Source organism: Nymphaea colorata, chromosome 3, assembly GCF_008831285.2.
Source record: "Nymphaea colorata isolate Beijing-Zhang1983 chromosome 3, ASM883128v2, whole genome shotgun sequence".
NCBI lineage: Eukaryota > Viridiplantae > Streptophyta > Magnoliopsida > Nymphaeales > Nymphaeaceae > Nymphaea > Nymphaea colorata.
The window spans coordinates 3,169,449-3,305,692 of NC_045140.1; the positions used below are offsets into that span (position 1 = coordinate 3,169,449).

The 136,244-nt window shown below is 37.9% G+C and overlaps 11 protein-coding genes across 18 annotated transcripts; 4 read left to right on the forward strand and 7 right to left on the reverse strand.

The window, feature by feature from the left end:
- Window positions 1-7,209: 7,209 nt before the first annotated feature.
- LOC116251557 (DNA-(apurinic or apyrimidinic site) endonuclease) lies at window positions 7,210-10,941 on the forward strand. Its single transcript, XM_031625898.2, has 2 exons — window positions 7,210-7,414; window positions 9,520-10,941. The coding sequence occupies exon 2, from the start codon at window positions 9,551-9,553 to the stop codon at window positions 10,643-10,645; it is 1,095 nt and encodes a 364-aa protein (XP_031481758.1). The 5' UTR covers window positions 7,210-7,414; window positions 9,520-9,550; the 3' UTR covers window positions 10,646-10,941.
- A 3,646-nt stretch (window positions 10,942-14,587) lies between these two features.
- LOC116249883 (uncharacterized) lies at window positions 14,588-26,661 on the reverse strand. 7 transcript variants are annotated; one of them, XM_050076552.1, is made up of 9 exons: window positions 26,382-26,505; window positions 26,134-26,237; window positions 25,276-25,383; window positions 24,504-24,552; window positions 24,159-24,405; window positions 23,599-23,751; window positions 23,385-23,490; window positions 23,182-23,296; window positions 14,588-15,235 (listed from the first exon to the last, which is right to left on the reverse strand). In XM_050076552.1, the coding sequence occupies exons 3-9, from the start codon at window positions 25,320-25,322 to the stop codon at window positions 15,206-15,208; spliced, it is 747 nt and encodes a 248-aa protein (XP_049932509.1). In that variant the 5' UTR covers window positions 25,323-25,383; window positions 26,134-26,237; window positions 26,382-26,505; the 3' UTR covers window positions 14,588-15,205. The 7 variants fall into 7 exon arrangements, with proteins under 7 accessions (XP_049932509.1, XP_031479049.1, XP_049932510.1 ...); XM_031623189.2 differs by lacking the exons at window positions 26,134-26,237; window positions 26,382-26,505 and adding an exon at window positions 26,509-26,661; XM_050076553.1 differs by lacking the exon at window positions 26,134-26,237 and having other exon boundaries at window positions 26,382-26,502.
- A 9,486-nt stretch (window positions 26,662-36,147) lies between these two features.
- LOC116251236 (cytochrome b5-like) lies at window positions 36,148-46,764 on the reverse strand. Of its 2 annotated transcripts, none has more exons than XM_050077112.1 (4): window positions 46,422-46,764; window positions 37,935-38,001; window positions 37,594-37,860; window positions 36,148-36,370 (listed from the first exon to the last, which is right to left on the reverse strand). In XM_050077112.1, exons 1-3 carry the CDS (start codon window positions 46,512-46,514, stop codon window positions 37,607-37,609), a joined length of 414 nt encoding a protein of 137 aa, XP_049933069.1. In that variant the 5' UTR covers window positions 46,515-46,764; the 3' UTR covers window positions 36,148-36,370; window positions 37,594-37,606. The 2 variants fall into 2 exon arrangements, with proteins under 2 accessions (XP_049933069.1, XP_031481244.1); XM_031625384.2 differs by lacking the exon at window positions 46,422-46,764 and adding an exon at window positions 39,827-40,164.
- A 5,609-nt stretch (window positions 46,765-52,373) lies between these two features.
- LOC116249678 (probable pectate lyase 18) lies at window positions 52,374-54,782 on the reverse strand. The gene is made up of 4 exons (XM_031622872.2): window positions 54,618-54,782; window positions 53,455-54,192; window positions 53,238-53,376; window positions 52,374-53,045 (listed from the first exon to the last, which is right to left on the reverse strand). The coding sequence occupies exons 1-4, from the start codon at window positions 54,728-54,730 to the stop codon at window positions 52,824-52,826; spliced, it is 1,212 nt and encodes a 403-aa protein (XP_031478732.1). The 5' UTR covers window positions 54,731-54,782; the 3' UTR covers window positions 52,374-52,823.
- A 12,575-nt stretch (window positions 54,783-67,357) lies between these two features.
- On the forward strand, window positions 67,358-72,613 carry LOC116250504 (probable serine/threonine-protein kinase At1g01540). The gene is made up of 7 exons (XM_031624155.2): window positions 67,358-68,357; window positions 68,923-69,027; window positions 69,156-69,278; window positions 69,377-69,547; window positions 69,647-69,776; window positions 69,872-70,081; window positions 70,684-72,613. The coding sequence occupies exons 1-7, from the start codon at window positions 67,618-67,620 to the stop codon at window positions 70,858-70,860; spliced, it is 1,656 nt and encodes a 551-aa protein (XP_031480015.1). The 5' UTR covers window positions 67,358-67,617; the 3' UTR covers window positions 70,861-72,613.
- Window positions 72,614-82,419: 9,806 nt separating this feature from the next.
- LOC116250835 (chalcone isomerase-like protein 1) lies at window positions 82,420-86,751 on the forward strand. Its single transcript, XM_031624785.2, has 4 exons — window positions 82,420-82,929; window positions 85,188-85,428; window positions 85,533-85,624; window positions 86,428-86,751. The coding sequence occupies exons 1-4, from the start codon at window positions 82,536-82,538 to the stop codon at window positions 86,574-86,576; spliced, it is 876 nt and encodes a 291-aa protein (XP_031480645.1). The 5' UTR covers window positions 82,420-82,535; the 3' UTR covers window positions 86,577-86,751.
- A 4,161-nt stretch (window positions 86,752-90,912) lies between these two features.
- Window positions 90,913-92,168, reverse strand: LOC116250836 (uncharacterized). The gene has a single exon (XM_031624786.2). The coding sequence runs from the start codon at window positions 91,699-91,701 to the stop codon at window positions 91,231-91,233; it is 471 nt and encodes a 156-aa protein (XP_031480646.1). The 5' UTR covers window positions 91,702-92,168; the 3' UTR covers window positions 90,913-91,230.
- Window positions 92,169-95,930: 3,762 nt separating this feature from the next.
- LOC116251334 (plant intracellular Ras-group-related LRR protein 3-like) lies at window positions 95,931-98,713 on the reverse strand. Its single transcript, XM_031625535.1, has 4 exons — window positions 98,179-98,713; window positions 97,722-98,057; window positions 96,909-97,075; window positions 95,931-96,828 (listed from the first exon to the last, which is right to left on the reverse strand). Exons 1-4 carry the CDS (start codon window positions 98,566-98,568, stop codon window positions 96,186-96,188), a joined length of 1,536 nt encoding a protein of 511 aa, XP_031481395.1. The 5' UTR covers window positions 98,569-98,713; the 3' UTR covers window positions 95,931-96,185.
- A 9,131-nt stretch (window positions 98,714-107,844) lies between these two features.
- LOC116251199 (uncharacterized) lies at window positions 107,845-112,483 on the reverse strand. The gene is made up of 2 exons (XM_031625317.2): window positions 111,279-112,483; window positions 107,845-108,015 (listed from the first exon to the last, which is right to left on the reverse strand). Exon 1 carries the CDS (start codon window positions 111,724-111,726, stop codon window positions 111,292-111,294), a length of 435 nt encoding a protein of 144 aa, XP_031481177.1. The 5' UTR covers window positions 111,727-112,483; the 3' UTR covers window positions 107,845-108,015; window positions 111,279-111,291.
- Window positions 112,484-121,498: 9,015 nt separating this feature from the next.
- Window positions 121,499-124,911, reverse strand: LOC116249896 (C2 and GRAM domain-containing protein At1g03370-like). The gene is made up of 7 exons (XM_050076585.1): window positions 124,542-124,911; window positions 122,958-124,181; window positions 122,658-122,840; window positions 122,265-122,548; window positions 122,071-122,187; window positions 121,731-121,993; window positions 121,499-121,556 (listed from the first exon to the last, which is right to left on the reverse strand). The coding sequence occupies exons 1-7, from the start codon at window positions 124,909-124,911 to the stop codon at window positions 121,499-121,501; spliced, it is 2,499 nt and encodes an 832-aa protein (XP_049932542.1).
- Window positions 124,912-126,534: 1,623 nt separating this feature from the next.
- Window positions 126,535-130,697, forward strand: LOC116249905 (uncharacterized). Its single transcript, XM_031623216.2, has 3 exons — window positions 126,535-126,783; window positions 128,069-128,308; window positions 130,345-130,697. The coding sequence occupies exons 2-3, from the start codon at window positions 128,168-128,170 to the stop codon at window positions 130,498-130,500; spliced, it is 297 nt and encodes a 98-aa protein (XP_031479076.1). The 5' UTR covers window positions 126,535-126,783; window positions 128,069-128,167; the 3' UTR covers window positions 130,501-130,697.
- The last annotated feature ends 5,547 nt before the right edge of the window (window positions 130,698-136,244 follow it).

Below are 136,244 nucleotides of genomic sequence, written 5' to 3' on the forward strand. Positions count from 1 at the left end.
CACGCCTAGTGAGGTGAAGAGACAGTAAACAGCATGTGCTTTGGCCTTGGAAGCCACGTTACAGTCACATGCAGGCCCCGTAATTGCTGTAAGAGAGAGAGAGAGAGAGAGTTCAGTAGTTCACATGAAGGCAAAGAAGGAGATATTTCTTCTAAAATGTGGTGGGAGGAAATTTTGAGAGGAATCGGCGGATCTAAAACAGATTAAGAACAAGTAATGAAAAGATAAAATAACGTGAGCTCAAGATCGTCTTGAAGTCGTGACGCAGAAGTTGTGCATTAGAATAACGTGATTTGAGAAACTACCACGCTATTTCCTTGTTGAGTGATGTAAAATTATCGGTTTTCTGGAGTCCGGTGCTGAGATACATTATAATGCAGCTGGAAGAGTAACTTGGAAGAGTCATGGCTCCTTTTCTACAAGAAAAGACATACTGTCTGAATTGAGTTTCGTCTTCTTCGCTCAAGGAATGCTCATAAGAGAAAGTTTGAATGGTACACCGCCTTTTATGGAACATGGCGTGACAAGAATTAACATGCTGCATGCATCAAACAAAAAACATTTTACTAAAAAAAAACTATGCTCTTGGACTACATCTTCCTATTCTTATATGTTTTAGTTAGAATCCTGTATATATGCAGTTATCTAACTATACATGATATGATCATGTTTAGGTACTTATGTTAGATTTGGCGATTCTATGGAAGGTTGAATCCACCCCTCCATTCTTCCGAGGTCCTTTCAAAACTTGGCTGAGAAGTGGAAGACCCTTTAACTGGAGTGTGGCACATCAATCATTTGCAGTCTATAAGATTAATGTTCATGGGAATCAAACTGAAGACCAAACTTTCACGAGTTCGCCCAGCCTCATCAGCTACGCCTATCACTCGAAGCATAACTTATTATTAGATTTAAAAACAATATCAACAACCACATACTTTTCATATACAAAAGTAGTCTTTTTACATTATGTATTCTGATAGTGTATAGAAACACCAAAATAGTTGTTTGATCTTGTGAAACGTCTTCTTAGTGAAGCACCATCTGCTTATTCCAACCTAATTAACAGACCGGAAAATTCTTAGCCGGAAGGAAAGTTTTAAAGTTTTTGCTAAATGTAGGGCTCAAGTTAAAAGAGCAGTAGCTACTTTAAAACTCCTATAAGCTAGGGCTTAAGTCTGCAAGATGCCAAAGGAGTGGAATTTTTGAGATGGGTTGAAGATCAGTTAGAGTAGTGCGGTCAAAGCTGGTGGAAAGTCAGTTGGGATCACAAGTTGAGTAGAAAATGTCACAAACACATCTCTGTGGAATCTGAATCTCCTGACTTCCATGGCTGGTGCAGTGGTAGTGGTGGCAGGTCCTGTCCTCATCGTCCTTTGAGTTCTGGTGTTGGGAAGTGGGAACCTTTTTTGCTGCATGTTCCCTAGTGGGGTTAGGAGATACGGTGGCTATTTCAGTTTGGATATTGGATTGATTGCATTTGCATATTCAGTTGATTGCATTTCAAAATGAGATTGATCGTTTGTGTTTTGGACACTAGATTGGATTTGGAATGTGGTTTAATTGAATGGATTTGTTGAAAATTGATTTGGTTGGACATGGATTTAAGGATTGGATTGGTTTTGATTTGGTTCTAAAAATTGGTTTACTTGGATCTAGAAAATTGAGGATATTGGATTTGAAAATGGTACGTTGGACCTCGATATTAGCAAACCGGGCATGTTTGGTTTTGAATAAATTGGATTTGAAGTTCAATATTGATTCAAATTTTGGTTGGAAATTGTGCTGAATGGATTTGAAAACTTCATCGATTTGTTTTAAAAATGGCACTTGATTGAATTCGAAAACTATTTGATAGGTTTTGAAAGGCTCAAGCTCATCTCAAGTATCAAAACCGACAGCTCAAGTTTGGCTCGAGCTCGGCTTGAGCTTATGAAGCTCAAACTCAGCTTTTGTCTTGAGCTGGGCCAAGCCATTGATTAAAAAGTAATTACTTTTGTTAAAAGCAAACAAGGGGATTTGATCACTGAACCTACCTTTTCCTAGCCACAAGAAAGGCCATTGACACGATAATGTGTAACACCTTTTATATATTTTATTCATGAACATAAACAAGTTGGAAAGAGCCAACCCTGCATGCATAGCTTGAGCTCAACTCATTTATTTAAAAGAGTTCATGCCTTAACTTTAGCTCGAGCTCGACTCATAACAAACTGAAAGGGGCTCATACAAAAGTTGGGACTCGAAATCAAAATGATATTCAGATTATCAAAATCAGTATACATAGTGACAGTGGGTTCGTGAAGAACACACCTAGAAACAGTTCAACAAGTCTTACTTAATCTAAGGAACACGAAGTCCACAATCAAACACAACCCATTAGAGAGAGTGGAGAGATGCATGTTTCTTATTCTTCTTTTTTTAGTATGGTATCAGAGAATTGAAGACACTTTATTCTGCCTTGCTGGTTGGCTCAGTCATAACCAAGTCATTGGCCTTAGAACTAGGGCCGGAGGCAGAGCCATTTCTCCCCTCAAACTTTTAGAAAATCAAAATTTATGTGCAAAGTTTAAATGTTTTAGTTTAACTTATATAAAAAAATTTAAAAATTATATTTCGGCTCATGTTAAGATTTTGAAACCATAGTTTATCAAAAAATTCCAAGCTCCGGCTTCGCACAGAATCTCTCGTGACGTCCGAAATGTCTTAAAAGAGGCGTATATTCCGCAATCAAGAGCAAAAACATTACACCTGAAAACTCAAATTCAAGAACTCAAAAAGGGAGAGGAGACTGTAGGTGAACATTTTAAATTCGTTAAACTTCGTGCACATCAGCTTGCTATTGTGTCAAAGCTGGTAGAAGAAGAGGATATTGTTCTTCATATCTCCTGCATGGGCTACCAAATGAGCTTTATATGAATTTACTTTTAATTCCCCTTTGCCATTAGCCAAAGCAACAGAATAATTATAAAGGCAGAAACAATAAAGGAAACACTGGTGCAAAGAAACAGCAATGGTGGCAAAATAACAAAGAAAAGAGAGACAATCAAGAGGGCAGCAAGGTCTTGTGTCAGATTTGCGACAAACCAGGCACACTGCCAAGCAATGTCGCAAGATCTCTCACCTCCTCAATTCAGACGGGTCGGTCCAAGCTTTCTCTGTGTCTACCACTAATTCAATTGATGAAAACTGGCATTCTGACTCGGTGCGTCCCATCACATCACAAATAGTCGTAGCAACTTGATGCTTCAGTCTACGTAGAAAGATGAGGATGATGCACGCATTGGTAATGGATCCACTGTGTCTATATCTCATATTGGTTCCGCTGTTCTTAGTCATGCAAATAAGAAGTTTAAGTTGAATCAGGTTCTTTACGTTGCCCAAATAAACAGGAATTTACTTTTAGTTCAGAGATTTGTGAGAGATAACAATGTTGCCTTTGAGTTCTTAGTCTTAGCAACTTGATGCTTCAGTCTTCGTATGAAGATAAGGATGAGGCACGCATTGGTAATGGATCCACTGTGTCTCTATCTCATGTTGGTTCTGCTGTTCTTAGTCATGCAAATAAGAAGTTCAAGTTGAATCAGATTCTCCACGTTGCCCAATTAAACAGGAATTTACTTTTAGTTCAGAGATTTGTGAAAGATAAGAATGTTGCCTTCAGTTCTTACTATCTTCTTGTCAAAGTAAGGATCAACAACTGAGGGAGCTCTCCACCAGTTGCCTGTTCTGCAGGTTGATCAAAACAAGAGGATAACGTTGGAGAAAAGGCATCGATCTTTGTGTGGCGTCAAAGATTTGGTCACCTAGCTTTTGAAGTCATCCATTATGTTTTAAGTAAGTTTAAACTTCCTTTTGTTTCCGACGCTTTATTTTTTGTGATGCGTGTAAGAAAGGGAAGATCATGAATCTCCTCTTGTGAGGTAATCCAGTTACGTGGGTGCACAAGGGTGTGGAGTTCATGCAACAACACGAGAAAAAGAGGAGCCTTGAAGTATTTTAGAATTTTTTTTATACAGAAATGTATATTTAAAACTTTTTAACTTTTTCATAACCATTTTTTAATTTTTAAACATTTTATGTTTATTTTGTGTTCTTTATTGATGCCTCTACTCGATTTTCTTGGAGAAACCCTTGGCTCCAATGCTCGACTCAAGTAGGTCAAGTTAATCTGAGCCTACCCCTCCTTCCCTCTTCTACCCTATTACTATCTCTCAGTCACTTCCTTCCTTACCACCTTCTTCTTCTCCCTTACTATCCTTACATAGAACTACAGTGCTCCCGTTCTTAAGGGGTCGTTTGGTAAATAGAACATTTTATGAATGTTTTATAAATCTGCCTTTGAGCATATTTATTGACACTTAGTTTTAGTGTTCCATGAATTTGTTCTAAACTTTACGTTAGATTCCTGAAATAGCTACAACTAAAGTATTCCAACTGCCAAACAACACTAACTCGTCTAAGAAACCATTGGCTCCAATGCTCGACTCAAGTAGGTCAAGTTCATTTGAGAGATTGAGCCTACCCGTCCTTCCGTCTTCTACCCTATTACTATTTCTCAATCACCTCCCCCCCTTACCACATTCTTTTTCTCCCTTAGTATCCTCACATAGAACTACAGTTGCCCCCGTTCTTAAGGGGCTGTTTGGTAAATAAAACCTTTTACGAATGTTTTATAAATCTGTCTTAAAAATTTGAACATATTTATTGACACTTAGTTTTAGTATTTCATGAATTTGTCCTAAACTTTAGATTAGATTCATGAAATAGCCACAGCTAAAGTATTCCAACTGCCCAACAATATTAACTTGTCTAAGACGTCCTTGTCATTCTCATAGTCTCCTTCAAGAATTGACCTAGTCGTTGGCCTTAATAGCTCCGTATCACACACCATCCACTCCACACCCTCTCCAGATAAGATACACTATATGGTCAATTGGGCATAGGATGACATCCTTCGACCTAAGTTTTTCACTGCTAGACACTGATAAAAAATTTAAACCCAATAGCAAAAGAAAAGTTTAACGTGGTTTGGATCAGGAGCGGAGTCAAGGTGGGGCCGGCAGAGCCTTTGGGCCCACTCTTTTTTTTTTTTGAAAAATTGCATGTAAAGTTAAAAAATTTTATTTTTATTTTAAAAATTATATTTCGACCCTGTCAAAATTTTGAAACTATAATTCAGTCCTCATGAAAAATTCCTAACTCCGTCCCTAGTTCAGAAACATCTTCTACATGTACAGTCCCTCCAACATTGCAATCACATGGAGGTTTCTCACCATCTTAAAAAGAGTATTTTGCTTCTTTGAAGGAGACACATTCATCTCCTTGATTCTAGTGGACCTGTTACAACAATAGTTTTGATTATTACGCCATATCTTGTGCTCTTGACTTGTCTATCTTGGCATGTGACCAGCTGCTGCATGATCACAAGATTTTCGCTTTCTTTCATTATTGTGTGTAGCTGTTTCTGATATGGTCGATGCATTCTCTTTAGATATGGATCTGTAGTCTTCTTGGATTCCATATTCTTTACACCCCCAAGCAAACCCATAGTAGTTGTCTTTGTGGAACTCCAAGACAGTAAATTTGGGTCTAAAAAAGATGGCATCAGCTCTACTAGATCGTCGGTCATGGCCCAATCTATATTCGAACAAGTATTGAGGGTTCAATTTGAACTAGATCTGAGAAGAAGTTCATAAAAAAGAGTATTTTGATATACCAGAGGACACTCTTAACGTTGCCCAGTGATCTACAGTGAACTTGACATACTTTGTTCACAAAAAACGTAATATCCGGATACTTCAGAGAGATATACGGAAGAGCGCCCACTGTTGGTCAATAAATGTCAATATAAAGCAGCATTTTGAAATGGAACACTTGCTTTAATGCAGTGACAGACCCAGAAAAATTGGTTGGAAGGACACTTGTTTAAACAAACTCGAATTTGATGAGACACTTATATATATATATATATATATATATATATATATATATATAAGGTTAAATATTTAAGATTTCTATTTAAAAATAAAAAACTTTTAAGTGGCTAGTATGGGCAACTGCCCGCACCAGCCATAGTTGTCCACACTAGCCACATGTGGCTATGCCACTGCTTCAATGAGAGCTTTGGTGGAGGACATACGTAGGGGTCACAACATACTTAGCTTCAATCTTGTTGACCCGTTGTAAAAGATAGGGAACATATTTTTGTAGAGACAAAAAATATTCCAATCTTCTTAACCTGGTTTGAAAAGAACTGCATCCATGGTGAACTCTGAGATAATTAGTTTCTAATGCAGTTCCAACTCGGCCTGTTGTCTGTAATGTATTAATTCGAAAACACTCGCCACCAACATGAAGGGTCTATGATAGACAAACCCTACCACATCGAACAGGGACTCAACAAATGTTTTCCAAGTCGGTTCTAAGAAATCAAGGGAAAAACAATGAGTTGGGAGAGAGAAAAGATTTTGTAAAGTTAATGAACAAGTAAGCATGCAAGAAACACAGTCCAAGTATTTAAATGTCATGTTTAACATATAACTTTTAAATGACAAATTACATGCTCCAAAGGGCTTAATGTAGTTGGTTGGCCTATCAGGTGGGTAAAAGCCTGTTTGCTAATTCAATTCCTAACATAATTGATTGGGCTAGCGGGTCGGTAAGAACTCGATTTTTATGGACATTATACTTCTGAACCATAATGGCAGAAACTATTTGACATGAGAATCATAAGATTTTTAAGTCTAGAAGCAGGACTGTACCTTGAAGGCAGGGAAACATATGATTAATTTTTTTTTTTATTTTGGGATTTAGTGTTGCTTTAGAACCTAAATGCTTTTATAATTACTTCCTCAACTTATTGTACCTTGTGTCATTGTTTATAGTTAGATGAGTTGTATTTGGAGAAATAAAAACTGATGACCATATTTTAACCGACCTACGCGACTAACTATGCTAGCGTTGTAAAGACTTGTTTAAAAGCTACACGGTTAAACAAAATATTTAAATACTTGAACCGAATTTTCTTACATGCTTATTTGTTTATTTTGCTTTATGATTGATTTTCTAAACATCTTTTCTCTCTTCCAACTTATTGTTTTTTCCTTGATTTCTAATGCAGACTTGAAAAATATTTCCATTAAATCCCGATTGGATGTGATGGGGTTTGTCTCTCATGGACCCTTTGATGGCCAGTGTTGTCCAATTAGTACACTACCGAGGCGAGTGGGCATCGGCTTCAATACAGAGTCCTGTCATGTTTTATTTTATACAATCAGTCATATACTGAAAACCCTCCTCTCTCCCTCCCTCTTTCCCCTGATCTTGGTGGTGGACGTGAAGGATTTCGTTGCTCACGGGAAGTAAAGTACAACGTCAATGTTCCTAACCTCTCATCCAATACTGTGAAAATGTAAGTGAACACATCTCTCTCTCCCTCTCCGTCTCCCTCTCTCTTTCTCCACTTTCCCCCCTTTAGCCTTTGACAGCAAAAGTTCGTTCGTTCCCTTCCCTTTTGTTGGTTGTTTTAAGGACTGATTAAGTGGTAGAAGAAGGCAGAAAATGGGATAATCCATCCAGCTGTCGTGACTCATCCGGATGTTCCTATTTTTTCTTTTTCATTCTTATTTACCTTTATCTATAATGAGCGATCAAAATGGTTGTTCTTTTCTCCTCTTCCTTTTGCTTGTTCTTTATGTTGGACACTTATGTGGGTAGCGCGGTTTCATTGTCCGAAATCGTCGTAGCTTGTTCTGGACCCTTTTTTTTTTTTTTACGAGTAATTTTTTCTTAATAATTAAGTTATTACGGTTTTGTTATGTTGCCAAGATGCACTTGGTCATCTGGTGTTTCCCCAAAAAACAGAGAGGGAAGGTTTTACCGTTCACTTGCTCAAGTTGGTACATGTAGCAACCAGGCAAGCTTTCTTCTTTTTACGTACTAAACATCTTGAGGTTCCGCATTCCCATAGTTGTAGAACAGACTAAGAACAATGCCAAGGTCATCAATGATATGCAGCTCGGTGACGCTTTATATGTTTTTCCTTTCCTGCTTTTCCTTACAAGTAATGGTAACTCTTGTTCGTGCTGGCCTTCTTTTTGGAATGCATATGCCCTTTGAGCGGCAGCCCTTTTTAATGGTAGGCTCTAGTTTAGCTGTGTAGTGAGAGCTACTTGTGGTGGTTATTTGCACTTAAATGGGACCAGCGCTGTAACCATTACTAAAAGTTCTGTACGCTATGAATCAGGATAGCAAAACAAATTTGTATTGCGTAAAGAATCTTTACTAAAGATGAAACTGAAAATGTACTTCAGTAAAATCAATCTTCTGACATGCAAATAAGCACGTTTCTACTTGGTGCATATTTGATCTCACATCACGCCAAAAGGTGATATAAAGGGGAGCATTGTTCATTGTATTGCACGTGTGGGAGCGAATGGGATGATATTCGTGTTTGGTGCGTCATAAGGATTCGTGCTGGTCCTTGGCCTAATTTTGCCAACTCTCACATCCAGTGTCAAGTGATTCACGGCCAACTTGCAATGGAGGTGTGATTAGCCTTTTTAATAAGTCAGGGAATTGGAAGATTCTTGAGGACGGGGTGCATTAATATATGGAGGTTTGGCTTTTCCCTGAAAACCGAAAACCTGTCAGTTCAAATCATTCTGGCATTTCTGAATCTATAGTTTTCCTTGTTTACAAAGAGGAAATCATGGCTGAACAATATTATAAGAGGCACTATATCCTATGAAATTAGAGACCAGGATGAACAAGGGAGGTTCGAGTCTTCTCTCTGCTTTTGCAGGTACTAAAACCCAACAGACCAATATACATGCCCTCTGCTTATCTATCTTTTGGAAGACTGACAGCATAGTCTTGGAATGATGCCTCGCTGAGTCTGCAGGTTTCCTAAGGTTTAGTTATCTATAGGTTTGTTCTTCAGGGATGACCTTTTGGATTACTGTTGAGGCTGATGTGGACTTCCTGTTCTTTAGTTTTCTTTTCCCTTGAGCCTGATTTGTCGTTTGGCTTCAGGGTTTTGTCATTTTTCCTGTACATCTGATTGATAGAATTTGCACATTCCTCAATAAACACATTTTGATTGATATATTGAATATGTGGGCAGAAACAAAGTGCAGTTGGGATTTTGTAGACATCGTCTGCCAGTTCATTCCTTTACTTTTTAATATTCTGAGCTCTCAACTGCTATTCTTGTTCTCTGGTACTTTTTAGCTGAAAACCATGTCCTATTATTTATTTCCTTCTGTTTCCTTCAAGTATTTGCTAACTGAAGTTTGTTGGTTTTAGCCTGCGTTATATTTGCAACTGTAACTTATGTTGTGCAAACTGCAATTCTTAAATTTATATCGATTTTAAGTACTTCCAAGTTCCAATTGCATACCTTTGAAACAATTAGACCATGTAATTTTGTTGTCAATCTTAGCAAACAATTGGACTATAAACTTCTTTGTTAGTTCATAGCATTTTGGTGTGATCACAAATTCGAACACGGCGCAGGGTCAATAGCTTCTCACACTAAAACAACAGAATGAAGCGCTTCTTCAAGCCAATAGTAAAAGGTGAAGATAAAGATGGAAATGGAGTGGATGGAGATGTAAACTGTGATGGGCCTTTGAAGAAGAAGTTGAACCAATCTGGAGAAGCAAATAATGACAATGAAAAGGAGCCAGCAAAGCTGGAACCTTGCAAGTTTATGACATGGAACTCCAACAGCCTGCTTCTTAGGGTTAAGAACAATTGGGCTGAATTCACCAGCTTAGTCCAACGTGTTGACCCAGATGTTATTGCAATCCAGGAAGTGAGGATGCCTGCAGCAGGGTCTAAAGGAGCTCCCAAAAATCCTGGGGAGTTAAAGGATGACACAAATTCAGCACGGGAGGAAAAACGGATATTACTGCGAGCTTTGTCAAGCCCTCCGATGGGGAATTATCGTGTTTGGTGGTCCCTTGCAGATTCAAAGTATGGAGGAACTGCTTTATTTATAAAAAGGCGGTTTCAGCCACAAAAAGTCTCTTTCTCTCTTGATAAATCATCTTCAAGGCATGAACCTGATGGGCGAGTCATTTTGGCTGAATTTGAGTCATTTTACATACTAAATACATATGTTCCTAACAATGGTTGGAAGGATGAAGAGAACTCTTTCCAGCGGAGACGGAAATGGGATAAGCGGATGCTGGAGTTTGTGATTCGATTGGGTAAACCTTTGGTTTGGTGTGGTGACCTGAATGTGAGTCATGAAGACATTGACGTGAGCCACAAAGAGTTTTTCAGCAATGCTAGGCTTAACGGCTATATACCTCCAAATAAGGAGGATTGTGGGCAGCCTGGGTTCACAATAGCTGAAAGACAGAGATTCTCAAAGATACTAAGGGAGGGGAGGCTCTTGGATGCCTACAGATTCCTCCACAAAGAGCAGGACGTTAATTGTGGATTCACATGGTCTGGAAATCCAGTTGGGAAGTACAGAGGCAAGCGAATGAGGATAGATTACTTCATAGTGTCGGAGGTGCTTAAGGACAGAATAATCTCCTGCAAAATTCATGGCCAAGGAATTGAGCTGGAAGGATTTTGTGGGAGTGACCACTGCCCAGTTTCTCTTGAGCTGTCACCCGTTTTGGTATGAATTAGAAGCTTTTTAGTAAAGAATGGACAGTAGTATAAATTCATTCTGTTCCATAGCCTCTGGATCTTTTGCACCAACACTAAATCCTTCATTCGTAGGTATTACCATTTGTGCTCCGATATATGGAAGCTTCTCTTTATAGTGGTGATTCTTACTGATAGATCCATCTCGGGGAAGGACCCCCATTTTGAAGAAGGGAGCCTGTCTGCCTGTTCAACGCTTTTAAACTTAATTGTACCTTCTTTTGGGGAAGGAAGAAAAATGAAAAAGAAAAAGATTTGGTCTCTCATGTTAAATCTGCTGATGAGAATTTTTGTGAAGATAGAAATCTCTTGCTTTTGGTAGGAAGATGTAAATGTCCCATGTGCTTTCTATTCTGGAAGTCATCCATACGGTTAAACGAATTTATATAGTTCGCTTACCAGGTTCATTTGTTTAAAATTTTCTACGAGTGTGCAGTTTCTGTTTATTTAACTGAACAAACAGCGATAAAAATATTATCCTTTGGAAATTAGACCGGTTTTGCATCTGAAATACATGTGGTTTTAAGTTCTCTCTATGCATCATCAATGGCGGGCTTTGCTGTAGTAGCTTCAGTCATAGGATGGGTGGACATGCCAAAACTGTCCTTAGTAGGCTGGATTATTCAATACAGCAGCATTTTCTTAGTTATCTGCATCTCTGTTCTTGATTACAAAATTGAATTCCCTATGTTTTTTCATATCTTCACCAACTCAGGCTAGGATGGTTGGACATGCCAGTCTATTGATGCCAATCTGTTCACAATAAAGATTTTATTTACTTGGGTCCAGAGCGTTGTTGCATTCTGTTGATGGTAACAATACCATCTTGTCTGAAACAGATATGATTGCTAAAATCCAACTTATTTGCAACATTTACACTAGCAACCTAGAAGTCAGGTGTCATGTTGATTCATGACAAGGTTCGAAAGTCGCATAAAGAGGCTACGGGCTTGGACCAGGACACACGAATCCTTTGTGACCAATATGATTAAGCCTCCATTTCCTACATCCAGAGATGTTATTCTTCTCTTCAAAAGCATGGGAATCAGGTCTCAACTTCTTGAATCCAGTCAATCTTAGATGCTATATAGTGTAACAAAGAACGGAAAGTTCAAATCAAGGCTATCCGGTCATCATAAAATTTTATGAAATTGCAGGAGGAGTGAATTTATAAACAAAAAGAAAAAGATGAGGGGCTCATTTGTCAAATTTGTGGAAAGAAATGCACTCTGCCTTTGACTGTTGCATGAGGTTAATCACTCCTATCAATCTGAGGTCCTGAACACACCACCGGCCTTGGCAACAGTCTGCGAACACTCAAGATGGGGAATGGTTTTCGGATGTTAGAGCCACTGCTTACATGACAAGGGAAAAGCTAAATTGAGCTTACATGACAAGGGAAAAGCTAAATTGATGAAAATAAAACAGTAAATGGAAATGATGCTACCATGGTTGGCAATGAAACTAAAGTACCAAGATTCGAGCCTACTTAAAATCTCAAACTCATCCTGTTCTTCTGTCAGATGATATTTTATGTTCCTAACTGGAAGGATGATAACCTAGAAGGTAGGATGTTCATCTAGAAGGTATGAAGTTCCTTCAAAGGGTATCTGTTAGGGTACTCCATTAACGGAGTGTGCAACTACTTCATTGATGAAGTTATGGGTGGATCAAGTGTCTACAGGCACACTCATTTATTGGTCTCCTATCCTACCCATAACTGTCATGCAATTAAGGATGGTAGCCCTTGCAAAGGTGTGGTATGACAGTGCAAGAGTTTTGAGTATTGCCGACGGCTTAACCGTGGGCAAAGACTGCAAAGAGCTGTTGGCAATTCATTTGTCACCGGCTTTTGAGCGGTCGGCAAAAGAATTGGACAGTCAATGACCTATAGGGGCGAACTTTGATCTCTGGCAAAGTTCTTAACGTCAATGGGCTTCAAGGAGAATTTACCAGTGGAGTGGCTTATTGGTTGCCTATAGCGGTGATTAGTTTCGCTGTTATAGATATCTTCCATTTAATGACAAACGAAGATGGTTTCACCCATGAATTAAACAGCGTTGGAGCATACCGCAGCAGAAAGTATATGCCACTTCATTTTATATTTATAATACTGAGCAAAAAAAAATTAAACTTGTCAAAGTTGTGTTAGCATCAGAAACAAAACAAAAACAAATACCATCAAGTCTATTAAAACAGATACCAAGTCATGCAGTTCTTCACACAAGCATCTTTATCGGCCTTGTAGTACTTCTGCTTTATCTGTAGATCCTGCGCAAGTAAAGTAAAATAAGTGTAGTCTTTAAGCTCTATGGATTCGGGGGTTTCGGACTTCCTCTAGCTGCAGTTCCCCCAGAGACCCGAGATCTAAACCCAGTTTGATGGGAAGGGCGGGTTCTAGGGTATTGTGGGTTCTGGATCTAAATGCGGCCCTGCTATTTGGGCAGATGTGGATCCAAATCTTGTGGGTCTAGCTAAGATGTGCCCAAAAATGTTGTCTTTGTATTGTCTTGGTTTAGATACATATAGATATATGAGTCCCTTCGCATTAAATTGCATGTCATTAAACATATTTTCTAAAAATCTAAAGAAATGGATAATACAACTGGTACTGAGCACCTATCTCAATGAATTTAGGATAATTGGATCCGATTTGCGGTGTTGACCATGGCTAATATGTGAATGAGATTTTTTTCTTAATCTTTGCTGGAAAAAATTCAGTTTCGACTATAGCCTTCCAAACAATTCATTTCAGATTTAAAATAAATTTCAAAATAAATTTCTTGCACAATACTAAAAAGCAATGTCAAAACAAAAGCTACTTCAAAATGATATTTTCAAGCATTTACTTCAAAATACTTTATTTTTACGACTAATGATGAAGGCCCAAACTTGAAGGCCTCAACCAATCCTCATCCTCATTTTTTCAAATCTCTTCAAGTTATTTGCTTTCAAGAATGATGATGAGGATCTTATTTCAGGATCCAGAACTGAAGGGCTACACCTTCCTTCAAATTCTCAACTCTCAAGTCGCCATTCAAAATTCTTCACCAAATTAGTCGGGCCTTTGCTCACATTCAAGCATCAGTTGGATCTTCTTTTTTCTTCTCAACTAATTGATCCATTTCAGGTTACCTTCAAATAACAATTTTTAAATCAATTATTATCTATTTAAATTAACCTTTTTTTTTGTAAATAATCTCTCCATCTATATCTTTCGTGACTTTATTTTCAAATTAAATGCTAAACGACGCGCCAATTCGAATTAGTCCTCTTTTAAATATTCTCCGAAGTCATGACCCATCCATTTCTTCAGAAGAGCCTCTTTGTTCGAATTTCTCTCTCAATTTAGTTAGGAATTAATTTGTAAACATGCTATTAGAGTCTCTTCTAACTTCAAGATAAATTTCCAAAGGCATCTTTCTTAATTTAAATTCGTCAAGTATTCTTTGATTTTCTGAAATTTGCGCCCATTCATTCAAACCAAAATTGTTTGCAAATTCACCATGTCAAAGGATCTTTCTTCTTATTATTTCAAATCAAAATCAAGATTTTCTTATCTTTCATTCGCTTGCATTATTTTCAAAAAGTCTAAATCTTTCAAATAACCATTCTATGCCATTCCACTATGACGTTCAGATTTCAGAACATTTGCAAATTAAAATATAGAAGCAAAAAATCAATATTTGGTTCGGTTACTCCTAATAAATGCATCGCTGTGTTGGCAGGGGGCCCTATCTCCAGAGTTTTTCCACAGATTTTAAAAACATTTATTTTCCAAAAGATGGGTAATTGCCAAAAGATGATACTAAAATTTGTTAACAATATTTAACCTAAAATAGTGATGTGACCTTGCATTTTTCCATGAGCATCACAAATTGATAAAACATGTGAATACTGAGCACGCCAATGATGCATGGAAAACATTTTGCTACAAATAACAAGCCTGTTCATATTCAGCATTGGTCACAGGTAAGTGTCTTCTTGTTGTAGTAGGTGAAGTCATATAAATATACAATGGGGGAGCCTTTTTTTTTCTAATAGGGTTTTCTGCAAGTAAACATCATTTGTTCGTTTCTTTGCTTCCCAAGTTACTTTTACCAGGGTAGTTGATCTAAGGGGAACATGGGCTGAGTAAAGGCAACCCTAGAAATATTTAAAAGTACAACCATATACTATGGACCTGAAACATTGATATTTTTATGCTAATGTAGGAGACTGCTTCAGCAACATGAATCTCCAGCTTTTCCCAATGCTGACTGCCAACGGTCCCAAAAGATGAGATCAGAAGGTGAACAAACCAAGGAAAAAAGGCTAAGCATCAGGGCAGCTGATAAAAGAATCGGTCGATTAGTCTCGTGTAAATAACACCTTTCACGGAAAGACCTTATAGCCCTTGTTCCATCACCTCTAATCAGAAAATTCTGTCTTCTTTTCTTTTTTTGTTTCTTCAAAGAAGCATTTAGCGCGCATGCTAATCATAAGAGTTGTCAATCATTTTACTGCCCCCAAGACCTTTAAACAAACATGAGATGCATTAGGTTGCATTTGAATCCTTCTTCACAATCTGATGACAAGAAAAAAACATCAGAAGGCTGTCAGTATAAGAAAACAAATATCCCGGGTCATCCGACTGAAATAAATGTAGCTCAGATACTGCGTTAACGTTATTAGTCAGAAAATTATCCACAATTTAAACAGACAAAATCGACCATATTTACATTCTGAAAAAAGGGTCTAGCAGATCAAGTTCATCCACCACCTTTTATTTTCCATAAATTCATGAATTATCCAGCTTAGATGAATTCACAAACCTATGCTCTCACCAGAACTTCAAATATGTAAAGTTCATAAGATAAATAATATCACTAAACAGCAAGAATGCAGCACCTCCGTATAATTATACTTGGAAACACCACTTTATTATTAGTAAATGATGCAAGGAAGACAACGGTGTAGTGATAAAAAAGTAAGCAGTAAAGCTTTAAATGGCAAAGCTCAAGTAGATATTACAAAGTGCAAACAGATTTTTTTTTTTTGTTTTTTCTTGCATCATCTTTCTTATTTAAGCACACCAAAAAAAGGACTTAATGGATATTTTCAAATCTCATCTCCAAAGAATGAGACACATTTTTCTTTGCTGTGAGGGTTTTGGATTCCTATTTTCACTTTCAACATGAGAGATTGCAATGGAATAATGGGTATATAATATATTGATTATTGATAATCGTGTAACCTTCCCCAAGTGAATAAGCCATGTCGAGATGGTGAACCAATTTGTGAGTGGAAGCCCACAACTAGCACCAACACCAATATCTGTAACTAGAAAACAGTACTCACGCAGGAAGATAGATAGAGAGAGAGAGAGAGAAAGAGAGAGAGAAAGAAAACAAGAAGAAGCTGAGGAGAAGAAGCCGTAGCCAAAATGGTTTGCACGGCCTCTATTTATAATCCCATTTCCAGAATTCTAAGAGTCCCCAATCTTAGAACCCTAGGAGATTTCACAAGCTCCAAAGACATTAATTACATCATAGAAACCTAAGAGACTTCACATATTACAAAGATATTAACTACAACATAGAATCCTAGGAGACTTCACATATTACAAGGATATTAACTTCAACATAGAATCCTAGGTGACTCTTCACATGTTACAAGGACATTAAATATCTTAACACATTCTACAAGGAGGTGAAATCCTAAGAGACTCCTCTTCAACGTGCTGGTGAAGGATTTATATTTTAACAGCTTCAACTTAAAAAGTGTCAGAATTAACTAGACAAGTGGCCTGGGAACAATGATACATTTGAGTTCGAAAAATTAGGATGATCATATGTCTTGCTCTCATACTATCTAATGTTCTGGCTTCTGGCTTGGAGTCCTTTTCAAGTGTGAAACACAGCTGACTACAGGATGGACAAGATTTGCAGAACCTAGCACTTACGTTAGTTTTAGGTGAGAGGCCATTACAGTTAATGCCCAAATCATGTCCAATACTCAGGGCCCGTTTGATTGCCCAGAAAAAATTGGTGGAGCGGTTGAAATACGTATGGGCGGGTGAAATTTCACCCGCCCGACACAAAAACCATCAAACATGGTGAAATTTCACCCCGTTTTCGATAAAGTGAGCGGGTGAAATTTCACCCGCTCAAAAGTCCGAGCTCGCAGCTCAGACTTTTGATCGCGTGAAATTTCACCTGATCGACCGCTTTCAATTTTTCGCTCTCACGCCACGAGCATGTGGCCGAGACCGCGGAGGGGTTTCGCCCCGAGCATGTGGCCGAGACTGTAGAGGGGTTTTACAGCAGGAGCACGAAGGAATGGAGGGTGAAGCAGGTAGTGTGGTCGAACTTCGATTCCCTCCTGGGGGAGGTGAATGAGCGCATTCGCGATGCCGATTTCATATCCATCTCAGAAATTGGGGCTTTACTCTTCTCCGTGGCACCCGATTCTTCCCATTGACACTGACGAGATGGCCTATAGCAAAGCGAAGGACGCGCGGAGAGATTCGAGCTCAAATTGCAAAGAAAAGTTAGAGCTCGAACATAATCTCTACTGCAGGATGCTCAAAGATACATCAAAATGGGTTCTATGGGGAGACTTTGAATCTCTATGCACGATGCCCAAAAGCGGTCGCCCTCCTGATAATTTCACCTTCCCTCTTGTCTCTTCCTCCTCCCTCCCCACAGTCGACATCATCGGTAGAACCAGCACACTCTGAGAACAAGCTTTTGATGAGATTGGGGGATGAGGCAGTTCAATATTCCTAGGGGCACTAGCGAGAGGATTGCCTCCAGATGTTTGGGTGCTCAGGAGCACCATAAGCCTGGCACCCGGATTCGGAGCAGGTGAGGCAGAGGACGGGATGTGGGGAGCAGTTGGTTGGGGAAGTTGTGGAGAGAAAACATGATCAGGAGGGAGCGGGAATTTGCTGAACGGTGGCCTCAATGGCGGGTGGGAGCTCTGAAGCGAAAACTCGCGTTTGAGGATGAAGTTGGTCAGGTTTTATGCCACTTGTGACGAAGTCCGAAGTGCAGAACACTTGTTTGACGAAATGCCTGAAAAGGACACTTTTGCTTGGACTTAAGCCGAATCAATTTACAATTTACAATTACTGCTGCATTTGTTTCATTTACGTCTCGATGGGGCGCAGCAGTTTGTGCACAAACTCAGCAATCAAGCAATCCAACTATTTGGCTAACGGAGTGGGCTCCAGAGCCCCGTGATGTTTACTGGAATAATCTTGCAATACCATTTGTTGAACTAGCAGTTCGCCGGTTAATCATCTCTGTTGCAGTCTTCTTTCTTACATTTTTTTTTATGATCCCAATTGCTTTTGTGCAATCACTTGCCAACATCGAGGGGATTGAAAAGGTTTTTCCTTTTCTAAAGCCAATAATAAAACAGTGAGTATTTTTATGGATGATGTATGCGACTGTTGAATTATTCTTTTCTGTAGCTTCTTGTTTTTTTCACTTGTGCAATGTTTTCAGTGTTATTATGAGTTTGCAAGTTGTAACCAAGATAGTACAATAGTAGCAGTAGCAGTAATAGAAGAGGTTGTACAAGGATGGATATTATGGATTTGTTTTTGATGCTTTATCATCGCTGTCAGTAGCATAATTTCATGATATAGCAGAATCAACTGCAAATTAAAGTTGGTTTATGTTTCCACAGATGCTGTAGACAAGGGTACCAAAGGGTCAGTTTCAGCATGCACAGGAAGCATGTAAATTTCTGGCGACTACAAGACATTCTCATGCACAGGAAGCACGTAAATTTCTGGCGACTACAAGACATTTTCATGCACAGGAAGCACGTAAATTTCTTTCTGTGCATCAAACAGGGTTAAATTTACCACGTTAAATTCTTCATGTGCAAACAGTATTAAATTTACCACGTCAAATTCTTCTTGTGCATCAAACATGGCCTCAGATTGAAAGAGGGAGAAATTTCATCCCGTAAATTTTTCCAGAAAAATTTACCATGGTAAATTTACCACGTTAAATTCTTCATGCGCATCAAACGGGCCCTCAATGACATGTTCCTTAAAGAGGCTAGAATGTACCACGTTCCTTAAATGTGGAGAAAACTTGGAGATAGGCCCATGCCTAAGAGTCTAAAATATTTTGATGACCATTTATGCCTTAGTCTTATTTTACTAGCATCCCGGGTTTGTAGTCCTTCCGAGGAGCTAAAAGATGCTGCCCACTGGATAGAGGGGGATCCAGCGATCGAAGCACTGTGGTTAGTTTTCGGGTTGGATCACACAAAGTCTAGGTTGAACCTTTCCACTTCTCCGTTAGGAAAGAAACATCACAGCTTACACCAAAGTTAGAAGAACATTAGCAGTTGAGCTATCTTTGGGAACTTTGCACTAGGACAGTGTGGCACGCATACCATGAACATCCATGAGGCCAACCAATAAGGGTTCCATCAAAACCAAATTTTTTGGCAGATGCTGAAAGCACTACACTAAGGGATTCACATCTTCCTTAATGCAGTGTTATATGAACTCTAAGTAGCATTAGAGCTGTATTTTTCATAATGATGTCGATATAGCTTATGCTTCAAATCATAGACTTGGTAATAAATGATCAAAATTTGCTCAATCATTTGAAGAATGGAAATATCACTTTATGAAAGATAAAACCATGCATTCTGTAGGTATGTATCAAATGCTGAATTACTACAGAAGCAAGAGTATTGCTACATCAATATATTGAAATCAGTCAATATGTGTATGAGGAAGTTGTGTGCTTACAAGGATTATGTAACAATGAAATGATTATGTTTCCAGCTATGTCACATAGGTACGGGGTATGGGTGCCGGTGCGGGTACTGACCATTTTCAAAAATATTGAGTGTATGGGTGCCGGTGCGGGTACTGACCATTTTCAAAAATATTGGGTGCGGGGGTATGGCCGTGTATATATATATATATATATATATATATATATATATATATAAACAAGAAGAAATACTTATAAAATATGTATCAAAATAAAAAATATACATCAACATAAACAAATAAACAACATAGAAAATATATATCAATGGCTCTTGCAGCAGTGTGTTTAAGAAACCTATGAAAAACTGTGAACATATGGACAATTGAGCGACCCCCTAGACAGTCAAATGTGAACATCAATCCAATTTTCACATCCAAAACACGGTTCAACATTATGGAACTAGAATCTAAGCGCTAAATGCTGAACTGGAATGGCTCAGTTACAAAAAATGCAGGATTTAGGCACCAAATATAGAAATATTGAACGGCTCAGTATTGTGGAGCATAGTTGCATATAAATGTAAAAGAAAAAGGGAAGACAATATGATTTTCAAAGAAGAAAAAGATTAAAAATGACAAACCAATAAAAGAAGAAAAACAAAAATACTACTAAGAACAACAATAAAAATAAAATAGTTGATGCAGGAAGGTCGCTGGAGGTTGCCGGAAGTCGTTGGACGTCACCGGAGGTTGCTGGAGGTCATTCTTCCTCAACAAACAGCAGTGGAGAAGAGCAAAACAGAGCCAATTCTGTCCAGGCTCTGTGCTTTTGAAAGGAAATAAGAAAACAAAAAAAAACCCTAACTTTTGGACGAAAATGAACTCAGTCAACATTGACCGAGTCTCTTTTTGGACAGACATGGACCTGGGTACGTTGACCGTACCCGATACCTGTTGACTCGTACCTAAGCCGCACCCGACACCGTACCCGTACCCATACCCATGTCACACCCGACTGGTACAGGTACTCCACCAAAATTAAGGTGCCCATGTTACATAGGCTTCCAAATGAAGTTATGGTACACAAAGAATTACCTTCAAAAGCTTAGCTATTACGAGTAAGTTACACGAAACATTCCTTCAAGTGCATAACCATTTGAATTCTTTACAGACAAGCATGATCTTAAGTACAAGAGAAAAAGGTATATTGGTGTATGCTTTTTATGTAAACATGGGATGAAACTGGAAGTTCTGACGCAATACAAAAACCTACAAGAGGAAGCTAGAACTTTGGAGCTATATAATAGAAAAAAATGATTGAAACAGTTCATGAAACAAAAGTAAAATGTGCATGTGCAATTTAGTGGCCCAGCTAGTGGGTATCATGCCTTAACAAGGCAGGAGTTCAAACCACATATCCAACAATATGAAAACTGTCACATCGACACTCCACAAAGGGCACCATACCCATGTCAACATGGCTGAACATGGGTGGAGGTACATAACATGGCTTGGACATGGCTCACTCATTTTTTGTTTTTTTGATATGGTATCTTTTTTATATAGTAATCGATATTCTATGAATATAAACAATGAATATGAGGAGTCATTTTCTTTAATCTTATATATATATATATATATATATACCATGTTCACACTTGCACCCACACCCACACCCATACCCATGTGATCGATCCATTGTCAAAAGTAAAAAAAGGGTGGATTTTTGGAAAGTGTTGACGGGTTTTGTTGTCCGGGTCCGGATCCTTACCCGATCCGGTTTGTCCTAATTAGGACTACTTATATCTCTGTAAACCCTAATCTTAGAGTTAATGAAGTTTTGAAGAGAGAGAGTGTCTGGAGGCTAGTGGGCACCAGACCTCCTCACCCGTGGTTTTTCTTCCCTCGTGTTGAGAGTTTTCCACTTTACATCTGTGTGCTTTCTTCTACTCTCGTGCATATTTTGTTTCTACATGGTATCAGAGCCGTCGGACTTGGAGAAAACGAAATCTGTTTTTCTAGGGTTGTGAAGTTCCAACCCTGACTGCCGCCGCTACCACCGTCGCCGTCGCTACCCCCACCGCCGCCGCTGTCGTTGCTGCGCCGCCGCTGTCGCCGCGCCGTGACATTGTCTCCGTCGTTGCCCCACCGTGGCCGTGACCGCCGCTGCTGCGGCGCTGGTGTCGTGACTGCCGACGTCCAATGCCGACGTCTGTCGCCGACGCCTCTGCCGACGCCGACTCTGTCGCCGACGCCTACACCGACACCGTCGTCTGTTCTCGGCGTGCGCGGCCAAGCGCCGCCCTCTGCTTCCGCCGAGCACTGCTTCCTCTTCTCTAGGTTACTGTTGTTGTGTGTGTTCTTTGGCAGCCACTTCTAACTGGTGATCATGGCTGACTCGTCTTTTTCTTCCGTCAATACTAATCTACCTGATGTTGTGTCTGCGCGGTACCACCATTCAACTTACCAAGGAGAACTATTCACGATGGTCTGCTGCGATTACTATGGGGATTGCTGGGCGAGGACGCATTACCTATGTGAATGGGAGAAAGGTTGAACCTGCTGCAGATAGTCTGGCTTGGGATACATGGTTTCTTGAAGACAACCAGGTAAAAACCTGGATTGTTAATTCGGCGTCCCCAGATATCCAACCCCTCATTCTTCGTAAGAAGACTGCAAGGGATATGTGGGTTATTTTGGAGCAGATGTATGGTCAGAAGAAAAGGAAAGTTCGCGTGTATCAACTTCTGAAGGATGTGTATTCCCTGCGCCAAGGTGCTCTCTCGGTTGCAGACTTTTATGCAGCATTAAAATCTAAGTGGGAGGACCTTGACTATCATTCTGATATTACATGGAGGTGTCCTCACGACCAGATGCAGTATATGACTGATAAATGGGAGAACAGGGTATTCCTTTTCTTATCCGGACTGAATGATGACTTTGAAAATACCAGGAGTCAGATTCTTAAATCTGACGAATCATTTAGTATTGAAGATGTCTAGATTTGTCCAGTCTGAATAAAGTGGACAAGGCTATTAAGTTCCATTACAATTTAAAGAATATTTCTGCAAGTTTGGTACTGCACTGTGTCCACATCCATACACACACCCATCTAAGATAGCATCAAAAGTTTTGATAAAATCATAAAAAAGGTGGATTGGCTTGCAAGCTTTGTCCAATCTGAATAAAATGGAAACAGACCATCAAGTTCCATTACAATCAAAATAACTTTTCTGCAAGTTTGGTACTCTTACATGGTGCAGACTCAGACTAAGGGGGAAAAACAGCAAGAAAAGAGGGAAACTTGTGGAAATGTTTAGTTAGGATGTGCAATGCATCACAGGTGTATGAAGCTCTGGAAAAGGATAATACCTGAATCGATATACTAAAAAACATTGAAATTGGGGAGTACAGTCAAATAAGAACAAAGATAAAAAAAAGTGCCAAATAGTGTGGAGATATTATATGCCAATTTATCATGCCAATGATTTCATTATTTTTCTTCCCTTTCCTTTCCTAGTCACACAAAGGCCAAATTGTTCCTAGAACTAATTCTGGCTGATTTCTAAAGCATGCTTCTCATATGCATCATTTACATAACAATAGAATCCATCTAAATAAGAGTAGCACAAGATTTATAATAGCTAATATCTGCAGTACAAGGATTAAAAATGAGCTAAATCACATATACAGTCATGAAAAAACTCTATTCAAGCAAAACTTCATTGTGTAATGTATGACTATTAATAAAAGTACAACTTTCATGTTGAAAAATGAAGGACCTGTGAAATGCAGTCTTTAACCCCTTGCATGATGGATTCATCCAAGGCTCTTTCTGCAAGTTCATACATGAGGATATGACCTTCTGGACCACTGCTCTTTGTTTTCTGCAAATATCTGTTCGGCACCAAAAAGCATGGATAATGAGAAAGAACTTCACTGGATACCTTGGAAGAAAATTCAAATGAAAACAATCCACTTTGACCTTTGCTGTAAAAGCATTTCCAAGGTTTCTTTAACATTTCCAAAGGGCAGAATGTTTTGAGCATTTTCACTGAGGCCCAACCTCCTCAAGTGATGCCACAGGTTGTCTGCAATGCTTTCCACAACATGTTAGTTATTAAGTTAGAAACTAAATTTTTTCTCCAAGAGAAGAAAGCAAACCAAAGAAAAGAATAGAGGAAAAGAAAAAAACTCACCTTCTGAGATTTTACCTCCAGCGAGATGGACAATGCTGATGACAGCAAAAAGAAAGCCAGTTACATGGGAAGTTTCCTTGTTCTCAACATATTTGCTGTAGACATCTGACGGCAACTTACTGCAAATGACATAAGTTTTCCCCTCTGCTGTGTCTGCACAAGTAATAGATGAACTGTTAAAAGCTACGGTCATATAGCTCAGTGCCTCAGTCAACAAAGTAGATTATTGACTTTGCAATTAGGCTCCAATATGGACCTAAAAGGGAGAAACTTTAGCACAGGGGTGTGGATATCAGAGATAATTTTTTGTCCACTTCTAGTCTCAAATAACTTTGGCCAGCTGGAGGAGTCCAGCCTCTCACACATGCGCATGCATGTGCCTGATGAATGCATCAGGGCACACGCATGAGAGGCATCTGCCCAATGGATGTCATTGGCAGCTATTAGTTGACAGAATCCCTATAGTTAGTAGGGATTCTGTCCACACACACCAACGTTTTTAAAGATGGCACTTGAGTCTGCACCCACAACCACACCAATATTAAACAGTTAGAACTCACTTGGTTGAGAAGAATGTTTATTGCTGTTAGAGGAAGGGCGAACACGCTGTATCTCTCTCAGTTCATACCCAAAAATATAAGAAAGTTTCTCCCGAGCCGCATTGATAACAAACGATGGGAGGGAACGCTGATGATAGTTTTTTGTTACCAAGCATGTAAGCTCTTCCCTCTTAATGGGAGCACCAAAGTTCTGCTGATTCTTGAAAAGTATATAACGGATTACTTCTGAGACAAGCTTGTCTTTCTCCTGCACACACAACACATTCATTTACACTCTAGTTGTTGCAAATGCTTAGTTTCATGACACTGCCCAATACTAACTTGATTGAAGGCAGTAAAATTTACCTCAGAAGAGATATTGATTTCTGAATTCTCACAATAAAATTGTGACATCCTACAGAACAACCAACAAATTTGTTTATTTATATTGACAAAGAAAAAAGGCCAGGATGAAATGAATTATCAGAGAAAAACATTCAATGTGAACTTCAATCAGTGAAAAAAAGGACGCCAGTTACTGAAAGCAAAGCAATTATAGGAGAGCAAAATAACACATCATCTCCGGCAGAACCAAGGTTGATGACAAAACCACTGAAAAATAGCAGATTTCATATCAACGTAGGACTTTTTTATATAGGTTTCTTCCATGTAAATATATCTAGACAACTAGGTCCAGTTGAAGCAACTTGGCTTGTGAAATCCAAAGCTGGATTTTATGTACAAAATATTGGAGCATATATGTATACACACACACACACACACGCTTGATGAAACAGTTGTATGCATTGAAATGCACTCATCTTTCGAAATGCTTTCCAAAACAGGCATTGAAATGGTGCTACATGGGCAAATTCCTACAGCAGCATTTGCACCTTCATGATAGGGACTGTTCCTACGTCCACAAGAGATTGGGAACCCAGGTTGTGCTTCCACTAGAGAGTTGGTGTAAACTGAGAAATTGACAAGTAAAGCCTAACACAGGCCAAATCAACCGGACTTGCTAAGAAAAATACTATTTTATACCAACAACTATGGTTAGCGATTGACAATATCTCCCATACTCATCACTGAGCAGCTTGTAGCAATAGATGTATATAATTGGGAACAAAGAACATACATATGGTTAAAAGAGAGATCTTGATTCTGCTCGACCTCAAACTGCATCCATCTGATAAAACAAATAGCAAAGTCCTCGTTCAAAGGATCATTGGGCTCGTGAGCTTGCCTGACAATTGTTCATACTCGAGTTTGAGTGATCGCACCAAGCTATATCTGAACTTGATGTGGCTGGTAAAATAAACCAACTAACCGAGAGCTTAATGTACTTAAACTTGACTCATCTTTACCACTCACAGCAAGTTTGCCCAAGATCAAAATCATAAAGAAAATTGAACTAGACGCTGATCTTGAATTAGCTTGCCGTTACATGAACCACGTTGTTTTAAAGCTAAACATAGTAAAATGTAAAGCCTAAGCCTACTGAGGTCATATTAAACTTAATATGAAAAATAAATATTTCAACAACTTGTTTTACTCAAATCATATAACATAACACATAATTACTAACAAATTTAGTACAATACATACAATCTGAGCAACAGATCGGTCTCGGTCTGGGAAAGCTTTTTCAAAGGAGAGATGAGCTAAATTGGCTTGCTCTTTCAGCCTCGAATGTTTTCTTTACCATAACTGAACGGTGGAAGCAAATTTGAGGCTTATTCAAATTCGTTCAGTCAAGAAACGAATGGGGTTGTCAAATTCGTTCACTCAACGTTTTCACCGTCTGTGAAGAAAAGGGAGAAGACAGGATGAGTCATCTCAAATTCGTTCACTCAACGTTTTCACGGTCTTTCTCACCGTCAATGAAAGTCATCGGAAAGAGAAGCCATTTGCTGAATCCCAGAACGCAGCCCATCATTGTGAACAGGACAAAATTGTAAAAGAGAGAGAGAGAGAAGACAGGGTGAGAACCTACTGTCTGCACAAGCGTGCGCGTGTGCGCACGTGAGAAAGAGGGTTTGGGAGAACCCTGAAGCGATGGCTGAAATCAGGGGAGAATGCGCCTGTGCTGAGGGTAGACTGCGCCGGGGGGAAGGAGATGGCGAGCATATCAAAAAAAAAAAAAACGAAAAAAAGAAAGAAGAAATAAAAATCAATTTGCGGCAAACGGGCGAAACAGACGATAAGCCCGTGCTGCGACTACCAATCTCTGTAGAATGTTACCTTTCTGCAATCAATTTCGTAAACCGACAGAAATCGCGAGAGATAGACCAGCAATGCTTGCTGCCGCTGGGAAGAAGAGATGCAAGCGACGGCAGAGAGAGAGAGAGGAGGGCGAAAGAGTACAAACCTGCGTAATCGCTGTGCCGCGGTGTCGCTGCGGCGCGAGTGAAGGAAGAGTTAGCGGGCGAATGCGACGGCGAACCCCCACCAGTTTTTGGCGGGATTTTGGCACTTGCCTGCCAGTGCCTGAGGGGTACGCTTCGGCACGCCTTCACATTCAACAACAGGTTACCGTCATCAACTTGAAACTGACCGCACATTTCACATTCACTAATTATTATTTTTTCTTTTTTTATTAATTTAATTCATTCAGTTGTTTATCCAAGATAAGCATTCGATATAATCATAATTCATTGTAAGATATAAATTCAACAGTTGAAATACATTTATAAATTCAATACTATTGATTGTTTTGTGAGCTTTAAAAACGCCTTCTTTCTTCCCTTCTTTGTTCTTCAAGTGGGTGCTTCCGAGAGTCCAGATTCAGCGACGGTTGAAAAACGTTGGTAAAATTGGTACAAGTTTTTTACGGATGTCGGTGGTGGATTCGAACATTCACAGTGAGCTAGGGAGCCTAGCACACATGCACATATAAGGATTCGTGTGGGTAATTGCCCGTAAAGACAAAAAAAAAAATGCTTACTTTTGTAATGTTATTGTTGGATAATTTTTCTCTTTCACATATTAGTGCCTCTTAAAAGTTTAAGCTCATTTATAATGACACTCTATATAATGACACTCTTATGTACAAGAATGTGATTACGAGCATTTGATTAAGCTCATTCCTTCATCAGGATAACACCCTTTATATAACATACCACCCAACTCATGTGATCACGCTATCAATCGAGAAAAAGCAGAAACTCAATATATCAACGTTGCACAACTTTCATTAAATTGGAGGGAAACCACGATCCGATTGGAAAATCAGGCGACGCATGGAACACTAGACAAAGAAGTGAAAACATGCAGCCCACAAAACTCTTAGGAGACACGACTCAAACCAGCGAGAGAACCCCGACACCATACACCTAGAAAAAACTGCAACTATAATTTGTTGAACATAGTGACTAAAAACACAAAAGAACAGAAGCACAGAGATCTAGCTTCGATGAAGAGGCAACCACATGCAGTCCGGCAAAACAGAAACCTCCACCCCAATCAAGACTCGCTGATCTGAAACTCCTAAAAGTGGCAGAGAGGCATGAGGTCACTTTGCAACCTGAACCGCTGCAATTTTATTCCTTTTCAAAAGCATGATCATGGCATATTTTCTTTAACAGGAAGGACAATTCAGTGGCGATGGAGCTCGCTGCAGCACACGACGCAGGTTGGTCCACCTCTGAACCGTCCACAGGCACAGCACGGCCCTCCCCCGCACACGTCGTAATGGCCGCACGGTGCATTGTTCACTGCAAGAAGCCACGGACGGATAAAGAATCAGAAGAATTATAGAGCCGCAGAGAAAAAAAGCAGGTCCAAGCATCAGCAAACTCCCTTTGAAATATGAGGTGCAGTTAAGGACTCCAATCTCCAAAATATGCAGAAATGAAGAAGCAGACAGAATATTAAAGTTAGGTACTCACCGGCGTCGCCTTGCTTCTCGATCACATGGTTGGGAGAGGAGGCTGCAGGAAGTCGGGTGCTCGCCGTTGCCGACGAAGGCACAGCCATTGCCAGGACAAGAAGCAAGCACAGGACTCCCAAGAACTTCTTCATGGCAACCTTCTGCTGCTGGTAGATGCGCTCAGGAGAAGAGACGGTAAAATACCTCCCTTGGAATGGCTTCTTATAGTGTGCTTCAGGTGCTCCATACAACGTGTATCATGTTTCCGTGGATATGTATATGGCAACAAATTAATAATATGCAGGGATTTCCCATTTAAATGGGCGCAGCGCCCAAGGTTGTTTTATGTGTGCATGAAACGAAAAGGACTATAATAACCCTAACCAGTGAAAAGGGGAACCTTCTTATAAGGACAAAAAACAGTAAAACAAATTAAAAAGTCCAAAATTTTTTTTTTTAAATCCTCAAAATACCTCAAAACTCCTCTTTTTTTCTTCATATGCATATCTATTGCATAAACAACCCTCATGCAGAAACCAAATTTAATTGGCTGCATACAACAAATATACACTCAAAAGAAACAAGGTTGGGGTATTTTAAATTTTTTCTATAAAGATACGTACATTTAAGATTTTTATATTATCATAAATATTTTGGTCATTACACATCCTATGCACTTAAACAGTTTCTATCCTTCCATAAACAAATACAATTTTTTTCAGCTAAATTTAGCTGGCCAACATGCATTAATGTGGGAAATATCTTGAAAAGAAAAAGAGATTTCACAGTTGCTTCCAATTATAAACCATCCTTATTTTGACGGTAACAGATTTTGCCTCGGTTTTTGCCAATTCTAAAATAGCAGTAAAAAATAAAGTCAGTTTAAAGAATGATTTTTTTCTTTTTCTTTTTGTGAAAGAATACAGTTTTAGTATTAGAATCAAGTGATTGCGGGTCGGTTGACATGGCCTGGCCTGACCATACTTGGTACACATAGCACACCAGTAACTTCATCTATACATATTCAATATTTATTTTTTAAATTTGTTTGAACTTCCTTCAAACGGATGTTAACTTGTTTAAAATTTGTAACTTAAGAAGCTCTTTGATGTATTATTTCGTTTAACTATAAAAAAGTATTATGTTTAACATATATTATATTTGTGATTTTTTTTTTTCATTTTCTGGCCCAATTTAAAGAGCAAAAAACAACTCACACAGACTCTGTTTGCTGCACAATTGATCAGCAGGGGTTCAAGTATTTACCTGTCATCTGCCAATACTTGCTACCAAGGTTTTCAAAAGTTTGGACATGTACATTGAAACTTTTGAAAATGTGAACAAGTAACAAGCTGTGATTGGAACAATGTGGCTCACAACTGCAGTTAGTGTAGCAGATCTCAGCCTGTCAAACATGAGACCAATATATCAGTCTTTTCTCAGATGAGAATTACCTGTTTTTTGTTCATAACAGCAGGAAAATTGCGTAACATTTCGTAGAAGCTATGACGAGATTCCAATTGAGAATCAGCTTACATCCTCTTAATTACAGAGATTCAGATATCAATAATCTGGATCAAAAAAGAGATTAGCACCAATGGCATCTCCATAAAAATGCTTGGACCTTCGGATATTGGTGGGTAACCTTCATAAAGGGCAGTTTGTCGATCTACTTGGCACAGTCAATCGTCTAACTGGTCAGGCAATCTCCTTTGACAAGCACAGAGACTAATCTTAGTCAGACCAGTTCAATTGGCCATTCCAGTATATTGGATGACTAGTTTCATACTGGCTCAATCTTGTGTTATGGCAATAAAGAAGATGGTCAGATCTTTCATTTGCGAAGTTAAATATAGTTGGGTGAGTCACTTTGCTGATTAGAAAGTCCTCGACTCCTAATACAAATGTATATAGGGGAAGGGGAACAGGGTTTCGTGTCAATGGAGAAACTGAGTTGTTCATTTCTTGCACAACAATCTTGGAAAACGAATCATGATCATTCCAACAACTGGGTCCTTCTGATTGAAGCTAAATTCTACCACAAGGACAGATTTAATATAAAGAGCTGCCAAATAATCTCATGTCTGGAACAGTCATAAAATATGGAGGCAAATGTGTTATCAATTAGCATCAATTGCACTAGATGAAACTCTTGCTCACCAGAACTGGATTATAAGAATTCATGAGCAGAGTGTGACAGCTAAGTTGAATGGTATACCATTGCCATCAGTAACACTAATGCAGCTCAATCCCCTAAAGACTGTGGCGAATGAAGGGGCGCTTCGGGCCTTGTTCCGGGTTGTAAGGATGAACCTCTTGATGAACCATAAGTGAAGCGTGACACTTAAGTTGAAAGGTATATTGCTTCCATTCTTATACTTATGCAGAGACCATGTGGTAGGTCTCGTTCCGAGTGGTAAGGATGAACCTCTTGATGAACTATGAGTGAAGCGTGACACCTAAGTTGAAAGATATACTGCTTCCATGCTTATACCTATGCAGAGACCATCAAGTTTCGGGTGGTAGAGATAAACATCTCTCATTCTAAGCTGAACTGTATACAATCATGCAAGGTATCAAAAGCCTGTAAAGAACCATAAAATACTGGAAAGTCTACAGGGTTTTGCTCCAACTTACTTCTGTTAAAGGAAGCCATTGACCGAAGCAATGTCGAGCTCCGTTGGTGGAGTTTTGAGCCTGCAAATCTCGCTGCTTTTGTTGCAGAAGGAATAAACACAACTGTCAGAAATGCACCGCTAGAAGAATCTTGGAAAACACCGGATCAAAGTAGCTGGCATGTTCAACCAGTATTGGAGATATCATCCAACCATCTGTCCACCCACTGCACTGCCGAACAAGTGGCCAATAAGCAAGGATTAATTGGAAAAAGGCACGATTCACCAATAAGCCTCTTTCCAAGAACCGTATATGGTGGCCTTTCAAATAGTAAGCAGGTTAACTTTGGCCGTTAATTTGCATTCTTTTCAAGTGCGAGATAGGATGCTTTTCTTTGTTTATTTTAATCAGCAATTGAGGCACCTCGGTTTTACTCACTAGCTGCGTAATTGCACCAAGATGGAAAATCTTAGTTGCATAAATGGTAAAGCATAATAGAATTGCAATCTATGCACACATTTTGATTGTTTTTTGTTGCAATTGTTGGCCTTCTTGTTGTGATAATTATTATCAACGGCTGGTTCCGACCCATTGTGAACCATGCCTTTGACACCCACTTGGTGAGTGCAGCTTCAATCCTTGTAAGCCTAAAAATGATATTCTTGATATTCTTGGTCTGTCTGGAATGTTATTACACTCAAGTTGTAGCAGAGATGGTATTCTTGATGCTCGAACCTTGTGCTGAACTTTTTCTAGTTCATCAAACACACCTCATCTTAAGATTTTCATCTCTTCCACGCTTTTTTACTACGGGAACTTTCCCTATTGAAATTTCACTTCTCTGGGAAAACTTCTAAATCCCTATAGTATTTACAAGACTTCTAAATAAGATATATCAATCAGTTTTTTCAAAGCCCATTCAAATTCATAAACGCTTAGCTATTAGACGAAAAATATGAGAGAGGAGAGAGAGAGAGAAAAGATGGGGAGGCAAGAATTTATCTACTTAGCCTTCATAATGACACTCTTAATCACAAGCTCAACATTCCTCCATCAAGATAGCTTTATTTAAGATTTGAATTAAGGACGTGATTATAACACACCACCACCCAACTCATCTGATTACGCTATCAATCACTTAGTAGAGAGAAAAAGCAGAAACTCAACATATGAACGTCACACAACTTTCATTAAATTGGAGGGAAACCACGATCCGATTGGAAAATCAGGCGACGCATGGAACACTAGACAAAGAAGTGAAAACATGCAGCCCACAAAACTCTTAGGAGACACGACTCAAACCAGCGAGAGAACCCCGACACCATACACCAAGAAAAAACTGCAACTATAATTTGTAGAACATAGTGACTAGAAACACAAAAGAACAGAAGCACAGAGATCTAGCGTCGAGGAAGAGGCAACCACATGCAGCCCAGCAAAACAGAAACCTCCACCCCAATCAAGACTCGCTGATCTGAAACTCCTAAAAGTGGCAGAGAGGCATGAGGTCACTTTGCAACCTGAACCGCTGCAATTTTATTCCCTTTCAAAAGCATGATCATGGCATGTTTTCTTTAACAGGAAGGACAATTCAGTGGCGATGGAGCTCGCTGCAGCACACGACGCAGGTTGGTCCACCTCTGAACCGTCCACAGGCACAACACGGCCCTCCCCCGCACACGTCGTAATGGCCGCACGGTGCATTGTTCACTGCAAGAAGCCACGGACGGATAAAGAATCAGAAGAAATATAGAGCCGCAGAGAAAAAAAGCAGGTCCAAGCATCAGCAAATTCACTTTGAAATATGAGGTGCAGTTAAGGACTCCAATCTCCAAAATATGCAGAAATGAAGAAGCAGACAGAATATTAAAGTTAGGTACTCACCGGCGTCGCCTTGCTTCTCGATCACATGGTTGGGAGAGGAGACTGCAGGAAGTCGGGTGCTCGCCGTTGCCGACGAAGGCACAGCCATCGCCAGGACAAGAAGCAAGCAAAGGACTCCCAAGAACTTCTTCATGGCAACCTTCTGCTGCTGCTGCTGGTAGATGCGCTCAGGAGAAGAGATGGTAAATTACCTCTCTTGGAATGGCCTCTTATAGTGAGTGTGCTTCAGGTGCTCCATACAAGGCAGCGCGTGTATCATGTTTCCGTGGATATGTATTTGGCAACAAGTTAATAATATGGGGGGATTTCCCATTTAAATGGGCGCAGCGCCCAAGGTGGTTTTATGTGTGCATTAAAATAAAATGACTATAATACCCTTACAAGGACAAAAAAGCAGTAAAAAGTAAAAGTCCAAAATAAATATTTCTTTAAATCTTCAAAATACCACAACACCTTTTTTTTTTCCATATGCAAATCTATTGCATGCATAACACTAATGGATTCTGTAGGATGTGCATTTTGTAAAACCTAATTGTTCCTATCTAAATACAGTTGGGTGCATACAACAAATATACACTCAAAAAGAAAAAAGAAAAAAGAAAAAAGAAAAAAGGGTTTGGGTATTTTTAAAAAAAATTATAAGGAGATATATATATTTTAGACTTTTACTTCATCATAAATATTTTGGTTGCACATACAGTTTCTATCCTTATTCCATAAACAAATACAATTTTTTTGAGCTAAATTTACATGGCCAACATGCATTAATGTGGGAAACATCTTGAAAAGAAAAAGGGATTTCACAGTTGATTCCAATTATAAACCCTCCTTATTTTAACGGTAACAGATTTTGCCTCGGATTTTCCAATTTTAAAATAGCTGTAAAAAAATAAAGTCAAAAAATGATTTTTTCCCTTTTATGAAAGATGACAGTTTTAGTATTAGAATCAAGTGATTGCGGGTCGGTTGACATAACCTGGAGTGACCATACTTGGTTCACATAGCACCCCCGAAACTTCATCTATACATATTCAATATTTATTTTTTAAATTTGTTTGAATTTCCTTCTAATGGATGTTAACTTGTTTAAAATTTGTAACTTAAGAAGCTCTTTGATGTATTATTTCGTTTAATTATAAAAAAATATTATGTTTATCATATATTACATTTTAGAAATTTTTTTGATTTTCTGGCCCAATTTGAAAAGCGAAAAACAACTTACTCAAAATACAAGGTTTAGGAAATTTGTTGGTTTAAATTTCAAAATATCATAATATTTTTTTTTTGTTTAGCAAATGGCCTTTCAAAGGAGATATTGGATCGTCGCCATCTCCTTTCAACCATTGATGGTTATCATTAACTGATGTACTCGTTTTAGATTGGTAGCAGGGAAATGAGCACAAAATTTTGATGAAGAAAGAAAATTGTTAGTTCAGTTCTTTCAGCTTCGATTGGGTTTGACTCATAGTGATCATAGACTAAAGAATGAGATATGGTTATCAAACGATTGAATGAACGAGGAGGATCCATTCACTTGCGATACTTAGTTAACATTCAAAAAAGATATCTAATGAATTATGAGTTCTATAAATCATGTTTAGCAGAAAGACAGATGTTTCTTGCTCATTATCAGACAATTACTTATTCACAAACCCACATGTGGAGGTAATAGTTCTCATTTTCCATCTTATGGAAAACCCTTTTCGCTCTGTGTAGCCCTACCCCCTTCTAGGGGGCACACCAAAAGAGCCCGAACTTATTTTGATTCAAGTGCAGGTTTGCAGATAAGTGGCTGTTTATTAATGTATCAAGTTGATGCACTTCTAATACGTGACATTAGACGGACACCGGGGAGTTAAGATACTTACCTGTCATCTGCCAGTACTTCCTACCAAGGTTTTCAAAAGTTTGGACGTGTGCATGGAAACTTTAGAAAAGAAAATGTGAACAAGTAACAAGCTGCGATTCGAACAACGCGGCTCACAACCAACATAAGCAGTTAGTGTAGCAGATCTCAGCCTGTCAAATATGAGACCAAGATATCAGTCTTTTGTCAAATGAGAATTACTTGTTTTTTGTTCATAACAGCAGGAAATTTGTGCAACTTTTCGTAGAAGCTATGACGAGATTCCAATTGAAAATCAGCTTTCATCCTCTTAACTACAGAGCTTCAGATATCAATAATCTGGATCAAAAAGAGATTGGCACCAATGGCAACTCCACAAAATGCTAGGACCTTCGGATATTGGTCGGTAAACCTTATAAAGGCCCAGTTTGTCGATCTGGCCACATACACAGTCAATCGTCTAACTGGTCAGGCAATCTCCTTTGACAAGCACAGAGACTAATCTTAGTAAGACCAGTTCTTGGCCATTCCAGTTTATTGGATGACTACTTTCATACTGGCTCAATCTTGTGTTTTCGTAATAAAGAAGATGAAGATGGTCCGATCTTTCATTTGCGAAGTTAAAATGGTTGCGAGAGTCACTTTGCTGATTAGAAAGTCCTCGACTCCTAATACAAATTTATATAGGGGAAGGCAGATGGAAGAAGGGGATCTTCAAGTCTCGTTACTGGTGGTAGGGATGAACCTCTTGCTCACCTCTTACTAGACTGTGGGTAATCGTCACTGAAACGTGACACTTAAGTTGAAGAGTGTACTGCTTCCATCAGGTTCAGGTAATAGGGATAAACCTATCGCCCACCCGAAACAGGACCATAGGCAATCACGAAAGGCATCAAAGCCTATACAGAACCATAGAATACCGGCAAGTCTACGGGGTTTTGCTCCAACTTTGGTTAAAGGATGCCATTGACCAAAGCAATAGCGAGGTCTGTTGGTGGAGTTTTGAGCCTGCAAATCTTCCTGATTTTGTTACAGCAGGAATTAACACAACTGTCAGAAATGCACCGCTGGGAGATGCTTGGAAAACACCTGATCAAAGTAGTTGGCATGTTCAACCAGTTGTAGATATCATCCAACCCCATCTGCCCACCGACTGCACCGCCGAACAAGTGGCCAACAATCAAGGATTAATTGGAAAAAGGCACGATTCACCAATAAGTCTCTTTCCAAGAACCGTATGGTGGCCTTTCAAACAGTAATTAGGTCAACTATGGCCGTTCCATGAACCATGCATCTTCAAGAAAAGCTCTCCCTCGCCCAGCCTTTGTATTAAGAGGTCAATCTTCAGACGGGGAATTCGTGAAACCCGTTTTGCAGAGGACAAATTCCCTTGTAGTTGCTAAATAGCATTGTCTAGAGCATTGTGACAAATATTGTTCTAGAAAAAATATCTGCAAAATTTTTTCGAGTATATAGTATTTTTTAGCGAAGTTGTTCTTTAAAAAAAATTTAAAAAAATCTCAACAATTTTTAAAAATTAAAAAAATCATAAGAAACACAAGAAAAACATAAATTTTTTTACAAATTAAAAATTAGTAAAATCTCAGGAAAAATCATGAAAAGTCGCAATAAAATGACGACCTTTTCGTTTTGGCGAGATTTTCAAAATCTTGCGACTTGTTCCTGATTTTTTTGTTTTATTTGATTTTCTCGTAAATATCGCAAGATTTTCGAAAATGTCGCTGTATGTCATACTGGTCTAGAGAATCGGAATCCACCAGGGGATGGATAAGTGAAAGTTAAATGTAGTGAGCAAATACTAAATAGGATTCAGGGAGTCCGTCCAGACATGCGAGATTACACATTCTAAAAGAGCTGGCACCATAAGGAAGGGCAAGGATGGACCAGAATCCTAGAGCAAATCCCACCAACGATCAAGATGCAAATAGCCTCATCCAGGAGTAAGCTAGTCAGTCGTCTATGGTAGTCCCCTTCATGACTCAGCTGTAAATGAGGCTGATAACACAGCCAAAAACAGAAAATATATTAAAGGCACTGAGGCCTGAAAACAAAACACCGTTGAAGAATAAGACAAACTGCATTAAATAACTCGGTAACTGTGCAAAACACGGTTTATTTACATCAGGGAATACAGGTCCTATTTATACAAGAAATTCATATAGACAGGTATGCATATTATGCTTATGCTTATGCGTGTGTGTGTGTGTGTGTGTGTCTTGTGGATCCAGTCATATATGCATTATAAAAAAATGAAATAGGTTTTTGTACAGAATGACTGATGAGCAGAAGACTCATTTGCCTACAGTCTTGAAGAATGGTAATGCAACAAGCCAGAAAAAAGTGTTGCCAATGTGAAAAAGATGATAGAAAAGACATTTAAGAAAGCTATTAAACCATCAAAAGAACAAAGTGCATCCTTGATCAAACTGATAAGTGTATGGGCCATTTGTTACATTCTCTTGTAGACAGGTCAGTGATGGACCAAAAATGTTCAATCAGCCAGGAAAACAGATAGCATTCAGCAAAGTAACGGAAGATGATAATGACATGTAGTGAAGTGGAAAATCCACATAGCTATCATAACATACTTTGAAAAGAAAAAGTGTGGCACTGGCAGCTTGAAGGAAATCTAAACAGAAAAGGATAAAAGATTATTATGTTTAGTAAACAGATTCATGAGCTCTTCCTCGCCAATGTAAGTTGTAGACCTCCTGAGTGAGGAGGGAAGGCATCACATTAGCATATTAAATAATTAAACAGCTTCATTCTTCCACGCATACACTAGGAAGAGTAAGGTAGTCACTCCAAATTATAATGGATGATACCGCAAAGTCAAAATACCCACAATCAAAAGCAAATGCTCAAATATAAGAACGTTGTTGGTTTTCGAAGTCTTGTATAGGAATAATCCTTATCAAATGTTTTCGTATCGTTCTCTCTACAGTAAAGGGTGTTTATTTGGCAATGGAAGTGTCACAAACCCCTCCTCAAAATAGAATTATACAACTTCCAAGTAAACATAATCAATAGATAGATATAAGCTTTTGCACTGTCAACAATTCATAGATTGCTCCACACATGCAGAATGCTTATTGATATCCATTAATGTGAAGTGGGTCCGTTAACATGCAATTCTGTACAGTCACGAAATGGATTTCTGAACACCAAGACAGAAAGTTGGGCAATTCATCCCTTTCAGCCTGATCTACCATAAATACCTGATTTGCATGTTTAGCTTGATTTTGTATAGAAACGTATGGCAACAGCTAGACCCAGAATTGCCAATGGAATAAAGAACTGTAGAAGCTTGATAATGAATTCAGACTTTTTCTCTTGGTTGATAGAAGACTGCATTGGTTGTGGTGTATATATGGGCTTTGCCGGGATCGTTGATGTATCAATCTCACCAATCAAGTATCCATCCATCATTGCCCTTGCAGTACTGCTATGACCAACATCCTCAAAATCATCTGTTGCATCCTTACCTACCAACCAAGAAGGGGATAGTTAATCTCTAGTATCTTCACAATCATGTAGATGCCAGTGTAAAGAAATTTACCTGTGGCAGACAAGAGAACATCGTCTCCACCTGGATGGTCATCTAAGAATTGGGTTACATCATATACCTGCTTTTATCATTTCAAAAAAAACATAAAGAGCAAGCTAAAAGGGCAAACAATTTTTGGCCACTCACACCAGTAGAATACTGACAGAATCATAAAATTTATAGATAGACAAAGCAAAAAGAGAGATTTTTTGCAAGGGCATGGTACTCATGACCATCTGTATGTTGAAAACTTAAAGTACCAACAATACAATTCTCAGAAGCCAGTGCCATATTGATGAGACAAAACTCGAAGAACGTACATATCATGAGAAGTACCAACTCTTCAGGAACTCAAAAGCATAAAAGCAAATTAGCTTTTGATCTCTCATAAACTTCAAGCTTTTAACTGTACAATTTCTAGTAACATTTTTCTCCAACAATAGAAACTACAAAACAAGAACACGTCAATATCAGCTAAAGGTTCTTATAAGACATCCAGAACCGCCATCTAAATATATATCTGTTCTTTATGACCATAATAAATTGACAATACAACACAAGAAACTGAACATATACTCCTATCCTTAGTTATGAGTCTTATGACAGTGTACCAAAATCAACATAGAAATGAAAGCACCTTTAATAGAAACATAACCATATTCTATGTTCTCAGTTAGGAGCTACAATTAAACTCCAACAGTTAGAGAGACAAAATCATGTTAGGTGAGAGAGAGAGAGAGAGAGAGAGAGAGAGAGAGATCCTTCAAAGTTTCTTCCAAACCTATCATGTATTTAAGATAGGAAAAACAAAATCAAGGGCATGGATGGGGATAAAGATCAGGTTAGGGTGTGCATCCACAACCTGTCCCAATGTACTTAAATACAGACTTCTTTTGGGCAGTGTGTGACCACGTAATCGCAACAGGACACTAATGTAGTTCCACCACAGGGCTGCACCATCCCGGAATAAAGCTCTTATAGCAAGAAGTTAAAGATCAAGATAGAACATTTTCACCCTACATTCAGTTCAGAGAGGTTGAGCAAATTGAAAGGCTAAAGGAATTTTTGCTCAATCCCATTATCTGTTCGTTGAAGACCATTGCTTTCAGGTATCACCTTAAGTATGTCCCTTTCATGCGCAACCTACAAAATAATCTTCACTGCTTGATTGCTAAGCTGACGTTGGACAGGCCCCATCCTGACTATGCGAAGAGATGCGCCACCCATGACCTCCATCGTCTTGGAGGTCCCAAGTGGACCCACCAAGCCTGTTGACAGAAGCTTTTATTCGGCCAATAATATACTACGTGCAAGCAGCTAAGCTTCAACCCATCCCGTTGGATGCATGAATAGACAGTGTACTTTAGTTTTTGTATAAAGTTCTTGTTGCTTCATTTTAATAAAGCAGAGCACCAAAAACAGGTGACCTGAAAAGAAAAGAGCTACCAAGTTGAATGTCTGCAGATAAGATTATGACAGACAAAAGGAAAAGGACTTGACCAGCCAAAGCCTTTACAAAAGCCTAATTCCTCGACACAAGTGAAGATTTAGAACGATCTTCCGTCCATTTGCTGAACAGACAAATCATAGTCTGAAGGAATTTATATAACACCATCTGCGTCTTCCTCTAAAATAGCACCATCATGAAGAAACTACAAAAGCGATACCGATCCAAACATCTTAACAGCTTCAGAAAGACAAAGAAGGGGGAACCAATAAATGAATGAGCTCTTTGACACACAAAAAATGATGGCAAAGGAAACGAGACAAGAGCAGCACATATCAACTCGTGATCATCATTTTAACTGGGTCATAAATCAACCGGTTAACAATCAAATAGAGGACAAAGCAGGAAGCATCGAGAGAGAAAGAGAGTTTATTCGTTTATGTGGGTTGGGGGTCACCTTGCCGTTAATTACAAGCCAGCAATCCTTGGAGTTGTTGTGCTTTGAGACCTCTTCCAAAGTGAACACCTTTGCATCAGCAGCATCCCCCATCCGGCTTCTCCTTCTTGCTCCCTCCCCGTTCCTCTGCTTTGTCACGCTTCCAATGGAAAGTTGCTGGGAGATAGGCTCCGACTCTGTCACGCTTCCTCTATGCGGTCCGCTTCTCTTTCCCTTCTACCTTTTTTATGTTTCCGTTTACCTTTTCTTTCACTTGCTCAAGAACCAGAATTTTGGAAACATTGGTGCGTCTGTTCCCCATTATGCAAGTGTCGTTGAATCTCATCCTTTGACGTTCCCTTCACCATATAATATATATATGTATGCTACTGAGTTGACTTCATGTGGATCGCTTCCATGAAAAGGTGAAAATTAGGGAAGAATTAAATGACACTTTCAAAAACTTGGTTTTTCCAAAACCTCCTTTTGTTAAAACTTGTTTTTTTTTTTTTTTTGAGTTTTTGAAACCTGATTTGCCTGTTTGGACGGCAAAGCAACAACGAGGTCTTCATTTTTCAAATATCGGTTTGTGTTTGGATGACAAAACATGAATTTTTAATGGTACTTACCAAAAAATAAAATAAAATAAAAAGAACTTCAGCTGAATGCTGCATACAGCTACAACCATCCTCACAAAAAGTGAGTTTTGGATGAAAAATCTAGAGATCCAACTTTTTCAACACCATATAAATGTGTCTTTTTCACTTCATATTTTTTTACACAGGAGAGCTTCTCATAGTTTTGGATTTTATTTATTGTTCTCTTTTATGGGGATCCAGATCCACTTATATTCTATATAAAGTCAGCTGTAGAGATGTCATCTTGTCGAAGATACTCTTAACTACATTCATTTTTTCAGATATTCACATATTCATATTCAAACACGAATGAGAAAAATTAATATCAATTTGAACCAGAATCTGAAATTCAATTTCACAATCGGAACCTGACTTTTACATTCATATCGAAATTCGAATCCAAATTTTGAACTAAATACATCCGGTTTTTAAACGTAACAGCATTTGGATATATGATATTTAGTTAAAGCTAAATTCGATCTCAATCTGATCCCGATCATATATTTATGTATATTTAAATAGAAATATGATCAGATATCATTGCTTAAATTCAAAGATTTCTTAATCATATACTAAATTCTTTTCCATGTCAAAATTTTTTTTGAAAAGTTGAATTAGATATCTAATCAGAATCAAATAAATTGGCATCCCTGGTTATGAGCCGGCCGCACTAAGGGGACTGGTGTGTGGCCAAGGTTAGACATGATTCCTTGAATAATGGGTGACAATTATTGGCGTCGGTGGGTGATATGAGGTGAAGCACAATCGACAAGTCCATGCCTAACACTGACGTATTTTCTCTTCATGTGGACAGAGTTGTAGTAGCGCGCCACGAAAGAGATCAAAATTAAGAATGAGGAAATATTGTGGTAGAATAATATATGAGGTTTTAGCTAGGGATGTAAAATTAAATTGGCTTCAAACGGATACATATATAACCATATCATGCGAAATCTAAGTTACTTAAACCAATTATAAGCATATATTTTTTTTGGTGTAATTTAGAGGTAAATTCAGGCTCGAACCTTCTTCCTGAGATCTCAGCGGTGAAATCAATGTGGTGCGGACTGCAGCGGGTTCTTCTTCATTCCCATTTGGGAAGGTGACTGTTCATCAGATGGCCAAATTAATCATGCCTCTTTAGTCTTTTGTGTTCATGTTCATCAAAATTTTGGGGTTTTGTCATGTTAGAGAAATTTTGATATCTAAGAAATTTAAAAAGTTGCAGAGTTAGATGCAACAAAAAGTTTGTCTCACACAGAAATGGTACCTACAAAAATTTTTTATTGGGTTATGGCTGGGCATTGGGCTGGACCCGATTCAAAGTCAGGCTCAGGCTGGCCGGAAGCCTATGTCTCAGCATGCGGATCGAGCCCGGGACAGGCCTCAATCATCGATTTTAATGAAAAATAATAAAATTATTCATACTTAATATGTAAATAAGGTATTTATAATGAAAAAATTGCACAAAATTATATTTTAATAATTTTATATTATATATGTTATCGGGCCACACCTTCAATCGGGCTCAAACCAGCCTGAGTCCTTGTTTTACGGTCTTGTCCGATGCTCAGCCCAACACTCATTTCTATATTGGGTTTTCAAGGTATGATAGTATATATCATACCTTAAGATGTTAATAAATAAATTTTTTTTTTGGTTGTTTACATGTGGATATATAGTTAAAGAGTATAATCTGCAAATGCTCTTATTTGAGACAATTTGTCCCTGGCCATAAAGGCAGAGGGGTCAGTAAGGGCCATGGCTACCCTCAAATTTTCAGAAAAAAAAATGTTTATAATTTTGAAAATTTTTAATGTGACCCTGTAAAAATTCTGAAAAATATTATACTGATCACTTAGAATTGATAATGCAGATAACATAAGATTCAGATTCACACTATCTTGTCCTATCGACTAGATGTTATTAAATCCAATAATTCTTTAACATTAACATCCGACCCAGATCTGGAGAAGATTCGTTGGTGTTAGTTGGATTTGGATTCACATATAATAGTACTGAATCCATCAAAAGATGAGCAAAATATTTTCTAATTACAAGCTTTACCCGGTTCAAAATATCTCTGATTTAGACAACACATCCAAAAGAAGAAGAAGAAGAAGAAGAAAAAAAAGAGCCGTTCTTATGTGGCACATCAATTTTTTAATTTGAGGAGAAGGCTTGAACACGGCGCAGTAGCTCCACCACACGTAGGTTGGTGTTGGCGTTTGCAGCCCACAGAATTTCTTGATTTTGTACATTGAAGACTTCGGCTATCTGCCGTTTTATAGAGTGAGATACGGCGGAATTGAAATCAACCGGCTATCTTTCTGGTCGGATGGTTGCTTTGAAGATGATATTTGTAGACATCAAATCAGGGCCATCCATCTTTTTTTATCTGGCTGACCGGATGAGTACGACCGTTGGATGGTAGGGGCCTCCCCCATCCTCCATACAAACTACGGTGTATATATATATATATATATAAAAGAGAATCTCCGCCCCATCGCAACTACCTAATGCAATATACACAATGAACATGATTATATACACGGTTCAATACAGTCCATTGAAAAGTATGTTGTGAGAGTCCGAAGGATTGCTCAATTCAATCCAAACTTGCAGAGAAAAATTCAAAAAAAAAAAAAAAAATCTCATTCATGGGCTTAGTGGGTAATCCCTTGATGTATGTACATATTGATATAAAAGTACCATAAAAATCCAATACACCATAAGTCATACAATATTGTCAAACCTGTACTTACTTGGAGTGTTATATTCAAAATAATATCTTGCATTTAATATTGGACAGAAGCATATGGTTTTTTCGGAAAGGGGATTGGCAGTTGAGAGTAAAGAAGCTCGAAATCCGGTCGCTGGGAACCTTGGAAACCGTCCCGCAGTTGGTAGTTGGCCTGACCGTAGTGTCAGTAGTACCGCATTCAAACGAATTTATTCAATCGCTTTTGCGACGCTCGCACCGGTCATAGATTTTAATATGTATTCATCTCGCAAGAAGGACAGCAGCAAAAAGAAGATGAGAAAGATTGGATTCCGCTCGTATTCCAAAAGTTCGTTGCCACACTTTATGCAGCTAAAGAGGGTTCGAAACCAGAGGCATGTGGGTTGTGTGAGAGAGGAAGAGCACGAATAAATATTGTTGGGTTCTGCAAATTAAAGAGAAGGACGAGCATCCGTTGGTTGGCGGAACGGGGGAACAGGGGCCGTGGCTGCTGTCAGATCCAACCTGTGGCCACAATCCGCAGACGCTTTCTGTACCTTGCTTGGGCTTTATGATTGACAGTGGCCACGGCCAAGAGCGCCTCTCCGCTGCTGTTCTTGTGTGTGAATGCTGCCCCGCCGCACTGCAATCCTTTGGAAAAGGAAAAGCAATAAGTGATCACCACATGGGCAGTGTTTGTGTGTCTGTGTGACCGTCGAATCGGTGCATGAAGCAGCACATTGTATTCTCTTGGTTTCCTAAATGCTTTTACGGTTTGCACATCAAGCTAGTCATTGTTGGCAAACTCATAATTCAAACTCGGATCGATGGATGGATGATTGGGTGAAAGTTGACTGTCGACTCAATCAAGTTTTAAATTGTGCCAGTTAGGATGAGCCAATGTTCAATTATAATAGAGGCTAGCCGAACCAACCTTGACTCATGGCTAGATATCTGAGCTGACTCGGGTGATTCTCGAGCTGACTCGGCGAGTCAGCCAACTATGGCTATAATCAATTCAGGAGAGAATTCGCAAATTTGGTGTGAATGGGTCAGGAACACAATAAAAAATAATAAGAAACCATTTTTAAAAAAAAAAATACAAGTAAAAACGTCAAAGAAATAAAAAGGTTTTCAATATATATATATATATATATATGGAAGAGATAACTAGATAGGATGCTTTATTTGGCACTTGGGTAAACCATCGAGGGGATTATTCTGCCTTACTTGATATGGTTAGCTGATGCATACACAAGATATTTGTCCTTATGTTTAAATGAATGTCTATCCATTGTATTTGGCGGTTATCCAAAATATTGATACTCTTTGGGACATTTTCAAGATATCATTATGTTGTCAGTACTCTCGGGTTGTGCATAATGCTTGTTTGCTCTCATGCATATGGCCCCAAGAGAGCAATTCATGCCTTTGAACTTGCACCTTTTTCGTTTAGAGTCCTGTATATTGCTTTATTCAGATCATGCCAAATGGATGGAAATAGTGTTCTACTAAACTTAATTTAAATCATTTAAATCTGACCTTTACCTATGATTTCCTATAAATACTAAAGATAGAAGGCTGATATGTTTTAAAAAAGAGCAATTTTATCCAAAATTTTGGCTCTGAAGGCTCAAATTTTGGGGAGTAATCACTTGACAAGCACAGAACTTGATCTTGTTCCCAAACAACCTCATCTTATTGCATGAGGTTGCATCAATCTCATTAAACAAACTTTGCAACCTGGACAACAATAAGCAATTTTTTTGCAAAAGTTGAGGCAGAGATATGGATGGTTGGGAGAAGAACATGAAAAAAAGGAAAGTAGAAACTAATACTAAATAACAAAAATACTCGTCACCTTTTTTTCTTTGTTTTTCCTTAATTGTCTATCATAATAGACGATTTATTATTAAATGATAGAATAACTCCTATCCTTAGTTATGAGTCTTATGACAGTGTACCAAAATCAACATAGAAATGAAAGCACCTTTAATAGAAACATAACCATATCTATGTTCTCAGTTAGGAGCTACAATTAAACTCCAACAGTTAGAGAGACAAAATCATGTTAGGTGAGAGAGAGAGAGAGAGAGAGAGAGAGAGAGAGATCCTTCAAAGTTTCTTCCAAACCTATCATGTATTTAAGATAGGAAAAACAAAATCAAGGGCATGGATGGGGATAAAGATCAGGTTAGGGTGTGCATCCACAACCTGTCCCAATGTACTTAAATACAGACTTCTTTTGGGCAGTGTGTGACCACGTAATCGCAACAGGACACTAATGTAGTTCCACCACAGGGCTGCACCATCCCGGAATAAAGCTCTTATAGCAAGAAGTTAAAGATCAAGATAGAACATTTTCACCCTACATTCAGTTCAGAGAGGTTGAGCAAATTGAAAGGCTAAAGGAATTTTTGCTCAATCCCATTATCTGTTCGTTGAAGACCATTGCTTTCAGGTATCACCTTAAGTATGTCCCTTTCATGCGCAACCTACAAAATAATCTTCACTGCTTGATTGCTAAGCTGACGTTGGACAGGCCCCATCCTGACTATGCGAAGAGATGCGCCACCCATGACCTCCATCGTCTTGGAGGTCCCAAGTGGACCCACCAAGCCTGTTGACAGAAGCTTTTATTCGGCCAATAATATACTACGTGCAAGCAGCTAAGCTTCAACCCATCCCGTTGGATGCATGAATAGACAGTGTACTTTAGTTTTTGTATAAAGTTCTTGTTGCTTCATTTTAATAAAGCAGAGCACCAAAAACAGGTGACCTGAAAAGAAAAGAGCTACCAAGTTGAATGTCTGCAGATAAGATTATGACAGACAAAAGGAAAAGGACTTGACCAGCCAAAGCCTTTACAAAAGCCTAATTCCTCGACACAAGTGAAGATTTAGAACGATCTTCCGTCCATTTGCTGAACAGACAAATCATAGTCTGAAGGAATTTATATAACACCATCTGCGTCTTCCTCTAAAATAGCACCATCATGAAGAAACTACAAAAGCGATACCGATCCAAACATCTTAACAGCTTCAGAAAGACAAAGAAGGGGGAACCAATAAATGAATGAGCTCTTTGACACACAAAAAATGATGGCAAAGGAAACGAGACAAGAGCAGCACATATCAACTCGTGATCATCATTTTAACTGGGTCATAAATCAACCGGTTAACAATCAAATAGAGGACAAAGCAGGAAGCATCGAGAGAGAAAGAGAGTTTATTCGTTTATGTGGGTTGGGGGTCACCTTGCCGTTAATTACAAGCCAGCAATCCTTGGAGTTGTTGTGCTTTGAGACCTCTTCCAAAGTGAACACCTTTGCATCAGCAGCATCCCCCATCCGGCTTCTCCTTCTTGCTCCCTCCCCGTTCCTCTGCTTTGTCACGCTTCCAATGGAAAGTTGCTGGGAGATAGGCTCCGACTCTGTCACGCTTCCTCTATGCGGTCCGCTTCTCTTTCCCTTCTACCTTTTTTATGTTTCCGTTTACCTTTTCTTTCACTTGCTCAAGAACCAGAATTTTGGAAACATTGGTGCGTCTGTTCCCCATTATGCAAGTGTCGTTGAATCTCATCCTTTGACGTTCCCTTCACCATATAATATATATATGTATGCTACTGAGTTGACTTCATGTGGATCGCTTCCATGAAAAGGTGAAAATTAGGGAAGAATTAAATGACACTTTCAAAAACTTGGTTTTTCCAAAACCTCCTTTTGTTAAAACTTGTTTTTTTTTTTTTTTTTGAGTTTTTGAAACCTGATTTGCCTGTTTGGACGGCAAAGCAACAACGAGGTCTTCATTTTTCAAATATCGGTTTGTGTTTGGATGACAAAACATGAATTTTTAATGGTACTTACCAAAAAATAAAATAAAATAAAAAGAACTTCAGCTGAATGCTGCATACAGCTACAACCATCCTCACAAAAAGTGAGTTTTGGATGAAAAATCTAGAGATCCAACTTTTTCAACACCATATAAATGTGTCTTTTTCACTTCATATTTTTTTACACAGGAGAGCTTCTCATAGTTTTGGATTTTATTTATTGTTCTCTTTTATGGGGATCCAGATCCACTTATATTCTATATAAAGTCAGCTGTAGAGATGTCATCTTGTCGAAGATACTCTTAACTACATTCATTTTTTCAGATATTCACATATTCATATTCAAACACGAATGAGAAAAATTAATATCAATTTGAACCAGAATCTGAAATTCAATTTCACAATCGGAACCTGACTTTTACATTCATATCGAAATTCGAATCCAAATTTTGAACTAAATACATCCGGTTTTTAAACGTAACAGCATTTGGATATATGATATTTAGTTAAAGCTAAATTCGATCTCAATCTGATCCCGATCATATATTTATGTATATTTAAATAGAAATATGATCAGATATCATTGCTTAAATTCAAAGATTTCTTAATCATATACTAAATTCTTTTCCATGTCAAAATTTTTTTTGAAAAGTTGAATTAGATATCTAATCAGAATCAAATAAATTGGCATCCCTGGTTATGAGCCGGCCGCACTAAGGGGACTGGTGTGTGGCCAAGGTTAGACATGATTCCTTGAATAATGGGTGACAATTATTGGCGTCGGTGGGTGATATGAGGTGAAGCACAATCGACAAGTCCATGCCTAACACTGACGTATTTTCTCTTCATGTGGACAGAGTTGTAGTAGCGCGCCACGAAAGAGATCAAAATTAAGAATGAGGAAATATTGTGGTAGAATAATATATGAGGTTTTAGCTAGGGATGTAAAATTAAATTGGCTTCAAACGGATACATATATAACCATATCATGCGAAATCTAAGTTACTTAAACCAATTATAAGCATATATTTTTTTTTGGTGTAATTTAGAGGTAAATTCAGGCTCGAACCTTCTTCCTGAGATCTCAGCGGTGAAATCAATGTGGTGCGGACTGCAGCGGGTTCTTCTTCATTCCCATTTGGGAAGGTGACTGTTCATCAGATGGCCAAATTAATCATGCCTCTTTAGTCTTTTGTGTTCATGTTCATCAAAATTTTGGGGTTTTGTCATGTTAGAGAAATTTTGATATCTAAGAAATTTAAAAAGTTGCAGAGTTAGATGCAACAAAAAGTTTGTCTCACACAGAAATGGTACCTACAAAAATTTTTTATTGGGTTATGGCTGGGCATTGGGCTGGACCCGATTCAAAGTCAGGCTCAGGCTGGCCGGAAGCCTATGTCTCAGCATGCGGATCGAGCCCGGGACAGGCCTCAATCATCGATTTTAATGAAAAATAATAAAATTATTCATACTTAATATGTAAATAAGGTATTTATAATGAAAAAATTGCACAAAATTATATTTTAATAAATTTTATATTATATATGTTATCGGGCCACACCTTCAATCGGGCTCAAACCAGCCTGAGTCCTTGTTTTACGGTCTTGTCCGATGCTCAGCCCAACACTCATTTCTATATTGGGTTTTCAAGGTATGATAGTATATATCATACCTTAAGATGTTAATAAATAAATTTTTTTTTTGGTTGTTTACATGTGGATATATAGTTAAAGAGTATAATCTGCAAATGCTCTTATTTGAGACAATTTGTCCCTGGCCATAAAGGCAGAGGGGTCAGTAAGGGCCATGGCTACCCTCAAATTTTCAGAAAAAAAAAATGTTTATAATTTTGAAAATTTTTAATGTGACCCTGTAAAAATTCTGAAAAATATTATACTGATCACTTAGAATTGATAATGCAGATAACATAAGATTCAGATTCACACTATCTTGTCCTATCGACTAGATGTTATTAAATCCAATAATTCTTTAACATTAACATCCGACCCAGATCTGGAGAAGATTCGTTGGTGTTAGTTGGATTTGGATTCACATATAATAGTACTGAATCCATCAAAAGATGAGCAAAATATTTTCTAATTACAAGCTTTACCCGGTTCAAAATATCTCTGATTTAGACAACACATCCAAAAGAAGAAGAAGAAGAAGAAGAAAAAAAAGAGCCGTTCTTATGTGGCACATCAATTTTTTAATTTGAGGAGAAGGCTTGAACACGGCGCAGTAGCTCCACCACACGTAGGTTGGTGTTGGCGTTTGCAGCCCACAGAATTTCTTGATTTTGTACATTGAAGACTTCGGCTATCTGCCGTTTTATAGAGTGAGATACGGCGGAATTGAAATCAACCGGCTATCTTTCTGGTCGGATGGTTGCTTTGAAGATGATATTTGTAGACATCAAATCAGGGCCATCCATCTTTTTTTATCTGGCTGACCGGATGAGTACGACCGTTGGATGGTAGGGGCCTCCCCCATCCTCCATACAAACTACGGTGTATATATATATATATATATAAAAGAGAATCTCCGCCCCATCGCAACTACCTAATGCAATATACACAATGAACATGATTATATACACGGTTCAATACAGTCCATTGAAAAGTATGTTGTGAGAGTCCGAAGGATTGCTCAATTCAATCCAAACTTGCAGAGAAAAATTCAAAAAAAAAAAAAAAAATCTCATTCATGGGCTTAGTGGGTAATCCCTTGATGTATGTACATATTGATATAAAAGTACCATAAAAATCCAATACACCATAAGTCATACAATATTGTCAAACCTGTACTTACTTGGAGTGTTATATTCAAAATAATATCTTGCATTTAATATTGGACAGAAGCATATGGTTTTTTCGGAAAGGGGATTGGCAGTTGAGAGTAAAGAAGCTCGAAATCCGGTCGCTGGGAACCTTGGAAACCGTCCCGCAGTTGGTAGTTGGCCTGACCGTAGTGTCAGTAGTACCGCATTCAAACGAATTTATTCAATCGCTTTTGCGACGCTCGCACCGGTCATAGATTTTAATATGTATTCATCTCGCAAGAAGGACAGCAGCAAAAAGAAGATGAGAAAGATTGGATTCCGCTCGTATTCCAAAAGTTCGTTGCCACACTTTATGCAGCTAAAGAGGGTTCGAAACCAGAGGCATGTGGGTTGTGTGAGAGAGGAAGAGCACGAATAAATATTGTTGGGTTCTGCAAATTAAAGAGAAGGACGAGCATCCGTTGGTTGGCGGAACGGGGGAACAGGGGCCGTGGCTGCTGTCAGATCCAACCTGTGGCCACAATCCGCAGACGCTTTCTGTACCTTGCTTGGGCTTTATGATTGACAGTGGCCACGGCCAAGAGCGCCTCTCCGCTGCTGTTCTTGTGTGTGAATGCTGCCCCGCCGCACTGCAATCCTTTGGAAAAGGAAAAGCAATAAGTGATCACCACATGGGCAGTGTTTGTGTGTCTGTGTGACCGTCGAATCGGTGCATGAAGCAGCACATTGTATTCTCTTGGTTTCCTAAATGCTTTTACGGTTTGCACATCAAGCTAGTCATTGTTGGCAAACTCATAATTCAAACTCGGATCGATGGATGATTGGGTGAAAGTTGACTGTCGACTCAATCAAGTTTTAAATTGTGCCACAGTTAGGATGAGCCAATGTTCAATTATAGAGGCTAGCCAAACCAACCTTGACTCATGGCTAGATATCTGAGCTGACTCGGGCGATTCTCGAGCTGACTCGGCGAGTCAGCCAACTATAGGTATAATCAATTCATGGGAGAATTGCACCAAATTTGGTGGAATGGGTCAGGAGCACAATAAAAAAAACAATAAGAAACCATTTTTTAAAACAAAAATACAATAAAAACATCAAGGAGATAAAAAGGTTTTCAAATATATATATATATATATATATATATATATATAGGGGAATCGATAACCTGATAGGATGCTTTGTTTGGCACTTGGTAAGCCAGGGGATGAGTCTGCCTTACTTGATATGGTTAGCTGATGTATACACAAGATATTTGTCCTTATGTTTAAATGAATGTCTATCCATTGTATTTGGCGGTTACCCAAAATATTGGTACTCTTTGAGACATTTTCAAGATATCATTATGTTGTCAGTACTCTCGGGTTGTGCATAATGCTTGTTTGCTAGAGAGCCATTCATGCCTTTTGAACTTGCACCTTTTTCATTTAGAGTTGTGTATATTGCATTATTCAGATCATGCCATATGGATGGAATCGTGTTCTACTTAACTTAATTTAAATCATTAAAATCTAACCTTTACCTATGGTTTCCTATAAATACTAAAGATAGAAGGCTGATATGTTTTAAAAAAGAGCAATTTTTGGAGAGTAATCACTTGACAGGCACAAAACTTGATCATGTTCCCAAGCAACCTCATCTTATTGCATGAGGTTGCATCAATCTCATTAAACAAACTTTGCAACCTGGACAACAATAAGCAATTTTTTTGCAAAAGTTGAGGCAGAGATATGGATGGTTGGGAGAAGAACATGAAAAAAAAAAGTGGAAATTAATACTAAATAACAAAAATACTCATCACGTTTTTCTCTTAATTGTCTATCATAATACATCAGACGAATTATTATTAAATGATAGAATGACTCTTTTATATATATATATATATATATATATATATATATAATCCTTGCATGCATGACCGTTGAGATTATGTCTCTTGTCAACAGCCCAGCCGGTAGCCTGATTTTACGTGCCCCTGGGGGTGCATGCACTAAGGGGCTGTCATATATATATATATATATATATTATAGAGAGAGAGAAATTAGTAAATCAAAAGCCACTGCTCGACAGGTATATCATTTTTTTTATTCAAATAATGTTTCCATAGTAATTAAAAAATCAGCGGTTTTTATAATGTCAAATTTCACTTATAAAAAAGTCTACAATTTTTATATAAACAACTTGAACTCAGAGTCTTTTTATGTTGAATTAATATTTATAAACATTCTAGAGTTGTTCATATTCTGTTTACAATATAGTTCAACAATGATTTAAGTACCTAAAAAGTAGCAGAGCCATTTGCTGGGCGACCCCATGAACACACAGGCACAAACGCGGACAAGCAGGTCTAGAGATTGGCCCTTAGTGATTCTTAGGGAAAACTATTAAGCAGCATCTAATTTTACCATGCACTCTCGATTATTTTGAGACCTTGCCTCCACAAGATTCGATGGCTGCACATTTTCGTAGGATCGCTTTGTGCGGTGGGCATCAGTGTTCTTACTTTCTTGGGCAGTCCATCTTCAGGACGAAGACTGAAGGGTGTCACTTGGATTGTTTCCTTAATAATTCATCGTGAACCTGCTGCTCTCTGCTTTGGAACTATGTGAAAGGAACCTCGAGACATGTTTTTCCATGTAAAACAGTGGGATGGAACATAATCATGATCACGGTAAACTATGAGATAACCATTAAACAATCAGGTTGGCAGAGTGGCCGACATGCCATATGAGAAAGAGAAAGAGAGATAATACAATTTTTTTCCTTCGTTTGCCAGCTTGACCCTGATTTCAAGGTCCCCAAGCTTAAAATCCACAAGGATCTCAATAAAATAACAGTGACAAGCTTGAAGATTGATGCCACCACCAGAACCAGAGATAGAGATATGTAGAGTGAGAGTGGTTCAGTCAGATCAATTTTTCAGCCTTTTGCTGTCTTGTAGAGCTGCCACTCAAGTTCCGAAGCAGGACGTTGAACCACACGGCCCGAAGTTCTGAACCGAAATCGAGGAGAGACTAAAATTGCACTTTTAGCAGGAGGGCGTGATCAGCAGCTCCTTCCCCTCCTGCAACTAAGAGCTCCGGCGGAATAAGTGATGGTGCCCACAATGGACGAAGGTCTGGCGCTCAGGCTATAAGCCTTTGCGTAGCTCGATCCGCTGCCGGCACCGGACGGAGTGAAGAAGGCGCCATTAAGCATCAAGTCCCCCTGAGATCTCCAATTCCAATGGATCCATTTGCTCCGTGATGTATCTTCACGTTTTGTTACCTATTCCATTCCATCCCTCAGATTCAGCACCATATTTTCTCAGATAGACAGAAGCACAGATATTTCAGCGATCAAGAGGTATTTCCGCTTGAGTTTTTTCTTGGAAAGGAGTTGCATTGGGATAAAAGAACAAAGTTAAACAAGAAGAAACCCCATTAAAAAACAGCGGTGCTACCAAAAAGTGAATCTCACCTCTTTGTTATATGCAGTATTAGGGGCGAGAAATCTGTTCCCTTGGCTGTTGATGGTAGGAGCGGCACTCCCACCAATGGCATACATCTCCCAGTGACTGTAGTCATTGTTCACTACATGGAAATACCCATGCCTGCATCTGAAGAGTGAAGTAATTTGGTCATGATATTGCTTCGATAATCCAAACAGGAACGAAGAAATTAAACCAAGAACACACCTTGGCATCCTCTGCACCAGGCCCTCCCCAAAGTGATTGAAGGCAATGGTGACTTGCATGTCCCTGTCCTTGGTATAAGAATCACTGTGGCCCAAGAGCATGACTTTATCATGATGTGTGAAGTAGTTGTTGGAGATGGTAATGGCTGTGGAACCCTGGATGGCATCAACTAGGCCATCGGCGCAATTAGAGAAGGAACAATGGTCCACCCATATGTGGCTGCCCCCAAAGATGGAGACACCATCACCATCAGACCTCGTCCTGTAGCCATAGTGCTGTGGGGAGTCCCTGACATAGGCGTTCCCTGCCGGCTTGCAGTCGTGGATGTGGACTCCATGAATGATGATGTTGGTGACGAACTGGATGGTGATGCAGGGTCCATTGGAGATGTGAACGTTGGCGCCACGGCCATCGATGGTCTTGTAAGAGTTCACCATCAGCTCCTGCTTGAGCCGGATGCCCATGTCGCTGGCAAAGATGATCCACAGAGGCTCGTCTTGGATGACGCCATACCGGAGGGTGCCGGGCTTGGGGTTGACGGCGTCGTCTCCGCCGTCGGTGACGACGTAAATCCGGCCGTTCTTTCCACCGATGGCGTTCTTGCCGAAACCGTAGGCGCAGTCCGCCAGCCGCTGGCGGTTGGACTCCCAGTGGGGGTCGCACCGCCAGCAGTCGTCGATGGGATTGCCGGTTTTGCAGGAAAGGAAGCCCAGCTCCCTCCTCGAAACATTAATGCTCCTGGTGAGAAACATAGAAACCGGCGTCACGATGGGAACAGAAAATGTCTTGACCGTTTTAAGATTTTTCCCTTTCTGGAAATATCCCGAAAAGATAAAAACTGGGATATATTAATGAAAGCGAAAAAAGAAGTCCTTATTAAAGCCTTACTTTATCAAGGACAAGAGATTCTGTGTCTTTGGCGAACAATGATATAAAATTACAGTCAACTTGCGAAAGAAAATACGATCAATGCTACTAATTATGTACCAGTGGAAACAAAGTGAATCCATGTTATCCTCAAGGACTAAGTGAATATTACATGGAAAAAACTCCAAATACAGGATTGGTAGAGGCAAAGATGGCTTGAATCTTGAGTATTATATGTGTGTGTGTGAGAGAGAGAGAGAGAGAGAGAGAGAGAGGAGGAGTTGCAGGAGGATTACCTTTCTAATTCATTGACGATCTGTTCTGCGTCATGCAATGGAGCTGAGGTAGAAAGAGAGGCAATGGAGAAGAGACAGATGACGAGGAAGGGAAAGGACATGCCTTTCCCCATGGAGAGATGAGAGAGAGAGAGGTTCTGTAATGGAGCTGGAAGAGAAAGCGAGGCATTTAAAGAGGAGGAGCAAGGAAGTGTGAGTAAACTAAACGGGGGGAGGGCCCCATGGCTCGTGATTACTGGCCTAGAGAGATGCTCCCCCATGTGCAGGGCCGTTTTTCCTCTTCCTTCTCTGCTGTTGAATGTATGTGACTGCCCAACGTTTTGCCTGTTTATATATTCTTTTCCTTAGCATTTATCATTCATTTACTTATTGAAACCCTACTTCCAACATCAACGAATGGGATCCCTCGATTTTCGAGTTCTTACCTGATGAGCGTATCTTCACTGGTTGATTGGTGGGTTTGCGAATAACTATGATTATTGTGAATGTTATTCTTTTAGAATGTGGATACGTGATACTCTGGTAGTAAATGATGTATTAACTCAGTGAACAAAAATACCTACTATTTTTTTCTACTTATTGATCTTCCTAACCATCCATAATATTAGATCAAAGGATTCTCATTAAATGGCTGGGTGACTCTAAAAAGTTGGGGTCACAATTCAATTTATATTTATTGGATCAAATGGTCTTTACTTATATTTATTGGATCAGATGGTCTTTATTAAATGATTGAGTGACTCTAAAAAATTGAAGTCACCTTTTGAAATATATATATATATATATATATATATATAGCCGGACCAAGTACCCATCAGCAAGCTTATCCTGGTAAATATTCCTAAGCAATGAGTAGTTTAGTCGAGCTCATCTCACTTATGCCCATAGGGATAATGTGCAACCCGAGGTATTGAATTTTAGATGGTCTCAACCATATGTTACAAAAAACTTGTGTTATTAAAAAAAGACGCATATGATACACTAAAACAGTGTCAGCCGTATCAAACGTGAAAAAACACGTTTTTTTTAAATACCAAAAAATAAAAAACGTGAAAAAACACATTTTTTCATATTTGTATAATTTTTTAATTTTTAGGATTTATTAAATGTTTTAAAATTTTAAAAAATTTACCGATATTTTTTCGTTTTATTCTTGAGATATACAACTTTGACATATTATACCCAAAAAATTCCTCGCTGTATAATACCTATACACGTTTTTTTGTAACAATGGTCTCAACCCCGTTCCCATTTCTACAGGTATTGGAGTCTTTAAATAACTATAAAATTTATTGTTGTGTCTACAAAGTTTGGTGGGGATGCTCTAAACGGGAACTTCTTTATCTTGATAATAAAAAAAGAAACAAAAAGAATTAGTTTAAGAAGCGATGAGAAGAATGTGAGAAGAAACATAATTTATTTGAAACAAAAAGTACAAACGCGATTAGTTTTGAAATGGGCAGTTAAAGAATTATTTCAATTTATTGTTGTCAGCGGCAATGAATTCTGTTAGATAAAGCATGTGCATTTCCTGTACATCCTGCTTGAATTTCTCAACAGTTAGCTGCCTGTTCAAATGGGCAAAATATTTTATTAATGACATTAATTTCCAATCATCACCTGCTGTTTGGAGTCAACAATTGCCGAGTCAACCTGCCTATGAACTTGGGCTTTACTGAATTTGGAAGAGATTAAGGCTCCAATCTAAATCAAAGAAAGTTCCTTCTTACTGTATTTGCAAATCACGGTACCATGCACACCGTTGTCACAGAAAACGTGTTTCTTTTAAATCATAAAAAAATAAAAAACATAGAAATATAGGTATTATATTTTTTTTCCTTCTTCTTATTTTTATTAATTTTTATTTATTATATTTTTTATGATTTATTACATGTTTTCAATTTTTTAAAAATTCGTCGAGATTTTTTTGAGACATTCCTGAGATATACAACTTTGCCGTATTGTACTTATTTTTTTTCTCACTGTATAATACTCGTACACCAGGGGCGGGTCAAATGAGAGTTGAGTTTATTGAGTTGGATTTGAGCAGGATCAAACTGAACTTACATTCAAAAAATACATAAAAAGAAAAAAAATCAATTTTTATACTGTATTTTTTTTTTTCATTTGCTTGGGGTGGGGCCATGGCCTAGGCGTGCCCCCTCCCTCCGCCCATGCCGTACATGTTTTTTGTGACAATGATGCACACATATCAACAGGTTGCAAAATGTAGATGCAGCAAAATCGCAAAATCACAAAGAAAAAAAGATCCTGATTAAAACGTTGGGATAATATTATCTAATCAATGTTTAGCAAGATAATCTCTGTTTCATATTTTCCATTTTATCTTGCATTGAATCTAGTAGGCTATGTTTTAAATGAAAATTAAGCACAAAGAGCATAAGAAATGTTTTTGTTGAATCTCGTTCTAGTCTGGAGTAGTCTAATAAAAACGTGTAATCTGCCTGTAGAATTAATTGTGAGAAAAAACACTGGTTTTCCTCATTATACTTTCATAAAGTCATGATATCATACAATGTTTCTGTCAGTATGAGGTTGAATTCCTCCGCCTTGGGTGATGCAATAGTGGTCATGAAATGGTAATACGTTGAGCAATCAATTAGATCCTTACCTTTCTTTAGTAAATTAATATATATATATATATATATTAGGAAATTCAATTTTGTTGTATGCTCGATGTTGTCGGATGCATAAAATTCAAAAATTTGTTACTGAAAACAGTCACTAAGTTGGCATTACTCATAGTTTATGATGTGACAAGGGTTTATGGTGATTTTAGCAACAATTTAGAATCTTTTTTAACAAATAATTTTTAAAATTTTGCTCTCTGAAAACTATGCTACTTAACATAAATATAATATATATATATTTATATATATATATATATATATATATATATATATATATATATATATATATATATATATATCAATGAATACTTTAACAAAATCCATATATATATATGGATTTCGTTAAAGTATTCGTTGACTTAGCAACAATTAAATATACATTTCTATTTAATCAATGTTAAACTTTCCGTATATGGCGAGAAAATTAGAGAAATTAGTATTTTGAAAATAAGCTCATCATGTTCAAGATTGCCATATAAGCTCAGTATCCGAAGATCGTGATAATAACTAAGCTTGTCATTGAAATGCAGTTTCAGAAAAATAAACCAGCAGAAGGAACAAAGCTCTATGGTACAGATTGTAGCAGGTTCATAGGATACTAAAATTATTAATTCATAAAATTGCTCCAATTTTTTAGATAGATTAATGTGACTATTCATATTGTCAAACAACACACACAAAGGGAGGAACAGACAGGAGAGATTTATCAAGGAATGCTTGTAGCGACTCCCAAAAGGAGACCTGTAACGAAGACCAATCAATGTGACCATATCGATTTACTCTGTCATCAAACTCGGATTAATATTTCTTACTACAGAAGAAACAGAAAGGAAAGAGCAAGAACAGCTAGTGGTGCAACGCGCGGCCCTCCTCTTCTTCTTCTTCTTCTTCTTCTTCTTCTTCTTCTTCACGATATCGGGGATGCATAAATCAAAAGACAGGCTATATCGTGTAGAAGAGGGAAGGCTGGTGGAGGAGGGTAGAAAGTTAAGGAAAAAGAACGCAAGTTCCTTGAGCAGTACTAGCAAGACTTTGCAAAGGTGAGCCACATTAACCGGGATCTTTAGATTTCTCCTTGCTGGTTCCTCCAACTTTTGACAGCATACCACCTAATGCATTGCATCAATTAGCGGTGCATTAATTCGGCCATTGCATTGAGTCAGGGGCGAAGCTAAGATTTTTTTCAGGGGTCGGCTAAATGGTCCAACGAACTACAACGAAAGGGGCTGAGTTCTATGGGTTGGATCCGAATAGGGCCAAACTAAACATATTACTCGAGCCTACCACCAGTTGCATAGTGAGTCAAGTAACTGTTAGTAGCAAGTCAAGTAACTGTTAGGAACGAGACACTCTTACACTCTCTTAGTGCATGAAGGGAATAGAAACCAGAAGAAGAAAGAGAAAGAATACATGAAAATAACATTTTCTTATGTCCACATCCGCCGCACAAAGTAGTTTTCACTATCACAGAAGAATATGGAGTACAAGCAAAATGCCGCTCTCATAAACATAAGATTAGGGTAAAACCTGCAAAGTAAAGAGAAATGACATACGTGCCATTATACAAAAAATCACAAAAATTAAGGAAGGCTATCAAGTATGGATCAAGCTCCACACTCCAACAGTAACTCGTCCTCGGCTCAATGTATAGATTTATTATTATTTGAATTTCTTGAAAAAAAAAATCAGATACGAAAAAAATTAATATCCGATTAAGAAATCAGATCAAATTTGAACTTGGATTTGAATCAGATTAAGTTTTACATCAATATCTTATATTTTGAAAACCGAATAGATTCAGTTCAAAATTCGGATTCAGATTCAGATGTGAATGTAAAAATTTGATTTGGATTGTGAAATCGAATTACATATATGACTTTTCTTTGTTAAGGGTACATCGAATTCAACTCGAATCCCTTGGCATCCTTATTGGTACTAATAGTCTACATTTATTTTATGTTATGTGAATCTCCATGAAACAAGCAAGGCCGGCAGGCGGTAGGGTATCTTCGTAAACTGTAGAGACTCCTCGGGGACAATGGTTTTAGGTCGACCATCAATATGCAATGTTTGTACCAAGAGATATTAATTGTATCGCAATTTGAATGTCAACTGAACAGAGAGCACGGTAGCTACTTAAAAAGAAAAGGAAAGGTTAAAAAGCGTGCATTTGCTTAGATGGTTAAGATTATGAGTCCTAGATTCTCAAAATCCTTGAGATTTCAAATCTATGGATTTGAGATCAGACTTCTCCTCATCCGACCTTAGGCCTGTAGATTTGAACATGCAACATGGATTTAAAGTCCATGGTATTAAACCCTCAGTTTGTTTAGAAAGATGTCCAAAACATACTTTTTTATGCAGCCTTGTTTTTAATAGCTGAGACTATCAAACACAACTTTATAAATTATAAAGAGTCCCGAGAACATATGAAATACGCGTAACTTACCCTTAACTTGGTTTTGATTACATAATAAAACAGGGTCAAAACATAAACATGCATGGATTTCAATGCCTATATTAAGCATGGGCATTGGGCCGGCCCAGCCTGATAACGAGTCCGGCCTAGGTTGGCCCAACATCTAATACTCGGGCCTGGGCCCGGCCCGACTCAGAAAACCCGAGCCTAAACCTGGCCAGATTGCATTAAAAAATATTTTTTAAGTATAACATAATACATAAAAATAATTAATTGTAATATAATATTATATATAAATATAAATAATGAAAAAATTTTAAAAAATAATTATTGGGCCCGATCCGGGCTTATCGAGCCCACCTGGGTCTGCTTGATAACGAGTCGGACTGGCCGGGGTCTTGTTTTTCCGGGCCCGGGCCCAAGCCCGAGTCGGGCCGGGTACCGGGTACCCAACGGCTGCCCGGCTCGGTGCCCAGGCTTAATTGCCGATCGGAACAATCTTTTTAATATTTTCGATGGTGAAATATTAAACATCGAAGATTCAATCCAACCTTTTAGGCCACCCGTAGCTTTCTCTACCATTTTACCTGTGAAAAACCACCCCAGGTTGATATAAAACCCCAAGACCATTTTCAGAGCCCTCTTGATTAGAGGCGGAGCCATAGATTTTTCATGAGGAAAGCTGAATTAAAGCTTTTAAATTTTGACAGGTGCCTAAAAATTGAAGAGCATTAATTAATAAAACTAGAACGTTACTATTTAGGAATTAGGGGAAGCAAATTAATTGACGACATATTGCCTGTTTGATCACATTAAAACTGCAGTTGGTCTGTTACAACCATTAATCTCCAACACGGAAGATGATAACTGTCTCATAACAAATGAATGGTGCGGTGAGTATGGTTGTTTGCCAGGTTATATCAATCTGCTTTCTTACCGAGGTCGATCAATTATAACTACTCACGTTCCTTGAGGATTCGAAACAAGAAGATGAATCCCAACAATGTAACTTGTATTTAATTTTGCCGATTAAAAGTCTGAAACTACAAGTACTGAAGACCGTGTTATTATAATCGGTTTCTGAATCAATAGGAACAGTTACTTGATTAAATAAAATATATATACGAATCATGGTTTGTGAATCAGATCAAATTATAATTTATATTTTTAAATAACAAAAGAAAAAAAGGTAAGACAAGAATCGTTAACTTGTTAAAAAATAGTAAAAACATAAGACAATGCCAGGCACTAGACAAAGTTTAGCATAATATTATATATAAGATTATGTCCTTAATCGTGGCCTTCTTAACTAAAGCTTACAAATATATAAATGGCCCTTAAATTTCAGGCTCCTCCTTTACATTGTGTCACGTATCTCCACTCAAAAGAGTTCTTCGATTCAATTTGATTCATCACATTAGGGCCAATTTTTAATAAGAGTTCATGGCTACCCAATCCTGGTTAGCAAAAAAGCTATGCACATCCTCAAGAGTGGAGTCTGGGAATTCTAATTAAAGAGCGCTGGTTATAAAATCTTAAATTTGTAAGGAACACTAATATGTAAATAAAAAAAATTACCCTGAAATATTAATGAGAAAAACCAAACATTTTTTTAGGTCTGCATAGATAAATTGCCCACACAGTGCCCACACTTGCTATGTTTACGTCAAGGGTGTGCTCTCCTCTTGGGCTAAGCACTGACACTATCATCTCGGTTATCTCGTTGTAGACTGCAAAACTTTCCTGCAATTTGAGTAATTGGATCGAATTAAATCCAGACTTGGCACTATCTGAACTATTTTGGATCTGCCCAAGGGTCAGATCCAGGTCCAACTGGTTGAGGTCAGAACCTAGATTGGACTTGGATCTAGCATATATATCAGTTTGAATTCAGGATTGGCGGAATCAATGAGACTTGGATACAAACAGTCCGATACATATTTTTTCCGAACCACATAACGCTTGCTTGAAGATGTATACAGGTAGGAGGACCATGGATCGATCCAACCGTACTCGGCATTGTACGTAAAAGAAAGCATCGGTGGAAGCAATCAGATTTGGTTCAACGATCCGATCCAAAACAAACGCGAAAGGTCTGAATCTTGGTTCGTATTTCAAACCCATATTGAAAACAATTTATCAGATTCAAAAGTGGCGGAGCAAAAAAATTTTGGCTGCGGAGCACTAATCGGTTTCTAGCTTAATACAGTGAGCGCTTGCGAGAATACAACATAGATCTGATGTGAGCATCATATGTGGCTACACTCAAATCCAGCTGAGGCAGAGTCGGAGCCAAGGTAGGGCCGGCATGGACCTTGGCACCACCTCAAAATTTTGGTATCTCAGATTGAATCTGAGATTATTAATATAAAATTTTGCATCTGAAAAGGAAATATGTACTTATGAAAAAAGTAACTATGAACAACAATTATGTCGGACTTCTTAAAAAATTATCTCGCTTTGCAATTCCTTGTATGAAACCATCACCAAACGTATGGCAGAAAGAATGAAATATATTAGTTATTGATGAGGAACAAGGAGCTTTTATTCCTAACATGTACATTCATGATTCATGAGCTGATTATATATATATATATATATTAAAACTTGATCTTTCTAAGGGCTGTGATAGGCTTAGATGTACTGGCGGAGACAGAAATTTTGGATGGAAAGAACACTAATTCAATAACATTAATGCTTTTAAGGGCACCTATATATATAAACAATAAAATATATCAAATTATGAACATATGTTTAAGAAAACTCGTCTATATTTGGATTTCTGAGAAGATTGGATCCATAAACTCATCGTATGTGTCACCATTCTTGTAAGTGCAGCTATCATAAATGGCAGCAGCGAGGGAGAGTTTTCCAAAGTCCGAAGAGAAATAGTTCCTGTGATGACGATGAAGCAATCGACCTCGAGCAAGCGAAAGGAATTGCAGAAGAGAATATGACAGAGAAAGGAAGAGCAAATATGAGAGCGGGAACAGCCAATGTAATTTGTGGACTCTCTCTACAACACTAAACCCTAATTCTTCACTCCATGTTTTTTTTTCTTCTCAGCTGCCATTTAAAGCCCTAAGCTAAGGAAAATTCATCATCTCTGAACTTGAAGGCTAAAAGAGAAGAGGAAGAATCCTTGGTTCCTGATTGGGTTCTGCTTCGAGTCTTCAATTAGTTAGACATCGGAATCGAAAATCAAGAATCAGGTATATGATTTTGATTATGCTCATGTGCCCACATGCAGATCTAGCTTGCTTAGGAAAATGTATAATTTTTGTATCGAATGTCTGCTTTTGTACCCTTTTGTTATATGTTCTTGAGTAACTTCTCTCAACATTTTAATTCATTTTCATTTCTTTCTTTCTCTCTCTCTCTCTTTATTTCTAAACTTTAGCTGGTTTAAGACATGTGGTGAAGTCAGAAATTTTTAACTAAGGATCCCAACTATTTGAATGTCAAACTTCAAGGGACACTTATATATATAAATCAATATGTAAATAAAACAAATTATGTAGACTAGTGTGGGCAAGTGCCCACAACAGTTACGACGTGGCTTCGCCACTGTTGAAGACAGTAAGTTGCAATTTTGTAAGCCCAATCAATTTGAATTTAATGTAAATTGAAACAGTAAGTCAATCCACTTAATGTTGAGCAAATTCAATGATTCATGCATGTCTTCCGTTGGCACGTATTATTCCCAGGTCAAGTTACCCATCCAATAGACTATGATATACTCGATATATCGAATTTCCTAACGTACACGACTCAATTGTAAGTACATGAATATTATTTCTTAGTGAATTGGACAAAACAATTGATGAATTAATGGAATTGAAAAAACTATTTTTATAATGTTAGTATTTTCAACGAGTAATTGAGCCGCCTCGGTTTTAATCACTAGTTGCGTCGTCGCCCCACGCACAAACATAACCACACACACACACACACATATATATATATATATATTTTAAAAGTCACCGACTCGCGGCTCGGTGGCCATCAATCGCGGTAAGGGAGGAATGTGAGTACTTTCCTCATAGCTACGTCCATTCCTTTGTCTAATGACAAAAGTTAGTTTTTGCTATTCCTGAAATATTAAATCTATTTCTTGTGAAAAAGAATTATTTTCTCTTGAAGCCAAATGAGTTCGGATCTCAAGTCAACGGATTGGATTCGACTCGGATATATCTTTAACTGTATGTATACATTCTTATATTCGGATTCAAATATAAACAAAGAAAAGTCATGCCCGAATTTTAGTCCAAAATCTGATTTCAAGATTTGAATCTGAATTTTGAGCAGAATCTGGCCTAGTTTTACATCTTAAGAGCATTGGATATAAAATATTTTATTTAAAACTAAATCCAATCTGAATTCAATTGGATGTCATTTATTAACCACACCAGCCTACAAATTTCATGATTTAAGTATACATCAGTTGATTTGTGCCCTAACTCATATGTATCATTGCATATCATAACTCATACTTATCATTGTATATGATTGAATATCCACACCCGGGTTGGCAGACATTGAAGGATAAGGAGTTGGGTGGAGGCTTTGGCTTTCTTCTGACTTTGGGTCAAACCTCGCTCACACGAAAGTTAATGCCCTACGTGTGATTTTTCTTCTCACGAAAAAAAAAGTAAACTTGTATTTTTTAACGTCTAGCTATAGTGAAAAGTGTACATCACACAACATTCTCTTTCAGTTGCTTTTCACTCTCCTTTAAGTTGTTTTTTAGGGCGTGTTTGTTTCACTGCAGATCTTAGATCCGATCTGAGATCAACAGTATTCTAAACCTGTGGATTTAAGGTCGAACAATCTTCCATCCGACATTATATCCATGGTTTTTATGATTTAAGATCCATGCTATTAAGGTCCTCAACTTTTAAGAGTCACACCTTTTAATGCAACATCAGATCTGAGATCTATGGCTACCAAATACTACATAATATAAAACCTTTGAGTGCCCTTTAGATGCGCTCGAAGCAACTGTGCCTCCTGATTACTGCTTTATCAAAATGCACTTAGTCAGAAATCAGTCATTTTGAGTTATTTGATCCATATATATATATATATATATATATATATATATATATATATCATTTTTAACTTAGAAAATGTACATTGATCCAAAGTACATACACATAAATATATATATCATTTTTAACTTAGAAAATGTACATCGATCCAAAGTTCAATCGATGTCGGTTCCAATTGGCAAAACTTGTAGATGGATTTGATTAAAAATTGATTTTAAAAGAAAGGACTCGGCATTAACTTCATGGGGTGGCCGAATGCTTGACGGATCAACTGTAATATATTTTTCAAAATTTTTGTGAGGGTCAAATCAATATCACTAAAAAATATTTTAAAATAAAATTTTAATTTTGAAAACCAGTTGACATCCATGCCCCTGCTGGCCTCTCTTTGGAGTCATTTGACACATTCATAGAATTAATTATGCCTAGTGTTTCATGAAATTACTTCAATTTTTAGAGCATATTTACAAAACACTCACATGATATTCCAGTTGTCAAACAACCCTTTAGCTCCATCGTAGAGTTAATTAAGTACATTTGCTTATATCAAGGCTGATTAGAAATCCACATTTTGTGAAACCCTGAAAGGTGGTTGGAATAAAGAAGGGTCTAACTTCAATATTAAATGAATCCGTCAGATCTTTTAACTCAAAATAATAAGATAGTCATAAAGTGTTCCGAATGCCAAACGACCCATCAACTCTCCCTCATATTTCATATTCAAAACTGATCTTAAATCCACAAAATAAGAAAGGAGGTTTTTACACTTCACATTCTCGGATCTGAAATCCGATCTAATCTTATATCACACCCAATTCCAAATCTCAGGTTTATAACATTTAATACAAGACCTCAAATCTCGATTCGTTTCCAGAGGCAACTTTATCTTCTTGCAAAATTAAATTACTGCCGACTCTGCCCGAATACTTGGGGGGCATCTTCGTCATTTGGGCAAGGAACTCTAGGGAGCGAACCGGTAGAGACTAGAGATGGACCAACTTTCTAAAATCTAGACTTTAAAAGAACAAAAAAACAATAAATAAATATGATGTCACGCTGCTTGCACGTGCCGCAGAATTTTTTTTACTTTGGACACACGCCATCTGATCCAAAAGCCATTCCTATTCTTTTAAGAGTTAATTTTTTTTATTTTTTTATGTAATTTTTATTTTTTTTTTAATCTTTAAAGAATCTATTGAGTCAATGAAGAAGGAAAAGTTTTTTTTGGTTCTCATTGAGGCTGAGAAAGAAGCTTTAGCAATTCCAACAAAATATGTTTGAGCTCAAGTCTTTAGTTTCACATGATTCGATGAACTTTGGCTCGTACCATATGTTATAAAATAGACTTCCAACATGCATGGACATGGGGTACGGGACATTTTTTTTTTTTTTAAATTGAACTATAAGTTAAATCCTCGTATGAAACTGATCACATATTTATTTAAATCCAAATCCGTATTCAATTGAATATCATTTCTTAAATTTATATCTGATCTGATTTCCTAATCAAATATTCAATTCTTTTCTACATCCGATTTTTTAAGCAGTTCAATCATATTTTGATTAGAATCAGACTTATTTGACACCCATTACTTCATCTTATAGACCCCATGGCCATGGTTTAAGCTCAAGACACTTAAATTCAAGTCTGATTCCGATTTCCTAATCAGTAATTGAATTATTTTCTATATCATACTTCTTTAAACAATTCGATTGTGTATCTTATTAAAAACGGATTTATTGACATCCCTAACACCAGGATTCAAGCTCTCTTAAAGAATATAGTAAATAATTTGTGGTACCATATACAATGGAACTCTATGCACTTAAAGAACATTAAAAATTCTGAATTGGTGAAGTGAAATTCTGAGACGATCCATGAGATGAGCGTGAGCTGTTATTTATGGCAAGGAAAGAAGGGGTATTTAGTTCATTCAGAGTAGTACCTCAGATTTAAGATTCTAGTTGTATGTGGATTTCACATTAATGTATAGCGCCTGGAATTTTTTGCAGGCATCTAACGCGTCAAAGTCATAGCTCTCATACGACTCTCAGAACTGTTCGTACCCTCAACAATTAATGTTGGCTTCAAAGCCTGAAAAAGTTAGCACCTTTTCCGGCACCATTTTGAATTCATGTTCTAAGTTATATGCTGTCATTTGCCGAGTTACCAACATTCGGATGGAGTTCAGTTCGCGTGATGTGAATCATTTTCATGAGATTCATTCATTTGGAGCAAGTTAAATCTTAAAAAATAATTTTTTAACTTGAGAAATAATTTTTATGTAAACAAAAAGAGTATTTCATCATACTCTTTAGAAGAGAGTAATAGCTGTTATCCGATGACCAAATATTCAGAAACCATTACTACTAGAAATTAACAATGTTTCATAGCATGATTATGGTTCAATAGTATTTTAAATATAGTTTATCATGCTAAACATAGTTGAACATGTAATATCAAATATTTTATCCATTGGACAACATTTCATAACAAGATGAATTGAAGTTTCAAACACGGCTTCATTTAATCTGAGCAAGGAAGGACCGTTAGCTCTTTTCAGGCTTAAGCTCCAGATGAGTGATCTTTGTGCGCAGGGATTGGAAGCGGTCCGTTTCGGAAAAAGGAAGATTCTGAAAAAGCAAAAGGAAAGAAGATGACGTGCTTTAGTTTAAATATGATTTCTACATCTCCAAATCTCTCTCCACCTAAGAAAGTGAAACCCAGCTGCCATCTTCCCCTGTCACTCTATCTCTCTCTCTCCTTTTATTTTTTTTCCTTTTACTCTGCATTTCTTATTGGATTTTCTTGCTGGAGATGAGCCCACAACGCTGAGCTTCAGCAGGGGAGAAGGAAGCAGCAGCGGGAGGAAGCAGAAATGGGGTTCTACAATGGGGCGGCGCTCAACGATGAGCTTTCCAAGCGAACCTCCATATTCGGGCTAAGGCTCTGGGTGGTGCTTGGCATCTCCGTTGGCTCCGCCATCGTCATTCTCCTCTTCCTTCTCTCCCTCTGGCTCACCTCTCGCAGAAAAAACAACAACAACAGCAGCAATAATGTCCTCACGGCCACCAGTACCGCCACTACCACCAAGAACACCAGCAGCAAGACGACTCCCCTTCCCCTCCACCACCAACAAAACAACCAGTCGCCGCCGAGCTCGAAACCGACCATCCCCCATGTGTGCAAGGAGATACAAGAGATCAGACTCGACCACACCCAAAAACCTGCTTCTGAGACCCACAAGCCTCTAGTTCAAATCCTCGCCCTGCCCATGACGGATTCCGGCATCCTGCAGCCCTCCGGCGAGGGCCCCCGCGACGAGATCCGCGTGGACATCGGCAAAGAGCACAAAGTGACCTTGCCGGAGCGTGGTGGCACGTCTTCATCCCACTGCAGCGGTGAAAGCCGGTCCACCGTTGATCCAGCGCCAATGACTCCGGCGCCGGAGGTCTCTCACCTTGGCTGGGGCCACTGGTACACTCTGCGGGAGCTCGACATAGCCACCAACGGGTTCGCCGACGAGAACGTGATCGGCGAAGGTGGGTATGGCATCGTTTACCGAGGGGTCCTCCAGGATAACTCCAACGTCGCCATCAAGAATCTGCTCAATAATAGGTGGAAGATCATGTGATCCCTTCTTTCCATTTTTTTTCGGCCAAAGCATGCTCTGTAATGCCCCTCACCGTTCATGGTAGATTAAAGCCGTGATCATTTGCATGTTGCTCAAATGAGGCCGTTTAGAACCTTCCTTCCTCAAATGCAATATCCCAGGTTTTTCTAATTTTCTGGGAAAAGTTATGGGTGAAAACAAATGCTTCCTTGCCATCAGATAATGTCACCGACAGGGGACAAGGGACTAGGAGTTTTCATGTGCATGTCAAGTCTTCTGATCTTTCTTATCATCATGATCACCACTATCTGTCAATCTGGCACAATTGTGTTTCATAAGATTGTGTTGTATTTATGGAGTTGTGCCCTGTGAATGGTCATGGCTCATTAGTTAATCACATTTGGTACTTGTAGCTAATTTTGATTCTTGAATTAGCAACTTATGGAGGAGAACGGAGTAACTAATGGTGAAATTTATGCTTCTCTTGCAAGAAGCTGAAACAATATGAATGATGAAGCTGTGAACTCCCTGTTTAATTTGTATGATTTTTTTTGTTCTGGACACCGTTAGGGGCCAAGCGGAAAAGGAGTTCAAAGTTGAAGTTGAAGCTATCGGGCGGGTTCGGCATAAGAACTTAGTGAGACTGCTTGGCTATTGTGCTGAAGGAGCTCATAGGTGATCACTCATTTCTTATATCACCAGTTTCCTGTTTCTGTTCTATGTATATTTTTGCATTTGTCGCTTGTTTTTCTTTATTTTTTTCAGAATATTTTAGTGACTGATCTTTTCTGGATGAATGTCAGGTTGCTTGTTTACGAATACCTAGATAATGGGAATTTGGAGCAATGGCTTCATGGTGATGTAGGAACCTACAGCCCCTTAACGTGGGAAATTAGGATGAACATTATACTTGGAACAGCAAAAGGGTAGAGTTGCTTCATCTTCGTGAGATTCATTTTGTTGTTCTCCTATTTCTTTGGTAACCACATTGTTTCATACTGGTGAAATTTCATGCAAAGTGCAGGCTCACTTATCTACATGAAGGACTGGAGCCTAAGGTTGTTCATCGTGATGTCAAGTCGAGTAATATATTGCTTGATAAGCAATGGATCCCCAAGGTTTCTGATTTTGGTTTGGCCAAGCTTTTGGGATCTGAGAGGAGCTATGTCACGACCCGGGTTATGGGGACATTTGGGTATGCTTTATTATTCCTCATAATACTTGCTTTCCTCCTGTTTTATTAGCAAATTGAAGTTTCAATATTCCATGTGCTATTCTTGCTTGACTTCTATAGGTATGTGGCTCCTGAATATGCAAGTACTGGGATGTTGAATGAAAGAAGTGATGTATATAGTTTTGGAATTCTTATAATGGAGATTATCTCTGGAAGAAACCCAGTTGATTACAGCAGGCCTCCTGGAGAGGTTGCTACTTTGCCCTTCAATTTTTTTTCACTGTCATGCTCTTCTCATGTGTTATTTATTTATTTTTATAATTTTTCATTTGGTATGATTATCAGGTGAATTTGGTTGAGTGGCTCAAAACAATGGTTGCAAATAGGAATTCCGAGGGAGTAGTGGACCCTAAGCTGCTTGAGAAGCCATCTTCAAGGGCATTGAAGAGGGCCCTTTTGGTTGCTCTAAGATGTGTAGATCCAGATGCCCAAAAAAGGCCCAAGATGGGGCATGTCATACATATGCTTGAAGTGGATGATTTCCCATACCGAGATGTATGCTGTTCTCATCTTTAATCATGTTCAATTTGCTTCAAGAAATTTTGCTGCTCTTCTGTTATCTTTTCTAGAAGATCCACCTGCACTTTCGTTTTTGTTTTCCCTTTGTCCTATTTTTTTCAAATTGGAAGCTACTTCTCTTTGTGTGGTCATTTTGAAGTTATATTTTGTTTACTTAGACATTGCTAGTTCATAACTGTTTATCTTTGACTGGTGATCCAATAATCATGTTTCTTTAGTTAAAAGTTAAAACTAAATCAAGTGAATTGTTGATACATGGTGAGGGAAGGCTTTAAGCATTTCTTTCATGAACAAAAGTTTTGATCATTTTTAGTTACTGTTATTACTTCGATTTTCTATTCTTGAAAAGCATGTGTTGTCAAAGTGATTATATCTGCTTGCCATCAACATTTAACTCTATGAATATGTAACTTGGGGTACTAATTTTGTATTCAAATTATGTTGTTTGAATTCAAAAGTTTGTGCATCATTTGCGTATGACAAACTAGTTTTTGATCATTAGAAAATGGAAAAGTATTTGTGGAAATATTTTTTTTCCTGCTTAGCACTCATTTGCACCTACTCTTCCCATGATGCAGGATCGTCGAATTGGGCGAGATCCTGCACGCATACTTCGTGAAAGTCCAAATAATAACAGTCCAGGACAATCATCTGAAAAGCAAACTACTGAGTCAGACGATGGTAGTGGCTCTGAAAGAGCTAACCTTTTTGAAAACAGAAATAGGTGGAGACGACAATCACTTCTGGCTAAATAATTTATTTGTTGCAACAACATGATCCAAATTGTAGCTATTTCTTGGTCAAAGGCTTCATGGTTGCCTCTTATGACCTTTGTTTCTTCGTGTGGTAGTGCTGATAGATAACCAATAAGCTATTTTGTACATGATCGTTAGTCAATGATAGCTTAATCCATTTTGAGTTTTCGGTGGATTTATGCACGTTTGGTGGTTGAGGTAAGGTTCCAGAATCCGAATCTGCTTGCAGTTGAAGTTTATGCTGTTGAAGTTGATTGATATCTATAAATATAAAATGGATACCATTCTCATGGATTCCACTTTTTGTCCATCAATCTGTTATATTGACGTATGTTTACATGGTCTGCCATGTCAATGCTCTTGTTGGAAACTGAGGCAGATCTAATATTCTGTGGAGCAGAGATTCTTCAGATTTTTTTGGTATTATGTGCTAATTTCCTTCTTCAGAAAATGCTTCATACAGCATATACACATACAGTTGAATAATTAAATTTGGAAACCATAAACCTGCTTATTCTTATTGATTGTTAAAGAGACAGGTTTCTGTGAATTTTCATAAGTTCGATACAAGGAGGTGTCTTCCACAAAGTTGGCTGTCATGACAAAGCTGCATGGATTTTTTTTTTCGTTTTTTCCAAATATATTTGTTATATGCTTGTTTCTTGCTGTTTTCTCTTTCATTTGACACACAGGCATAAATATAACGCAAGATTCTCTTTAAAGTTGCGTGTACTCTAGCCACTTGGTACTTCATGCAATTGATTGTGAGACTATTAGCAGTACTACAGTCCTTTTACTTGATTACATGTTCATTTATTTTTGCTTTTATTATTGCTTACTATTTGCGGAAGTGAGAGGTTATTTCTGAGGCATCAAGTCTACGTTTTCTTCTTTACCTGAATAAAATTATCTTTCACAATTAGGGAGACAATTTTCCAGGTAAAGGTCTATATGCCCATCTTGGTTACACCTTGTGCCCCACCCGTTTATGGTTTAGGATATCTGGAGTGTAAGATTCATTATAGGCAACTGCAAAGTGGCAAGTGAAATTTCATTGTGGCAACTGCATAATTCTGAACAGCAAGAAACATACATATTCTGTCTCCTGGTTTTAAGGTTGCAGTATCTAATTTTTCTTCTCAATTGCTGGTACAATCTCCTCGTCTGTGTGGGACATTCTTTGTTGTGGTATAGGCAGAAGGCTAGAAGGTCACCGATGGCAAGAATCTTAAAATCAATGAGATAGAGATAGAGAGAGAAAGTGGGAGAGGAGTGGAGAATACTCACGACTTTAATGCGCATGGGCCCATATGACAGGAAGGCAATATGCTGAAGGGTTGAATTCGACAACTGGTGCAAGGAGCCACTGGAAGTAAGTGGGATGGATGGTGATTGGTGGTGGTGCAGAGAGTAATAGTTCTGGTAGCCCATCTCGTGAGATTATTTAAAAGCCATTACTAGGCGGCAGAGGTGGAGGACAAACTGTGTATTAGTAGTGATTTCTGCAGAAAAGAAAGGTGAAGTAAACAGAGCAGTACATTCTTCCATCTTAGCATGTCCAGGAGGAGGAAGCCACAGTTAATCGCTGACAGTAACAGATCAGAACGATGTGCTGCTTTTTAATGCTCCTCACCCTCCCCATCTTTAATCTTTTGGTGGTCTCACACCTCTGTGACTTTTTATTTACCTTTTTCGAAAGTGGACCTGTTACAGCCATAATCACCACTTATTATGCATGGATGTGCTTTTTTAATGCCTCTCTCTCTCTCTCTCTCTCTACATCATCGCCATTATGAGGTGGTGACATACAGCCATCTTCACCAACCTCTTTCTCTATCCCTTTTGTTTTTTTCTATTTGTTCTCTGGTTTCACATTGGGAGGGACTTCGATTGATTCTACACAGCCACGACTTATCTGTTTAGATTTATTTTTGTTTGTTGTAAGAGCCGGAGAACTTGCATGGACGCCGGCGCTCGTTGATTTTGTCAAAAGAATTGAGCCTGTTCTCATCGTTCGACCTGCAATGGAACGGTCCTGTCCGTTCATCGTACTTTGACACGCATCAACGCCCAAGGCAACTGGATGCCACTATGAAGATTCTTATCGTTTCCGCGTAAGAAGCTACAAAAGTTTCTAAATGACGGCACGCCTCCGCAATCCGTTAGATTGTCTGCTTTCGTCTACTTGTTTCTAAATATAATTCCACAGGAATATTGTTAATTTCCATACACTGGATGTATATGGATTTATATATCTTACTAGTATGGGTTAGAAAGGTGCTTTGCTGATTCCGTTGGCCATTCGAGCTTTTGAAGAAAAAGATCCTCTCGTCCAATCATTGGAGTAAATTTGTAAAAGCATTTAGGTGGTAAATTTAGCCAACTGTTTGATTTTTTCTTGTAAATAGAATAAAGATGTGGACAGATGTGCAAAAAGTAAAAATTGTATAAAGGACATCACTCACCTTTTTACCTCCATTCCCAAGAGGTTTAATATATATATATATATATATATATAGTAACCTGCGCATTTTAATACGAATTAATTAGATTTCAAGAATTTTAGAAGTATGTTTTTGAAAATCGAAAGACCCAAAAGCACTGTAAAACAGAAATTGAAAATATAAAACTTTGTTAAATAATGGATTGAAAATAATATTGAGATGCTTTGAGTAGTTCGATCGGCCATTTTGTGCAGCTCCTCATTGAAGACGAGTCCATTTTCTGGTTCATATTAGTCATTACAATTCAAATTACTGTCACTTGATCTAATTAGTTAAATATCTTTGACACAGTCGGAAACCTACTCGCATTAATTTTTTTCACTTATGATTTCTTTCATACACAACTTCGGATTAAAAAAAAAAAGTTCGATGCATTTTCAAGCATTGGAATGATTGAATTCCACTTACCGTTGGCCGTCCAACTTACTAATTATCAAGAGTTAATAGCTGTTTAACGGAAAAATCTAGAGAATGATGCATTTTTCGAATTTTTAAAGATGTAGAAGCGTAAGTGTGTGTGTCCTACAGCTTCAGACGCCTTGTTACATTAAAATAAAAGATGCAACCTTCCGTGTTGCACAAGAAACTCGTTGAAATAAAACAAAAAAATTCTAAAACAAACCTGATTCTCTAGCAAAACTTTAGCAAGCAATGTTTGTCTTTTTCTATACAAAAAAGATATGTATGAAAGTTGAAGTTGATTGAAGCGGCATCTCGAGGCATCAAAAGTAAGTACGGCTCCGCCTCGGATCTCAGCCGGTCGGAAAAAAGGGACGAGGAGGATCTTCTCTTGTTTACTTGAAATACATGAAATTTTGTGAAAGAATGATCTATTTTTTGTATGCTTGGTTATTGGGCATCTATGTTATTCCAATAGCGTTTTGTATACCAACCTTTTCAATCTTTGGAAACAAAATTTTAATATCAAGGGAGAAAAATTAAGGAAAAAAGGGCATCAGAAACAAAATATTACACTAGGAAAAATAACGAGAAATTTGCAGTCACGGCCACAAATAAATAAACTTTATATTATAAACAATGATAAAATTTTAATACCAAGGAAGAAAAATTAAGGAAAAAGGCCATCAGAAGCAAAGTTTTACACCAAGAAAAATAACGAGAAATTTGCAGACACAGCAACAAATAAATAAACTTTATATTATAAGCAATGATAAAATTTTGTAATAGGAACTAATAAGTCCAAAAAGAGAGAAAAAATGTAGAAACGAGGACGACTTGTGAGATGTGGGACTGGATAAACCTTCATATGACTACTTTTAGGTATTTTTTTTAAGGGGTTATAATAAGGGGCAGAGCCATAAATTTTTCATGAAGCAGACCGACTTAAAGTTTATAAATTTTGAATTAAACCGAAATATTATTTTTCAAAAATATAGATAACATGTGAGAATTTTAAAAATTTACATGTAATTTTTTTTTTTTTTTTGAAGTGGAGCCAAGGCTCATGCCTACCTTGACTCCACGCCTGGTTATAATATACCACTGTTTAAGTCCATTTGTGCATGTGCATGGAACTCCAAATGTAAATTATGTGGTTAAACCTAACTCAAGTATCAAATGGAACTCCAAATGTAAATTATGTGGTTAAACCTAACTCAAGTATCAATTATAACAACGTGCAAGAGTGCTCCGAAGCCAAGCTAAAAAATTTTAGTTAAGGGGCACTAATTATAAAATTTTCAAAACTTAAGGAGCACCAATATGTAAAAAGTAAAAATTATCTCGAAATATGGATATGAAAATAAATAATTTTTGTTGGTTTGTGTATGATGGTTGCCAGGCCACAATCTGCACTAATAATGCGTTTGTCCTATATATTGACAAACACTTTATTTATTTATTTACGAGTGATTAGGGTCCCTACTCCCAACACCATACAAGGGCAGCGTAAAGAGAAGAGTACACGGCAAGCAAGCTTTTGTCAAAGGCCAACAACAACAGTAGTCAGACATAGAATTGATATAATATCTTCTCCTTGTTTTGCAAAAACATTAATGAAAGATAGTACTTTGTTGGAACTATAACCTCATCAAGCAGGTCAACCAATTTCACGGAATTCTTTGTGGCATGTTCTCAAAAGGGTAACTAAACCCTAGCAAGAGAGTTAGTTATAATGCACAAGGTATATGTCCTAGATTATGCATGGTTAATAAGGCATATAATTTTCGCAAACTATGTTTTCTTATTCATTGCATAAATAGGGGACGGTGCGACCACGTTCTTTTCTTCTTTTCAAGTAAGCACAACTTTACTAAGATCATACTCATTTCCCATCTCATGGAAAACCCTTTTCGCTCCGGTTAGCCCTACCCCCTTCTAAAGGTATTTTAGTGATGGGTTTTGTAGGAACCGAACGATCATATTTTGTCATAAATGTTATTTTATTGACGACATTGATATTGAAGATCGTGACGATATCGATATTGATGATCGTGACGATGATGACCTTGATACCAAGCTGCTAACTATGCCGAATGTGCTAACTACGTATATGATGCCGAAAATATACCAATTTGAGATTACCCTTATATTAAATTAAAATTAGTACTACCCATAAGAGAGACCGTAGCCCTCTTAATTCGAGAGGTTTAGAGCTTGCTTTTGAACCAATATGGTCACACTCTACTCTTGGAGTGGGTGCATGCACCGTACTTGAACACCATAAAACCTGCCAACATTTGCTCTATATTCTATATTAGTGTGATGAAAAGGCAACGATGCCTATTCCCTCGAAGCATGGTATTAAAGATTGTAGACGTCAGACTCAACCCCCTATAGTTAGCCTCAATACCCAATCCACCTAGTTGGCCTCAATATGAGCTTATTGATGCGCTTCCACCCCTTTAATTAAGGGATACCAATATGTAAATAAGAAAATCCAAAGCTGTCATTCGGCATAAATTTTAAGTTTTTAAGGGTACCAATGAGAAAAATTGCTCAAAAATATCAATATAAAAATAAGAATTTTAATTGCCTACACAAAGTGTACACCTATCTCTGCACCCAAGTTATATCTAAAGGCTAACCAAAATGAGCACCGTTGTTAGTATCGCCCGATGCATATCCGCTCCGGTACATATATGTGCACATAAATAACTGTTCTAATTATGAAGATTCTATAGATTGAAAGATAGGTGTTGCAGAATGTCCAAGATCGGTAATATGGGCGGGCAAGTAAATGAACTTTGGCAATGACGGAGCCAGACATTTAAGGCAAGAACACGTATAATAAATCTTAGTTTTTAAGGGGCATTAATACATTAAAATGAAAATGAAGGAACTGGTATGTGCATCAACATGTAAATTAAGAAAATTTGTGACATGATTAATGTGGGCAAATGCCTACACCAACCCACATGTGGCTCCGCCAATGAATTTTGGCTTCTGCAATACCCTAAAACAATAATGCTGGGAGATAGGGCTCCCCCTTTTATTACTAATGAATGAAAAGCCATACAAGTTTTTCGTTAACCACTTTATATTTTGGTAATTAACAAACTTATCATTTATTATTTATTATGAATTAAAATGTGCAGTGACCGACTTTTCATTCTTGTATAATTGCATTTTTATCTTTAAGGGGTCGTTTGGCCACAGGAACATTAATATACTGTTCCATGTATCTGTTCTTTCGGCAAATTCATGGAACCCTATGTTACAACGTTTCATGTGAAGATGTTTCAAGTTTCGCGGCTGCGCGGTAAATTTTATGGAAGGGTACGCATTCACAGATTTTCATATCGGATCGGCGCAATCATGCATTTTATAACAAAACAAATATTTGAAGATGTAAATGAAGAAACATCGAGGAGCTGGTGTGGGCAACAGTATGTTACTGTTCCTATATATTGCTGAACGACTCCTAAGGTTCCCAAACACTTCGCAAATCTACATCTTTTATGGTCTTTTGGATTGAAAACTGAGAACGCAGTCTATGCGCTAATTAATACTGTTTCACTCGAACGCAATCTTTTTGCTTTTTGGCCGTGAACTTCATTTTTTTTTTTGTTCGCTGCTTTTAAAACCTTAGCACTTCGTACAAAAACAATAGAATATAATAAAATATTAGACTGGGACTCAATCTCAAAGTAATTAATCTGTAATATGTCATAGACTCAGTGTGTAATGGGAAAACTGAATAAACCGATGGAGGAGAAATGAGAAGAACACCAAATGGAAATTGATCAATGTAACTTACTCCAAAACCGATCGATGCTTAACTAGACATGAAATATTCCTATAGATTAAACTCCACATCCTAATGACAATCTACTCAACCAGGACTGGGAAAGAAGGGAAAATATTGATTCAAGAGAACATATTTTATACAGAAAATGTCGACAGTACGATATACAGATATTTCTACTGATTTTCTTCTTGCCACTATTCTGTCATTTTCTGATTGCAAATTCAATTTTTCTTTCTCCCTTGGAATTGATGAGATCCCTTTCTTATCTCGAGAAATTAAACAGAGATCTTAAAGTAACATATTAGAGTAGGTCAGTTACTAACGAGATCCCACTGATTCTTTTGTTAGGCAGACACATCTTCAAATAAGGGGATTGTTCAAGGGCTTGTGATGGGGAGAATAGGGAAGTCTCAAAGTCTCATTCATTGGCCAAAATTTAGTGAGGATTGCTAAAATCTCAATTCAAAAGCCAAGTTCTATTCGAATCAGACAAATCACTATAACCCAATTCTAGGACGGGGTCGGTGCTAGACTAAAGGACCTTTTGTGGCTGTTTGGTAAGAGTAATTATGATGCTGTTCCATGTATCTGCCCAAAAGATTAGGGCAGATTTGTAGAACAAATTAAAAAAAGTTTCACAAATATATTACATGGAACAATAATACAATGTTACTGTTTCCGAACAGCCGGCCCCTTGCATGGCATGGATTTTCCATCTTGTACATGGGTTTAGGTCTTTCTTTGAGTTAATTTGAATCCATCCACTCACAAGATGAACTTTTCTGAATGGTTTTATCCATAGATCACAATCATGCCCAGTTTAAGCTCTCAAATCTGAGCTTGATCCCCATTTTTGATTAAATTTGCATTGGAGCTCTCTAGTGCCTATACTATGATAAATATAAAGATTGAAACACATATAAATGCATGTAATTAGTGATTAAAATATAATTATTTCATGCATTAGTGGATCTTGCTAAATGTTATAGTACTTATAGAAGACGTGATAAGCAGCTAAAGTCAAAGAAAGAAAACAAAAGGCACACGTCAATCGCAACATCTACATGAGTAGTGAATTAATCAGTTCATGAAAGAAAACTTAATTTTCATATAGAAATGTTGGTTGGACTTTTACTCTAATAAGATACCGCTCAACTCTAGAAAGGAAATCTTTAGACTTGGAGCTACAATCCTCTAAAATAGTTGCCAATGGAAACAGAAAGGCTTAACTAATGCCATCTTCTTACTGCTACTGATGTCGCCGTTTCCCTGGTGGCCACATACTTACCATCATCGCAACCTCGAAGATCCCCACTTTAAATTCTCTCTCTGTATGATCAATATTGGTCTTGTTGATCATGCCTTCGTATCTCTGTTGCAAATATAGGAACTGAGAGAGGTGACGCTCCTGATTCTAGCAAAATGAGACGGAAAGTTGTGAAAAGCTTGCGTGAGAAGCATGAGAAAAGAGGGGCTAAGAGCCCATTTGCCTTTAACCCTTCTCCTCCACGCTTCACTGCCGTAGGGAGAGATTATACATGGCTTTCCAAGTCCACCTGGTGACCAAACCATTTTCTTTAGTAAAGGCCACATTCATGTTGCTTATCAACTATGGCATCTATCTATATATATATATATATATATATGCACATGCGTTGCAACGACCTAGCTATACGTACCGAATTTGAGAATAAATGTACATTGAAGATCATATCATGAGTAAATGTTCGACATGAGCCAAATGTAGCTCATGACTGTGAAGCATGTTAGCATATGCTAGACCATACAACAGAAGTGGGGTAGTTAGGGTTGAAATTATAACAATTCAAGTATGTGAATGGGTAAGCCTTACTCAGTTTATATACTCGTGATATTATTACTAGTTGTCTTGGTTCACAGTTTCTTATGTATAAATTAATTAAAGCTGGCTATAGAGACAAGTGAAGATTTGCCAGACTAAATAAATACTCGTCTGTTTCAGAGTAAAAACATAACAGTTAGTATTGAGGCATTTCATCAAATACTTGGCGAAACATGAAATCTTGCAGACGTGTTCGATCCCCTCTTTCCACAGAGGAGAATGCATATGAGTTACCATACATGCATTATTAAAAGGCGTTGGGAGTCTCGTGGCTGGGTTCTCATTAACCTCAACTCCTCAAGTCCCAGTCAAGGAGACCCCACTTAATTGAAGGAGAGATCGCTGCATCTCTGTACCTCACAACTGACTTCTAGTGATAAATGAGCTGCAGCACACCAGATGGACATATTAATTGGACTTATCAGGACTTTCCATTCTCGCCATTCAAAAAATAATTGCCAAGAAATCTGACATCTTTATTATCGGTTGGTTTCGTCCTACTACTCTGCCATGGACATGACAAAGAGTCACAGCGAACACATCACCGGTCAATAATGCCCATAAATATCGCAGCTTTCTCAAAGGAAAAAGAACAAAATGGTAGGTAGCGGGTGAGGTCATTTTAGATACTTTTGGAAGTAACCCTAGAGATTCTGATCTGCTACTTGATATCAAAGTTAAATGCGTGGCTCCCAATTTTAGTGTTGTCTTTTGTCGCGATGGATATATGGATATGCAAGTTGAAGTGTAGGAGGGGATATCCTCAGCTAACCAGGACAAGGGTTGGATGAAAGGTTTGGCCAAAGGATGGGTCTTCTTCGCTCACCTCTAAACATGATTACGTTAAAAGAAAGACATAAAAGGTGGACAAAGAAAAGAAACCAAGCAACTGACCATTTTTATGGCTGTCGAGCTCAGGTCTGGGTGGCCCGAAACCCAAGCGTGGCCCCAGATCGGCCCAATGCTTGAAACCCGAAGCCTCGATTAAAATAAAAAATATTTTTTAAATATAAAACAAAATTTGAATATAAAATATATTTTTAATAATAATATATATATTATTATTATATAAAAAATAAAAAAATTAATGGGGCTAAATCGAACCCCATCGAATTTACCCGGGCCAGTTTTTTCATACCCGATCGAACCAGGAAATGGGTATCCGTCAGGTACCTAAACCTCATGTTGCCCAGGCTTAGGCAGCAGCCTTCCACTCAGTGTTGTCAATCTCACTCCTTATCAAGCTCGAGTTTAATTTTTACACGTCTTCTGTTTTATTCAATCTTTTTAAAAATTTTGGACTCTTTTAAATTGATAATTGCAAATAATTGCAATGGAAGGTTGCTGGGGGCCTTTAAATTGATGCTTATTTACTAATAATATAAAAAGAATGTAACGGATCGCACAATCTGAAACCGCCCTTGGATACGTAGCTGAAAATTCATTATCATCCTTATATATGATGCACATAGTCATATTTTGTCCAACTTAAAAACTAATTAGATAAAAAAATAAAAATGGTGCTTTAGTAATGCTGAAAATGAATATAAATAATTTAACCTAAGTTTTAAAAACTTTAAAGTAATGAGAAAAAAAGATAAAGCACGAAAAAATCATCCTGGAGTTCCGAAAAAATGGAGAAAAGATGGATTTTTCGTTTTTCATTGTTTTTTAATGTTTTAATCAGGTTTTTTTTTTTTTTTTTTCGAAAAAGACAGGTTCTTTGTGTCTATGGATCGATGACTTGAAGTCTAAAGAAGATAACTACCCGTTTATCTAACTAGTTAATTTACAATTTGCCTACTTTGTTTCAAGGAGAAGCAGAAAACCACTTTATGGAATAAGGAAACGAAACATGAGAAGATTGATCACATGATTTCTATGCAGAAAACCACTTTATGGAATAAGGAAACGAAACATGAGAAGATTGATCACATGATTTATACCTATTATTATTTGCTTGAATATAAAAGAAACCGCAACCAATTTCCAAGTATTCAGCAGGCAGTGAGCCCATTGGCAAGTTTTGTCAGCATGATTTACATTATGTTATTTTAAAACTCAACCGAATGGACTCACCAAGTCACCGGGTCAACTTACTGACCAAGTGACACAGTCATATGCCGATCCGAGTTCGAGTCACGAGTTTACCAACTATACTTTTTAGGATACTCGAGTTTAGAGTGGCGGGTCATTATTTTTTCCAAGAAAGTATTCCATTCCCTGGATAAAAAGTTTGGAGACATAGATGTTTGTGTTGTAGAGAAACATGAACACAAGCATAAAAGCCGTAGATATGTTCACCAAGTACGCAGGCATTTCACAGTCTTCCTATAGTTTCAATCATACTTGGGCAGGTCTAGGATGTCATCTGGATCATGTTCAAATAAGATTGTATATTTTTTCCATATCCACATTTTTGGATATCTATATATTCGGATTCAGATTCATATTCGAATTTGGATGAAGAAAAATATAATGTCACATGTGAATCCAAAATCCCAACACATGATCTGAATCTGATCTAAATTTGATTTGTAGATTAACTTCTGAATCCAAACCATATTACTCTTATTTAAAATTTTATCCAATCTAAATCCAAATTTGGTCAATATTTACTTAAATCCAAATCGAATCAGATGTCATTTCTTATATTTGAACCCTAACCAAATTCTTACTCAGATGTTAACATTTTTTGCATATATTATATTTTATGAAGTTTGGTCGGATATTGATCTAAATCAAATTTATTAACATCCAGAGGCCGGTCTGTCCACAATTTTTTGCGCCATGTTTCTGTGTGGGGGTTGCAAATTGCACCCGGAAGACTTAGTTTCTTGTTTAATGTCTTATCAGAGTTTTGGTGGCGCAATTATTTCAGTACTCAGCTGCCCAAATAAATTGCAGTCAAGCTTATGGATAGAAGCAACTGCAAAAGAAAGGCTGAGTAATAACCATGCGCGACAAGACCATCCAGCCCACACAATAAATTCTCTATCCAACTCAACCAACAGCTTCCCCCGATCGATCTTCTCCTTAAATATACACGCTGCACTTCCTCTCTTCTCATCGCCTGTGTTTGACCTGTGGATCGGCAACAATGGCTACCCTTGTTGAGGTTCACAAGGAGGAAGTGGAGGTGAAGGAAAAGGATCTGAAAAAGGAGGAGGAAGTGAAGGAAAAGGATCTGAACAAGTTGGAGGAGGTGAAGGAAAAGGATATGAAAAAGGAGGAGGAAGTGAAGGAAAAGGATCTGAACAAGTTGGAGGAAGTGAAGGAAAATGATCTGAAAAAGGAGGAGGAAGTGAAGGAGAAGGATCTGAACAAGTTGGAGGAAGTGAAGGAAAAGGATCTGACCGAAGAAAAGGTAGAAGAAGTTGAGCCAAAGACGGGGGTTGCTTTTCCCTTGACGCTGGAGAATAGGAAGCGCTTGCATGCTACTGGTTTGAGGAAGAAGAAGGTGATGGGCATCAGCTTTAAGATCTATGCATTTGGTAAGTTCCCAAAATCATAAATCCAGTTTACAGCTCTGCTTCATTTAAATTTCTGCGATTGGACCGTCTTTTCTCTAGCTTTCGTTTGCAAAGGCAATGAATTCATCAAAGTCCGAATTGGTTGAACACCTTTTCCTTTTCACATGTTTTTGTGCTATGTTCCTTTGTCGATAAGCTTAGGGCTTGAGTGCGTGCTGTCTATAGTTTCAAAGTAGAAATAGAAATTTTTAAATTATATATATATATATTAAACTAAAAAATTTTAAATTTACATATAAATTTTTAACTTTTTTACAATCGGAAAAGGGAGGGGGGACGGGGGGCTTCGCCCCTACAAATAGTCTCCCCAAACCTTCTAGTGGAAAGTCTAATCGCTTGTGGGTGCTACTTCTTTGGACTGCAACAAGAGGATGCACAACATTCTACTTGACACCTGTCACACTCTTCATCAAAGATCTTATTTGGGAACCGTAACAGATGTTACTGTTTCATACATTTACCCAAGAAAGTGAATCTAATTCATAAAACACTCTTTAAAATGTTTAATGAATCTAACCAATTTTTAGGTTAGATAAATGAGATAATAACATAATGTTACTGACAAAAGGGTTTTGGGGGTGAGTAGCACCATTAAATACTGGTGGCATTTCCGTTTGCGGAACACATGGTGCCCATCTATATAAGGTGGGAGTATGGATGTCAAAATGTTTGATTTGAATCGCATATCCGATCGATCCGTAAAAATCGGTTATAAAAAAAAAATTTAATATCCTATTAAGAAATCAGATCGGATTTGCATTTATGGCATCCGGTCGGATTCAGATATACATAAATATCTGATCGGATTCAGATACGGGTTCAAATCAGATTCATTTTTAGACAAATATTTTGTATCTAATGCTACTAATTTTGAAAATTGGCAAAATCTGGTTCAAAATTCGGATTCAGATTAGATTTCAGATTGTAAAATCGGATTTCGGATTTGAATTCGGATATGATTTTTTTATTCGGATTCCAATCCAAGTCGAATCTGAAATATTCAGAAGCAGATATTAATTAAGAATACATCCGATCCAAATTTCATGGCTTGACATTCCTGGGTGGGAGTCAACTTGTGTAGTTGGACCAAGCATATGTCTTCGCATGGTGCGTGAAAGGCAACAGACTCATTCTACCAAGTACCAACAGTACCAAACAAAACCACGAACTCGAGATTGAGTCACCCCGATGTGATTTTCGTAGTTTGATTAATAGACTTGAATTTCTGATTTTTAGCGTAATATCTTCTATGACGAGTCCTTTACAATAATTAGAAGTTTTTAAGGTGTTATGAAAACCAGTGTTGTTAAAACAATGAGCATGAACCATGGATAAAAAGTAATGGGTAATATGCAGTTTATCAATCAGACTTGGGGAAAGTCAGTCCTGAACTTTTTGCACCAGGTTATCCTGTTTGGGGGGTCAAATCCTGCCACTCTAGAAAATGAAAAAGTGTGAGGCCTGTATTTGGGACTATACCCTAAATCCTGATAATTGAAAAATTTTCCCTCATATCTTGATTGTCTTAGCACTGTTTTGGCGGCGCGATTCAATCGTAGTTGGTAAATCTGTGACTCTGACTCGGATTGACAGATGATCGGGTCAATAGGTCAGCGAATTGACTCATCGACTCGGCAAGATCAGGCCATGAAATTTTTAATGTATTTTTACTGCTTGAAGTAAGGTCTCCGACTCTCTAAAAGCTAATTTTTAATGTATTTTGTTTTACAAGTGACTTGGGCGAGAATCGGGTGCGATCCTCGGCGAATCGGGTGCAATCCTCACCGAGTTAGGTTCTACCTCGCCCAAACTTTGACTTGTGGGTGGATTTGTAGGCGATTCGAACTGATCGGGCGATCCCTACCAGTTTGCCAACTATAGATTCAACCAAAGGGCGGAGGCAAGGGAAGGCCCCGATGGGCCTGGCCCTACCTTTTTTTAAAAAAAAATTGCATGTAAATTTTAAAAAATTTTACTTATACTATATAAAATTTTTGAAATGTCAAAATTTAAAAACCCTCATGAATTTTTTTTTTGTTTGGCTCCGCCTCTAGATTCAACATTGTAATAATTATACCACCAATCATAAGAATATTGAGTTCAGTTCTCAGCTGCCCAAATGAATTGTAGTCATGGACGTTCATGAATTGGCTTAATCATCAATCTCCATGTTGAAAATGATAATGTATATATAACTTCATATGTGTGTGAATATCCAGGATTATATGCTGACCATGTGAAGATGAAAGAGGTAATCCAATCAAAATTCCCGAAAATGCCGGAGAAACCGGAACAGGATATGTATGATTTGGTCATAAACAGCGATTTCGAGATGACTGTGAAGCTGGTAATTGTGTTCCGAGGCTTGACGATGAGCCTGGTGCGCAAACAATTCGACACAGGCCTCGGTGCATCGATCAAGAAACTAAGTGGTGAAAAACATGAGGAGCTGCTGAGCAAGTAAGTTTCTGTTCACCATTCTTGATCAGTTCACTGTTCATTGTTGATCATAACTGTAGTAAGTAGGAAATTACAGATATTTCTCTGCCTTTCTTGTTCAACAGGGTAATGGAAAGAGCCAGCGACAGCATTAAGTTGCCCGTCGGTTCTGTGATTGAGATAACCAGGTTCCCAGGCTTCGTTATGCAGACAAAAGGTAACTAAAATGGCAAGAGTTGCAATGGCAGTCACACAGTCTCTGGAGATTTTTCCCACATGAGATGGATGGACTGCAAAAATAATTTTGGGAATTATTTTTCTTTTGGGAAATTATTACTACTTTTGCACTTTTAGAAACTAACAGAAATCCCAAAAATGTGAGTATAATAAAATATTAGATGTTTAAATCATTGTCATAAATATCACTTTCTGGAAAATATCTGTTTTCTTGGGTAGCTTTCGCGCAATTGTTTTTCTCTACAGAATTTTGGGAAAGATCTCTGCAAATAAAAAAAAATAATTAATGAAAAACTGTTAAAAAGGTGAAAACATCATCAACAAACCTTAAAAAATCGTGACAAAATCGCAAGATCTTTATTTTTGCCAAGATTTTCAAAGTCCACGAGATTTTCCTGATATTTTCGTTTTACTTGTTTTTATCGTAAATATTGTTGGGTTTTTCGAAAATTCCGCTATATTATATCATTGGATCATGCAAAATGAGATTGCATTATATTCAAGAAGGCAGATTTACGTCTATTTCTGAAAATTACTGCATTAAAAATCAAGATTTCCGCTTTGGAAGAACTATCTCAAGCTTATGAGAATGTCTAGCATTTGATTCAATTGAACCAAAGAGCATTAATTTAGCCTATTTACAGTAATTAATATATATATATATATATATATATATATATATATATATATATATATATATATATATATATATATATATATATATATATATATATATATATATATATATATATATATAACTAATAATCGTTTTTCTGTGTGCAGTGAAAGGTGAGATAGTGGGGGGACTGGAGAGCGAGCTGCTCTGCAGGGCCTACATCTCCATGTACTTAGGAGACGAGCCCTTAGATGAGGATGCTAAAGAGAGTTTCGGAGCCTCTATCATTTCCCTCTGCTCAAATCCTGTTAGCTAAGAGAAGTTTGTACTGATTCCAAGTGGCTTTGAGTTGTATTGTTTTAAATAATGCACCTTGCACCAGCTGAGTTGTTGTAGCAGAAATTGTATGTGCACAAAACGGAATTACATAACAGTATGGAGCCATTCTGCTGCTAAAATATTGACGTATATATATCACTTTGGAAATATTACTTCTGTCTGCAAAATTCAAGCTGTAACTAAAACCGGAATTGGTTCTCAGAGAACGAGAGATGCACCATTGTTCCGGAAATGTCGAGGATAGTGGAGGTCGTGATAAATTTCTATAGCAGCAAGGAAATCGTCGACAATTCTGTATGATCTTCCCCAAACCGCATTTGGCACCAAGTGATTTCTCGCAGGAAAGCATCATGACAGTGAACTTTTTCTTCAGATTTAGTTTTAAATAAATATCGTTTATCTAATGCTTTTACATTTTGAAAATTGGCAAAATTTCGTTCAAAATTTGGATTTCTGATTCAGATATAGAAAGCATCATGATGATATTTTCTTCAAATTTAGTTTTAAATAAATATTTTATATCGAATGCTCTTACATTTTAAATATTGGCAAGATTCCATTCAAAATTTGGATTTCAGATTCAGATATGACTTTTTTTTGCTTGTATTTGAATTTAAATATGTGAATATTCGAAAAAACGGATACAAGGGTATATCCAATTTGAATCTAATTTGGCATCCCCTTGTTTCTAGATTTACAGACAATTCATGCATTATATGGGATATGAACAAAGGTAAGAATATTTTTGAAACACTGGAAGTGATTCACACGGAAAGCAGCGTTAATAAAGTAGGCATCTTATTTCATCAACTATAAAGTGCAATGTTTAAAGAAACAAACAAGATTATGTCACCTATGTAGCACATCTCGATAATCATGATGGTCAAAGGAAGCTATTATACACCTGAACTCTTACCTGACTGGAGCCCTTTTAAGTGCATTTTTTTTTAAGTTTATTATCGCGAGACATAGAAGAAAGAAGGTCTAGTGAAGTATCTCATTCTATGTCTTGTTGTCGTTATTTGTCTATATCTTCCTGAGAATAGATCAGCCATGTACAAGATAATGTATACTTTCAAGCAGTACCATATTTCTTTTCTATTTCTTTTCTACTAATATGATCGTTTGCCCTATAAATAGATTGTTATTGTCTTTAAGCCCTTAAAGCAATTGGTGTGCAAACATCTTCATCTTATACTTTTATGCAATCTCATTTACAAGATTATTTCTAAGGTTGCTGTGGGACATATGAAGTTGGTTCTTAATAAGGTGATTGGGAAGGAGCAAATCTTTACCAGAAAGAGGGCTTTATGACAGTGTCATTTTGGCACATGAAGGGGTTTGTCCCTTCAATTGTTCTAAGAAAGGTTCATTGCGCTCCAAATTAGATATGTATGGCAAATGCATATGATAGAGTTAGTTGGAGATTTTTGTGCAAAGCTCTTCTATTCCTAGAGTTCAATCAAATGTGGGGCTGATCAAATTATGCCGTGTTTGTTCAGCATCTGCAGCACTAGTTAATTATGATAAATGGTTATGTTGGGGAATTCTTTAGTATGAAGTGTAGATCAAAGGCAAGGAGATACTTTATCTCTGCATTTTTCTTGCTAGTAGATGTTTTTCATTTGTAAGAACCAAGAAGAGCCTACAAACCACATTTTGTTCTCATATTAGTTAGTGGAGAGAATGTGGAGGTTCATGTTCATAAATTTTGGTGACAAAATGTCATTCTAGTGTTGCTAGAGAACTGAAATAATGATAAGAGTTTAGGTTTAGAAAAGGATGGATGTAAAAGTGCTGGAAGATTTCATTGCATCATATTGTATGAATATTTGTTTGGTCTTGGCCCCAAGGAAGTGCTGATATAGGAAGTGTGGACCGCCAGGATTTTTTTAGGGGCGGGCCAAACAGTCCAACCTCCAGATCTCGATGGGCTCAAACTGAACTTGAATCCAAACAATACATGGCGCAACTAAAAATTTTCAATTTTTTCAATGTAATTTTTTGTTTCCAATTCGTTGGGGTAGGGCCATGGACCATGTGCCCCCCTTCTGCCCCTGTGTAGACCCTTAGCAAACAAAAACCAAACTTTACCTTGCATTGCTAAGGGACAAGGCTAGGAACTTGATGAAATGTAAAGTTTGAACTAGAACCAAAATGATTGAGAGTCACACAGAAAACACACATTCAGTTTGATATTTCCATGAGTGTTACTCTTCTAGACTGCAGATGGTAGCATGCATGACACTCGAGTTAAGGGGTGTACCGCCTTGAACCCTGCAGGCAAGGGAAAAAGGGGTTGGCTTCACCTTTCATGGACTACCAAAGAAGAAAGCTAGTCATGTTTGGTGTGTTTGCATGGATGGAAGAAAGATGCTGAAGAGACGGGCCACCAAAGAGGAAAGCTACTCATATTTGGTGTGTTTGCTTGGATGGAAGAAAGATGCTCAAGAGACGGGCCACCAAAGAGGAAAGCTAGTCATGTTTGGTGTGTTTGCATGGATGAGAGAAAGATGATGAAGAGACAGACCACCAAAGAGGAAAGCTAGTCATGTTTGGTGTGTTTGCTTGGATGAAAGAAAGACGCTGAAGGGACGGGCCACCAAAGAGGAAAGCTAGTCATGTTTGGTGTGTTTGAATGGATGGAAGAAAGATGCTGAAGAGACGGACCACCAAAGAGGAAAGCTAGTCATGTTTGGTGTGTTTGCATAGATGGAAGAAAGATGCTGAAGAGACGGACCACCAAAGAGGAAAGCTAGTCATGTTTGGTGTGTTTGCTTGGATGGAAGAAAGATGGCGAAGAGGGAGTTGGTATTGATATGCTCGAGTTATGGATGCCTTGTCTTATGAACCTGCCTTATAAGTGGCTAATGTGCTCCAGTCTTCCTAAAGTAGGTGTTTTGTTTTGTTTTCCTCTTATAGTTTGTTAATTGATTTCATCTAAATTGCATAGTTTAATCTTTCAATACAAGGTAGGAGGCCTACCTTCCATCAATGTGGTTTAGGGACTTTAGTGTAATGTTTAACACCTTTCACATGCTTTTTTAATATGGTAAGTTGGATTTGGGCAGAGTCGACCACGTTATATCTGAACCAACAGCTGTAGTTAATCCCCAGTTTCTTAGCTTCACTAAATTTAACTTATGCTAAAAAATGTGCATAAGTTACATTGATTTTCTTTCCATATCTTCTGTTCCACTTTTTCTGGATTAAACCTTTAGCATCTTTCAGATATTCATTTAAGGGGCATTCGATGGCATAGAATTTTACTTTAAATTTCACCTCAAACTAGAATTATAATGAAAATTCCAGTTCTAGTATGCTTTTGTGTTTGATCATCTCAAACATATGACTTGTTTGATAAAAAAAAAATTAAAATTCATGAATTGAAGCTTTTACGACTTGTACTCCAAAGAAAAAAGATGAAAAGTTTTCAAAATTTCAGAATCAGCGAGGTAAGGACTCCGAAATTTTGATGCCGAGGGAGCCATAATTCCGAAAGAAAAAATCTTTATTTCTTAATTCAATTTTCATTTTTTTTTAAATGAGCATAATAATTCTAAAATTCCACATATTTTGAGTGAATTTAACGCCCCCCTTAATATGGGGGGCTAGATTCGGGCACCGTACACCAGATTATGCCCGACCACTGCACCAAAAACACCTTCAGTTAAATTCCAGTTTCCTAACTCCACTACGTCTTCCTCAGCTAAAAAACGCTGGATCAAAGTGGATCAGACATTGATTTTCTTTCCATCTTTCTCGATTCGGATATCAGAGGTGAAGAAGACTCTTCCACGTTCATGTCAAGGTAACTCTTTCACCTTTCACCATGAAGATCTTAACTTCAACCCCTTAGACTGAAGGCGTGGCAGATCCTGATCTAACATTTGCATGTAAAATGCCATAATCAGGGGGGAAAAAACTGAAACATAAATGTATCTTCTTGCTCACACACTGTTTCTTTTTCTTTTTGTGTCTGAGAGCGAGACAGGCGATCTCACAGGCTCCATGAATGGTATCCTACAATCCCCAACATGTTCTTTGTCCTTCGCTTACATCAATGTATCAGTGTGGTAATTGCGAAAAACACGTAAAGCCAAACCAAAAAACACGCTGTTCATCGCAGCCACCAGAGACCTGTGTCAGAAGGCAATTTAAAGGAGAAGGAAAAGTGAAGAAGACCATAATGCGTAGTAGAAAGTTAATCCTCTGTCTTCTTCCTTCCTGCAGACCCTTTCTCAATCCCGAGAACAATTAGAGTTCTCACAAACAGATGCCCTTTGTTCCTCCCAAAAAATCCAAAACTTCAGTTGACATTTCAAACAATTTCTGGATATGCAATTGCGGAGAACGATAGAAACTTTATAAGCAGCAAAATTGCACCTATTTCAGCTTTACACGATTAAAACACAAAATTAACCAGAAACAGGGAAACCATGCCCTTTTGCCCTTTCCTTCCCTCTCCTCTCCCAAACAACATTCTCAATGTCTCACCAGTGAGATTCAAACAAGCCCAACGCCAAACAGAAACCCAACCTCATCCAGAGCACGCCTCCCCATTTCTTCTTTCTTTTCCTGCCGTTTCTTGCTTCGAGAGAGAGAGAAAGAGAAAGAGAGAACAAAGGGTCCTAATCGTCCCTTCTAGTAGTCAAGACATAGAAGCTCAAGATGGCGCAGAGAGCGGCGACAATGTTACCTTCCTTGAGCATGATTCTAAGCGCCAGCCCCGAGATCTCGCCGGTGATCTTGCGGCCCTCGAACACGAGCGAGCGGCGAGGCTTCCCGGCAAAGGCGAGCAGCACCAAGATGGTTATCCACGTGACCAACATGGAAGGTATAGCCAGAGCCAGCACGGCCAGCATCGACAGCAGGCCGAAGACCACGCCGAAGACCACGGACGCATACACTGCAGGCCACCGGAAACCACCGCCCGTGGAGGAATCGGTGGTGGCGGTCGAGTACCAAGAGAGGATGGAGCGGATGAACGTCCATGAGAAGGAGAGGAGGAGGGCGTAGACGAGAATAAAGAGCGCAACCCAAGTCCGCCTCTTGCTCATGACCTGCAGGAACAAGGAATCAGGAAGAAGAGGGTCTGCCATCCAACCAACTGGGGGACTGGGGATAGGTCTTCGCTCCCCTTCTCCCTCTTTCTTTACTCTTGCTTTTCTCCGCTGGGATTTGCTCTGGTTATTCCTCTTCTTTCGTTTCCGTTTCTTGTATTCTCCCTTTCCTCTCAGCTTCGCTTGGCGGCAAACGATTCCGCCGGATTAGCTGCAGCGATTTTGCTTGCGATGGAAGAGGGGAATTTTGGACAGAGGTCTGCTGCGCCCTACAGCAGGCGAGCAAAGTACGTTGCTGCCCTTTTCAGGACACGGCACGCGTGACGATGACCATTGGCCTGCAATTGTTTTTACCCTCTAAAGCAGATATTCGAGGCTTGCTTCTTGAGAGTCACTCACCTCAAGGCTTATTATTAAAGCTTGCTCCTACTTTTCTTCTTACTTTCACAGCAGAAGAATCTCTTCGGTCGGAAGACATGATGGTCCTGATTTCAACTCGCAGAGATCCATGATCAAGCTTTTTCTTTTTGACAGTGCAAGATCGTCAACAGAATGTTTGTATATTTTTAATGAACATGCAAATAAATTTTTTCTTGACTATTATGTAGTAGAATGGAAACGCATGGTTTTCCTCTTCGTTTTAGTCATTGAGCGTCTTTTCTTAGCTTCCAAAGCAATAGTCTCCATTTCCAGTGTAACAAGCTTCAACCTAATTTCCTGTAAAAAGCGGGTCACTCAGACTTCAACAAACAAAAAAACGTTTTTTTGGACAAAAAAACACTAACATACTTATGCACCAATCATATATCCGATGTAAATAGGACATATTTTTTTGGAATGATTTGATCATATATTCGATGTAAATCCAATATATTGTCAACCTTAATCATAGTTGGTCAAGCACACTTTTGCCTTGTAGCACGATAAAATTGATTAAGATTATGAATCTCCAAGGAATAACTTTTTGTGTTCAGGGTCACTGATGTGCAAGTTGAAGCACGATGAAAGTAGCATTTTGAAGTACCAAAGCAGGTTCAGTACCTAAAAGATGAGGAGTTGCATGAAAACTTCAACCTTCTTTCGAGCGGTACGTCAAACACCACTCAAAAACATTTATCATACATGTCAACTAAAAGCTTATCACAAACCAGTGAACTATACTTCCTTCTACTTGTTTAATGTCTCATTTCACAAAAAATATTTGAAAGTAAGAGGGGAGGCAGACAGGCAGTTGTCATAAACCAGTGAACTATACTTCCTTCTACTTCGTTCTCTAATAACTTGTTGATAATAACTTGTTGATGGTTTAAGTATATGACCTGGTCCTAGAAGAGCAAGTTGATCATATTTAAATCATTAATAAAGGGGTTCCGGGTTGGAATTCCTGCGGCCAAAAGGAGACCCTTGAAAACCTGATTTGGACGCCTGCTAGATTCTGATGTAGACAGATACTTTATATGAAATTCAATACAATTAGTAATAGCAATAGCCCAGCTAAAAGGGGTAGAATTAAAGTCAATATTAACAATCGAGGATATAATAAACACTTGCAACTATATCTTTATATCTTCCTTTCTTTAAATGTTTTTGAAGGAGAAGGTGAGGTTGTGAGTGGCTGGCAGGGGCCTTGCCTCCTCCTTAAATGTTAAAACATTCAAAAATGTATATATAAAATTTAAAAAGTTTTAGTTTTAACATATATAAAAAGATTTAAAAAGTTTTATTTGGACTCCTATTAAAATTTTGAAACTATAGTTCAACTTTTACAAGCTTCCCTTAACTTCTTCCACCATTTGAATTCAACCGGTAGCGGAGCTACGTGTTGGTTGGTGTGGGCCATTGCCCACACGAGTCAACACAAGTCCTAGAAAAGGTTTATTACATGGGAGTTGGAGCTGGTTTCGGTGAAATGTAGTGCTCACACCAGACTAACGGAAATGCCTTGTTGTTCATTTCATAAAATTTTCTAGCTCCGCCACTGTGATTAAGACATTTTGTTTAAATTGAACAGGGAATTGGAGCTGGAAGCTCTGACTTTTCGCTCTGCCTCGATGAAAATATCGGCAGAACATGCTTTTAGTGACGATAAAAGATGTTATTTTCATAGCATTTAATAGGACTGTTCAACAGGTTGATTGACTGACTTGAGCTCTACTTTATTATTAATTAATTGTTAGTCAATGCCCAAAATAGACTCTAAGGACTCGAGCTAAGAAGACTCGGCGTGATTGAACTTGATTGGGCTCGTGAAAAGAGACTATATATAAGGTGTTTCACAATATTTTCACAAAAAATAAACAATTTCCATGGGATGAATGAATTTCGGTTTATGTTAAACAATAATTTGTTAGTAAACAACCGCTTGGCTAAGCTCCAGCCAATTCTTGACCCGAGCTGAGTTTGAGCCTTCTTGCACTCCAGTTTCGAGCTAGTCAATTAAAACATAAATTTAAAAATAATTTTAACCAATTTATGTCCTAAATTTAAACATGGCAATTACGTTTTTATATTATTATGGTTCATTGTAAAGATTAATTAAGCAAATATGTATTATTTTCTTAAATATTACCATTTAATGACGAAGTTCCCTCTTTCTTGATTAATTATTTTAGATACCATCATTCCTACAGACGTCATCAGCGAACTTTTCTTCACAAACAGCACTTGGAAAAGTTTATGATGATTGAGAATGTACAAATTACCAACTCAGCAGGTCGCTTTCATTTTTTTATTTTTCATCGTTTATTAAAAATTTTGGATTTTTCAAGTTATATGGTTTTCCAATTTTTTTTTTTGAATTTTTTACAGTAAAATTATATTTTCCATCAACCTGATTGTCAAACAATTTCATTATTGACTATTAGGTAGCGTTTGAATACCCATAACTAAATACACAAGATTAAAACTGCTTGGTAATACCAGGTACTTTTTTTATTCATTTGTTTGATTTTATGGAACTTTTATATCAGACATTGAGAAGCTAACAACCAAAAGAATTGCTTCCAGCATTATATTCCACGAGTTTTGGTGGAACTTTAATACTGATACTAAAGTTTCATAATGGCTTCAAAGGAGGTACTTTTTATAGAATTTTTGTTCTACCTTCCGTTTCCTTCTTTCTTTTTTTTTTAAGAAGTTAACAAACAAAAATATTGCTTCCGACAATATATTCCACCAGTTTAGGTGCATGTACTAAAGTTCCTTAATGGCTCTAAAAGGGGTTCTTTTTTTCTTTTTATGGAATTTTTGTTCTACCTTCCGTTTACTCCATTTGTTTGATTTCATAGAACTTTTATATCAGACATTGAGAAGTTAACAAACAAAAAAAACTGCTTCCAGCATTACATTTCATCAGTTTAGGTGAAACTTTAATGCCACTACTAAAGTTCCATAATGGCTCCAACATCTCCTGACATAGTTGAAACTTTCCACCAAATTTGAACTCAAGTTCTCTCGACAGTCAAGTTCAGGCATTAAAGATGGAGCATGCAGCTGATCAAGTGGGAGTACGTTTCCATCGACCAGCAGCAATGCTTAGATATGTTTTCGATGGGTGAAGAAAGCGATCTTTAGCTTCATGCAACATAATGTGAAACCATGCAGAAACTGTGTTCACTGTTGGTCAGTGATAGAGCCTGATGAGAAGGGAAATGATTATGCTATTTTTCATCAACGTTTCAATTTACAACGGCTGGCTGGGACTACACCTTGCCGTTTAGCTATCAAAGCAATCGAAGAAGATGATTTTGCCTGCTCGCTGTGACAATAAGCAACGAAAATGCAGGAGGAACATGCATATCAATAACTGCTTATAACATGATGAGCATAACATGAACATGCCACGACCCAAAGGACTTAGTTGCAGAGTGGATCCTAACCACCTAAAGTGAAAAGCAGAGAAAAGAAATGCAAATTTATGATGAATGAAATTGAGTTTTTCTTTTTTGGTCTATAAAAACAGATTACGGCAAGTGGCACCTAGTCACGACTTTAGACTGATCATATGACACCCAACATCCATGATTGTATGGTCAAATGAATGGCTACATATGAGTACCAGATAATTAATAGACCGGGAACTGGAAGCATTCATACTCTGTATACATGTTGATATGAGTTCATATTTCTTTTGCTTTAGCATTTCAGTTTTCATTGGTCAAAATGCTCCTTATGTTTCAATAAAATTTCTTCAGTATTTGTATAGATCTGCATTGTTAATCAACAATATGAAACGAAACACATTGTCAATGAGGAAAAGAACAGCAGAATGACAACAGATGTTAATGGAATTCCATTAATGTGGTTCCACTGCCAGAAAAGATACAAGTTCCTGGATAAGAACATATAACAAATACGATCAGCACCAAAGATTGGCTAATAATTACAACTTGCCAATCCAGCATGCAATACGAAATCCAGGAGTCGTCTTATAGTGAAATCACAACTGTAAAACCCACAAAGTATCTATACAGCCCAATGTGCAATATGCAACAACATACAGTAAGATAGGAAGGTTGGAAGTCTCATAATTGCTGGTCGAGCATGGGGTCTTTAGATGTTTCAGCGGCCAAATAACCAGCAACAGCTCCAGCAAGACCAGAAACCCAATTGTTTAACCATGAAGCATTGCGCATCAGTAAACCAGTTTGAGGATGCACATTAGCTTCTAAAGTGCTCCTACGTTCCTCCTCCAACAGATGGTCTACCCATCTCTTTGCCATGTACCTCTTGACGGCTTCAACACCTTGGGCAACAACTTCCATCGGTGGAATAACCAAGGGATTTTGGTCCAGGTTAAGCTTAACCACATTCTCCAGCCTACCAAATGATTCAGGTAGAACATGGATCTGATTGTTGCTAATATCAAGTTCTTTGAGATTTGTTAGATCCCCAATCGTCTGAGGAAGCTCTGTTAGGTCACTGAAGTTGCTGCTCAGGTTCAGAACCTCAAGATTTGCTAGTCTTCCAATTGAAAGGGGCAGACCATGAAGCTCATTGAAATGGGCATCCAACTGCCTCAAAGACTTCATTTCACAGATTGAAGAAGGCAGAGAACGTATCTTATTGAGATGTACCAGAAACTTTTGCAAATTCACCAATTCATATCCAATACTTGTCGGTAAATAAGTAAGCTCATTGAAGCTTGCATCCAATGCAACCAATGACCTGCTTCAGAAGTGTTCCATAAACAACCAGAAGACTCCACGGTTTAGAGTACAAACAAAACAAGAAGTCAGCATTTCTACCTGCAGTATGAGATGCTATCGGGTAGTGCTTTTAGCTTGTTCCCAGAAACATCCAGTATTTTCAAATTAAGCAACAGTCCAATTGAGTCTGGCAATGACAAGAGAAGATTGGAAGAAAGATATAATTCCTGCAAAATTTGCAGCCTTGCTAGAGAATCAGGAATGGCCTGTTGCACAAAAGTGTGAAAAAGAGAAAAGAAAGGTTAATACCTAAATACCCAAGAGCACCTTAAGGTGGGAAGAAAAATGATACATATTAGAAACGACCAACGAAGCAAGTAGGTAACAGAGAGATAAGACCTGCAAAAAGCACGAAATTATGTAGATGTACTAGTTTTTAGGTGCCAAATGTAGAATTTCGTTTGTTTTTTAGGTCTCCCTCGAAGTAAAGTAGTTATTAAGATTCTATTTCTCAACTCAAGATCAAGGAACTGCGAAAAGAATTAATCAACTTAAGTTTCAAACTTGTAAAAAATCCTGCCATGTGGAGATCTAAGAAAACCTTGACAATGATATTTTTTAGCATGTCGGCCAACTGAAATGGAAATGAAGGAGAAGAAATTTCATTAACAGTTATAATTTAGTGATCTTGACAAAGGAATGATCCATTACAAGGACAATTTAAAGAAAAAACAAGGTGACAAATGAAGGAGGCCAAATTCCATAAGCTGATAATTTTGGTCACAAGAATTTTTCATAAGAAGATGAGCGAAAACCATATGCACAAAAGTAGACGAGAACAGGGTAGACCAAGAACCTGGGCTGCCAATATCTCTTAATCCTGAAAACAGCACTGAAGGAAAGGAATCAAACCTCAAGCTGATTACTCGACAGGTTAAGCACGACTAAGCTATGAAGCCCCCCGAACGCCTCGGGAAGATACCTCAGCATACGCCCTGAAAGAACCACCTGTTCCACGTTCCTCTCCGACGCTTCTCGCAGGATATTCACGACCTCCTCGTTGATGTCGTCGCTAACAGGTAAGAACTCCGAACTTGCCGCCTCAGTAGCGTAAAGATTTTCTAGCTTTTCCTCGGCCTCCCTCAAGAGCATTGTATACACCTCGTGCATATCTTCCAACTGAACCACCGCGCGGAACGGCAGTTTCTCCTTATCGGCTTCCTGCCTGCACTCGTTCTCCTTCTCTGCCTTCAAATCCAGTTTCCAAAGGCAACAACAGAGGGAAAACCGATTAGCAAGACCCAAAGCTCATGACCGGAGCAGAAGCACGAAGATATTCAAGCACGAACATGAATTAGAAGAACCCAACCTGGCGAGACCGCCATTGAAGACGGTCGATTTCGTTGGGGCGGGAGGCCAAGACTATCTCCTCAAGCGTCTTCGAGAGCCGAGAGTCGATCTCCCTGATCCTGCTTCGGGCGAACTCCACCGCCTCGTGGTCGGGCCTCTCGCCCAGGCCCTCAAGCACGGATCTCGCCTGAGCGACGTCCGCCACAGCACGCCTGATGGAGTCCGACGCCTCTCGGCTAGTCGACGCCGCCACCACCGCCGCCTCCCCTGCCTCGTCCGCCAGCGGTCCTCCATATCCGTCCACTTCTTTCGGGCTCCAGATGTCGACGCGGGAAGAAAGGGGCTCGTCGATGGTCGAGTTCTCGTTAATCTTGGGAAGATTCGAATGATGATGATAATCTCGAGGCATGGCGTCTTCCTCCGTGAGAGAGAGAGAGAGAGAGATTTCTTCACTGGCAGTGTAGAGTGGGAGCGACAAAGACGAAGCACAGGGGCTTACGTTTCCGTTCTTTCCTCCTCGACCATATCGTCCCTCCGTCGTTCCAGTTTCTTCGATTCTTTATTAGTTGATGGGTTCGGTAATTACTGGCTTCAAGACTGTTTGCAGAATCAGTCCCTAGCTTTTCTATGATTTATAAAAACAGCCAGCAATTTTTTAGTGGAAAGTGGAAACTGCTGTCTGTGCGAAAAATCGTGTAAATATGAACTCCACGATCACAAAACTTAGTTATGTATTTTCCCATTTTTTAAATTACATTTTATAAAAAACTAAAAATAGTGGTTCATTTTTTGTACGCGTAGATTTTTAAGTGCACGCGAAATGCGGTGGTTCTGTCGTTTTCTTACAATCTAGAAGACAGAGAACATGTCATATGATTATTTTTGCGAAAGCGACCGTGGATATGTAATTTATAATTATATTATACGATTTCCAAGCATGGTGATACGTCTTTTCGTAATATAATTCATACACAGCACCATTTCCGTATAAGTTCATTTAAGCGGTCACCATGGCCCCGTCCATTTCACGCCATCACTCTCTCCTGTTAATTTTGCTGTTACTTTGTTAATTTCATCTGGGTAATCTAGTGACGTCTTGTCCCTACATTTTGTTTTTATTGCTTGTGGCATTAGTGCTGTACATAAGTCAAGTCGAGCTCGAGTTGGGTCAGCTCAAGTTTGAATTAAAAAACTCGAACTCAAAATAAAAGTCGAGTTTCATAGAGCTCTACTCAACAATTCAGTGTCAAACAGCTCAAACTCCACTCATTTAACTCGTTTGTATTAAACATGCATCGTTTCTTTTCACTAGTTTCACTCTTTAACTCGATGAACTCGTTTGGTTACTACTCGTCTAATTAATTTTTCATTACAATTCGACATTCATCATATAACCGAGAGATGAATCAAATTTAAACGAGTTCTTGAGCTCGATTCGTAATAAGCATTTGAAAAAGAGTTTATTAAATATTAATTCGAGGTAGATACACCGGTATGAATTTGAAGCGGTCCTGTCGCATTTTCTAGTTGTAAAATCAGTTTCAATGATTTAGTCAATAGAAAATATGCGGTCGTGGGTTCGTTGTCAGTCAGGTCACCCTGACTCGAATCACTGTCTTGTTCGCGAACCCAAACACAAGCAATGCTGCCGCGATGAGAACGACGTTACGACGCTGACCACATCAGGTGGCGTGTAGGTTCATCGAATGGACTCATCGGCCCTCATCCTTGCTCCGGATAACGAACAACCACGGACCCCCTCGATTCCAAACTAAGTTTTTACAATTTTCTAATGTTCAGAGATGCATTTTCTTTGGCCGGACGCAAGTAGGTTGGATTAAATGCTAACCGGACCCAGTTGCATTATTTATGGGTGACCAACACGTTGCCTTTCGGGTCTTGAGTTGTGTCGGAACTAAGGTGGGTAGTGAACTGTCTTGATCTCGACTAAGCACACCCAGCCTTTAATGGCTCAAGAAAGTAGCACCCATAGACCCACTTTCATTTGTTTAAAGAAATTAACACCATATATATATATATATATATATATATATATATATATATATATATTTGTTGGTAGTGACATTCTAAAAAAAATTTAAGCTGGACCACACATTAGTCTTTGTTGTTGTGAATGTTTCTTCTTATTTTTTTCTCTTTGTAGGTCTAGTGGGAGATGATCATGCCCACCGCTCAAGTGGTGAGAGCTGAAGCTGCTCTTTTCTCATAGTCTTTAGGATCGAAGGCTACACTATGGTACCTGAACGAGAGATGATACACCTGCCAACTAGAGTGTCACGTGCTTCATTGTTTGCAGTATAAAAGAATAGTTTCCACGAGAATCGAACTGGCGATGTGGTGATTGTCACATTGTCCCCATCACTAGCTATGTTACACTTATTCAAACAAAATTTTATCATACTCAATGTATATGCACTATGGGTATATTGCTAAAAACACGCAGGTACCTAAGTAGTGGTATTTTGAGTTGTAACTTGGATATCTTTCCGCTCGATTTCTTTGGCAAGATAATGAACAATTCAAGCATAAGATGGGCAGCCTTAAGAGGGTTCGTATGGCACACTCAGGGGCAGAGCCAAGGGGGGGTCGTATGGGCCCTGGCCTACCTCAATTTTTTTTTTAGATTTACATGTAAATTTTACAAAATTTTACTTGTTCTATATAAAAATTTTAAAAAATGATATTTCAGCTCCAATCAAAATTTAGAAACTTTAATTTAACCTCCCTCACAAAAAAATTTTGACTCCGTCCCTAAACACAGTCAGATTATTTGACAAGCAGTCATATATCTGTTAGATGTGTCTTTTGTGCGAAGAAAGCATTGTCTTCATTTTGATTGCTGGGTGAGGGAATAAGTCATTCTTTTACTCAAGTGCAATTTTCCCATGTAGGAAGAATGACAAAAACGAATAGTTAAAATTGCGATTTTCTCATTTCTAGACGCATTTATAAAATTTGAAATATTTATACTTTCCGTACTTGTAAATTATAATCATAGAATTCATTACATATTTGCACTTTGTATTTGTCTTACCATTTGTCATAATAGTTAGCTGGTTTCTTCCATTTCTTTCTAAAACTTCATCAATTTTCATCATTTTTTTTAACTCTAGTTTTTGTTTCCACAAGATTTATAAAGTGCCAGTTTATGAACATACTTTTTTCTATCAGTAGGAGATCTAGCAACATTAGATAGCTAGTTTGACATAGCGTAGGAAAAACCTTTTCGTTAATTATCTTTCAGCCATTTGTTTAATTTACCTTTAATTGTTCTTCCAAGAACAGGCAAACATGTGGCTAGTAACATGAAGCAAGTGTTGCTCCAAATATCTCCACTCAATAAATTTGCTTAAATGGCTACAGGGAACTGCAATAGATGTACATCTAATTCATGAATTAATGTTCCGAGCACCTTATATAGATTATGGTGAAGAAGGTCTGATGTCATGCCTATAGCAAGAAAATATCAACTGCTTTTTTGTTCATAAATGTATACTAAAAGTGTGACAACATTGAACAGCTAATAATCATGATTCTTTAATGTGAACATCTTGCTTAACAAATAACATTGGATTGTGGCCAAGACAATTTTGGTTGCAAGTGTTTATAAAAAAATCGACATCTTTGCACATTTTGCATATTCAGATCATCGACAAGGTCCTGTTCTTAGTTGTCATCTACTGCCAAAATCTCAATATAGAAGACAAAAGGATTGATAGGAGGAAGATAGAAGGGAGACCCACTAAATGTACAAAATAATTGCATTTATATCTTCATCAATAAAGTGTTTTTTTTTTAATAACTATTGAAGTTTCAGGTGAGCAAGAGATTAACACTAGTGCATATAAAAGAAGTCCGAATGCCCCCCCCCATTTCCCTACCTGTGGGGTTCCTGAGTTGTGTATGACAATATTGTAGTACTAGAATCTATTGCATAAGATGTAAAGGTATAACACCCACATAAAACAAATTAGAGACCTACTTTTTGCAAGGCATTAGCCCGACCAGTTACGCTGTGCTCGTTGAGACAATAATTATTGAAGTTGTAAAAAAGAAAAATAAACTTGAGAACCAATTAAAGGTGTGGAAAAAACTTGGCCAACAATATCTACAAAGGAACAGATTGGATCCAAAATACAATCCGGATGATTCCAAATTATATCTCATTACATTAATTAAAGCTTAGAGGAGGTAAAATTCCCCTGGAGAAAGTCAAGATAAAAGCAAAGGGGGACAAACTATGGAATTTGAAACTTGCAGCATACACAGTTAAATATAGTTTTGATAAAAACAGATCTTAAGATCCCTAATTATTTGAACATGGTTGATGGTAGAGACATAAAATGGTCCTAAGAATTGATACTGGGGCTGAATTAAAAGAAGAAAATGAACATATCAAGTTAAACTAATGTTAGCATCAAATTCCCTTCCTCATTAACTTTCATGAACTAACACTTGGCAATGAGTAAGGGCATATGGGTGAACATGCAAAAAGGGCGACTTTGGAGGTAGTTTGGCAACAATAACATATTGTTACTGTCTCATGAATATATAAAAAGAAAAAACGGAACAGATTCATGCAACACTAGTTATGGTGCTATACGAATCTGCCCTATTTTTTGGGGTGGATTCATGCAACAGTAACTGATTATTACTATTGCCAAGCAGACTCTTGGTATCCTTTGATCAAGATATTTTTCAGGTGAACAAGAGGTTAAAAACACACAGTTTGGAAATGAGGCCGGAAGGCCCCATTCATCCCGCCAATGGCGGAAATATACATATTTAGCTTAAGGGCATTCACTATATATTTGAAGGGCATTTTATATTTGAATATGCAAAACTTTGAGTCTAACCAACAAATAAATAACGGATTTTTATTAGGTTGTGTGGGCAGTTGGCCACACATTCCCACAGCTGACTCTACCGCTGGTTCCCGCATACAAAACAGGTGACCTGGACCTACCCATAGAACAGGGGGCCTGGACCTTGCATGACCTTCTTCTACACAACATAGTCTAGATCAAGGATAACTTGAAACTTTCGGAATTTAACTTGCCAAGCTGTTGCTGTTTCTGCCTATGCCATGAAGAAGTCATGCATGTTTTCTGAGAATTTTGATAGCACATGAGCTACTCCAAGTCCATGTCCCAAACCGGATTTCCGCCATCAGTGATCTAATTCTTGGCCTTGACAAAGTGAGGCTTTCAAAAGGTTGTTCGACTTTTTTATAAACAAGTTAAGCTCGAGTTTAAATGTATGATCAAAATGTTAAACAAGTCGAATTCGAGTTATAAGAACTCGACTTGGCTCGACTACATAATGAATGTTGAATTATAAGAAGGGAGTAGTTAAATGAGTAACAACTAAATGATTTAATCGAGTTAAAAAAGTTAAATGAACGATACATTAATAACAGAAATGAGTTAAACAAGTCGAATTTGAGTTCAACATTGTACCGTTGAGTCAAGCTCGAGTTTTCTGAATTGAGTCAAGCCAAGCGAAGCATGAGCTATCTCAGCTCGAGCTCGGCTTGTGTGCAGACCTACCTAACACCGGACAGTGGGTTGGGGACCGAAATGACCAAAAAATTATTGCCATTAAAATAATGGCAGGCCCCAGACGGGCAAATGTGGAATGGAAAACTACCTCTATACAATGACAAAAATGCCCTTATTGTTGAACCATGGGAAGACGGCTTCTCGTGTCAACTACATAACAAGGGAAATGTGAGCGTAGGATGGCCACAGCATTTTGGCTTACTCATCATTAAAATTTTACTTATATTGACATAAATCTTCCTGTTGGCGTTTTAAATTAATTTTGAGAGTTAAAACTTTGAAGAGCAAGATAGTGAATTAAAAAAAAAAATGTTTCCCTCAGCAATAAATTAAAACCATGCCATGAAATTGGAAAACGTGACACTTTTTTTCTTGTCATTAATTAGATGGAAAAGGACCAATCTAATTAGATGGATAAAAGCATTACCCCATTAGGTTTTCTATACATACTTATTTATTTGTATTTATTTCCCCCCAAGTGACTATGACCTAGTACCTACTGCTTTTATGATGGTGCCCTGTACCTTTGTTGATGTTCAAATATAGCTAATAAAAGCGTAACCGGCCGGTTGACGACTGGTTACTGGTGCAACTTAAGGGGCTGTTTAGCATTAGGAACAACATATAAGTGTTTTATGAATCTATTCCAAAATTGGGTAGATTCATGAAATACTCGTTTGTGTGTTTCATGAATCTACCCCAATTTTAGGGTAGGTTCATGAAACACTCACACGGTATTCTAACTGCAAACAAACCCTAATTAACCATCGTATCGACCACATAAAATGGTCGCAGTATTGCAACATAGCTAGCTTAGCTAGCCTTCCAGCTAAATCACACACATAGAAGATAGAGATTCATAGGAATATGTTGTGGCTTAGATTTGAAGAAAGATTTAACTCTACTTAGTTAGAAGCTAGTGATCAGCATATTATTCATTAATATAGTATTTACCTCCAGCATAGTGTTTGAACTGTATCTGATACAGACATGAGAGATATATTAATGACATTTACATGTATTGAGGAGATCCCTCTAGCACTTATGCTAATAGGCACACATGTTATTTGCCTTGAATATCTGAATACAGTCAACTTCAAACCGACCAGTAAATGTGTGATTAGGTTGGTTAACACCAACACATAACACAATTGAATGAATGATTTAGATCTTTATTGTACTCATTTTCTATAATCTCCTCCCTTCTCCTACTGTCTTAAAGAGTAATTAGGACTAATCCCTTTGCTTTTGCAATTATGGTCAAGAGAAAAAGGATTAGTCCTACATGTGAGAAGAAAACAAAACGATTAGTTGGAGGAATCCATTTCTAAAATCCATGATTTCTCCATTGTCATCAATAGTCGTTGAAACCCCATCTGGGCCACGGCTTTTGAACAATAAGTTACAAAGAGAAAGCAAGAAGAATTTTGATCTTTTCATAAAAAAATTGTATTTTGAAATGCTTTTCAAGGCAGCCCAAGTGGGGACTCCAATGGATGGATCTGGTGGACTGCAGCACCTATCTTATTGGAATCCCGCGGTTCTCTACTTATGTATTGAATTTTCTTATAAAAATTTTTAGTTGTACCATCTTTTGGCCCTTCTAGAGCTAGTCAAACCAGGTCTTTTCTAATGCCAGAACCTTTGTGCAACATACAGCACCCAACCATCTTTATCGGGACCTTTTGATATAATATGATGAATGATTAAGAGAAAAACAAGGAGGAGATGGTGATGAGTATTTTAATTATTTAATATTACTTTACACATTTTTCTCATTGTTTTTATCTTAAGCATCCATATGTTTCAGATGAATGACCTTGGTTTGACAACAGGGTGACATATATATGTGTATGTGTGTGAGAGAGAGCGAGAGAGAAACCTTGACTGTGGCTATGTCAATCCAAAAGTCACCATAAAGCAGCATTTATCTAGCAGGTAGTTTGTCTTGTTTCTTGTTAACCAAATTAGTTTCATGTGAGAAGAAGGCAATCCAACTAGGAACTTATAAAACCTGTATTTCATCAAATACACAATCAGAAACATGATTAATTTGAATGTTATTATGCCTGGATCTTGATAATGGAGTGCAAATATGAATACAATTAGAGACTAGTTGGATTTAAACGCTATTGAATTTGCCTGTTGAGCGATCTCTTTCTGTCTTTAATGGTTGTCTCTACTATTTGTGCTTGCCAAAGTTCTGCCGGCTGGCTTTTGGTTTTTACTTGTTTGCTTAGTTCTTATTAGCTGTATTGTGCTGTTTGTAGGCCTCTTGGTCTGATGCATGGCATCCCCTTTTATCTCTCTTTTATTTGTTTGCAGTAAAGGCAGAGAGCTGGAAAGCGACCCCGTCTTGCTGAATGGAAGATAATATTTCTGTCTTCGTCGATGAGGTTGTGTTTGGTAAGGCATGTCATTCAACCTAACTCACATAGGTATCGGTATGGTTTGGGTAATATATATATATACATATATATATATATAAATATATAATGAAAGCAACATTTAAATAAACATGTGATATAAATAAAAGCATTACATGTTAATGAACAATAATTCTAAAAACAAAATGAAAACTGAGTTGGAAAAAGTTAAATAATGCAAAGTTAATTAGTTTGGATCAGTTCCAATGTAAAAAGTACCAAAGTGTATCTAAGTACCCACTTTGAGTATGGGTACGGCAACACGGATACGTGGACCTTATTGAAGTACCAATGTGACTTAACGGCAACACAACTACATTGGCCAAATTGCAATCCAATGTGAGCTCAGCAAGTGAATTCTAGATATTTGAAGACTAATAGCCTTTGGATTCTTAAGCACAAAGATTACTTCTCTTAGACTTGGAAAAGTTGCATTTAGGGTTTTGAGGACATTAGCCATCTTCAAGTTTGGTGAGTTGGTAATGGTAATTGTACAAAAATATGTGTCGAGTCTATAGACAATTGGGGTTGGAATACTCCATTACTTGCTTAAGGCAGATAAGCTTCAACAGTCAGTTGTCACAGTTCTGAATAATAGAAAGTTTTTCCCTGGAAGTTATTATCTTCACAGCCTCTTTCTCACCTTCTTTCTTCTTTGTCTTCTCTGTACGATGGTGATGATAATCTTTATTGGGTTGATTTGGTTAGGCTAGGTTTTCCTTTTTGCACTACTTATTCATGGTATCGGCCTCTAGACCAACATCTTGATTGTTTGATTGAAGAATTATGATTTTTAATTGTTACTTACCTCAATTGAAATGTATTTTTAGCTTAAACACGTTGTGATTCAGTCAGTTCCGAGGCAAGAGCTTGATGCTACGCCTCAGAGCATGGCGTGGCAACAATGGATTGTTTTGTGCACTACCCATGGGTTGTTTTTGGTGCCTTGGGGTGACATCCTCGTTATGTTTTAAATTGCATGTTGAAAAATGAAATAATCAGATGATTTGAGTGCTCAGGGAGGAGCAGCCACAACGTACAACACTATTTACCCTCTCGAGAAGACACCTAGTCCGTGAAGTTTTTATTGAAGAGATAAGGAAATGGAGGCAAAGCCTTTTTCAAACTTCTGAACCTTCAGGTATGCGAGAGCATGGCAAAGTTTTGACAGAAGCAGACCTCTGTTATCACATTTGCTTAGGTGTGACTTCATAGATTTTCTATGCCCATTTAAAATGCAAGGCTCCCAGACCAAGTCCAATTAGCTTTCATAATTATTTCATGCTTTCCAGATATTTTAAGGACATGCAGCTGAAGCTTATGATCTTGCTATTAACAATAAAATTCCTTTTAACACGAGTCTACTGCACTGGACTGGATAGTATACGAAGGTTTTCGCCGCTGTTGGCCGTAATCGTGCTTTTTGAATCCAACTTTGTATGTAACAACTACTGGTGCCGTGCAAGATACAACTGGGAGCAAGAAACAATCTCACTAGTTATCATACATTCAGTTGGTCAAGTTCAAAGAATTTAGAACACCCCTACGCCTATAACATGAAAGAAGAGCAAGGCTGCTCGGCTAAATAGCAGGAGTGGAGAATATGCGACTTGCTATGGCTTGACAATGCAAATTGTATTTGAACTAATAAAACAGGATCACCAAGTCGAGCATATATAGTCGGTAGGCATTAAACTCCACTCAGCTCATAGAAGCAGACACACTGATAAATATACTTCAGTTAAGTTTTAAATCATATAATAAATAGCAGGAAAGATTGATCAAAGCATGTGGCTTGCAGGTAATCCGTTTATGGTCATCATGCCTTCCAGCTTTTGACGGACTTTTCTGTAAGAGAACAAGCTTACATCTCAGTAAACAGATGAATCTCCAAAATTTTGTTACTTCTAGCAAAAAGAACATGTATTTTATTTAAGAAGCCCGCTGAAGTTAAATTCGTTTGAATTATCATCAAGCTAATTAGCCTAGCCCACTGGAAGAACGGTCAAGCTTCAAAAACCAAGCATGGACTGGCTTGCAAGCAGAAGGCATATAAAGGAATTCATGACTGTGTGTAGCACACCTCATAACATTGAAGAGAAACACCCGATAGTTAATATTATTTTTATCATTTTTTAGTACATAGTTTTTCCTTGGTTTATCATTAAGAATGTTTTGGTTTTGCGATGAACAAAGGATAATATTGCAATGAACAAGGAGTTACCAGGAAAAGAACGTGGAAGAAACAACCAGCAACAGCTTACAGATTTCCATGAGGAACACCTTTTTGGTAGCCAGCATAAGCATAACAAGAAAAATTCGAAGAATCTCCAGCTAAAAAGAACAAGCAATATCACCCAGGAGGCAAAGCACAAAACAAACCAGCTACCTTTGATCATAATGTGCTAGCTATTAAGCTCAACCTAATGATATCAAAAACTACGTATGAAGTAAAAAAGTGGGGCAGCAAGCCAACATTTGATGCAAATGTAAGCCAAAGTTTTAACATATGTAGCAAGACTGGTTGAACATGCACATCCTAGTTCGATGGTTTCAAACAGGTGGGGTGGTGTAGCATATTATTCTTGTTCTTCTGAGTAAGAGCACACAAAGATTTGACATAAACTCTATAGTTAGCTTAGAAAGCATGGAGAAGGTATCAACTATTAAGGTGATCGATCAATAACTAGCACTAAAAATTAAGGAGATGCGGATGTAAATCAACACTAAGAAGGAGGTTAAGATATTGGAAGCCATCTCCAGCAGGTTTTCCTTAATTATCCTGAAGTTGATGTAAAGTGGAAATCTGTCTGTTCAAGTTGAAAAATTCATTGGATATAATCTCCAATTCATGCTTGAGAATGTTTAGATTGTTCACCATTCGGTGAATTGAAAAAAAAAAAAAACTCTTTTTTTTTGGTAAAGGAAATAAAAACTAAGAATGCTCATTGGGGCACATAAACCTCACGCTTTTCACTTTTCATATCAAGTACTCTGAAGAAAAAATAAATTGATTACCAAATCTATAGAAAACAATTTGTTTATGAGACTAACAATATCTTTGAGTCATGAAAGCCAGAAAAAGGGGCAATCTAAATCTTTTTGAGTCATCCTAACTCAATTTTGACGAAGAGAGATCAGGGACTATACAATGTGAGCTACACCAGCCGATGCACATGGTTGGCTTAGGAAGCACCATGTAGATTGTCAACTGTTGCTGCACACTAGATTTTATTATGAAGAGTTTTTACAACTATATGACTTCTCATTTATCCTTTGCCACGTCAACAAAAATTTCACTTTCATTTAACCTCATAAGGCAAAAAAGGAAAGAAGGTCTCCACTGGGTTATTGATATTTTATGCTATTCTTGTGGAATAAAACCCAATTCAGATACCAAAGATGTCAATCTACATGTATAACAGATGTCTAAAGAAATCAAAATCTAAAAGAAAGTTTACTTGAAATTTTCTGCGATAGGCACTCCTAGACATTCTCTACAATCAATATACCTATCTACGCTGGCTTCAGGTACAAGTACATTTTTACTAAAGCTGTCAATGCTTTTCTTTGGAGCATCACATAGAATGCTTTAGTGTGAATCCCTATATATGTGTCACAGGATAGTTACCAAGCAAGAAAATAATCTTTGGACAATCATGATTTTCACCTATTGGGTCAAAGCATCAAAGCTCACAGAAAAAGAGCTTCTAGACACTCATCTCCTTACTATATTACCAAATTGTCTATCCTTTCAAAACCAAGCCTCTATAAAGGATATGATAAGGACCTCTAATAAGTAATTTCCATTACCAACTGTCTTCAAAGATGCCATATTACAGTTGAGTTGACGATGATGAATAGAACTGTTGTGAATAAATAACTTGAAGTATCTGTTCCAATATTATCCACGAAAAAGTTGGGACGAAGACAACAACATGAACCATCAATATCAATGGTTAAAAAAGAAGAAAGAGATGACTTATACACAAAATTTTCAGCAAGGCACATACTGATGAATAAGGATCAACCACAACTGAAATGGCTAATGATGGTTCATCGCATGAGTTGCAGGATTCTGCCTTGACGCTCTTGACCAATAATACAAAAAAGATAAAAGAGCAAATGAAAAAAAAAATGAGCTCAGACAAATTGAAGAAACGAAACAGAGTCTTTAATGTAAGTTTAATTCCTCATGTTTTAAGCTGTGGCAATTGACTCGCAGGAGGCAAAATAATGCAGATACTAGACAAATGACTTTCATTATGAATCTCAAAGGAAAGAAAAATAATGCAGGCTACAGGGAAGGGGTCTTGCTGTTTGCTGAAGAAATGGACAAGACTATTCCAGTACACTAAGAACGGGTCCAGAGTTCAGATAGCCAGATAAAAGATGCCATGTTAAAGTATTCTAAGTTTTCAGGATAAGCCATTCTCGTCGCTATACAAAAGAGATAACAAAACCAAATCTGCAGTTTATACAAAGAAGATATGCAATATATGAGCAAATTTGAGAACACTGTTTGATTTCCATGTTGTCATTTTCGAAGTAGCATCTAGAGCTTCCGATTTGCCACCACAAAGGGTGGCATTCTACTGGTGAATGTAAATGCAAACTGGACCACTATCAATACCCCTGTTTGTTGGTTGCACAGCAAACGGTAACCATGGTCTTGCTTTGTTATTATAACAAGTGAGAAGCAAAGATAGAAGCGGTTCCATGTCAACGGAAAAAAAAATTCTAAATTTTCCATCAACAAATGCCCTCTTTGATGTTGATTTTTGATCATTCAGAAAGGGAGTAAAAATATTATGAATTGACACGAACTGAAGGATGATTCTTATTACCATGAAGATTTACAACACTATATTCAGGAAATGATAATGGATGCCCGCCACATGATTTAAACAAGACCAACCACAACCTTTTCAGGACCAAAAACTGTAGTTTACACATGCCCATTCATACTGCACAGATACCCAAAATACTCACTTGAACAGGAAACAGACTGATCCTCCCAAAACTAACTTTTGCAACCTAACCATCATTATCGTCAAATATTTGAGATAGTGTTCATCCATCCAAATCCACTAAAAGGACGATCACCATACCTTCAAATTTGCTTTAGTCATACTTCTCCCTCCATGAATAGACCAAGAAGAGTACCCAAGAGAGGCCGAGCATCAAATCCCCAAAAACCTGCCGAGGCCAGTCGCCAGCCAAATCCTCCAACCGACGCTCGAAGTAAAACCTCCACATCGCCATTAGAAAATGAAGCAGAATGCACCCTTTGGCGAAGAAGCTCTGGAATTCGCGGTCCTTAGCGAAGGAAACCATGAACAGAAGCAGCCCGATCGCGAAAAGCAGCATACCCGCTAACGAATCGGAGGTCTGTATGAGCAATTGATCATGTGGGGTCGATCCCAGAAGCTTACCTGCGGTCTCCTTACCATGGCCGACCACCGCGATCTCATTTCGGTAGAACATCATCAATGCTCCACAGGTCGTCGCAATCGCAGAGTGAAGAAGGCACATCAGGAAGAAGCTGGAACTCCCCATCAAGAAGACGAAAAGCAAAAAAGACACCCCGATTGCTACAACCCTTCTCCAATAACACTGACACAGTGCTTAAACACTCAAACTCAAACTATGCCGTGACACCGGCAAAATTATTTTAACGAAGGGCCCAAAAGCACCAAAACCCACAAATTATCTCCTACAAATCAATGCATGAAACCCACCCCTGACCCCAATACCAGACCTAAAACCCATCGCTTCGTAGCTTATGGGTCTCTAAAAACAGCAAAAACTGGCAATAGAAAATGTGGAGAAATCCCAGAACTCAGTGGGGTGGAACAAAAATTAGCAGCTGTGTCTGACCTCTTAGGAAGATCTATCTTGAACCGAGGAGTGGATCAGAAAAAGCGTATGGTGATTGTGGAAGGGATCTGCAGGTTTCAAGTACCAGAATCAGAATGGACGTACTAATACCCTAGCTTTTCCATGGTTGGAAAGAGTCCACAAATACAGAAGGAGATGAAGAGGACGGGGAATTTTTATTGAAGGCAGACAGGTGATGAAGAAGGTGAGAGAGAGATGTGCATCTTTGTCTGTCTGTTCGCCTTTCTTCTTGTCTAAAGCAGAACAGTGGGAAAACTTTGCCTCTCCAATTACCACATCAGAACAGCCTCCTTTGCATGGCCATCCAAGTGTAATTGTTTATTCCAGAAGATGATGGATGCGTCAGTCACACCTTTTCTGCCATCGGAGAACGATTATGTTCATCTATTTTTCGGGCCTCCAGTTTCTATCTCACGCCAAAGTTAAATATTTCTTTTACGCAGTTGTTTCCGGGTTTTGAAGATTACATGATCTCACATTTTTATCAAATGTAGGGAAGAAATGGAAAGAGATAGACTAGAAATTATTATCATTCATTCCATTCCTTTCATTCTTTTTTTTTTTTTTGGCAGTTGTTTCTTCATATGTAAATAAATGATCCAATTTTTTTAATCAAATGTAGTAAAGAAAGGGAAAAAACAAAAATGAAAGATTATTGTATCATCCACTCCATCCCGTTGCGCTGAGATTATGGCATAGTCTTTTGAGCGCGTGTTTGAATGTGACTATAAGACGGTGTTTTGGAAGCGAAAAAGATTCCTTGTCTTTAAAACGCTCTTGAGACTTTTGTGTTAGTGGTGGGCAATAGGTGTCTTTATTGAGAGACAAAACCACCCAACTTTTCTTTATTTCTAGGGTTTGGGGTTGTTTGAAGACCCTGGCCTTAAAACCATGTTATTGTTTTCAATGTAGTACTGAGAAATTGAACTGAAAATGTGTTGTTACCTTTATACAAGCCAACCAAATGCTATGTTACTTGAGCAACACATGATTCCCTTGAATTTTTTTTCACCAAAAAACAAAAAGATATGAAACAGACCACTAGGGTTGAACACCAGTCGAGTCGATCCCGAGTTCAGTCAGCTCGAGCTCGAGTTCAGATCGACTAATGAAACCTTCATTTTGACTCGGCTCAAGCTCGAGAATTGCTTGACGGAAGCAGCTTGAGCTCGACTTGACAATTGTTCAGCTTGAGCTTGACTCGATTAAGGCTCGACAAACTCGTTTGAATAGAATTGATATTCATTGTTACATGTTGAGCTCCAACTCAACTCAATTAAGGCTTGACAAACTCGTTTGAATAAAATTGATATTCATCGTTATGTGTTGAGCTCAAGCTCGACTCGATTAAGGCTCGATAAACTTGTTTGAGTATATCGACTTGACTAAGACTCGACAAACTCGAATAAGGCTCAAGCTCGACTTTGCATTTATGTGTTCAGCTCAAACTCAACTCGATTATTTGAACGAGTTGACTCATGAACTCGAGCTCGACTCATTAAACAAATGACTCGGCTTGAACTGGTTCACGAGCAGTACTTTAACAAGTAGCTCGACCCGTTGTTCACTCCTACGAAAGACCCGTCTACTTGGCTTTGATGGGGGTACCTTTCAACCAAGATCAATATTTCTCAATATGATTGAGATACTCTCAAAAAAGAAAAAGGGGAATGGCGTGAACATATCCATCTATAGATACTTTGGGAACAAGACAAAACGCTCATCAAGTTATCAACTCCAAGAGGTCCCACCTTTAACTTTTATGCATTTGAAGGCTATGGATAACAACAAACTTCAAACTAGAGTGACTGGATGCTGGGTTTTCACTCCATCTTTGTCCTGATCTCAAGAAAAATGAAAAGAATAGAAACAAAGTGAAAGAGAAGGGACTTAAATAAATCTGATACTTCGGAGCTCCAACTGAGACTAGCTTGAGTTAAGGCCTAAAGGCGTGCTTCGATGATACCTTATGGGTATGTTTATTTCATTATAGGTCTCATATCTATAGTGATTTGAGTTCACTAGGATTTCAAATCAATAGATTTGAGGTCGGACTCAGATCGGAAGACGACTGGGTCACTGGGTCAGTGAGCTAACTCATCGACAGCAAGTCAGGTTGAGTCGGAGCAAAGCAAGTAAGGGGCGAGCAGGGCCAACCTTGACTCGTGGTCGGATTTGTTGGTGATCCTAGCGTTTGCCAAGAGGTAAAACTTTTTTAGCCCTATCCAGCCCTTTCCGGATGCCCGCCCAAAGACATAACTAGTTTTCAAAAGAAAGAAAAAAAGGTCTGAAATTGACTTCTTTGTTAGTGGAGAGGTAGGTGTGGACATGTATGGGCTGCTTTTTTCAAACAGATCCGCTCAATTTCAACATTGAATGAGACCAATAATTTGGTTGAAAACTTAAAAAAAAAAAAAAAAAACTTAGTTTAAGCAAGCTTACTCTAATTTAATGAAGTGGAGAGGGGGGGAGCCTAGGCCATGGCCCCACCCTAACCAATAAAAAAAAATTACATTGAAAAAAATATAATTTTTAATTTGCACTATGTATTTTTTTTTGTATTTGAATTCAATTTGGCTCTACTCAGATCCAGAGGTTGAACTGTCGGCCTGCTCCTGAAAAAAATCATGCCTCCGCCCCTGGTCAGACCGTCATGATTCAAGTCCTACGGACAACATTGCTCCATTGGTATCGATATTAGTAAAATCCTCCAATCGTAGAAAAAAATATAAGCTCAAGGAGGCACGTTGCTTTTCCCAAGAGAATCAAATTCGTGCTTCGCTTCCAAGGAACTTGTTAGGAAAAAGAGTGTCCTAAGTATTTTGTTTGCATTTAACTTTAATTCTAGTAGTAAAGAATAATAAGATATGGGCTGGTGGAATTATAAGTCATACAAACTCTTGCTTTGGGTAGGGGATTAGAAATATTAAGAAATACCGATTGAGGACCCGGCTGATCTGGCAAATGCTTTTCACGGAAAAGAGTTTCGAGGCCAAACTTTTTATATTTATTTTTTTATGTTAACTTTTCTGTTTTCGCGGATAAAATATGTCTGACCCTTTTGTCTTCAGTAGATTTTGGGGTGCAACTTTCCATGGTGAAAATGGATCCAACCATTTAAGTTGAGATTCTTTTTCTATTTCTAGGTTTTTATGTTGTTTGTAGGCAACTTTTGGAAAATTATTACAAAAAAATGAAAAATAGGTCTTTACTGACTCGAGAAAAACATTAGTACAAATATGCAAAAGCGTCAGTAAAACTTTTATTGTTGAACATTAGTAAAACAAAAAAAATGTAGTAGTGCATTTACTGATGCTTTTGTAGCATTGGAGAAGAGAAATTGTGATTGGCGTGGCACCAACCCACTAAATTTACACTATTTACATATACATTCATTTTTAGGTTTTTTGTTCTATCTTGGAGAGAGCTGGAGTTTTAAACGACAAGGTTTTTCTCTAATATAATATGGCGAGCATGAAAAAAAAAACAAATACGAGAAAAATATGATAATTTTTTTAAAATTCTAAAAAACTAAAAATAAAAGAAAAAGTTTAAGTAAGAAAGTAATAACACAAACATCAGAAGACAAGTAGATTTGCAACAAATAAAAAAATAAAAAAACTATTTGACATTAAAAAGTGAAAAAAAGGTGAAAACACACGAAAAAAACTGTCTTAATTTTTGTTTTTAATGTTTTTTTTCAGAAAAACGCATTTTTTTAAGTTTTAAACGGTTATTTAATTTATCACATTTTTTTTTCAAAAAAAATGTGTTATCTGTGTAACTATGGTTAAAACTACTTTTATGACATGATCACATAAAACATAAACGTCATTGAAAATCGGTTTTGACGTTTTATGTTCATCGTTAAAAAACAAATTGTATTTGTATGACGCCATAGGCCTCACTGAATTGCTAGACACAAGGTTTAAGATAAAGTTGTCGATTCAAAATATCTTGGATATCTCAACTTATGGACTTTACAATGAGTCTTGACCCAGTTCGAACTCGACTCAAACTCACTCATCAAAACTCGACTCCAACTGGGTCAAAACTTGACTCGAGTTTGACTTATACTGGATGAAAAATGTCAAACGAAACGAGTACTACCGAAGGAGTTGGAATTGTAAGAACTTCCCCAAATCCTCTCAATAAAATCGAGGAATAGAATGATACATCGTCTGCAAAGGAAAGTGATGATTAAACTATAAAATTTTATCATAAACAACAATCAATTTATATTGACATGAAATTGAAGGAGAACCAATAACACAACAATTTTTAACCGTCAAGAAAAAAATCTCTATTAATTTTTATCATTTGCATCAAACACAGTTAAATTTACCGTACAAAAAACTTCTCTGCAATCAAACATGACTTCAAATTGGAAGACAGTTAAATTTCATCCCGTATTTTTTTTCAAAAAAATTTATCGTAGTAAATTTACCACGTTAAATTCTTTCTTGTGCATCAAACACACCCTTACATAATGTGTGACTAAAGAGGGTGGACACCTACATTTATGAGGATTGAAAAGAAGGCACTCAAGCAAGCTACTTGGTTACTAAAAGCGGCTAGCTCTTTTATTATGTAGGACCAACGGATTCTGCGACTTCAATCTTCATGAAAGAAGTAGGACGTGAGGGCATGTGCGTCTCTGGATTTTTTCTCAGAGATGGTGTCAACTACAGCAAATATCATAATCTTGCATCCATCCGGAGATGTAACTTAGAACTCAGCCCATCAATTGTAGGCCCTGATATTATGGCCCACTTTCTGTATTATATATTAATTAAAGAGCATGGGCCCTGGGGTCAGTTGATGCACTCCTTTCTCCCCCACCACCATGACATGATAGACACGCCTTTGTTGTGATTTTTTATGTGTTTGGTTGAAAAACTGGCATATATATATATATAATTGATCTTGAAAGAAAGCAGTTAACAGGGGTCGGTGGACAGGATGGTGCCTAGACTCCATGACAATTGAATCCACTGCAGTTCAGAAATTCAGAATTTTTACATGTAAATTTTAATCATTTTAGCCTAAGTTATATAAAAGATTTTAAAAAATGGTATTTTAGCCTTTGCTAAAACTCCCCCATTTAAAATTTTATGTTTACATTTTAAAAAAAAAAAATTAGTTTGGCCCTTGTTAAAAGTTTTATATTTAATGATTGCAGGACTGTTCGGCCCTACTAAAAATGAAATCATGGCTCTGCCTCTCGTCACGCACATCAGCTATATTGGCATTATATTATGAACAATCATTCGAAGACATCAAGAGAGATGCTACTATAGATTACTGTTTCCTTCATTCCAAATTAAAAGAGGAAATGGTGTCATTATAGAACCTGTTTTTTTCACAATCGACGGGCCAAAGTAATGGAGGAGTCCTGTGAGGGAATTAAGAAGTCAAGATTCCAGGATGAGAGAATCGTGTTTATCTTAAATATATAATCTTAAATTAGCATATCTAATATATGTGAAAACTGATAAAATTTGGCTGCCTTTTGGGACATGCTATTAGGAGAAGGACTCCTTTTATTCTTATTTTTTGGGTAGTTTAGCATTAAAGACATATTGTAAATGTTCTATATGTTCTATGAATCTGTCAAAATTGAGATAAAAATTAGGATAGGTTCATAAAACACTTGTTTTAATATTCCATGAATCTGCCTCCATCTTTAAAACCTAACCTAGCTAGATTCGTTGGATACTCACAAAATATTCTACTGCCAAAAGAACCCTAAAGGGTGTGCAAGAAATATAATGTGACGACCCCCAAATGTTGTGTTTGTTAGACACGAAATATAATGTGCATCTAGAATGACAAATCAAAATTTTAAAACACATCCCACTCTCCATTAAATTGTGGATGGTTTCCGCGACCGATTGAATAGAATCCGAAATCACTGTTCTAGAAACCTCAGTGTTTGTTTCACCATGGATCTCAGATCTGAGATCTCAGATCTGATTTAAGGTCGAACATTCTCCCATCTGACCTTAAATCCATGATTTTTAACATGCCATTAAGATTCTCTATAAACTAACCATCTCCCAAAATGCACCTTTTTTTTATGCAGCGGCTTTGAATCTTAGATGAGAGGCTATCAAACGCAACCTCAAGGTGGGACAGACAAAAGTTTCAAAGCCAACTTTTTCCTGTTAGGGCGGATCAAAGCTGAGAGAACAGAAGCTGCGACCGCTTATGTGTGTGTATGAGAGAGAGAGAGAGTCGGTTGATCAAGCTAATAACTGGATGGTCGAAATTATTTACCACCCAAATGCAAAATCCTGGTTCCGCCCCTCCGCCCCTGATCATAAACCCATGAATCCTTGGGATACATGGATCATTTTTTGTTCTCTCTAGTTCTAGACCATAGATCAAGTAAATGGTCACAACTCCCATTCAACCCGTATATTGTCCTCTCCGCCTCATGCTTCAACGGAAACTAATATTAACAATGTAATTGATCGTTCTTCCTGATGAGTGTTTGTCCACAACGGGAGAAAGATGCCTGTTTTAGTGAACAGATGTTCCCATATCATCTGTAGTAAGTGACACTCTGGTTTCCATAAAGCAAATAGACACAATTTCTTTGAATGATCAGTGCTCACTTGTTATAATCAGTATTAGGGTGTCAGATAATAATCCTAACAATCTGATCAATATGCTTCTTCCAATTGGAAATGAAATAGTAGATTATTCAGTAAATGACTGTTCTATAATGTGCAAACAGGAGGGCGGATGGGCTTTATGAAAAAAAGATGGTAAAAGTGAATGTTGTGCAATGAAGATTTAAGGCATAGATGCGGACTAAGTTCAAGTCTTGGCCCTATTGGAAGCACCAGCGGGAGGGATGAACCCATTACATCTACATCGTCATAGTTGCTACTGTTAAAACATGACCATTAGAAAAAGGTTCAAGAAAATGATAAATATGCATATTTTATGAAAGAGGGTTTTGTTGTTGAGCTTTTGATGCAAAACAAAAACAGAAAAGAGGCAAGACCGAAAAACAGAAAGAAGATCAAACGATAACAAAATAAGAAAATATGTCCACAAATATCAAATAGTGTACGTAAAATTTATGAAATTAAGGATTCCATAGTTTATCCATTGTGTGCGCACTAGTATTCCTGACATATCTATTATAGCATGCAACATGATTGACATGTTATGCCTGACATATCTAAGTAGCTAATGAGAGGTATTCATCATCATCAGTAGCATTATAGAGCACCCATGAGTCAGCTGCTCATCCTTCCCAACATGCATGCACATAATGAAATCTCATTTTAAATCTCACCATACCTATCAAGTTTCGAATGAATGCTTGGCTTTTTAGTGTAAAAGCATGCTTGTGCATCAAGTGATAACTGATACCTAACCAAAGAGAGAATTTTCTTCATTTATTGCTGATTGCAAGCTTGACCATCACGTCAAAAGTAAAGTCCCTGGGACACACACACTCACACGTACACACTGACACGTACTCCAATTAGGGCAAGTCGAGCCGAGCTTGCCAAGCTCGAGCTCGACTCAAACAACTCGAACTCGATCTCCAACTCGACTCGTTTAACCCATTTAACTCGTTTAAGCATTAACTCATGTAAGCATTAACTCGTTTAACACGTTAACTCATGTAACGAAAATTTGTTTTTTTTTACCTAAAAGTTAAAACTGGTGAACCGGTTTTAGCAGTATTATATAAAGTACCAATTTACAAGTCAAGTCAAATATAAACAAGTTTGAGTTCCTAAAACTCGAACTCTACTCATTTATCATTTCAAGTATCTTTGTAAGCTCAAACTCATCTCGTTTATAAAAAAGTCAGCACGAACCAAGTTTTTTGAGCGAGTTCGAGTCAAGGCAAAGTTTTTTCGACCCGTTGTACAGTCAAGGCCAAGTTTTTTTTCGACTCGTTGTACAACCCTAACTCCAATACACAAGTTGGGAGATATGAGGTCTTAGGGATTCTAGGTGCACCATAATACGTATCTAAAGAAGTTAAGAGCATTCTAAAGATTTCTAGAGAACTTGACAAAGACAGGAGGTAGTACCCAAAAATAGAGGTCTTGGAGTCTTGACTATTGGCTTTGGACATGAATTTTAGTGCTCTTATGTTAAGCTTGTTTCCAACCAACAAAGTAAGAGGCATTGACGTGTGTCACAAAGTAAGACCATAAAGAGGAGGCTCAGATTTCCATGCTTGAAGCTGCAAAATTATGTTTGCCTGTGCAAGGGACCAAGAGATTGATCTAAAGCAAGCAAGGTGGATCCTCCTCTAGACTCAAAGCCTGCCCACGACAATTGAGACAACCGTGTAACTTAATGAAGCTAATCTTTTACACCTTAATTCCAAAAATTCCCCTAGTTATTCGATGCATGGTAGAAACCAGAAAGATCAAATATGAATACAAATTTCAAGTATAGAAAGAGTCCAACATTATAAGAAGAAGCATCCCCACCTTATTATTTGAAGCTACTTTCTCTCCATGTTTCAAAGTATGAAAGGCAGGCAGGTCCCAGCATGAGTCTCCGCATTTTGGCATTGCTAATTTTGAGTCGCCTGTGAACTTGGTCACAAGTGATGAAAATAGAGCAAAATCCCCAGCTGAGAAGTAGCAATGTCCTAGCCAGTACATTTCTTTAAGCTTGAAAGGTTTCTCATATAATCTGTGCAACAACTAAAAATTGAGAGCTCAAGAAGAACATGCAGACAGCTTCAGTAGGATCTCCGCTAACTCATTAGAAGTTCTCTTCATGTGATACAACTTGTTTAATTTGTAATGTATTGCTCTTCAGCATTGTAATTCGAAGAAAAACGTTACACCGACATGATCCATGACCGTGTTCTCACCCTCAATATGACACTCCAGATGGAGCTGCAAATCAAAAAGGGAGGATCATTATTAAAATTAAGACCTAACCAATGCTAACAACACTGCACATTATATCTGGCCGTTGAGCATACCTTGAGATGATCACCGAATGGAATATCAAGGGGAGAGACTCGCTTCATCTACAACCCACTCAAGCGCATCAGCTATAAGAGATTTCTTTTGCATGCTCATCATAGACCTCGGAATTAATACGTGACAGTCAAACTTGTAACAGATCTGACACTGGGCTACCAGGGTGCGTTTACCAGCTTCTGCCATTATTCCCACTCCTTATCTCTTCTATTATAAATTTCCATAAGAGTTTGTCTACAGGCAATGTAGAAGAAAAGATTAGAAGGCAATTGGCACCAAAGACAGAATTTGGATAGCCTACAATAAAATGTTCATTCCGCAAGGAAGAAATCCTTTGACAAGCATGAGCTGGATTACTCACATGGACAGGAAACGAAGCAGAAGAAATTCTTGACATATTCACATCTTCAACACCAGAAAAGTATGCAGCAAATTCTGTTCCCATAACTTCATCTTCTTGGTTGTTTAGCACCAAGTGTCTTTGCTTTCCACAACACCATGACTGTCCTGCTTATTCAATGATGTGTCAGGACTAACATAATCTGATTGTTTTTTATAACATTTTATGTGCCAATGCAACTGATGGTACAATAGTTTGCTTCTCCATTATCCATGCAGTTGTTGGACCTGGAACAGATGATCTCGCTTGGAATAAAAAATTGAGAATGCTGATTGTCATACCTGCTTGCATCAGAAAATGACCCAAATGGTTGAAAGTGGAACTTCAGCCTGCCTTCCTCATCTTGTGATTTGGAATACCTCATGGCATCAAGACCTCTGCCTTCGTGAAGGATGAACACCAGAGACGGGCTTCCGACAGATGCCAGTGAAGGGGGTGTCACTTGAATGTCATAAATTTCTTCCCATATGAAGATAAACTTGGATTTGTGCCCAAAAATATTTGCGTAGAAGCCAATTACTCGAGCAGATGCAAAAACTCGACCCTAACAGGAAAGATTCATCATTTGATATCACAGTGATCCAGAGTCACAATAAAAACAGAAAAAAAGGTGGCGCATACCTGCAACAGCATCTTCCTCTTCAGACAGCATGAGAAATCGCTGACAAGAAATTCTTCTGGAGGCAATTTGAAAAGCTTTTGAAAAGTTGAACTGCGATGAGGAGGCTGAAGGTGAACCTACCCACAAGTAAGTAGTCTACTCAGTTCTGGTTTCATGCACGACTGTCAGAAGTACTAACGTTCAGTTAAGTTACCTTCCTCCCCAGTTCATTCTCCACCTTCCTCAGGTACTTTCGAGTGCTTTGAGCTGCTTTAGTGGTCTCCAAGAATATTCTTAAATGCAGCTTAGATTGAGAAAACCGAGCTAACTTTCCTTGAAGAGGAATCCATAAGTCTTCTAGATCTGATGGTGTGTGTTTCAACAAATTGATCTCTGCATGGCCTAGGGACAAAGCCTGCTCACACGGACCAGCAAAATCGAAGACTTCCATGTCCAGAAGAGATGGAGGCTCTTCTGGCGTATCAAACTCCACCACTTCTGTAAATAATTTTGATAAGTTATGGAACAAAGTCCAGTATACAGAGCATCTACTGTGAGCTGATGAAACACAGCATTTTGCAGACAAACAAAACTAGTCAAACCTCACCATTCCACTGAGGATCACGTGATTGAAGCTGGACAGAGCTTCTAAGGTTTTTACTGTTACATGTAAAAGTTACATAAGGATCCGAAAAGCGAGTTCCACTGGCTGATGCTATGCCACTACCTTCAATCAGAGCTACAGTAAGCAACCACCCATCATTATGCACTTCTTTTCCAAAGTGACTACCTACAGGGCAGACATTCAACTTAAAATGACTTTATAAATGAAAGCAAAGGGCTATTTCACAGAATAAAAGTTCCAGGAAAAATTACATAAATTCTGCAAAACAGCTGGCCAGCGTACCTTTTTGCAATTTGGCATGCATAAAATGTGAAATCATATTGTAAACACGCAGTGATTGAAGAATCAGAAGCGCAGTAGTTATTACTTCTCCAACTGAGTCAGGCAAATCTAAGCCATAAAATTCCAGCCCATGTCGTCCACAATGCACTGATAGGAATATGTGAAATGCAATGTATAGCCCAACTGATAAAGCAGAGACCACAGTGAAGTTTAAAAAGTAAGATAGTGCCTGTTTCCAATTCGATTGCTTTTTCTCACTTATTGATGCCAAGATCTGCTTTTTCTCTGACAAAGGACTCTCTGAAGCAATCCCTTCTACTTTCCGAGCCAGTAACTCTGCAAACTGGTCATAGTTTTCCCTAAGGCCTTGACGAACTCCCCCTTCAATCATCCCTTTAAGAACTGTACTTCGCAATATATTTATATTGTATGATATAACAAGATGAGAACTTTCTTTGCCTGAATGTAGTGGTTCACCAGGAAATATCTTGTAGAGCAAGGATACATCAAAACAGTTTCCATACGGAACATCAGGTGCACTAACTCTTTTTAAAACAGCATATGAGTTTTCACCAGCGCAGAGATAAGTTTGCACTTCTGTGACCTTAACAGCCCTTACCAGCTTAGTCGCTGCTTTTGTGAATGTCACTGTCCTCTTTAAACACACATTTTCTCCAAATTCCAGTCTCCAAGCACCTTCATCCAGGTTGGTTGTACCCTGCAGTTCTGTTAATTCCTTCATCAACTGTGAATTGGGTGCAAAAAGTAATGCATTGAGATTTTCACAAGATGTCAGATATTGTTTATCAAGAAGGATGCCTCCTTGCAAATTATCAGGCATTCCATTTTCCTGATTTGTCTCCTGCATTGTTTGAAGTGCTTTTTCAAAGTTGAAATTAGCAAGTGGCTCTTCGGAGACGCTACCATTGTCAGAAGATTCATCAGACTGCAGAATAGCCGTCCCAGCTGAATTTGACTTTACTTCTTTATTTTTATTTAAAATCCTTCGCACCAATTTACCCGTGAATCTTTTGATTGGTTTCTTTTCTTCTGCCCCGGATGATGCTTCCTCTGATACAGAATCCGTATTCTCATATGGAGATCTACCAGGACTCTCAAAGCAGACAACTTCTCTGCTGTCCGCATCTGAAGGCACAGGACTACTAGAAAGGGTAGAGTCGCTATTGCTTCTACTATAAAGAGAAATAGCTATAAGAATCTCCCCTGCATAAATTTGAGAATCAAGACATATGAGCACATTGAATGACAGAATCTCAGTATGTAGTAACAGCATATTGCATCCTGATGAATGGATAAATAAGTTTACAGATATCTTTTTCTGTTTTTGGCTTAAGCAGCAACTTACTACAGGATATACAAAAATAGGGTTTAGAACTCTCACTAAAAAGACGAAACAAAGGAGAATAAATCATAGGTGATAGTAAATCATAGGTGATAGGACGGATATCAAAAGTGCAAGCATAGAACTATTTATCTCACTAGGCGATAGTTGCAAAGAAATCAAGGATAGATGGCAAAAAAATTGATGCATGCAGCTAAACCTGCTTAAGCATGAGGTATTACATTGCAGATCGTTACCACAAATATGCGTCTGGGTTGAAGTCGAAAGTGGTTGCAGAGGAAACCACGTTGTTGGTAGCGTCTGGTTCTCTGCTTCAGCAACCATCCAAACAGGAACCACGGCCTGCCCCAAGGCTTCACTCTCACGTGCTCCGGAACTTCGAACCACAAGGATCACCTGAAGTTCCTCCTTCAAATCATCGATCCTCAACACGAGTTCTTCATTCCACACTGGATTCGTCTTCCCTCTTATGACACCAGTCTTACTCCTATGCTTCCTCGTCCTTAACTTCACATACGCATCAATCGGATTAGCTCCTAGTTTCTCATGCTTCAACTTCCTAGCCTCGAGCACATTCACGTAGAGCTTCATGCCGAGGACACTAACTACTGGTATCAGTTCCCCCCAGATATGTTAATATGTAGACAGAAAAACACCTTTATGCAAAATTTGGACATGCCAACAACCAAAAAGCTAAAGAAAGAGCAGTAACCAATTCAAGAATGCGAGAAGGAATTCCACATACGATTCCAGACCCATCTTCAATCTAGCAGTAGTGAGCAATCCTGATCAACAATAGCAGAAAATGGAAGACCAAAGAGCATCCCCCTTTCCCGGGCTATGGTGGCAGTTAAAAATCTCAAGGGGCCGGTGAACTTCTGGGAACCTCAATTCAAAGAGACTTTGGGCAGCAGAAAGAAGCCAGGTGGGCAGTAAAGACACGACCCACCAAGGCTGCACCTATGTTTGTTGTTTCGTCAAATGGCTGACAGGTTTCGAAGGTCGGATCATGCCTTTCGATCGCCATTCACCACGTGGTGGTAGAGTGTTTTCTGGATGAATGTGCACACGCAGATTCAAGTCACGTGTTTGAAGTACAATGCCTCGCCAGACCCAAGCCAGATATGTTCAATCAAATTGTTTAATACAGATGTAATCAAATTTTGACAATTAATACAGAAAATGATTCGAGAGAACCAGATTTACAATCAAATTCTAGTGCATTGTGCCTATTGTATTATGGAGAGAGGCCGATGTACGATTAAATTTGGAGATGTTAACGGAATATTATTATAAATAGACTTGAACTTCTTATTTTCATTTTCTTTTTGATGTAGTTAATTTAAGTGAAGTTGGTAAGTAGTATAATCTCATTTTTTATATCCTTAATGGAGAGAAAAATAAAAATAATTGATGGAGCATTTTTATCATTGAATATTAGTTTACATGTTTTTTTTTCTCTCAACTATGTAAAAAAGCCAAACACTTAAATTGTTCGTTATTTAATATTAGGTTATAATTTTCTTCTTCTTGTTCTTTAACTACCAATCTTTGAAAGATCAAACACTTAAATTATCTTTTATCTATTCAGCATGTGAATGTCCAGCACCTAAAATTAATATAATATTTCATAATTTCCTTCTTTTTATTTTTTTTTAGCAAATTTAAAATAATTACCGTCTATATTGGTGTTAATGTTTTTAACATTAATATGTTAAGGGTTGAAAGCAAGGATGGGGTTGGGTTTTTGACTCTTGACTGGTTCGATTGGCTGGGTGGTTCGATTGGCTGGGTTGAGTCAAGTAGGGTATTACAGGCCCAACTTTAACCGATATATATATATATATATATATACTTAAAACTTATTCCTTCACTTTTTTTGTTTACTAAATATCTACTTCCCTTACTTAAAAACTTTTGGTGCATCTTCGGTAACTCTCTTACATATTCTTTATGTGTCGCTAATGATATTCTTAAAAAATCTTCATATGTCGCCTATGGCATTCGAATTAAAAGCTCTCAACATGTTATTAAGAATTTTTTAGATATTAAAATATAAATTCAACATGTTATTAAGAATTTTTTAGATATTAAAATATAAATTATTAAAAATTTCAAATATGAGTATTACATCAAACTGAGTACTGGGTAGGTATAAAATTGAGGGTTGAATTCAACTTAGTAGGACCGTGGACAAAAGCTAAGCCAACCTAAACTCGGCTTTGTTGAGCGTTGCCCCGCCTTAGTTGGAATGCTCTAACTGGTTCTCATCGGAACATTAATATGTTCTACGGTTTGAAGTTTTAGCGTTCAACTTTCTCAAGACCCTCGACTGACACCGGTTTTGATAGCACCGTAGCAGTGTTGTCGATCCTCACCGAGGAAGCTCTTCATCACTGGCCGGATTGCTGCCGCCTTCCGTTGAAATCTACCGCCGGTGACTCATGCGCGTCACTGGCTCAAGTACCTCCCTCTCTCTCCCCCTACCCGCCCCCCCCCCCCCCCCCCCCTCGCCATCTACTTTCAGAAAGGAGGATTGTGACGCTCATCTATCCTCCCTTATCGCTCAGCCTTTGCCGGCCGGAAAATCACCTGCTTGGTGTCCATTTCCACCGTCGTCCACTTTTCCTTAGATACTGCTACCCCCCTCTTTCTCTGTTCTCTCTCTCTCTCTCTCTCTCTTGCTGCAAGATTGTAATCGATTTGGGGTTGCCGCTGTAGCTTCTGCCGACCATTTTTATTGTGCCTGAAACATGTTTGTGGAAATGAATGCACGCCTCTTTTCACATATATTTTAATGTTAAAGGAAAAACGTGGTTAGAGATAAAGAAAGTTCACTTCCGTAATAGTTTTTGTACTAACTTTGCTGTAGATTGCTTACAGACTATATCAACATTTGGTTGACATGGTTGCGTGAACACGTTCTTCAAGAAACACGATGGTTTCCTTGGTCCCTTAAATCCTCTGTGTTTGGGAAAATTGATTGTTCGTTGTGTTCATCGAAATAGAACGCATTGATAGACTCATCGCGAACCATGTTGTTTGGTGAATCATACTTCATGTTTAAAGACCACATAGTGAAAAATTTATGTAGAGACTTTAAAAATTAATTATGTATTGCTTTGCAAGGAAATTATGCAATTATGTCCCTTGAACCCGAAGAATGGTTGGGACGACTTCCCTGCAGGTAGATGGCAATACTCTATCATATGTATCACATATTTTCGTTCACTATTTCATACTGATCTTCTAGTATTTTAATTTCTATGCTTTCCTTTTCAATCTCTTTTCATGTCACATTGTCTGTTTTGCATGAAATCAGCTAAGTAAAATTGTTGCAAGATATACCAAGCCCATATCCAAAACCTTGTACCAAGAATCCTTGAAACGTCTCAGCATGTAGAATTGTAGATAACAAGATGTGATAATGATCAAGCAAGGTTGTTCTTGCCTTGTTTATAGATTGAAGTGAAACTCGCTAATTAAAATGAATGAGTGACCTAATTGGTCATTCTAATCTGCATTTAAATTGCCTGCTGTAATCTTGAGAGCTGAATCAAGTGGTAGGCATAAACAGTTAGCCAAATTAGGTCGATTTAGGGATTACCCCACATTGGTTCTTTACTTACATGTTATTTTGCTTTTTTTTAAAAAAAAAATTTGACATTATTTTTTTTATGGATATTGTATACTAGATAATTTTTGTCCTAATACTTAGTGCCTTGCTTGCTTACGCCTCGCTTCATAGGCTTCACCTCATCGCACTTAACAACGTCGATTTGAACTCACTGCCAAGCGGTGACGTAGCCGGGAGATTCGAAGTGGGGGCTAAGAGCGAGATTGAGAGATGTCGCAATTCCCCTCATTCATGCGCCAGCTTCCGGCGATGCCAGTCGTCCCTTCTTCACTCCTTCTTCCTTCTCAATGGCCTCATTCACAAAATGATGAGTTCACCCTCACAGTCGAGGAAGCCGAACTCGAAGACAAGGTTCTCTCTCTCTCTCTCTCTCAAAGTTGCTTTTGATCGCTTTCTCTTTCTTCCTTCTCGATTTATATTGAGTAAAAAACAATTTCCGAATCCATCTGTAAATATTTCAACAAATTTAGCTCGTGATTGTGTGAAGTCAGAATCGACATTCTCCCAAACCCATTTCCTTAATTATTTAGTACTTCGTTGTTTATCGTTCCTGGATAACTGTTTGTGCTCAATCACATGTTTTGTCTTTCCCCGCACTCCTTTTTTGTTGATTTTCCGATAAACTCTTGATGGATCGGTGAAAGATTCTCTTCTCAATCCACTATTAGTTGAGGAAAGCTTGCTTCTTTTGGTTTTGTATCTTGGTCTGTTGCTCGAAATTATTGTGCTCATACTTTTATTATTCAAATAGTATTCTGTTTAAATTACCATATCCATCTAGAATAGTCACATGCAAATGCGGTGGTATCAAGGAAGCCAATTTGTTCACGGTAGTTTCTGTAGTGAGATGTCCTCTGTCCTTTTTCATCAGTACAGAACAAGAAGTCTAGATTGGTTCATGGCCAGTTTCTGTAAAGATGCATATCTGTTTTTTCACCAGTACAGAACAGGGATGTTCTCTTTATATGCAGTAGGCGGCATGAAAAAAAAAGCTGCAAACTTCTAACAAGACATAGACAGTCATTCTTGAGACGTGCTTTTTCTTCAACAGAATCACAATGGCCCTTTACTAAAAGTAATGATGAACCCTGTAGACCATCCCCTTAGAGGTGATGAAAGGAGGACCTTGATTGGCAGAAAAACCCACGAACTCTTTAGGGTGATCTTGTACGTGGAGGTAGGGAAAAAAAATTAAATATAGCGATATTTTTATTCATCGTTTTTCGTAATTGATTTAAAGAGAGTGAATATAATGAATCATGTGAATGGGAGAATGGCGGTAGTTGAGCTCAAATTAATCCACTTAGCTACATCTGCCCTTACTCTGACTCAATCAAGAGTCACGGTATCCATGCTGAGTAGCTAAGATGCTGTTGTTATTAGCACCTGCTTTTGCTTTCCTGGATTAACTAATCTTTACGAAGCCACATTCACTATTCTGGTTCGAGCACACAAACATATAAATTTCCACATAGATATAGTCATTACTCGGACTATAAATACATGTAATTCGATAACGTTGTTCATGGTAGGGTTAAATTTTTAGTTTTTCGATTTCCATGAACCAGGTTTTTATGCTTTATCATGTTTCTTACATGGTTTGGTAGTTGCATTTGTGGCTTTTATTTGCCACCATAATGCTGAGATCTCACAGCGACTAATTTTAAGTCAGTCTGTTACTGTGGAGGAAGGTTCTTCTGGTTTTTTAAATGCTAGACGCTAAAGTTAAACTTTCCCAATATAGAAAGGATAAAGGAGTGAGTCAGAATTAACCAAGCTGAATAATATTCTGAACACAATTTGGTGCTTACTTCAGTCGGGAGATAATTGCCTTCTCTTGCAATTTGAGTTTTCTTAAGCTTACTTACTAAATTGAGCAATTAACTTCTTTATGTTTGCATAATAACTCGGCCTATTCCCACTACATATCTGAATGCCGTAAGACTTATTTTGTGCCTTCAGGTTCCTTGATGGATTTGGGCAAGTTTCATCCTGTGTCCCTTTCCAAGGCCTTTTTAAGTTGGTTTTAGTTCCTATGCATATCATAGCAATATGGCATGCTGAACTTCAATTCCCTAGATGATTTCTCAGATATATCCATATTTTTCATAGATCTTAACTTCTTTTTTTCTGGTTGTGGTAGGTTCATTAAGGAACTATCTTCAGTTCGGTATGTTGAATGCAAATCTATTATGTCATTGTTCTACTGTGTCTTCCTTAAATGCTGATCTATGTCCAGTTGAGTAGTCAAGGTGAAATTATTTGATTTTGTGATAAACTTAGCAATCCTCCCTCTCTCCCAAGTATATTGCTTTTTGATAGGATGTTGCCAAAACAAATTTCTTGATGATATCTGATGCTATCTCTGACCTAGTTTTTCCGTACAGTTAAATGAAATCAGAAAAGCAAATGCCAACCTGGTTGTAATTGGCAAGGTTGCTCAAGACAATGACAAGGAGGATTTTGATGGAGAAGCAGATGACGATGACGTAGATAATGTAGATGAAAGTGAAGGTGATGAATTTGAGCAGGAGACTGGATAATGATGTTATGATGATGCTAGAGAAACTCGTTGGTAGTGCATGCTGCATGGTGGTCAATGATATGCAAAGCCTGCTACGTAGCACTCACCTCTTTGAACTTGGTTATATGCTTTATTATCTCAGAAACTCATCTATTTTTGTTTTCATTATGATAATTTTTTGATGCCCATCACATCTTCTGAGTTACATGGCTTCCAGATGATTTTGCATAGAGTTTTCATGCTTTGTAGGTTTTGGTATTACATGATAATGCTGAAACTTGTCGAAAAAAAATGAAATCATGCCTAAACATAGTTATCCACATTGGATAAGAACGTCATTGCAACACCTCCTAGCTGAGGTGGTTACATTTAATTAACTTCAAGTTCAAGGAAGATAAGAATTTGATACTTAAGCCTCCTGACGTAAACTATTGGGGTCTCACCCAGCTCCTGCCTGCCTATGAGAAAGTGGAATAGAGAAAAAGGAAAAAGTGAAGTACAATTGCAACCTTGATTTGCTGCATGTATTGTTTGAGTTGACCTGGCAGTGTCTTCTTCTCTCTGTCCAAGCTCGTGCAAAGTTCGGACATGAATGCCTTCATGCAATATTAAGTGAGAACCTGTTTGTTGGCGAGGAACTTGAACCACATTTCTGGTCATGGATTGATGAGAGCACATTGATAACCCAGATGCAGACCCCTTTAGGCTAGGCGACTTAGGAAGGTCAAACTAGTGGCAACCTGATCCTCGTTGCATGCAACATTTATAGCTTTTGTGGCAAGACATTGATAAGAAACTTTGTTGGTTGTTGTCCAATATTTGCTACTGGATGAGCATATGCAAGATTGAACTATATTAGTTCACCACGGTGTTTTTCTTTTCATATTAGATGCATGAAAATAAGTTTATTAAATGTACAAAAAGTTAATTAGAGTGCATTGCTGCAAGATGTCCGATGCGGCTACTACACAAGGGCAATACTCAAGTAGAAATACAGGTTCATTTAGGGTATTGGGTCTCTACTTCCTTTCTTGGTTTCCTAATTCCTCGGCAGCATCCATCAGTGACAGAATGAACATCATGCCTGATGCTTGGGACATAAATCTCACTTGTGGAACTAGAATAAAGATGGTATCTTGCCGATCTCTGCACATGATGATCATCCAGTGGATGTGATTCTGATTTGCTGAGATGCACAGGGAACATATTTCGTTATGTTCAATTGGCATAGGTGAACGTGCATACTTCAGGTGGCCGATGCTTATTCTAAGTACCCAGATTCAGTTAAAGCTCTGTTTAGCTTCTGATTGAGACGATAACATCCATTAATAAAAGAAGAAACGAAGTATTTATCAGAACGCGTATATTATACTGTACGTCTATACCCAAAGGCTCAAACAAAAGAAGAAAATAGCTTTAGTGATTGGATGCTGCTAATTAGCGGACAAGACAAGCATTATTTTGCAAAAGCCATTGCTTTATGCAGCAGATGTGAAAGTAGTGACTACAGTTTTGCTTTCCCACTTCATCTTATCCTTCATCCTCCTTGTATAGTTCAAACATATAAAAAATCATAAAAGGAGAAGGAAGACACTTACAAGCAAGATTAGATAAGAAGGATCCATGCATCTACCAAAATCCACTTAAAAAATGCTCACTTTTTCTCTGGTTCAGATGATAAAAGTGACGCCAAGCTGAATATTTTACTTTCCTAAGGGGAGAAGAAGTATGGTGCTCACTGAACCCAGTAATATTAACGTATCCAATTTTGTCACCAAGCTCAAGCAGCGGCTATCCACAGTGACAAATATATGGTTAAATGACTGCAAAGCAGTATCACAGGTATTGCGAGAAAAGTCACGAGATATTTTGCAAAAAAAAAAATCGCAATCTTTCCCGACAATATTTTTTATTTTTTTTACAAATTTTAAACGTTTTATGATTTTTAAGTTTTCAAAAATTGTCAAGATTTTTCCATGATTTTTTCGAAAAGAATAACTACACTGAAAAATACCAGAGAAAAAAACCTGCCGATATTTTCCAATGCTGTAAAGAATTTGTGCACCATAGACACAAACAGACAAAGGGGGTTGAGAGAGGGAGAGAGAGTACTTCAAGTTTCATATTATCCATATCTCCATTTCTCAAAACGGCTTACAAAGGTCATTTCATCCCAAAATACGACTAGTTCGAAGCAGAACAAGTTGCTGGAGATTGAGGAAGCATTGGTGAAACACCATTAACAATTAACTCCAAATATAACTCCAAGAAAAGATAAATAGTAGTGCACAGAAATTTGCAACCTTTATCAAAAAGTTTCTGAAGAAGAAGAAAGAGAGCAACGGAATTCATTTTCCTAAAATGACTGGAAAGCACCCATCCAGTGGAAAGAGAACACTCGTGTCAATAACTAAGGCGACACCACAATCAACAAAGCAACGAATGGAACCATAACGTTCGACTGAAAATCACATTATGTAATGTTAGTTGTACAGTAACAGATAAATAAGACTACTTTACACCTGCGAGTAAGTAAGTGTTGTTCTTCATATACCATGGAATAGCTATCTGAACGGATTGATATACGGAGAGCGTAACACACATGACGAATGAATAAAGAACTACAATGAAGAAATGCTAATGATCTTGAAAGTACTGCTTGCATGCTAAAAATTAAGTATGTAAATGATAAAGCTTGCTGCTGCTGGTACCAAGAAGAATGGGGTGCTGGGCACGCAAGGGTGAAACCAGAAATTTTTAATGAGGGGGGCCAAATTAGAGTTTCAAAATGTTTATATAGGATAAATGAAAATTTCTAAAATTTTTTAAATGGTATTCATTGGAAGCACTTTTTAGCAAGTCTTAATTTGGATGTGATAATTAAACTTGCTTGCACTGATCCTTATTGCTACATATAATGTTGGAGCCTCATTGCTGAACAATACATCAATGGAAAAGCCTCACGTCTTACCCTAAACTTAGGGGTCATTTGGTAGCAAAAACATTCATGAAGTGTCCAATGAATCTGCCACAAATATTTTAGCAGGTTCATGGAAAATTAGAACTACTGTTCGACGAACCTATCCAAATATTTGGGTTTTCTGGACACTTCCTGAATGTATTTCTTTTATGTTTCCATTATCAACATAGTATGCTGCACTACTGCTAGATATCCACTTTCTAATCTTCCATCGTCTATATATATATATATAATTTCAGGATCCGAAAAGGAAAATTGAAGCATCCATATTTTAAGTGCATGCAATGAGAAGATTTCTTATTTGTGTGCTTATTTTACGTAAGTATTGGCTACATAAAATTCCCACAAAGAATGTGGATACATAATTAGTACTCTCATCTTAAAAAATTAAAAGGACGAATTAAAGAGAACCATGGAGAGACATATTTGGGCCTCAGGTTAAAAAAGTTAAGGCAAAAGACAAATTAAACATGCATGCATAGACATATTTGTGCCTAAATTTCTATTGCTTAACACATCATCTATTCTTCCTTGTTTAGTAAGTCAAACTGGCAAAGATGCTGACATTTCTTTCAGCACATCAAGATACGTGAGAAGTAACTCAATTTCGTCTGGACCAGTTTCAAGAGAAATTACTTTTTTCTTAGTTTGATTTTTGTAGGCACTACTTTTCTATACTAATGCAATGGAAACAATATACTAATTAACACACATTTGACTTATACTTGGCACATACAAAGCTCATTGACCTTGGAGTCCAGGAAAAAGAGATTTTTGGCTCTCATTCAAGGGAAAATACACTCCTTCTCATCACCTGTAAAGTATATGCATATTCTAAAAAACAATGGCATTTGAAATATAATGTTGTTAGAATGAATATGATTTATTCCCAACAGGATTGGCGCAACGGTTGGGGTGAGAGCTAGTAAGCAGTCAATCTCCGCTTTGAATTTTTGGGGTATCAACCCTCTGTCTTGCAAAAGATGGGAGTCACCTAAAGCTTTGAAAGCAAACTATGTATTGTATAGGGATGAAGGGATAGGTGGAGACTTTGGCCTTTTGGTGGGTGATGAAAAACTCCATCCACCTAAAGAATAAATATGAATTAATATTTCATCAATCTAGAGACTTTACGTCAAGATCGTCTGAGAAAATCTATAATCATATTAACAGTGGAAGATAATCAAACACCCATGTTGGATATTAAGATAAATAAAAGTATACGTGGTACACATTATAGTTTAAAATTCTGCCCAGCATGGATACATTAGTCTTAAGACGGCTTCGAGTGAGGAACACGACCATACGTTTGGAGAGCATTTTAAGAAAGAATCTTGTGTTCTTCCAAAAAATGTTCCTAAAACACATGTTCCAAAAAATATCATGTTTTTTTGTTCTAGTGTTGTCTGAGATACTGTTTTTTAAACCATCAACCAAATGCTGAATGCCTAAAATAAGAACATAGTGTTCTTAAAATATGTATTCTAAGATTATGTGTTTGAAAAACGCATAGTTTGCCTTTTATCAAACAACCCTCTTAGACTTCGACGCTCCATCAAATCCCTGTGCAGTACTTCCATTATGTGATAAAAATGAAGATTTCCAGGGGACATCTGCTAGGGTTTAGGTTATTTGTCACTCCAAATATTTCGGTGAGTGAAAGGAAATCTCATTCGGGGAGGCACTCTTAATGCTTCAACTTGTACATGGATGTCTTTTTTTGCAACACAAGGTGTTGACACCACGGGAAATTGAAACTTAGATTGGCTGCCCATCAGCCTCTGCCAGTTTGGAAAACTTCCGATCTTCCATGTCAAAATAGGCGAAACATTCTTTTTAGCAGTAGAGCTTAACCCCTGCTTTATGAATTTGTAGTTGAGAGATCAGGCAATGAGGCAGAGGAAGAACAGATGTCGATCAGTTTCCTCGTGATTCTTACAAACAACACACAACAAAAGATTAGATCCCCCCTTTCGACGTTGGACTTCTATTTTCGAGTCCTCTCATTAATTAATTTGAAAGAAGAAGTTTCCGATTTTTAGTCAGACTTCCAAGGCAGATAGAAAATGTTGAAATTCAGCACATTGCATATGTTAAAGTTGGAGAATTATCTAGGATTTTTCGATGTCACCCCAAGGAAGTGAATATAGATCTGGCACCCCAAGGGATAGAGGAAGGGTGGGACATCAGCTTTCTTTTTGGCCAGTAAGATGAAATACTTTATTTGCTCACCCAACATTACATATAAATGTAAAACTTTGCACTAGTTATATTAATTAAGATCAAGCTTAGTTTTGAAGCCAAAGTCTGAATCCAAGTTCAAATTTGGATCTAATTACAATAGGATTCGATTAATTCTAAATCCTTATCACATCTACAGATATTGTCTCTTAATTTCAGCCAGAGATTATATCCTTGAATTCTGTTTTATAAGGTCTCCTCTCACCAGTTACACTCATTCCTATGTATGCACATGGGTATGAATGACTAAAATGTCTTTATTAAAGTGAAAATGAAAGACTTTTGAAAGGATAAAATAAAAATTATCTTGTAATGGAGAACCCTCCTAAAAATTATCTTGTGATGTATAAAAAGATATTTTCAAAAAGGATACAAAATGAATGTAAAAAAGCTAAAATGTCTACTCTCTTATAAAAAAAATTAGAAAATGCCCACATCAAAACTATATTTGTTGCCTGCACACCTCCATGCACTCTACTCAATCTCAGCCTATAAAGGGACGAGGCCGGTAGCTCCCCTTAGTAAGCCTATTGACATTGGCA

What these genes read in the sequence shown, in the direction of transcription:
- LOC116251557 (XM_031625898.2), top strand. Translation starts at nt 9,551, where the DNA reads ATGAAGCGCTTCTTCAAGCCAATAGTAAAAGGTGAAGATAAAGATGGA.
- LOC116249883 (XM_031623187.2), bottom strand. Translation starts at nt 26,267, where the DNA reads ATGCTCGCCATCTCCTTCCCCCCGGCGCAGTCTACCCTCAGCACAGGC. An exon ending in AAATCAATATCTCTTCTGAG is followed by an intron (nt 24,406 to 24,503) that starts GTAAATTTTACT and finishes TTGTGTGTGCAG; the next exon opens with GAGAAAGACAAGCTTGTCTC. An exon ending in TGGAGGTAAAATCTCAGAAG is followed by an intron (nt 23,491 to 23,598) that starts GTGAGTTTTTTT and finishes AAAGCATTGCAG; the next exon opens with ACAACCTGTGGCATCACTTG.
- LOC116251236 (XM_050077112.1), bottom strand. Translation starts at nt 46,514, where the DNA reads ATGGGGGATGCTGCTGATGCAAAGGTGTTCACTTTGGAAGAGGTCTCA. An exon ending in GGCTTGTAATTAACGGCAAG is followed by an intron (nt 38,002 to 46,421) that starts GTGACCCCCAAC and finishes TGATAAAAGCAG; the next exon opens with GTATATGATGTAACCCAATT. An exon ending in TGTTCTCTTGTCTGCCACAG is followed by an intron (nt 37,861 to 37,934) that starts GTAAATTTCTTT and finishes CTTGGTTGGTAG; the next exon opens with GTAAGGATGCAACAGATGAT.
- LOC116249678 (XM_031622872.2), bottom strand. Translation starts at nt 54,730, where the DNA reads ATGGGGAAAGGCATGTCCTTTCCCTTCCTCGTCATCTGTCTCTTCTCC. An exon ending in ATCGTCAATGAATTAGAAAG is followed by an intron (nt 54,193 to 54,617) that starts GTAATCCTCCTG and finishes GTTTCTCACCAG; the next exon opens with GAGCATTAATGTTTCGAGGA. An exon ending in CTGGTGCAGAGGATGCCAAG is followed by an intron (nt 53,377 to 53,454) that starts GTGTGTTCTTGG and finishes TTCACTCTTCAG; the next exon opens with ATGCAGGCATGGGTATTTCC.
- LOC116250504 (XM_031624155.2), top strand. Translation starts at nt 67,618, where the DNA reads ATGGGGTTCTACAATGGGGCGGCGCTCAACGATGAGCTTTCCAAGCGA. An exon ending in TGTGCTGAAGGAGCTCATAG is followed by an intron (nt 69,028 to 69,155) that starts GTGATCACTCAT and finishes GATGAATGTCAG; the next exon opens with GTTGCTTGTTTACGAATACC. An exon ending in ACAGCAGGCCTCCTGGAGAG is followed by an intron (nt 69,777 to 69,871) that starts GTTGCTACTTTG and finishes TATGATTATCAG; the next exon opens with GTGAATTTGGTTGAGTGGCT.
- LOC116250835 (XM_031624785.2), top strand. Translation starts at nt 82,536, where the DNA reads ATGGCTACCCTTGTTGAGGTTCACAAGGAGGAAGTGGAGGTGAAGGAA. An exon ending in CTTTAAGATCTATGCATTTG is followed by an intron (nt 82,930 to 85,187) that starts GTAAGTTCCCAA and finishes GTGAATATCCAG; the next exon opens with GATTATATGCTGACCATGTG. An exon ending in CTTCGTTATGCAGACAAAAG is followed by an intron (nt 85,625 to 86,427) that starts GTAACTAAAATG and finishes TTCTGTGTGCAG; the next exon opens with TGAAAGGTGAGATAGTGGGG.
- LOC116250836 (XM_031624786.2), bottom strand. Translation starts at nt 91,701, where the DNA reads ATGGCAGACCCTCTTCTTCCTGATTCCTTGTTCCTGCAGGTCATGAGC.
- LOC116251334 (XM_031625535.1), bottom strand. Translation starts at nt 98,568, where the DNA reads ATGCCTCGAGATTATCATCATCATTCGAATCTTCCCAAGATTAACGAG. An exon ending in TGTCGAGTAATCAGCTTGAG is followed by an intron (nt 97,076 to 97,721) that starts GTTTGATTCCTT and finishes TTTGTGCAACAG; the next exon opens with GCCATTCCTGATTCTCTAGC. An exon ending in GATAGCATCTCATACTGCAG is followed by an intron (nt 96,829 to 96,908) that starts GTAGAAATGCTG and finishes CTTCTGAAGCAG; the next exon opens with GTCATTGGTTGCATTGGATG.
- LOC116251199 (XM_031625317.2), bottom strand. Translation starts at nt 111,726, where the DNA reads ATGGGGAGTTCCAGCTTCTTCCTGATGTGCCTTCTTCACTCTGCGATT.
- LOC116249896 (XM_050076585.1), bottom strand. Translation starts at nt 124,911, where the DNA reads ATGAAGCTCTACGTGAATGTGCTCGAGGCTAGGAAGTTGAAGCATGAG. An exon ending in TTGTGGTAACGATCTGCAAT is followed by an intron (nt 124,182 to 124,541) that starts GTAATACCTCAT and finishes AAATTTATGCAG; the next exon opens with GGGAGATTCTTATAGCTATT. An exon ending in AGAATGAACTGGGGAGGAAG is followed by an intron (nt 122,188 to 122,264) that starts GTAACTTAACTG and finishes ACTTGTGGGTAG; the next exon opens with GTTCACCTTCAGCCTCCTCA.
- LOC116249905 (XM_031623216.2), top strand. Translation starts at nt 128,168, where the DNA reads ATGTCGCAATTCCCCTCATTCATGCGCCAGCTTCCGGCGATGCCAGTC. An exon ending in AAGCCGAACTCGAAGACAAG is followed by an intron (nt 128,309 to 130,344) that starts GTTCTCTCTCTC and finishes TTTTCCGTACAG; the next exon opens with TTAAATGAAATCAGAAAAGC.